Below are 134,563 nucleotides of genomic sequence, written 5' to 3'. Positions count from 1 at the left end.
AGACCCAGAAGAGATGCCGTTCAGCTTCAGTCCTTCCTAAGGTCATCTATTGTAGAATCAGGAAGATACAATGCTGCAGATTAAGTGTGAAGACGGTGTGCTAAATAATTCTCTCTAGCTTGTGTGAAACTGGTCCTTTGCTTCTTTTCAGACCTTCAGTTGATTGAATGAAACACATTCACATTAATTAATGAAGGCAATCTATTTTTTTTTAATGTTCACTAATGTAAACGTTAAACTTCTTCAAAACTACCTTACAGAAATAACCAGAAAAATATATGACCAAATATCTGGGTACCTTATGGCCCAAACAAGTCAAAACACAAATTCCCCATCAGAGAAATGCTTTAAGTAATTTGGATTCTATTTTGTACACTGTTGAGAGCTTCCAGCACAAGCAAGTAAGGGGTAGTGGTCCAGGCAGAGTAAACCCAAGTTCAATCTAAACAGATGTCAGTACACAAACAAGATCATTAATACCAGCAGAAAAATGATAATCTGTATGTGCTTCTTTGTTGTCATTCCCACCAGTGTGCATAAGGAATTTTTTTATTAATATCACAATTTTCTAAGTGACCAGCACATGGTAATGCTAACTATTCTTTTATTGTTGAATGGTGTGACTGTGTGGGGGGTGGTAAGGTGGAAATAAGGTCTCTTAGTAACAGCAGAGTTCAGTCAATATCTTGTTCAGACTATGGTTCAAAGAAAACTGTCAAAGTTGGGACAAGGGGAACAAGACACAGAACACAGTCCTGAAAGGAAGGACTAGTCAGAGGAGGGAAGAGACATAAAACGTTTGAGTATTACAGCAAGACATGAAGGCAAGCATACAAGCAAGAAGACAGATCATAAGGCCAGTCATGGATAACCAACAGAGAGTACTTACTAGGAAAAATTACAGTGTGACACACACACTAGGTGTTACTAGATCCTTAACAATAGGACCCTCAGTCCAGGGCAGTGACCTATGCTCTGACCTATTATTTGGACATATTTGTTAATGGGAAACTTATTAAACATTGGAAGGAGATAGGAGGGTTTCATCTTTATTTGCTGTTCCATTTGGCTTTTGATTTGGTGTTAACCTTATTACAGCAATCATTGAAAAGAAATTTCAAAGAAAAGATGTCATTGAAAGAAATGGCAGTTGATCAAATGTTGAAGCGGAGTGTCCTGTGCCAAATATTTCTACTTCCCTCAAAAATTAAAAATACCACAGAAGACTCTGATAGTTTCTTAATGGAATATATTTTTGGAACCAAAGTGAAAGGGTTTTATGCATGACATTCACATGACCAATCTGTCTTTTTTAAAGCCATTTTGACCATGGAATTAGCAAAGTTCTGAAGTTTTAACTGAGAAAGAAGAAATAATGTTGTTTAATCTAGCAGAGTGTTACAAAAAATAAAAAGAGGTGTTTGTGTGTGTGTGTGTGTGTGAGCCACACACATATGCATTTGTGTTATTTAAAGAAAACACATTAAAACAAAGAAATTTGGAGCTAAAGCAAAAACAGCAATAATAGAGGACTTGGATCCAGATTTAAGATATAAAGTTTGGGAAATATAATCTATTATAATAACTTCTGCTTGATCCATGTTCAGAAATATGTTTCTTAGTCTTCTCACTTTTCAGAGAAATTCTTTGTTAGTCTTTGTGTGTAAAAATTTTAAGTCTTGGTTTCCTCAGTTGCCAGTGATAGACTTATCTGTGTCTGTGTGAGGTGGAATTTCTGAGATATGCATAAGAGGTCATTGTGTCATCTCCAGTCCCAAAGTGGCTCCATACTGAACATCTTATGCTTGAGAAATGGACCATACTTTCCTCTTGAGTTGGACAAATGGGCAGTACTTTCCTCTTGAGTTTCCTCTAAATATCACACAACTCAATTAAGGCTATAGAACAATCAGAGCAACTAAATATTGCAGGGCTCCTTTTTCTGACTACCTCTTAGGCGACTGCCCGTCTGTGTTGGTGCTTTCCTCTTGTCCCTTGTGATTTAGGGCTCTTGTTTAAATAGCTCAACCTCAATTGTGCCCGCCCCTGAGTGGAACAATTATTTCTACCAGCACAGGTCAACTTGGGATTCCAATTCTTCGTCTTTTGATCCCTAAAATTGGTTACGGGTTTCAGCATGATTGTTGCTTCTATCAAGCACCCTTCTAAGAAAACCTCTCATTTTTCTTGAGTGGTCCAAAGAGCTGTCACCTCAAGAATAAGTCCACTTCTGATCCTGACCAGTTTAGGGCCACATTCTTTAACATCTTCCTTCCTTGAACCCCTGAGCCTACTCTCCTGGGTATCCATGACTAAGGCTGGGGACATTTCCATTTAGCATAAGTATTTAAATCCTGTGGTTCAGTGACCTACTGTGAGCCTCCCGTAAAGCTACTCTTGGCTCTGTCCAGAGGGTATCATGGCTCCTCTCAGTCTCAGAGGCTCCAGTGAGAGGAGGGGGCACTCTACCATCCCTTCCTAAAAGTTTAAGAAAAGCACAAGTTTGTTTCACCTCTCCTTGAAGACAGATTTTCCAAACTCCGTGCCAAATACATTTCCCACTGTGCCTGTTTCTCTCTTTATTCATGCTCAGGGACTTATTTCCTTTGGATGTTTGGTGCTAGGAGTTGGAACATCACACACACAGCTATCTTCTAAAGGGAATGAAACACTTAGGGATTGATAGTGCTTATCCCCAAATGCCAAATCCCCCTTAAAGAGAAAGGCTTCTAAATTTATCCTTAATCTATAGTGCTAACATGAGCTGGATCTATGCCCCGCTTTATAGGCATATGTTTGTATGAGGAAGCCATAGAGTGGAAATCTACATGCGCATGTGACAACTTTGCAGCAAATGCAGGTTGTGTGTGCTTTTGACTGCTGATATTATCTCTTTCAATCATTTAACATCGGGGTGAGACAACGAGCTAATCTTCTGGTGTGGCTTTGCAAAAGTCCACTTGTGTTCCGGCACAGCCCCTTCGAGAGACCCTTGTCTCTGAAGCAAACGGAAATTGAAACGGTACTCGCAGAATGGGAGCGACCAACAGATCAGCATTTGTGAGGTGTAGGCAAGATGACTTCAAGCTGCAACGCTGGGCCTTGACAGACGGATTTAGCACCATTAGCAGGGGCTTGTTGAAAAACAAAAATGACTTCAAAACTCTTCCTTCTGAACCAGAATGTAACATTCGTCTCTTCGTTAAAACATTTGCTGACTTGTTTTCTGTCGCCCCCCCACCCCCCAGCCTCTCACTCTTTTGTGTCGGAGCTAATGTTCCCAGCGTCTACACTGCGTAGGCCCTGATTATTTGTGAGACAGAGTGAGTTAATGCAGATTTGCAAGCTGTTCCCATTTGTTAAATGTCAGAAAAACACATGCAAGTCACTGGCTTTAGCACTTAGCTGCCAGCTGGCTCTTCTGGAGGCAGGGGACAAATGACAGTCTATCACACAGCATGCTTTCAAAGAAAGAGGGGACCTATTCCAGAACCGCAGCATCCGAGTGGCTTTGAACAACATAAGCAAAATAAGAAGCCAACATCAGTTTTTTTTTTCCCTACCCTTATTTCTCCCCCTGTTGTTGAATGAATGGCAGCACAACATTTGGGAGCTTTTTACAGCCTTGGGAATATCGATTGCACTGCCCACCATCTGAGAGAGTGATGGGATAATGGGAACGTGCCAGAATGCCACATACTCTAGGTGAGTGACAGTAGAGATGCCCTGAAAGACGTGTGGGGGCATAGGGTGCCCTCCCCAACCCATATTCTTTAGAGTGTTGCATCTCCCACCTTCCCACTACCATCCTCTCTATAGGTGTCTGGATTAAAGTTAAAGTTCTGCCCCTTTCCTCCCTCTCCGAACCATGTTGAGGTTTTATCTGGGTCCTAGGTTATATTACTCAGAGCTCTGAATCGCACTCCCTTGAGAGGATGAAAATGACAGGGCATAAGTAAGACGGGGGTTTTCCCTAATTAATTTACTCATATCGACATCAGCTGTGTTTTGAGTCTCCAATATACACAAACACACAAAGCAATTGTGAGGGATGGAAAGAAGTGGAAGATATAGTTTGTTTTTACATGCAGAAATCTAGTTTGGTGTTGATGATTAAGAAAAGATCACACCTGAAGGGAAAAATGGCTGTAGATGATGACGAAGGAAGATGAGGTCCTAATTCATTGGTAGCAGAGGAAGATTTTATGAAGTCGTTCCTGGGCCAGCAGGACATGAAAGATTCCCATAACTAAAACAAACAAAAATAACTCACCAAAGACACAATGAGGGCTCTAAGACAAGGGTGATACTGAAAGGGGGAAGGAGCAGAAGAAGATGGGAATAGGTATAGGCTATGAATTCAATAGCCTGGGTAGGGCCAAAAGTTAAGGGAGCGGTGGGAAAAAAATGAAAAACTCGATAGAAACCACACTAAAGGATATGACTGTTTAACAGAAGGTTTAGAATGAGAGACTTCTGTTTTCTCAAATCAATTTTCTCCATGTACTTATACAAGATCCAATTCAGAGATCTCATATGTCAGAGTGATTTATGCTAACCCCCCCCCCCCCAAACCAATACCAAAAACAAAAACAAACCCCCCAAAATCCAAAACCAGGTCATCCTTATGGCAATCCTAAGTAGTGCATATTTATTTGTTATTTTTTGCTTTTTGGGTCACACCCAGTGATGTGCAGGGATTACTCCTGGCTCTGCACTCAGAAATTATTCCTGGCAGTGCTCGGGGGACCATATGAGATTCTGGAAATCGAATCCGGGTAGGCCACGTGCAAGGCAAACACACTATCCGCTGTGCTATTGCTCCAGCCCCCTAAGTGGAGCATATTACAGAGAACAATCCAAACTTTGGTTAGAACACTTTTAAATTCTTCTTTCTTTCTTTCTTTCTTTCTTTCTTTCTTTCTTTCTTTCTTTCTTTCTTTCTTTCTTTCTTTCTTTCTTTCTTTCTTTCTTTCTTTCTTTCTTTCTTTCTTTCTTTCTTTCTTTCTTTCTTTCTTTCTTGTTATTTAAAAAAAATTGTTTGTTTTTTTTTTTAGGGATTTTTGGTCCATATCTGGTTGTGCTCAGAGCTTAGTCCTGATTGTGTTCAGTAATCACAGTTAGAGCCAGGGTTCCATCTCAGGTCCGAAGCATGCAAGTTAATCACCTTGCTACTATACTGTCCCTCTGGTCCCGGGCACTTTTGGGGGAGAGCATTAATGTTCTTAAATGAAACCTGACTTCCTTCCAGATCCATCATCTCACTCATCCTGAAGTGCCTGTTCTAGGGTATTTTGTCAGCATTTCATTAATTCGCATTGCTAATTCTTGTATCATTACTGTTCCACTTATGTGGACCCTCCACAACTCCCTTTTTTATTAGGTTCATGATACTGGCTGTTCCCTTTACTAAATCTAGGGCTGTAATTCTGGCTTGCCTTATTGCTGTTCTCTTTATAGGCTTAGGTGACATTAATACACATGCAGCAGGATAAGAAAAAAGGGGCCAAACTTGCCCTATGCTCTATCTTCACTCCCCTTGAGTAGGTATTACTACTTGACTTCAGCACTCTTTTCTATTAAGCCTAGATGATTCCCTGAATCCTTGTCAACACAGCATTTCACGAGACAAAGCACGTTTGACCTTCTTGCTCCAGCCTTAAAACTTAAAACAATATTTATTTCTTCTACCTTGGGCTCATAATTCCAAGATCATAGCTTGGGCTTTAGTTTCTTTTAATCAGCTAACATTTCAAAAGGACTCTGTGCTCTCGGCTCCTCCTCCTAGCCTTCCTCATGGGACGCACTTGCAGTGACCTCCTCCTTTTTGTCATGTCTTCTCTCCCTCCTCCAGGTCACCGTGTGCTTTTAGTGTGCTTTTACTTCTTTTCCGAATCACCCCAACTCCAGGAAAGTTTCCATTTCGACATGGGAAGGTCTTACCCTGGTTTTCTCAAAGCTTTAGTATCCCGTGAAGACACATTTTGTCATATCCTCAAAGTTTCCAGCCCCAAATTAAAAATAAATTATTAAAACACCACGGCTGACCAAATTGTTCATAATAAAATTGTGTCAGGCATTAATTGTTCCACCACCAATCCTTCCATCAATGTTCCCAATTTTCACCCACTACCCCAACGTGCTCTCTTATAGGCACAAATAGATTTACTTATTATTTTTTTTGTAACACAATGGAAAGGGAATTATCAAAACTTAGATGAAAGTCAATTTGTGATAATTGCTCCATCTTACAATGAAGTTGCTGAGGTCACTGCCTGAGGTGTGTTCAGACTGAGCTTGGGGGTCTTCTACGCAACTTTCCCATCAGAGTACCTGGGGTCCTACAGCCCCAGCCCCAAATTCCCTGTCATGTGGTGAATTTGCCGTTGACTTTCTGAGAAATTTGTAGCATTACCTAGTTTCAACTCCTTTCCTGAGCACAAGCAAGTCCTCCCAGTGACTCATGACTCACCGTCACAACTCTTCCCTAATATATTTATTTTCTGCTTGTCCCCTCATGTTCACTCTATCTCTTTGCCTCTTTAGTGGCCGCGCTCTTCTTTATCTTATAAATATGCTCAGTCTCTTCCTTTTCAAAACACGAATAAAACATCCTCTTTGTAATCTACAGCCATTCTAAAAACTAGTCCTCTTTCTTTTTTTAAAAATCAAGCTCCTTGACCTCCCAGTTAAACTTCTACCCATTGCTTTTTGATTTCTGTTTGACTCTTCACTTCAATATTCCAAGCAGAAAGCATGAAAGAACATCAGAAACTCAGTTATATGGATTTCAGCTCCCACTATACTTAATCCCCCAGAAGCATTTAACCTTATTGAACATGCCCGAGGACATATTGAGCAGCTTACATCCATATATGTAAGTATGTATGTATGTGTGTATTATTATACTCTCATGCTGATGATATAGGTTTGGACTACTATGATTAATAAGTATGAATTAGAAAAGGTTCTTGGTTGTAGTTTTTATGGACTGAGTTTATAAAGCTTCTATGAAGCACTGCTTTTTGGGCCAGGAATATAGTTCAAGCTATTGATTCTATTCCAGGAAACCCCTGCAACCCCTCCCAGTTTATCCCCCTTTCCCCCTTCTTATATGCACACACACACATCCCCCACAGAGTCTGATGTATAAAGCTTATTACCAAGATGCTAATACAATATATTGTATTAGCATCTTGGTAATAAGCTTTATATTATATTTATATTTATATTAGGGCTGATGTATAAAGCTTATTACCAAGATGCTAATACAATATATATATATATATATACATATATATACATACATACATATATCACAGTAGAAATTTAATAAATACAAATAAAAATGAGGTAATAAGAAATCCTTGAAAATGGAGAAAATCATCAGATTTCAGATTTCTGCCTTCCTGACCTTAGCTTTGGTGGTTTCCAGAAGCTATAAATACTGGCTCCAGAGTTGTGGGTGTGGAACTTGGCCCACCTAGAGCACATGATCCAAATTTATGGTCCCTAACCCAAAAGTAGCATCTTGGTGGACAAATTGTCATGACAATTTCTCAGAAAGTCAATGGCAATGGCAAATTCACCACATGATGGAATTTGGGGCTGGGTCTGTAGGGCCCCACCTACTCTGACAGGAAAGTTGCGTAGAAGACCCCCAAGCTCAGAGTATGAACACACCTCAGGCAGTGACTTCAGCAACTTCATTGTAAGATGGAGAAATTATCACAAGTAGTCGGTCAGGCTAAAGGAGATACGAGGGCATTTCCTAGAGGGAAAATACAATGGATAATTTGCATAGTTTGTGGGACATCACTGTTCCTGATTTCCTTCCTGTTTCTTCATTTTCCAATCTTTGTAGATTTTCATTTTTCTAATTTTTTTTTGCTTTTTGAGTCACACCTGGTGATACACAGGGGTTACTCCTGGCTCATGTACTCAGAAATTACTCTTGGCGGTGGTTGGGGGACCATTTGGGATGCTGGGAATCAAATCCAGGTTGGCCGAGTGCAAGGCAAACGCCCTACCTGCTGTGCTATTGCTCCAGCCCCACTTTTACTGATCTTTAAATGGCACAATAATAAACGCAGCAACATTTATGGATTTATTATCCCATAATTTGAATTTGTTATATTGTTTAATTATTACACTATTAATCAGTTGAACAAATGTTGGCCATCTACCATATACCTGACAGTTACTTTTGCTTCTGTAATAAAAAATATAGCAAAGCACAGGTCAGATAATTCAGCAAGCTCACGGTCTAGAACACAGGCATATAAACATAGGTGCCATGAATTATACATTTTTTTTACTTTTAAAATCAATTTTTATATTCTTAATATATATATGTTTTTAGGCACAGAGATTCACAGTACTGTTAATAATAAAGATTCAGGGATATAATATTTCACCACTAAACCGGTTCTTCACCTGCAGTGTATCAATATTTCCCCACCAATGTCTCAAAGTATCCTCCCATATCCTCTCCACTCACTGAGAAACTAATTTCTATGGTTTGAGTTCAGGGACTGTGAGATGCAGCTAATTTTATGTGCAGGGCATAGTAAGTGTTTGATGAATGTTTGCCAACTAAAATATTACTGTAACTCACTTATTTACAATTGCAGAACTTGTTTCTGTTTGTCATCCAAGTCTGCCTCCAGTGTAGAATAATTTATGCCTGTCTGTTTTGTGTGTCTAAGTAAAAAGTCCAAAATAGAGCAGAGTAAAATGGCACTCGTGGAAGTCTCTTTCTTTTAATAAGACAGAGCTGAATTGTCGAATTTGTTCAGCTGGCATTCAGAAGGTAGTTGAAATGATTTTATTTTCCTACAATTACTATCCACTCTATCACTGTATCACTGTTGTCCTGTTGCTCATCGAGTGGGCACCAGTAATGTCTCCATTCGTCCCCGTCGTGTTCAGGGTCAGGAGAATGAGGCCCATTATTGTTACTGTTTTTGGCATATCAAATACACCTTGAGTAGCTTGCCAGGCTTTCTGTGCGAGATTCTGCATTGCTCTCTTCCAGGAGCTTTGTTTTATAGTCTCTGGATCTTGTCTATTGATGAGATTACATGGCGCTGTGGACAGTTTGTGGGTGTGACTGCCAAGCTACTGGAAAAGGGGGGATCTGGGTGGAGAAGGCCCAGTCCGGATTTGAGAAGGCTTGGAGATCTCAGCCAGGGGTCCTGCATACCTGGGTTCCTCTGCCAGTTCCTTCATGTGTGAGGCTCATCCGGGCGTGTGCAGTGTGACCTTGAGCATGGCTGTGGTTGGGTTCTGGAGGTTTTTGGCTACTGGGGTTCTGCTTGGGGCAGGGAGAGAGACTCAAACCTGCCTCCATCTGAGGAGCCCTCATGAAGACAGCCTGTCGTGGGGCAGGAGATATCCAATGTTATCCAATGTATAGAAAATATATTACATCCACAAGTGAGATCATATCCGTCACTACATCTATATCAACACCTATCTCTACATGTATATATATGTGTATATATATGTATATTTAAATCCTATTCATAGCCAAATCCAGGTACTTACTAGTATTGCCTACAAAATTTGTTTTAGGAAAGCAGTGCAAACTTCTCACCTTGAGGATAATCAGGAGAGCTCAATAATTCCTTTGACATGAGCATGTGTTTCATAAATGCAAAGGAAATTTTCAGATGCAGCTGAAGTTTACATTATTTAATTTCTCTCATGTATTGTACACACAACAGCATACTAGGTCAAGGCAAAGTTAGGCTGTGTGATGCAAGCAATAGACAAACAAAAGCTCAGGATGGCGTGAGGGAAAGAGTATCTAATTGAATTATTTTCCAGAGATAAGAGACCAGGAGAGGAGAAAAATTGCAATCTATACATAGAGTCAATTCTATTGGTCTTTCTAAAAGGATTATGTCATCATGACAAATGTTGGGTGGATGGCCCCGGACGACCAATTCTGTAGAGTCAGAATATATGTACTATGCTTGCTGCCACCAGGTTGCTTCCTCCGTGCCTGTGTCCAAGAGCTTCTCCTGGGAAACAAAATTCCATCAGGAAGCTTTTGTGAACAAAGCTTAATTTAGGATGATATTTAATAATGGTGACAATGATGGTTGTTTTACTTCTTTAAATATTCTTTTAAAATGTCTTTCAGATTATCAATTACATTCCACATTTATCAAGCATATTCCTATGGGGGCCTTATCTTTTCTCTTTAACCATATATATAATTAAAATCATATATATATATACACATATATACATATATATGTGTATATATATCTTCCACTTAACCCAAAATTGATCCTTTCTAACCCTTGAAACTGGCTTGTGCTTTTTAGCCATTAAATAGAACCTTCTTACAATGCTTCTTTTCTATTTTCCAAAATTTTTAAAAGCATAGCTCAAGCTCAGTCTTCCCTGAAAAGTCTTCCCTTGAACTTCTAGCCTGAACTCCCATAACTCTTGTTATCTGTATATCTCACTTGGCAGGTGCCGCTATGTATTAGTTAGATCTCTTCCAGTCATAACGTACAGGAACCCAGCTCAGAATATCTTGAATAACGAAGGGGTTCTTTTGTGGGAGGTCACTGAACAGAAACATTAAAAATGTGGATGGAGTTTCGGGAGCAGCTGAACTTGGAGGATCAGCTGTATTGCCGGGACTCTCACAGTCTATCATCTTCTGGATTCTTTGCTACTTAATTAAGCATTTTAACTAATGAATTTATCATATTTTTAAGTTTATTTTTAATTTTTTATTAAAATCCATGTTTTATAACCTTACTGATAGCTGCATTTTAGGCATACAATAATAATTCAGCATCCTCCACCAGTGTTCCCAGGTTCCCTGCCCAAGTGCTCCCAATCTCTAACCCCATCTACCTGTCAGGCACTTGACAGACACATTACAAAATTTCAGGGGTTGCACTTAATCTCATGTTTTAAGTTCTGCTGAATCTCTGTTTTGGCTCAAGGCTGTACCCCTCACTCCTGTCACTGGCATAACTGAAACCCTGATGCCCGTTAGCCCATTACTTCTTGCTCTCTTCTTCCCTCCTTGATTTCTTTCCTTCTCTATCTGTCTCCTCTCTAAGCACTGGGGTTGATAATTTTCTACGCATCCCCCTTTTACTACAATACATTTTCCCATCCTATAGTCTATATGCCTCAGATGAGTGAGATCATCCTGTGTTTGCCTTTCTTCTGTTCTCACTCAACATGACAATCTGCCAGTGTCAAGCATGTTGCAGCGCATCCCATGTGAATTTGTTATTTTAACAGAACCCACAACCAACGGTGTTTGTGTGACTAAGGTGGAGACACACAGGGCCACTCCCTACAATGTTCTTGTTCAGCAGTGCTCAGGAGCCCCCAGGGCATCACTAAATGGTGCTTGAACCATGCAGGGCCCCATCCATGGTAGGTAGGCATGCCCTCTCACACTTGAACCATATCCCTGGCTCATCCCCCTGACCTCTTTCTCACACAGAATAGATCCATATGTTGCCTGAATTGACATTGGCAGTCTCAGTCCCATGTTTTGTCAGCATAAGAGGTTTTGTGTTTCTCGGGGCCAGGGAGGCAGGATAGTGGGTAGGATGCTTACCTTGCACGTGGCTGACATGGGTCCAAACCCCTGCATTCCCTCTGGCCCTCCAGTTCTGCCACGAGTAATTTCTGAGTGCAGAGTCAGGGGTCACCCAGGAGCATCACTGGATGTGGTCCCTAAACAAAACAAACAAAGAAATTCTATATTTCTTTGTGACAAAAGAGAGTTTTATAGAGAGTTCAGGCATAACACTCGTAGGAAGGGTCATTCTTTACTAATTTAGTTCGTTAATAATATCTGTACCAATTGCTGAGGACGCACGTATGAGTTACAATGGGGTCAATTTCAGCTGAACTCAGAGAATTCTGTGTAGGGACAGAGGAGCAAAGGCAGGCAATCAGAAATTAAAGATGCTCACAGTGTTTAGGAATATAAAATTCTAAAATTATCACCTACTTAATGGTTTTACTATTACTCAAGAATGCAGAACATTGGGGGCTAGAGCAATAGCGCAACAGGTAGGGCGTTTGCCTTGCACACGGCTGACCTGAGTTCGATTCCCAGCATCCCATACGGTCCCCTGAGCACCGCCAGGGGTAATTTCTGAGTGCAGAGCCAGGAGTAATCTCTGTGCATCGCCGGGTGTGACCCAAAAAGAAAAAGAATGCAAAAATTGAGACTCCTGAGTGCATTTCAAATTTCTTTACTTCTCTAACTACTCTTTAGACAAATTTAATGTTAAAAATAAGTTAAGGGCCTGAGTGATAGTACAGTGGGTAGGGTATTTATCTTGCATATGACTGACCTGGGTTCAATTCCTGCCACTTCCACCCTGAGCCCACCAGGAGTGATCCCTGAGTGCAGAGCCAGGGGTAAGCCCTGAGCACTGCTGGATGTGGCTCCAAAACCAAAAATACTAAAACAAAATAAAAAATATGTTGAGGTCTGGAGAGGCAGCTCGGAGGACTAGATTTTGTGCTTTGCATCCCGGTACTGCATGCTTCCCCAGCTCCCACTGAGTCACTCCTGAGCACAGAGCAGGGAGCAGTCCTTGAGCACCTCTATCTGTGTCCCCCAAACAAAGAAAACACCAAGCAAAGAGGGCTGAAAAGTTCCCCCATGCACCACTATGAGCAACCCCAAGCAACAAGCCAAGAATAGTTACCTGAGCACAACAGGGTGGGACTCCCAGACCAACTGATCAAACAAATAAAACCACAAAATACTTCGCGTGGGACTAATCATTTAATGTCTCTGGAACTGTTTATTTTGCTTGGTTAAGGTATGATTTTAAAGAGAACTCTTAACTCTTGCTTCTATACATGACATTTTGCCATCCGTTCTTTCAGGGAGGTGGCATACTCTTGAGCTGTCTTGAAAACTATAGTCATTGGATTGGGAAGTGGATGGGGAGATATAAATGAGATCTTGGAAGTGAATCATGCAAATATAATCTATTTGTTGGGAAAGCAATTTCATGCACACATTCTGATGATGGTGCAATGTCTTCAGGAAAAAAACAACAACAAGATGAATAGTATAACATAATATACGGTGTGAGGGTGGCTGGGGAAAAACAAAAGCCAATTATCAGTTTAGCATTTGGACCCCCTTGGAAGTAAGTTGCATTATAAATTCAAAACAATCTTGTATAAATCTGGCAAAATTTCTATTGGAATAGATGACCTATTTAGTCTATTACATCTCTAGTTTCTACAATTCTGAGATTCCTTGGGGCTTGTGCAGAATGAAGCAATCGAAGAACAGCAAATTTCACAGTATGGTCCACCATCTGTATAGGAACAACAAGAAAACTGATGGGATTTCTCTCCCTGGCAGATATTTATTTCTCAAGTGCCTTTAAAACAGGAGGTCTGCAAAATTCTTCATGAGCGGTTAAAGCATGAAGATTGATTTACTAATGTATATTTACTAGGAAGAAATATTTTACAATGTGCCTAAAGTTTCCATTAAAAAAGTCTAACCAAATATTTCCAGCTTCTCCCCAGACTCTTTAACTCACACAATTTTAATAAATCAAGGAACATTTGTAAGTGCTAAATGTTAAATGGTTATTCACAGTTAATTTTTAATCAACTAACAACAGTTATGTGTTAATTGAATGCCATTAACAAACCATAACTTGATACATTAGCTCTTTTGTTATGCAAAGAAACTTTTCCCTACAGCTTTTATATATTGTCTGACTTCCTTCTAAATAGAACATCAATATCTACAGACTGTGAATGTAATAAACATGTTTGTTTTGCAGTTAGGTATGTCTAAGGGTATGTATGTCTCTCAACGCATTTAAAACAAATCAGAATGTGCTAAAGTTTTTTTTTTTAAAAAGGAGAAACCCAAACTTAGTCCAAAATACAAATTAGATAATCAGTAGCAAAAGTAAAGACAACTTGACATTTTGGAATTTTAATTCTCATTTTTTTTAATTCCAGAAATTGCTCAATATTCTTCAATCTCTATTTTCAAGAACTATTTTTGAAAAACTGCCTAGAATGATTTTGAAAGGGAATATTTCCTCATCATGGATTGAGACATAAAATTAGCATCTTTGTCTCTCTCCATTTCTGTATCTGTTTCTGTCTGTCATCTGTCTATCTCCCTATTTCTTCCCCACCCCCTCTTACACACAACACACATACAACACACACACACACACACACACACATGTAAGTACATATGTCTGACCTCTCTGGAGTATCTTCTTCCACATTCTCCTTAGAATTAGTGCATTCCCTTTATTTTCCAGAAATTAGTTTCTATGCTGGAAGACAAATTGCCTAACATTTCCCTCCCCACCCCCTCCAACAGATAAGGAATCTCCTTTTCCCCAGAACCATGGCTTCTGGGACAGAGAGATCAGTTCTCATGCTGCATGGACTAAAGTGGTCTCATGTGCCACCTGACAGCTGCCTTCATGAAGCTGGCAGGACTAGAGCATCCACACAGAACAGGGGCTCATGTACTTTTTGCCATGCCCAATGTTCCTGGGTAGTACCCATCCTACCAACAACATTTCCAACTCGAAAGGCCAGTACAAAGACAATACATATTTCCAACCTTATAGATTTCTGAAAATACTGCATAGTATTTTATGTGGTTGAAACAATATATAGTTCAGGGATATAGTGACAAATTGTCAAGGGTCCAGTGTGAACCTGGGGGCAAAGTAGGACCTTCCTTCAGCATGAGGTCCAGTGGGAGATGAAGAAACAATACCTGCAAGGTCAGTGAGTTGTTTATGTGTCCTTGTTTAGACATGTACTCTGCCGAATGAGCCCTTCTGCAAATCAAGCCATTGACCAACTGGAGGAAGCACAATGTTGAAAGGTACTAAAGTTTGATTTTTCTTTTCTTTATCTCCTTTTGCTCACACATAGTCTCCATTGGCCCATCAGACTTATTTGTAAAATACAAGATCAAAGACAAGATTATTGAGAATAATAACACAAGTATTAAGCAAGTGTGCACATTTCTGAATGTTGGACTCCAGGTGACTGCCAGCTAAGCCTGATTGTAACTCTTGCCTCTCACTGTTTTTAAGGATGTTTAGGAAGTATTTGCATAATGACATTCTTCAAAATGAGTTAGGATGGGCTAACTAAAGCTACAGAAGCCTTTCAGAAAAATTAAACTTATCGTTAGCTTGATCCTCTGCAATATCCTTATATAAGTTTGAAATCTCTACAATATTACTAGTCAATCGTTTCCCCACTCCCCCTTTTCTTTATCCACTTACTCAGGAGTGTTCTTTGACGAGCTTTAAGATCCTTTTAGACTCATCCTTTAAAGCTACATCTCAGGTCCTTAAAGACTTTGTAAAGGAAAAGATAGTGCATTGTGCCTTGTATTCATGCTGCAATTAAAAAATATATTGTTTCATTTTAAAACATCATTCTATCAATATTATAAAAGGGAGTCATAACCATTCAAAATATATGTATTTTTTTGGTTTTGGGGTCACTCCTTGCTCTGCACTCAGGAATCACCCCTGGTGGCACTCAGCGGACCATATGGTATGCTGGGAATTGAAACTGGGTCGGCCATGTGCAAGGCAAACGCCCTACCCGCTGTGCTATTGCCCCAGCCCTCAAAAATATTTCTTGGTTGCTATTTCTGAATGCATTTGCAGTACTTCATCCATCTGCACATGGTGAGAAAGATTAAGGTGCTCTTCTACACCATCTTTCCCTATGAACAGATTTTTTACCAGTGTTCAATAGTGACAGAGTTTTCCAGTGACACAGAGAAGGTGTCTGTCAAAAGCCAGGTGCTCTTCACATATCTTAATTTCCAACTTTTGGTAGGTTGCAACTTTTGGTTGCTTTTTCAGAATATAAGACCTTTTCAAGACAGACTAATTTAGTTCTATATCATATGACGGTTTCCACCAGACATGCGAAGTACATGTCTTTAATAATGGTGATTGTGAATATCTATGTAGCTTTATCAGGGAATTAAAAAAAAATATTCTGTGACTTACTTGATTCTTAAACTCTGTTACACCTACAGCAATTCCCATTTTACAGAGGAGAACAAAAACTAATGTACATAACATGATTTTCCCAAATCACTGACATGTCAAGATAGAAGTCAGGGGGCTGGAGTGATAGCACAGTGGGTAGGTCATTTGCCTTGCATGCGGCTGACCGGGGTTCAATTTCCAGCACCCCATATGGTCCCCCGAGCACCACCAGGAGTAATTCCTGAGTGCATGAGCCAGGAATAACCCCTGTGCAATGCCGGGTGTGACCCAAAAAGCAAAAAAAAAAAGATTGAAGTCAGGCCTTGAATATAGGTCTGTCTATTTGCCACATTAGAGAAATAAAGACACATTAAGATAGTCTCCTATTCCTTGATACCTTAAAAATGGGGGAAAAATACCAACATCATCAGTGCTATGTAAGAACAACTTCAAAGTCTCACTCCTGGTAGTGCTGGGGGGACCACATGGGATGCTGGTGGTTGAATCAGGCAGGCCGTGTGCAAGGCCCTACCCCTGCACTATCACCCGATCCCTTCATTCACTAGATTCCTAAGGAAAGTAACACATAGTTTATATTTCTTTATAATATAAATTATATATAAAATATATTTATAAATAATATAAATATAATTTCTTTATATTTCAGTACTGGAGGAAGCACACACAGCTTTAGACGACTCTTCCATGTTTGGCCTTAATATCTCCTATGGTCTTTCTTTGCCAATGCTTTGGTGCAGGCCTTTTGATTTGTGGGTTAAGCCTTCCTAGAAGTAAGAGCATCTCAAAGGAGATTTCAGAAGGCAAATAGCTTTACATTTTCATGTTTTGGAAACCATTTTATTAATGGTGAGAACTTTCGACATCCTGATAGGCAAATGACAGGGATGTTTCGAGGTGCAAAAAGTACTTTTTTTCTTTCTTGTAAATTGCTTGTCACAGACATCTGCCAAAGTACAGATGTAGCGGTGGCGCTGTTATTCCTGCCTTTTAAAGAAAAATAGGAGCTAGAGAAATTCCCTGAGACCGTGATTGCCGGAGAAAAGGTTTATTGACATTTTACATCTCATTAAAATCCTTTATGGACACAGAGTGCTTTGTTTCTAAATTAACGGGAATTTGGGGACAGCTTTCTATGGGGACAGAAAAAAGAATAAGGAAAGAAGAAGCAGCATGCCTCCAGATCTGGTTGGTCCTGGGTCACTGATTTGTATTCTAGTTTTCTCCAGAAAAAAGTACACTGCCTCCCTCTGGATCATCAGACTCTGGCAATAACTTTTTTTTTATAATTTATTTATTTTTAATTAGAGAATCACCGTGAGGGTACAATTACAGATTTATACACTTTTGTGCTTATACTTCCCTCATACAAAGTTCGGGAACCCATCCCTTCACCAGTGCCCATTCTCCACCACCCGTAAACCCGGCGTCCCTCCCACCCTCCCCAATCCCATCTCCCCCCCACCCCACCCTGCCACTGTGGCAGGGCATTCCCTTCTGTTCTCTCTCTCTAATTAGCTCTTGTGGTTTGCAATAAAGGTGTTGAGTGGCCGCTGTGCTCAGTCTCTAGCCCTCATTCAGCCCGCAACTCCCTTCCCCCACATGGCCTTCAACTACAATGTAGTTGGTGATCGCTTCTCTGAGTTGACCTTTCCCCGGAACGTGAGGCCAGCCGCGAAGCCATGGGGTCAACCTCCTGGTACTTATTTCTACGGTTCTTGGGTATTAGTCTCCCACTCTGATATTCTATATACCATAGATGAGTGCAGTCTTTCTATGTCTGTCTCTCTCTTTCTGACTCATTTCACTCAGCATGAAACTTTTCATGCCCATCCACTTAACTACAAAATTCTTGACTTCCTTTTTTCTAACAGCTGCATAGTATTCCATTGTATAGATGTACCAAAGTTTCCTCAACCAGTCATCCGTTTTGGGGCATTCGGGTTTTTTCCAGATTCTGGCTATTGTAAACAGTGCTGCGATGAACATACATGTGCAGATGTTGTTTCGATTGTACTTTTTTGCCTCTCTGGGATATATTCCCAGCAGTGGTATTGCTGGGTCAAATGGGAGCTCAACCTCTAGTTTTCTGAGAGTCGTCCATACTGTTTTCCAAAAGGGCTGAACTAACCGGCATTCCCACCAGCAGTGTAGAAGGGTCCCTTTCTCCCCACATCCTCTCCAACAGCGGTTGCTTTTGTTCTTTTGGATGTGTGCCAGTCTCTGTGGTGTGAGGTGGTATCTCATGGTTGTTTTGATCTGCATCTCTCTGATGATTAGTGATGCAGAGCACTTTTTCATGTGCCTTTTGGCCATTCATATTTCTTCCTTGGTAAAGTTTCTGTTCATTTCTTCGCCCCATTTTTTGATGGGGTTGGATGTTTTCTTTTTGTAGAGTTCAACCAGTGCTTTATATACCATTGATATCAACCCCTTATCTGATGGGTATTGTGTAAATATCCTTTCCCATTCTGTGGATAGTCTTTGGATTCTGGTCACTGTATCTCTTGCGGTGCAGAAGCTTTTTAATTTAATGTAGTCCCATTTGTTTATCTCTGTTTTTACTAGATTGCTTAGTTCCGTGTCACCTTTGAAGATACCTTTATCTTCAATATCGTGGAGGGTTTCGCCGACCTTGTCTTCAATGTACCTTATGGTTTGTGGTCTAATGTTGAGGTCTTTAATCCATTTTGATCTGACTTTTGTGCATGGTGTCAGGTCAAGGTCTAAACCCATTTTTTTGCATGCGGTTGTCCAGTTGTGCCAGCACCATTTGTTAAAGAGGCTTTCCTTGCTCCACTTCACATCTCTTGCTCCCTTATCAAAGATTAGATGATCATACATTTGGGGTTGTGTGTAGGGATACTCCACCCTGTTCCATTGGTCTACGGCTCTGCCTTTGTTCCAGTACCATGCTGTTTTAATTGTTACTGCTTTGTAGTAAAGATTGAGGTTGGGGAGGGTGATGCCTCCCATCATCTTTTTCCCAAGAATTGTTTTAGCTATCCTTGGACGTTTGTTATTCCATATGAATTTTAGGATTGCTTGATCCATTTCTTTGAGGAATGTCATGGGTATACTTATAGGGATCGCATTGAATCTGTATAATGCTTTAGGGAGTATGGCAATAACTTTTTACCTCATCACTTTGACACTTGACCCCCTGGTCATAGAGACTTTCATTTTTTTTTGTTGTTGTTGTTTTCTTTCTGGGTCACACCTGGTGATGTTCAAGGGTTACTCCTAGTTCTGCACTCAGGAATCACTCCTGGCAGTGCTGGGGGGACCATATGGGATGCTGGGGATCGAACCCAGAGAAGGCAAGTGCCCAACTAATTGTACTACCACTTCAGCCCCCAAAGAGACTTTCAAGTCATGATAAATCTTGTCTCAGGGGCCTCCATGCCATCACAGTGCTTGCAGTATCACTTCCGCTCCGAATGTGAATTACGAAAGTGAACTGGACTCTGAAAGGTGTTTTCTTTGCTTCAAACCCAGGCCACACAAACGCGAGGGTGGAAGAAGCCTAGATCATGTGTCTGTAAGGCATGTTTCAAAATGGTCATCTCTCTACCGATCTTTTGTCACCTCCTGGCTCTGTGATACAGGACTCCAATCTACTGTCCGGTCTGATGGGAGTTGGAACATGAATAGGGACAATCAGTAGTGTTCTAAACTCCTGCCTCACTTTTCCACCCTGAGAAAGGGATAAGAAAGAAGCTTCTAGAAACCAAAGAGGGACCTTTAGACCTTCCCTCAGGCTTAAGTGTTGGTAAGTCACAGGTCTGGTTTGGTATAGACTCTGGACAAATGATAACAGACAAATGAAATGGGGAACCACACCTGGCAATGTTCAGGGTTTACTCCTGGATCTGCACTCAGGAATTACACCTTCAGGTGCTTGGGGAACAATACGGGGTGCAGGGGATTGAACCCAGGTTAGTTACATGCAAAGGCAAGCACCCTGTCTGGTGCACTATCATTCCAGCCCTCAAATAATGAATCATATTAACAATGTTAACATCAATTATACAGTAGAACTGGTCCAAAAGGCCTCTTCTAGCCATAACTTAGAAGCAGTAGTCTTATTAATTGTCCTTCAGCTTTCCCTGACTTTATCATTTGGAGAATAACTCTATAGTTTCAAAACACAAAACCAATCTCGATCTTTGTTTCTTTCTTTAAAATATTTATGAGAACATTTCTAATTAGGTACTTTTCAAGTTACTAATTACCAAACTAATGATGAAATATTTAGGACTCTTAAACCTGACAATGTCTCTTTAAATGGCTTTTTTTCTCTCTCACAGCGACATCCACATCTGTAAATGTCTAAGTCGAGCTGCCAGACAATCTTGCCTACAGCTACTGATTCCGGGAGAGCCTTCCATAAAACTGATTATAGCATTTCCCTGCCACACAGTGGAAAAACAATGTAGTGTGATATGATAAAGCTCAGACTGAATACGGGAATATGAAAGTGTCTGTCATCAGATTGGAGGGGGCAAAAAGAGTGGCTTCCTTCTTTCTCTGGGGTGAGGTGGGGATGAGAATTGCATAGATATTCATTGAGATAAGCTCTCCAGTCTTTCCAGAGAAATCACTTTGTTATCAGAGCTTGGCCCCTTTCAGCTAACAGTTAATATTGTCAGTCTCTAAGCTGGTGGTGGTGGGGTGTGTGTGTGTGTGTGTGTGTGGTGTGTGTAAGAGAGAGGGGGAGACAAAAATGAGGGAGAATTCTTATTTGCTAAGTATAGTCACCTCTGATTTACGTTAATTGGAGCCTAGTGCCTTGCTAAGTGTCAGACACCTAGCAGGTACTCAAACTAGTTAATGAATGAAAACATTGGTCTCAAAACCAATAAAACAAAGACTATTTTACTGTGGGTTAAAATGACAATGAATTGGCTGGAATTGGAGTTCTGTGGATAGAAGAAGCTGGGATCTGGGTCATGGTCCTCAGGGTATTGTTTCTGTTATTAAATGTAATTTTAAACATATGGTGTACAGTACTATTGATGATAGAATTTTATGCATAAAACATTCTGGCATGGGGTGCAGCAGGTAGGATACTGAGCCATGCCTGTGTCAAACCCTGGGTTTGGTCCTAGCACCACCGCTCACACCCCCACCCTCAGCCTGCCAGGGGTGATCCCTGAGCACTGAGCCTTGAGAAAACCCTTGAGCACTGCCGGGTGTGGCTCAAAAACCACCCCCCACAAAAAAAAAACACACCCAAAATAAACAATAACTGTAAAAAACTAAGGCTCGCCAAGGGGCGAGTGCAGTCGCAGGCTCACAAATAACAACATAAAAGCCACGCACAAAAATACACACACAAACAAAACAAAGCCCACCAAATGACAAAAAATCACCATTCCTCCACTACACCTCCCACCTGAATGTCCACTTCTGCCCTCTCTTGTCTGACCCCTGGCTGGCCCTTTAAAGAAAGGGTTTTGCACAAGGTTTAGCAACAAGGTGAGAAGCAATTAAAATGACAATACACTGTTTTAAGATAAGCTGATGTAAGTGTTAACTGAGTGGATGGCAGTTTCACTGAAATTTGAGATCAGAAGGTTGGCAAGCTCCTGGTGGTGGCATATCTGATATGCCAAAAACAGTAACAACAAGGCTCACAATGGAGACATTACTGTTGCCCATTTGAGCAAATTGCTGATCAACAGGATGACAGTGCTACAGTGACAGTGCTACTTGGGAGGAAAGGGAAGTAGGACACAGGGGCACCTAGATTTATAGAGTTGGTCAGCATATACATATATACATATATATGTATATATATATGTATATATGTATATCATTATGGAGCAGATCAGGTGACTCACCCAAAGGAAATTTTAGCATATGGGAATAGTTATTTTTTTCTTCATTGTTTTCCTTATGTGTACTTTCTCCCAATTTTTAAAGTGTTTTTCTTTACCTCGACTGTGGCAGAGGCCGACACCAACATTTGAGTATAAGTGCTTGAAACTCATGGCCTTTCCTAGGTCTGTCATGCCTTGCAACCAACATCATTTCTCTCCGTCCAGTTTTCTCTTTAGTGGGTAAATAATGTGGGTTCATCTACCTTGCTGGGTGGTTGTCGTGATGCTAATAGAAATGAGGAACATTTAAGGAGGGTTTACTCTGTGCCAGACACTGTGCTAAGTGCTTCACATGAGTGATCTCTTTTAATCTTCCCAAGAACCCTATTATCATTGCAGTACAAATGAGGAAATTGAGGCTTGGCGAGATTAAGCAAATTGCCTGAGGTCATACAGCTGGAAAGTGCTAGAGCCAGCATTTAAATTTAGATAGTCTGACTCAGAGCTCAAGCATATAACTGCTATGCTAGACTATAAAAGTTGGAATGAAATAATATATAAATTGTATCGAACAATTCCCATTGAGGAAAAGCCAAGTGTCTCTGAGCCTTATTTTGGTTATTTGTAATGGCATCCAAAATAGTGTGTGTGTGTAATTAACCTCAATAAATAACAGCTTATAGATGACAATTTTGCATTGCTTAATTTTTTTTTCTAACAAAAAGGTCTTGTATCTTTTCAATGTTAAATGACAGGCTTTGAGTGAGAATGGAGCAAAAAAGCAAAAAACAGTTCTTAGATTAATAAGGGTACCAAGAATATTTTCTGAATTTTCTAGCAAGCTTTTTATCATCTCCACATATCCAGATAGATGAGCCATACATAGTGTGATTCTATGGTCACGACTAGTGTTCTGGGGATTAGCCATTAATTAATAAAACTATTAATTTTTATGTCTAGTGCATGATTTTTGCTTTTTGGCCACACCCGATGTGCTCTGAGCTTACTACTGGCTCTTGGTCAAGTGGTCTCAGGAGACCAACGGGCGAGCTGGGGATCAAACCCAGTAAGTGCCTTACCCTACTGTACTATCTCTCTGACCCCTACAATATATTAATTTTATAATTGTATATATTAAACATATGTATATATATGTACAACATATATACAATACATAATAAACAGGGCTGGAGTGATAGCATAGCGGGTAGGGCTTCTGCCTTGCACATGCCTGACCCGTGTTTGATTCCTCCGTTCCTCTCAAAGAGTCTGGCAAACTAATGAGAGTATCCCTGCCCACTCGGCAGAGCCTGGCAAGCTACCCATGGCATATTCGATATGCCAAAAACAGTAACAATAAGTCTCACAATGGAGATGTTACTGGTGCTTGCTCGAGCAAATCGATGAACAACGGGACGACAGTGCTACAGTGCTATTAACTAATTGTTAAAAAATCAGTTAAGTAATAAACACTGACATATAGTTGTGGAACTAACCAAGAACTTGGTAATCTCATGGGTAGTTAAAGTGAAAGAAGTGCCATGTAAAACAACCATGCCTCACAGAACTTCCTAACCCAGCGCCACGCTGTCTTCACCAGGCAACTCGAAAGGGGCTAGTTGAGTTTTCCTTCCCTGCCCCAGCAGAACCCTGGCAGTCCAAAGTTACCTTCAGAACAAAACCTCACAGCCATGCTCAAGGCCACTCTCCACAGGCTCGGACAAGGCTCACTTACAGGAAACTTCAGAAAAACCCATGTATGTGGTATCCATGACTGAGATCTCCAAGCTCCCTCGGAACGGGACTGGGCCTCCTCCCCACATCACCCCAGCATTTGCGGCCCCAGGACCTCTTGTACTCTAGCCCACTGACGTACCAGAAGTAGCACACATTTGTTTGGATTTAACATACATGCTTGTAATCTCTTATACAAGGGCTTAAATGGCTCTAGGACGGAATACAACAATCTTCATACATTTTCCTCTTATGATGGTGGGAACGTGCACGGTGGTGGAATTGGTGTTTGAATATTATCTATAATGAACTATTATAAACAGCTTTATTAAAATAAAATAAAATTTAAAAATCTAGAACCATGCTTGATACTGTCTGGAAGGTTCATATGATAGAATGAAGAATTAGAGAAAGACACCGCCAGAATGACTGGCAAGAATGTGAGGAGAGCCTGTCTACTACAACTACAAAGATCTGGTACTGTCATAGGGATCCGTCAATCAAGAGACACTGTAATGCATTGAGGAAGAACTTTAGTAACCGGATGCCTTCATGGAAGATGGTTGACTCATCACCTCCGGGTCTTTTTTTTTTTACTTGAATAACCATGAGATACAGTTAGAAAGTTTTAATATTTGAGTTTCAGTCATGCAATGATCGAATACCCATCCCTCTGCCAGTGCACATTTTCCACCACCACCACCAATGTCCCCACTGTCACCCCCCACGCATCCTAACCTGCCCTCTGCCTCTCTGGCAGACAATTTCCTCCATACTCTCTCTCTACTTTTGGAAATTATGGTTTGCAATATGCCATCTTGTCTTCAAGATCAAAAGAAAGGTTTGATTTTTTTGGAGGGGGGCGGGGGGAAGAGGAATCAAATCCAGCTGTGCTCAGGGTTGACGTCTGGGTTTGTGTTCAGGGAAACCATATGGAACGCCAGGGATCAACGCCGGGTTGGCTGTGCAAGGCAAGCAACTTAACTGCTGCATTATTTTTTCAGTTCCATGAAAAGTTTTTGTCTTTTTGGCGGGGGTCAGTTCTGCTAGTGCTCAGGATCTTCTCTTGCTCTGCTTGGGGGTGACTCCTGGTTGTGCTTGAACTACAGAGGGCTGCGGAGTGAACCTGAGCCTTCAGCAAGGAAAACCCATGTACTAGCCGCTTAAGCTACCGCTTTGCCACATACATAAAAAGTAGTTTCCATAGAAAAAATGGTTTCATATTTTATAAAGGGCAGATTTATAGATAAATTCTCTTCTGGACTAGTCCCCCAGACTTTTTTCATTGCTTCTGCAAATCTCAGCAGAGATTGCGGATTAAGTGTTTGGCCAACAGCTATCAACTGTCTTAAGGACAAGAGAAGGAAAAACCTCCAGAGAAGGTTAGGTTCTTTAAAATTTTTATTTTTAATTTTGATTCTGGGCCACACTTGGCTGTGCTCAAGAATCACTCCTGACAGGGCATGGGGGTCAATATGTGGTGCTGGGGATTCAGTTTGTATCGGCCACATACAAGGCAAGACCCTAACCCCTGTACTATCTTTCTGGCCCTAAATTTAAGTCTTAATTTATTTTATACTGGTTCCAATACTAGATGCTTAGTAAATATTTGTTAAAGATATAAATAGATGGACAGGTGAGAATTGGAAGAGTTGAACTCCAATTATGGTCTTTCCTTCCTAATTTACTAGTTGGTACATTTGAAAATGAGATTTCCCCCCCTCTCACATTCCATATTTGCAAAATGTTTAAAAAAAATCATAGCACTTTCCAAAAAGTATATGATGATAAGTAAAACAATAGAGTGGATGCTAGAGTTTTTTATAGCAAGAATAAAGTACAATTTTATGGTTATTTTTATTTTTAATTCCTACAACGTTTAAAAGTGTTTTAAATTACTGTCATAACATCTGCTATGTGGACAATAAGGTAAATAAAAAATACAAACCTAGAGAGAAGCAGAACCTGTAGACACATGTAAGACAAAGGATTACTGACAGTGGACACAGAGGATCGTGGACGTGGAGCGGAGCAATGGTGGCTGCATTGACACTGACTCCCTCAGTGTTACAGGCTGACTCACGAAGTGTCACAGGGTAAAGAGAAGAGGCAGATTCTGCTATTTTTCACAACTCACATGTTCTTGATTCTGTGAGGATTTAGGCAGGAGGCTAAAAGGCTCTGTTCAGTGTAAGCAGTAGAGCACTCCCGAGGTGCAAGGTGCAAATCAGGGAGAAACCGTTGCTCTGGGAAGCTTCATGAACCTCTTCCAGCCCGTCACTCCCTGAAACTGTCCTCTCCTGCCCTTCTCCCACTCAGCATACTTCCCCCTTATGAAGATTCTGTGCCTTTGGACGGCAGGGCATGCACCTCGGAGTGAGTGAGGACAATTTCCCCTTCCCGGTCTCTAGCTCCTCCGTATAGTGTCAACTGCAGCACTTCATTGTGTACTGCACATGAACTTCACATACAAGCAAGGCCCTTTTGACAGTAGAAATCAGTGTTATGATAGTACCGTGTGTGTGCGTGACTGTGTGGGTGTGTGTGTGAGTGTGTGTGAGTGTGAGTGTGTAAGTTGAGTGTGTGTGAGTGTGTGTGTGAGTGTGTGTGAGTGTGTGTGAGTGTGTATGTGAGTGCGTGTGTGAGTGTGAGTGTGTATGTGAGTGCGTGTGTGAGTGTGAGTGCGTGTGTTGTGTGTGTGTGCTGTTTCCATTTTAGGGGCGGTGATAGTGGGGAAGGCGGGAAGTGAGTACACTCTGATGGTGCTCAGGGGCTACCCTGGGCTCAATTCCTGAGGGCCATTCCTTCTAGTACTGGAAGAACACATAGTATGGGACAGTGAGGAGTCGGCAGCTAGAATTTCGACCCCTGCATGCAACGTGCTCCAACTTGTTGAACTGTATCCCTTTTTCCTATACCAGGGTCTTAAGGATTATGGGACCATGGTGGTATTTCTTGCTCTTCGCCCACTCTGCTCTTCTCTCTCCCTTCTCCCTAGTTCCCTCTTCCTAGCCACCTAGAGTGGGAGCAAAGATTCACCCACACTCGTGTCCTTTCCTCAAACTTATATAAAGCACTTATATGCTGATCTCCGAGCCAGGAGGCAAACATCACGTGTCCAAGTGTGATTGCAGAAGGGTTGCAGCATCCCGTCCCTCCTGAGAAAATATCCCCATGGGTGTGGAACAACCATTCTGCCCTGTCTTGCGGCATGCCATTGAGTCACTTCTCCTCCCCAAGGACTTTCCAAAGCACAAGGACAGGAAGACAGATAAAATCCACCTCTCTTCCTTCTTCCATGTTCTTGGCTGTGTTTTTTTCTTTGTACAGCCATGCCTGATGGTGCTCAGGAGAATGTGTTGTGCTGGGGATTCAACCCTTGACTCCTGCAAGCAACCACACGCACTTCGGCCCTTTGCACCTTATCCGTTTTTAACCAGGTGAGGACAAAGTCCTGATACAGAAAAACTGGAAGTAATCTTTGCAGATTGTGAACCATGCGGTCTTGTCTTCCACCCTCAGGACTGTGTGGAGAAGCACTCTGGACACCTGCTGGCCACCAGGAAGAGTGACTGTTGGACCACAGAGTTACCCAGGAGAGAAACTGACCAATCGGGCAGCTGTGATTGTCCTGGTCCTTCCACCAGTCTCCAGCTCCTTGATCCTTTGTTCTGATTCCCGTTGGAGAGTGAGTCTGCGGGAACTTATCCCTCAAATCCCTAGTGTCCTACACGAGACCTTGGAAACCAGGGTGTGAATCCTGCCACGCGACTCTCTCTGTGAGACCCAGCTCCTAAGTGATTTCCAGTTACTCCATAGCCACGTGTGTATGAGCACTGCAGCTAAGAGTTCCTCTGTCCCCAAACTGCCTTCCTTGTGCTTCCGCAAAACCCCTCCCCGCTACACATGGTCTGGGAAACAGAGTTCTGGTGTTACTTACATATTTATTTCTGGAGAGAAGAAGAAGCTGGAATCTGAGCAGTTCTCAAGATAATATTTTTGGGACCCAGGGATGTGTCTAAGGGGCCCGCCATGCATGTGTTCCCCAGCTCTGCTCCCCTTTGCAGCGTGGCTCTGCCTGTGAGCTCTGCAAGCCACTTCTCTAACACTGTCATCAGCATGTAACACCTCAGCTGACCTCAACAGCAGCAGAAGGAAGGGAAGCAGGGAAAGATCATCTTGGAATACAACACAGACCCATCAGAATGATCTAACAGCAATGTTTCATTTTAATGATAAAAATTAGAAAAAAAATGGTCAAAAGTGACAGTCATTTTGTTGTCTATAAGTGGCAGTACAATTGATTTATATGTCTTAATGCTTTTAAAAAGAAAGAATACGTTTGGGAGGATCAGTGCAGCGTTTTAGAGCTCGCCTTGTTGGAAAATGGTCACGAGGGGGTTGTAGAGCTAGTGAGTGGGTAAGGAGCTTGCCTTGCACCTGCTCAACTCAGGATCAATTCCTGGCATCCCATTTGGTCCCCTAAGAACTGCCTGGAATAATTTGCGAGTGCCTGAGTGCCTGAGTATCTCCAGGTATGACCCAAATACTTACAAAAAAGAAAAAGGAAAGGGCATGAGGTAAAATCCCTGGTGCCCTACATGTGACATTGGTAACCACGATGCTGAATCCTCCCACTCTAGCCTCTATGTGACAATTGGCTCTAAAAGTGATTGCTAGTTGCTCCATCACCAGGTGTGTATGAGCACGGCAACTCTAGGAGACGTGCAATCACCACAATTAAGAGATGTGCAGTCACCACAGTCAGGAGTCATGAGCAATGCAGGGATCCCTGTGAGCATCACAATCATCACTGTGTGCATCAGCAAAGAGTGTGACCCCTGGTGAGCACATGTGTGACACCACAATGAAAGGTGGGCAAGCCAAGGTGAGCACTGTAGCTGAGTGTGCAAGCACCACAGCTTATGTGCACTCCCGGGTGAGTACCACAGCCAAATGTACAAGCACCATGACCGGGTATGCGTACAATTAGTTTATCAGCACAACGTGAAGTAAAAAGAGGGAAAGTCGAGGGATCTGAAAAGAAAAGTTTTTATGTTTTTTTCACAGAAAGAATGGAGGAAAAGTACTGCATTTTTGCTTTTTTTTTGTTTCTTATGTTCCATTTCAATTCTTTGTTCTCCTAACTACTCTGAATCGTGCTCTGTTTTTGACTTATGGGCACTCAGTTTTTTTTTTTTTAAACTAATTGTTTTGTAGGTCTTTAACACAGAGAACAGGTCTACTATTTTTTCCCCCTCACTGATTTGTTTATGATTTCTAGTCTAGTGGAAGTAAAAATATTTAGTGAATTTCCCTAAACCAGATAATAACCTATTAAAAAGTCATTTTAAAGCCATGCCCAACTTTCTCCCCTGCCACAGTTTTACTGCATTTTAAGAAAAAGCCACATTTAACCCAGCTCTGGTTTTATCCCAGCCCATTTCCAATAAGACAGGCAGAGCCTGACCAAAGAGGTGAAGAACTACTAAGAATGATTTGTAATCAATAACATGAAACACAATTCAAACAATGCCCTGCCTCTTCGAGCCGCTGTTCAGTTGACCTGAAAATAATCTCTCCAGCTCTTTTCTCCTGTGTTCTGTTCTCTGCCCCTCCGTCCCCTCCCCAGAGTCTATCCGTGCTGAATTCAAATGAGTTGCATTCGAGCTCTAGCTGCTCTCCCAAGAGTATTATTATTTCCCCCCCCTTTAAACTTAGGGTGCTAATTAATGTAGGAAAAGTTATATGCCAAGTTGATTTTGCCTGTGGTTTTCTTAGATTAAAGGCTACTGGCAACCCTCGCTCTGTCAGAAGGGCCCACACTGTATTCTCATCCCCTGAAGGAGGCTTCCGCAGTGCTGACTCAAGAAGACTTCAGCTTTTGATTTGGAGTTATTGGATATTGACCCATCACTCACAGCAGAGTTATGGCCCCGCTGCCCTGGATCCAGGCAATGCTGCTCTGGCTTTGCCTACAGCATCCGCCACCCCTCCCGCTTCAGTTTCTGTTGAACCTTCGTCTGCAAATGTCAATTTCATTTTATAAAGGCCAGGCAGTTGTCAGTTCTTCCCGGGGATTCAGGGAGAAGGAGCGGAGGAGAAAGCCCTTGGCACCATTCTACGGTCTGAAACTCCATTCCTCCAACCTGGGTGTCTGCCTTCTTCCCTGCTCCAAATCTCACTCAATTTGCTACCATCTTCCGTCACCTTGTAAACAGCCACAGAAGAGCCTTTCCTTTGGCCTGACTGCAAATATTTCAAACTGTTCCAAAGTTTGGCAGGTCTATTAGGATATATGTTAATGCAGAGAAAGTTTTAATGCAAGGAAAGCAGAGTTGGCTTCCTCTTGGAGAGAGACAGTTCTTTTTGTTGCTCCCAGCAGTGCCATGAGATTGAACCCAGGACTCCTGCTTACAAAGCCTGTTCTCTAGCCCTTTGAGATAACTCTCCATTCCCAAGAAGTTGCTCTTCTAAAATTCAAAACCTGAGATCTAAACTACCACTACCACTGAACTTTGCAATGTGCCTGTCAAGGTGACAGGTGGGGAAATGAGAGGCAGGAGGGAACATTGGGAAACAGGGGAGGGAAGTTGACACCGGCAGTGGGATTAGTAGAATATTATATGCCTAAGACTCAACTATCAATTTTGTAAATCACAGTTATTTAATTAAGTAAAAAAATTGAAAATCAAAAGTTTACTTGATCCAATAATGAGAATGACGAGGAATGGTTATTCTGATAATCATTTAAATAAAGGTTTGGTGTTTTGGCTCATTTGTTTCTTGAGCTTTTCCACCTCCTTTGTCTTTATTGTTATTGTGATAACTTGGGGTGGCATATTGGTTGTGATTATCCAGAACCCACTTTTTTGTGGCATATGTGGCACTAGGATCACCCCTGGGGCATGTGAGGTCATCTGGGAATTGAACTCCGGCCATATAGGCATATGTTTATGCTCTCACAAGGGAAGTGCTCTTCCCCTGGGCTATCCCCGAGTCTCAATTCTGATCATTTTAAGGTGAAAATATGGTTTGCTCAAATATCTGTTTCACAGCTAACTCACAGTGTCTTCTCTTTAAAGCATATCATGGCGAGATCTTAGCTCAAGAAAGTATATGTGTGTTTGCCTTCTGAGCATCTGAACTCCTGAGCATGATGGCCCTAAGTGCTTGACTTCACCTCATGGTAAGGGGTGAAGGAAGTGAGCTTGATGATGCCGTGTCTACTGTGTCTTGTCTCTCTGCAGAGCGAGTGAGCAATGAGGCAGGGGTGGGGGAGACCAGCACAAATCAAGCCTAAAGTTCAGTGAGGCAGGAGCTCCTGCATTCTTCTAGTAGCACTGCACTGTAGCACCGTCATCCTATTGTTCATTGATTTGTTCGAGTGGGCACCAGTAGTGTCTCCATTGTGAGACTTGTTACTGTTTTCGGCATATCAAATACGCCACAGGTACCTTGCCAGTTTCTGCTGTATGGACAGGATACTCTTGGTAGCTTGCCAGGCTCTCCGAGAGGGACGGAGGAATCGAACCTGGGTTGGCCACATGCAAGACAAATGCCCTACCTGCTATGCTATCGCTCAAGTCGGTTCTTCTAATATCTCCCCCAAAATGCTGTGTTACACAAGGTAGCTGATGACTTTTATGACCTTACTGGAATAACTTTACATATTGGCAGATTTGAGGTCAAGTAGAAGAACGAAGAACCTCCAGAATGGGGAATCACAGCTCCCTGGATGTCAGAAAAGGCTCAAGAAGTCAAGAACAAGGTAGAGTTTCCTTGGACACAAAGTTGGCAGAGAACCTGTGCCAGAAAACTAGGAATTTATGAACTCCTACTCAGGGAAGGTTAAGCAGCAAGCATGGGATGCAGAACTGAAGTTTGACTGCTTCCCTTCTTATGTCCAGAAGACTCTGGAAAGTCGAGTTGGCCAGAGTGCATGGGAAGAAAAGGCCAATAGGGCAATGATACCTGGAAGTCAAGACTGACCACATGGACACTTGGAATCTGCTCCTGAGCGCTGTTCTAGCTTCCGATATCCCCTCCTTCCCTTTGATTAACTGTTATTGCTGTTATTGCCATGTGTGGGGGGTAGTATTTTTGGTTGACTGAGGACAACAAGGGTAGCGACAGGGTGACAGGTGTGTGAACTTGTTCTGGGATTCACTCATGACCTCATGCATGGAAGGAAGGTACTTTACCACTGAGTCACATCCTTGGGTCCTGTGATTCACATGTTTATATATATACCGAATTATGAAGCAATTAAAAGCTTAAGTACTTCCTCTATAGATCAAGCTGCTAGGAATCTTCTGTCTCAGATCTGAGAGCAAACCTATTCTCAAGACACATTATTCTGTCAGCTTTCTTTTTTTTTTTTACTTTTTTTTGTAAAGCATCAAAGCATTATGGTTTGTCTAGATATGATTGAAAGGTATCATTGTATTTTTAGATGACTTTAGTTAATTGTGGATTATTTAAAAGAACATCATTTCTAAAATTTGGTGATAACAAGAGTAAGCCTCAGCATAATAATAATACCTTATATCTTGATAACACTTTTTTTGCATTGTAAAAAATTTCAGTTTTAATGAATATTTTATTTAATCTTCCTAATAATCCTGCAGAGGAGGCAAGATAGAGATTTTCCTTTTCCTCATTTTGAAGATTGAACTCACAGAGAATTTGAATAGCTTGCCGGAAGTTACTTAGCGCAGACGCTGTTAGAACCGGCTTGCAGAAGGGAGATCTGATTCAACTTCTGTTCTCCACAGACCACACATCTGACATGTGACTTCACCTGGTCCCTGCAAATATTCTGTCAGGAAAGATTTATTATTCCTTTTGAGAGATTGAACATTGACTGTCAACGAGATGCAGCACTTTATGCTTCCTCAACTATTTAGAGCCGGATCAATCCTTCTAGTATGAAAACGGTTTCTGGTTCCAGTCTCCCTCCATCCTCATGATTTTGGCTGTTCTCAATATAAAACACTCAGGCAGATGCTCAGGAGGCAGCATTGCGGTGGAGTTGTCTCTAAGAAGTACCACTGGGTTTAAGATTGCAGGGGAAGGTAGTCGTGAGAGGGGATATAAAACATGAGTAGTCCACAAATTCAACGAGTTGAGGGGATGTGGGAGCACCCCTGAAATGGCGACCTCAGACTATGCCTGGATGGGGAAAGCAAGGTTGTTAGCACTAAGCTCTTACCCAGTTGTACAATTCAGAGCCTGGAAAAGTTCCCTCCTGATCTCGCATTGGCTTACGCCTCGAAGCATGAAATGTGAATACCTTTTGCTCAGCATCCATTAAATAAATGTTATTCTTCTCTCTGGCAGAAAACACAAATTTCTCTGCTCCGAGCCATGGTGTAGCAGAAGGAACAGAATTTACAATATCCCTCTTTACGATAATGGCTCTCACCTTCCAAGGAAATGAGCTTGGAGGAAAGGAGCAGCGCTGAGTGCCCAGTGACACATCCGCTGGGCTTGCTGCTGCTGCTAATTATCTGGCAAGGAGGAAAAGCAGTGTCCCTGGAATACGAAGGAGGGCTTGTGAACTTTGGAGAATGGGCAAGGCACTTTGGTGTCTGTGTCATGCAAACTGGCGAATGGCCCCCACCGGCTCGTGTCTGACCTTTACCTCTTCTCCACGACTGAGCAGACATTTTTGCCAATTATGATCCCAAACACGCTGGAAAGTACCCTTGGCCACTGACAGTTTGCAAGGGAAAAGCAATGCCTCTGGAATAATACCATGCCCAGGACAAAGAGGAAGGGTAAACAAAGCCTTACTTTGTGTTGCAAATACGTGCTTTTTTTTTTTTAATGCTGGAGAAATCCCCTTAGTGTCCACCATTCTTGGCTGGGATAAAAATGCATTTGCAATATGCTCAGTGTCAAGAAATCACATCTTCCTGGGCAAAGAAGGTTAAGAGCATAACCCCAACTGCAGAAGAAAACTCATTAAAATTGTCTTTTCAGGGAGCGAAGGCCAGTTTACTTCCCTTCCAACACTCCTTTTTTATTCTTTTCCCTTTAAACTAACATATTAGCGATAGAGAGACATAATCAAAATAGCATAATCCACATTGTATTAAATAATATGCATGGTAATATAGAGAAAAAAAAGTCAATGGTAAACAACATCAGAAAATGCAGTGAGGCAGAAGTTAACACAACATACTTGACCGGCAGGTAACACATTAAAATGCTATTTTGGCAGACAGAATTGATAGCAGTCTCCCTGAAAGAAATCCGCTTCAGAAAGTTGACAAATACAATCCTAATCCCTTTTTTCCTGCCACATGCTGCAGACGAGTGAAACCCGGGGGGAAATTCTTATTACAGCAAATAGGTGTAAGTCTAGAGAAAAAATTAAGTCAAGTTGACAATTTACAAATTTTCTTTCAGGCATGAAAGGGAACTGGAAACTAGGTTATTTATTTATTTTTAATCCCATGCCAGGTGTTTGGTCCCTGCTACTATGGCTGACTGAGAGTAGGCATAGAGGAAAAGTCTCATTGCCAATCTAGAAGTTCTCTCTTGGAAATAAAGCCAGAATGAAATAACTTTTGTCAGACAAGCAATACAGGAAAATCTTATATCAAAAAGAAACATTTTATTTTCTCTGCAGCCCATTGGGTATTTGCAAACTAGTAGACTTGGGTGTGTTAAGTCACTCACTCCAGGTGGGAAACAGAATGAAAAGCAGGAAGTGCTGGACAGTTAACCACGGGACAGGTGGGATCTCACATCAACCATTGATTTTCATATGGGATTGTTTGGAAGTGTTCAGTGAAGTACAGCTCACAGACAGACAGACACACACACACACAACACACACACAAACACACGTATATATTCTTTATTTTTTTTTCTGTTTTTATTTATTTTTTTTTACTTTATTTTATTTTTCTGTTCTTTTTTACTTGTGGGTGGATGTGGGCAGCTAACCAGTTACCCAGTGGTGATGTTACCCAGTGGTGATGCTCAAAGCTTACCTCTGTTTCTGTGCTAAAGAGAGACCCCTTAGCGGTACTGGGGGGAACAAATATGTATGAGGGATAGGACTAGTATTGGTTGCCTACAAGACAGTTCTATTACTCCTTGTACTGCTGATGTCCTTGATCATTTAAGGGAAAGGCACTTGACATGTGTAGTAAGGACTAGACAACTAGTACAGTGGCCAAGGTGCTTGCCTTCCATGCAGCTGACTCCCCTTCCATTCCCAACATGGCATGTCATCACCTGAGCACTGCTAGGAGTATCTCTGAGCACAGAACCAATAGTAACTGCTGAGCACTGCAGGATGTGGCCCCCAAGCCCAGTAATAATAATACTAGGAGTGGTAATAATAATATGTATATTTGTGAATTTAGAGTTAATAAAGTGTCATAGATATTTAATGAATTCTGAGACCCAGGATGGTTTAAGAACCTTTCAGACTCTTCAACCCTTTCCACCTGAGAGATTGGATGTGTATTAGTATTGCCACAATCAGATCTTGATTTTGTTGATTTCAGCTGATTTTGAATTTTTGTCATTGCCGCTTAGTTGTTGCAGCCCCTTTCATCATTGCCAGAATTTTCACAACTCCCACGTTCAGTTAAATGTGTCCATATGGGGCTGTGGCTTATATAGTTTAAGAAGCTAGGTGCTTGGAGACAGGGATGAGAGTGAAAAATAAAGGAAAATGATACATACTCTTGCTGAGAGATTGGTCGGAGGGCTGGGTGGAGCACAGGCTTTCGTGCTAAGGCCCCATGTTGGATCCCCAGCACCCAGGGCCCTGCTGAGTAGCCCTGGATTTGGCTCTTTGGCTTCCAGCACTCCTGGGTCTAACTGCATTGCACTGCCATACAAGGACATGAAGTTCTCTGATCCACTGGGCCAACTACCACTGCAGTGACTCAGGTACCTCCTAAGCATTACTTAGGAGTCTTGTTTTACAGTGAAAATAGTAAATAATCTTAGGTTGTTTCTAAGTGAAATAAGGGTGAAAGGGAGCCCAAAGTGAAATGATTTTGAATTGCCACAGAGAGTAACTTGGGGCAGTTATAGATATCTGGAGGTTAAAGTTCTAGTCTTAGGAGTCTAATACCCAAGAATAGTAGAAATAAGTACTAGGAGATTGACTCCATGGCTTGGAGGCTGATCTCTCATTCTGGGCAACTAAGAGAAGGGAGTACCAAGTAAAATGTGGTCGGAGGTCATGCGGGGGAGGAGTGACGCGAGTCAAATGTAGACTAGAGACTGAACACAATGGCCGCTCAACACCTTTATTACAAACCACAACACCTAATCAGAGAGAGAGAACTAAAGGGAATACCCTGCCATAGTGGCAGTTTGGGGTGGGGGGAGACGGGACTGGGGAGGGTAGGAGGGACCCTGGGTTTATTGGTGGTGGGGAATGGGCACTGGTGAAGGGATGGGTTATCGAACTCTGTATGGGGGAAACATGAGCACAAAAATGTATAAATCTATAACTGTACCCCCATGTTGATTTACTAATTAAAAATAAACTATTAAAAAAATAAAGTTCTAGTCTTATCCTTTTTTGTAGGATAGCATTGGTTTGATCTTTCTGTCTTGCCACAGGGAGCTTAGATTTATTGGGTTATACCCATCACAGAGCTCCAAAGGTACTCCCGTTCCTCTGTGTTTATCTGTAATGTCTTACCTTGCTCTCTGCTTCCCCAACTGGTAAATCACCTTTATCTCCTAATCAGACTCTATTAACTTGTAAAAATTGCTTTTCTCTTCTCCTCATGTCCTTCGCATAGTAACTTCAGTGTAATGTCCTTTTTGTATAGACACAGGAATACAGGTAATGCTATGCTTTTGCAACTTGAGAGTTAATTGACTATGAACAATATTCACTCCTCGGCATCTGTTCTCTCAACTTAAATGTCAGTTGCCCTTAGTTCCTAGCACCCCAAAAGCAGGGTCCCAACGAGGGACTGGATGGACCCAGGGGCAAGCTGTGAGCTACACTGGCATTGAAATGGGCCGGGGCAAAGCACCATACTACTTAACTATAAGTTAAGAGCATGGCCATGGACAAATTCTGTCATGATTCAAAAAGCAACAACTTAATTAGGATCGTGTTAGGGTTAAGAAAGATTAATCTGGCCTGAGCACTGTAGTCTGGGATCTATAGCAAGATGTCCCCAGAAGAGCCACCCAATCATCTTAATGTATCTCTTACTGTGTCCATACAAAATAACTAATATTATTAAGGAGTAGAATTAGGATGAATGGACTAAGGAAAGGCAAAACACACCCTAGGTGGTATTTTGCCCTTGAGCAGAGATTCTGGCTGCAGGAGATCAGGAAATGCTTTCATATGTCTTTGGACTACCGGCCCTGGGTGTGGTTGCTACAGCCAAGTATTGGAGGGTGTGATAGACTAGAGAGAGCAGGATGGTGGGTCGGAGCATAGAGAGACTAGAAGGGGGACAGAAGGAGAAGAATATAGAATAGAAAAATGTACAGGAAACAAGAATGAGGGGCAGGGTGAGACTGGAATGGAGAGCTTAGTGAGACTGAAATAGGCATATAGGGAGAATGGAATAAACGGCAACTGATCACCAACAAGCCTTGTCCTCGTTCCCTCCTTTGTATGCCCAGGGCACTGGCTGTCCCGGGTGGGGAAGTGTCCTGAGACCACTGAACACATGCGGTGAGAGAGTTTTGGGCTTCACATTGGTTTCATGAATACACACTTTCTGATATGAATCTAAAAGAAAATACATAGAAGCGTTCTTTCAACCAAGGGCAAACATATATTCTTCCATTCCCTTAAGAGTTATGGTTTCTGTATCTTGTAGTTATAATACACTTTTCTCAGAATACCATAATTACATATCACACTTTGTTTTTCTCCCATCCTTCTCTCTTTTGCTGTTACTGTTATGACGAGGGCCACACGTGTGGTTATGGTTCTTGCGGACATGGTTACTGTGCTCTTGACATGACACTATCATTGTGGTGCTGGAAAATTCAATAATAGTGCCACTAGGGTGACAGTATCATGCAGGGTAGAGCCAGGGATTGTGTTCAAGGACTCACTCTCTCTTTTTTATTTTATTGAATCACTGTGAGATACAATTATGAAGCTTTCATGATTGAGTTTCAGTCATACAATGATGGAACACCTATCCCTCCACCAGTGCACACTTTCCACCACCAATGTTCCCATATTCCTCCCACCACCCCCGTCCTATCCCACCCCCAGCCTTTGCTTCTTACTCTGTCTCTATTTTTGGGCACTATGGTATGCAATACAGATACTGAGAGTCATCATGTTTGGTCCTTTTTCTACTTTCAGTACACATCTCCCATCCTGAGCAATCCCTCCAACCATCACTAACGTAGTGCTCCCTTCTCCATCCCAGCTGCCTTTCCCCCAGTACATGAAGCAGGTTTCTAAATCACGGAGTGATTCTCCTAGCCCTTGTCTCTACTGTCCTTATGTGTTAGTCTAATACAATATTATTTTATATCCCACAAGTGAGTGCAGTCATTCAATGTCAAGGTCTCACTCTTATGAGGCGGGTGCTCTGCCACTCTGCCACTCAGCCTTGTACTTGTGGCCCTTCCTCAAATATTCTGTGTTGGATAAAAATAGTGTGTAGAGTGCTTGCCCTGTACATGGCTGATCTAGTTTCTATCCCAACACCTCATATGGTGTTCTGAGTCCTGTCAGAATTCAGGAGAGATCCTAAATACAGAGCCAGGAGGAAGCCCTGAGCACTGCTGGCCCCAAAACCAAGGATAAAAGAAAACAACTATATATTCACTCTCTATGCACTCTCTCTATAAACTGGCTTGGAGTGAGTGAATACTTATGAAAATGAAAAGCCATATGCAAGTCTGCCCTGGGCTTCATGGCGTTCTTCATCAGTATTGTTGCCAAGAGTGGTCGGTTAAAAGTGTCACCCCTCTAAAGAATATTTAACTTGAAAGTCTAAACCATGAGTTCAAATTACTTGTGTCCCTTGTGAACCCTGCACACACTGGTAGCTCTTATTTGAGATCTCTACAGCTGCAAATCATTACCAGGCCTACTGAGTGGGATAAAGACACGTGCGGGGGATGTAGCATTATCAAAAGTGATGTGACCTCTTGGGAACACTGCAGTGAAAGATTTTGTAGGTGTTACAGCCAGGACACTGGTCCCTTGGGTGAGTGCATGTATGAGTACCTCAGGGGCCCTGGCATTCAATAAAACCATGACCTCTTCATTTCAACTAAAAGTGTGATACCCAGTGAGCACATGTGCAAGGGCCACAGCTAAAGGAGTGCAAATCTTAGACTCAGCACAAGTCTGAGTGTGCAAGCTGCATCCCCTCATGTTTAACCCTCCACCCACAGCACAACCAAAAATTTGTGAGCCCCAAAGACAGACATTCGTGAAACTCCTGGCTATCGCAGCAGAGACCCCAACAATGGGAAAGGGAAGGGAAAGCAATTTCAAAAAAAGAAACAAAACAGAAAGAATCATGATCATTTCACAAGGGACTTCTGAAAAAAAAAGTTTAATATCTTAAAATGACAAAACTTTAATGAAGTTATGGGTAACCTCAGTTTATATCAGATATTTTGTCTTCTTTGAAAATCATTAAACATTGAACCATTTATCTTCACTGAGGAAAGCCCGCGACCCAGGCCTGGACAGGTTGTTTTCAAATAACCTGGGAAATTAAAACCAAAGCTTCTCCCTGGTCCCTAACACACCAGAGTTTAGTGAGACCTCTAGGTTAGATCACACACACACACACACACACACACACACACACACACACACACACACACACACACGACTTCCTTGGTGTTTCTGATAACAGCTTGTTTGGGGCGGGGCCGGCGGCAGACATCATTCTATCCCAGTATCTTGGTTTTGCAGATTAAGAGACCGAAGCCCAAAAGGCAGCATCCACAGCGACCGTTTCTTTGCTTTTCCATGTTTACCAAGCGCATCAGTGGAGACACTTTCCTTTAATCCTTGTTAGAATCCCATAGGATTTGCAATATTAGCTTCATGTGATGGCCAGACAGAACAAATGAACGTGTCCAACATCACACAGCTAGTTAGTGCAGAATGAGAATCCGTGCTCAGGACTGAGTTCCCAAACAGGGTCTCCTTCTAGAACCCCCTTTGTGAAAACGCATTTGGGAAAAGCTTCCATTTCCTGGACTAATGTACTCAGTGTGTTTTTTTCCCTCTGTTTCATAAAAGACAGATATTTCGAAGGTGTTTTCTCCCTGGTCTTGGTTTTTCAAATTCTGTTCTGTCCCTTTCTGTAGAGAGTGGGCTGCTTGGCAGAGATGACAGGAGATGTTTCCATGTGCAATCAAGGACATAGATGCATTGGCTGCCAGCCTCAGGCAGGGACACAGACTTCTCTCCCACCAGCAGCGTGCTGATGCGTTTCCCCACAATGTTCCAAGAAGGGCCTGGACTGTGACTAGACAAGGTCCGTGCGGCCCCATGAATGGCTTCACACTGCAGCGACCAGAAAACAAACACCACAGTAATTCTTGAATTAGCACGAAAACACTTCCAAAGGGGGCTCAAAGACAGTTTTTTTGCCCTGTTCATAAAAGAGAAGAGATGAGGTGTGACAAATGGCCTGTGGGATGGCTTTCCATGCCAGGAAGAGGTCACTTAGGAAGGGCTCCACAAAAGGAACTGGTTTAATAGAGAAGAAACAAAATTGGAGCAAAAGAAAAAAAGAACATTTCAGAAGAGGGAAGTGTCTTCAAGAGAAGATAAATTAATAAAAGAAAGGGAGATTGCATGATGCATCTTTGTTTGTTTGGGGACACACCCAGCAGAGCTCAGGATTCACTCCTGGTGGCTTTGGGAGACCATCTGGGTTCCAAGGATCTAACCTGGGTCTGCCTCGTGAAAGGTGAGTACCCTATCCACTGTATATGTCTCCAGCCCCCCCCCCCCACACACAAATACAGTTTTTTTTGTTTATTTGTTTGTTTGTTTTTTGCTTTTTGGGTCACACTCAGCAATGCTCAGGGGTTACTCCTGGCTTTGCACTCAGGAATTACTCCTGGCGGTGCTTGGGGGAACTATAGAAGATGCCAGGGATCAGGATCAACCCTGGTCCTCAGTGTGCAAGGCAAACGCCTTACCTGCTGTATTATCACTCAGGCCCCACATAATACAGTTTTAAAGCATGTGTTTGGCTTTGATTCTTGTGCAAATAGTGCCAAAACAATGTGACAGTTTGTTGTGCAGAAGATGCATTTAAGATACTCATAAAGACTGAGCTTCAGGTTATGCATCCACAAAGAAAGCTAATATTATGGACTTGACTTGCTGTCAGGATTAGAAGAGACTAGAGATAGGAATTCAGGAGGATGTGGTTTGGTAAATTAGGCTGGACTCTGCCCAGAAAATGTGGCCTGGGATCCTTGTCGCACTGTGCCCAGGAAGATGAATCAAATCATGCTGCTTGCTTAGCAACCTCAAAACTTGCAAGCCTTTTCATTTGTGTGTGTATGTGTAGTATCAGGATTTTACAAATTAATTCTTTTTTTTTTTTTTTTTTTTTTTTTTTTTTTTTTTTAGAGTGGGAACACCTGACAGAGCTCAGGGCATACTCTTGGCTCTGTGTACAGGATCACTCCCAACAGTGCCCAGAAGGTCATTTGTGATGCTGGGAATTGAGTCTTGGTTGGCCTAATGCAAGACAAGTGCCTTCCCTCCTGTAGTACCTCTCCTGCTCCTGAAAATTATTTCTTAAGAAAAATCCTAATAGATAAGAGAGAAAGAGAGGAAGGTGTCCTGTGGCAATGGGTGTGGGTTGGGAAGAGGTGCTCATTGTTTTGAAAGAACAATGCAAAGTAATGTTCCTGCTCCACAGATCAGACCTGAGATATCTTTTCCATCCTGAAACTCCTGTATGGGTTGGTGAGTAATTCTTTCAAAAATAACTCTAAGATTTCTGAAAATTCAAACATGCTTTTCTCACCTTGATGCCAGTATGAACAAACAAACATGCTTTTTGTGGAAAACAAAAGGATTTTTAAAAGTGCCCCTATGTTTATAAACACAAGATCATCACTATTATTCAAAATTATTAATTATTAATCTAGAGAAGAAAAATGACTAAAAATCCAGTGTAATTATCAAGCTAAAAAATCACTTAAATGTCTCATGACTGAGGTAAATGACTAACCTGAGCCTAAAGTAAAAATTGCCACATAAAAAATATACATGCTTTAAAATTTTTTTCATTTTCATAGCATAATCTTATGTTACTCTGTTACTCTGCTACTATTTTACTCTGATATGCATATTCAGTTACAAAATGAACGTACTATAACCATGTTTCATGAGTTTGGTTCTATCAACCTTTTTCCATGTGACACTGGATATTTACTTTGAAATTTTAGCTCCGTTATCTTTATCAATGAAGTTACTGGGGATAATAATTACTTGTGGGGATCAAATGACACAACACATGCTTTTAATTTTTTTATTAAATCACTGTGAATTATAGTTACAAAACTTTCATGTTTGAGTTTCAGTCATACAATGACTGAACATCCTTCCACCAGTTTACATTTTTCTACCACCAATGTCCTCAGTATCTCTTCCCCTTTGTCCCACCCCTCCCCCTGCCTCTATGGCAGACAATTTTCCTCTTAGTCTCTCTCTACTTTTGGGCATTATGATTTTCAATACATGAGAGTTCATCATGTTTGGTCCTTAGTCAACTTTCAGCACACATCATCCATACCAAGCGATACCTCCAACCATCATTGACTTAGTGATCCCTTCTCTATCCCAGCTGCCTTCTCCCCCAGCTCATGAGGCAGGCTTCCAATCATGGAACAATCCTCCTGGCCCTTGTTTCTCCTATCCTTGGGTGCTAGCCTCATACGATGTTACTTCATATTCCACAGATGAGTGCATTCATTTTATGTTCCTTTTTTTTTTTTTGACCCACATGCTTTATCTTGAAAAGCATAAAAAATGTAGTCAAACGTGACTTCAATTGCTAAAATATAGACATTAATATTATTTGAGCAATATTTCCCCAACTCACATGTGGAAAAAAAAGACTTAGTCTTACTTCTAGAGTAGGGGTGGGGCATGTCCAAACTATAAATCATATTAGGCCCTAGAAATCTGGTCTGTTCTCATAGACAATGGGTCACACACACACATGCTCTTCCATTACCAGCTACCTACAGTCCATCTGCCTGTATTGTATGGTCATGAGTGATGTTATAAATATTTAAATGACCTTTGACAGAAAAAAAGAGTCTACTCACTTCTCTTTTAGAACAATCAGAACAGTATAACTAAAAACTGATAATAACAGAGACATTGAAATTTAGCAGACCTGGGATTTAAGCTTAAGGTGTTTTCATAGCATGACTTGGAAAGGAAGGACAGTGCTTTATGATTCATTAGAATTATTTGAGATATTTCTTGTGATTCCTGGTTGTATCAAGAGGATTTTGAGTTCAAGATATGGAGTTGTGTTCTGCAGCTGGTGTTCTTAGCTTCTTTGTTCTGTCAGCCTCTTCACCCTCATAGTTGATAAAAGAACAGAAATGAAAATTAAAAAACAATACATACTTGGGGTTCCTAGTTCCAATCCTACCCTCAACTTTCTTCCTTCTTTGCTTGTATCTCATCATTGAGAGAAAAGAAAACTGAAACATCCATCACCTTGAAGGGGCAACTGAATATGAATCTTGAAGAAGGATGCTCGGAAGAGATGATGGGGCTAAATCTACCCAAACCATATGACTGAGAATTTTGGGAGACCATCAGGGGGACTCAGAAGGAAACTAGGGCTCTACCAGGGAGGCAAGGAAATTCATGCAGCCTCAATAAAATGAAAATTCTCTCTATCATTTGTTTGATAACAAGAAATCTCATTTAAAAAAAATTTTCAGGGCTGGAGCGATGGCACAGTGGGTAGGGCATTTGCTTTGCACGTGGCTGATCCAGGTTCAATTCCCAGCATCCCACATGGTCCCATGAGCACCGCCAAGAGTAATTCCTGAGCGGAGAGCCAGGAGTAATCCCTGTGCATCGCCGGGTATGACCCAAAAAGCAAAAAACAAAAACAAAAACAAAAACAAAAACCACACACAAAAAAAAATTTCTTGCTTCTTGCGCCAGTTCGAGCTGGGTTTTCTGTTACTGCTATTGATATACAGCATTACTGTTACGGAGGGAGCATGGGATCAAGTCAGGTGCCAGGGACTCCGGTTCTTCTCACAGGTCACTAATGAGCCGAATGACTTTGGGCAGTGTCCCTTTACCTCTCCACTTCTGGTCTTTCCTTTTTTAAAATGAGTTTGGATAGAGAGATTTTTCAAGGTGCCTTCCAGCTCTAAATACTGTAATTACTTTATTTTCCATCTATTGAGTTCTGCGAATGGCGTGCAGATTAATTGTGCTATGTAGGTTACTACTCAAAATAACAGGGAGATGAAAAGCCCCACGATGAAAGTTGACCACTGTGTGTGTGTCCTTCATCTGGTTTCTTTTCACCCCCAACACAGGAGGGCAGATGTGATGGATTCTCTGTTCGCTGCACAGATGAATATCTGGCATCTGATTCTTGATCATGATAAGTGATGTTCAGATCAGGAGAGCTAAGATGAGCGTAGGATAGAGCCGGGAGAGGCAGGCTATTGTTCTAGCAGGACTCTTGGTTCTTTTCATTGTTGGGAAGACTTTGATTTTAGCAGAACTCCTGGTTCTTTCAGTTGCTGCTCAATACCGACAGCAGTAAGAAAAAAAGAATGAATTCTAGAAATGCATATGTAGGGAGTTGACTCTGTTCCCTCGCGAATGATTTCGATTGCAGTCTCAACCAGAGGCGAGGGATGGAAGAGTTGACCTCTGGGAGTCTTGCCTTAGCCCCTCCATTCTCCAAAATGCTGGCCCTGAAGGAAAAGTGTCACATGTCTTCTCGCATGTCCTGTCTCACACTGAGTAATGCTGCCCCTCTGCCCGGGGTGGAGCGTTTTAATGATAACGGCTGTCTTCAGGGACAGATTGTGACTTGTCTTTTAGAGGAAGATGAAATCTATTAAGACAGTGAGGACAGAAAAGAAAAGCTTGTCCCTGAGAGGTAAGCTCCAAAGGAGAGCATAGCCCATTCTTTCCATGCCCTTCCCCTCCATTTCTTCTCTGCGATGCACGTACCCTTCAACGGCTCTGCTTTGTGGCTGGATTATTGTGGCTGTTGGCGTATAAAATTGCTGCTGGTGTGTATAATTTATAAGCTCTAAAAAATGATAAATAGTCTCAAGTAAGAAGAGTGATTTGTGTTAAAGTCCTCAGGGTACTTTGGTAAAGGAATTTAATTTCTTGGGGGAAATTGTCTATAACTTCTTGTGGAATGTTAGTTAACTGGTTCAAAGCTGGGATTTATTTTCTGTCCTATTCTTTTTTTTTTTCCCTCTCCATTATTGGTTTGGATAGGTTTACCTGGGCAAATGAGATTATATAGCAAAGTCTTGATGAACTGGAAGCTGAGGGAAATAGCATGGCTAGTTAATTTATTTTTTCATTTTTGTTCCAGGCCTATCACGGTTAAGATCCTTTAAGATTTTATTTTATTTATGTATGTATTTTTTGCATGTTCAGTGATTCCCACCCAGGGGGAAATTAGCCACCCAAGGGACTTCTGGTAATGTCTGAAGACTTTTCTGGGTCACCACAACTATGAAGTAATAGGAGTATCTAGTGGGTAGAAGCCGTGAATCTGCTCTATGTTTCTGAATGCACTGAATAGCACCTCCCCCACTGCAATAAGAAATAATTTGCTCAGGGATTTCTAACAAACTCTACCATTCTTTTTCGCAGCTCAAATTCTCATCACCGAGTATAGAACTAAGTAACAATAGCAACAATGATAAAAATGCTGCAGTTGCACAAAAATACAAAATGTGTTTGGGTCCCACAGTATAGGGAACCCACAGTACATAGTGTCTAGTGCTTATTTTGGTAGAACTGTGTGATCAAATATGTTTTATTATCACAACTTTCTATTTCCCTAAGATTCAAGATCATTTTCTTTTCTTAAGCAAAATAATTTTTGATCTGCAATAAAATTGGTACTGCTAGCTAATGTAATCAGATAGAAGAATTTAGTTATTTGAAAAATTACTATTATGCTTCATATAACTAAGTTGCTGTATTTCTAGTTAAAAACATTTAAAAAACGTTTAGTTTATTTTTTGAGCCACACCTCGTGGTGGCACTTCGGGGTGCTGGGAATTGAGCCTGGGTTGGCCATGTGCAAGAAAAATGCCCTATTCACTTGACTATCTCTTCCGCCCCACTTTTTTTTTTTAATGAAATGATATCCTAAGAAACACTGAATCTTTTAACCTTAAATTTACATTGTATCATACAATTTTGATTCTTCAGATAGAAGTTGGGATGGGATATTCTATACTGGGAACAGGATCTCAAAAGCTAAGATGTTGCCTCGTAGCCTTTGTTGGTACCTGGCCTGGTTTTGAGCCTAGTAGTTCTTGTTGTTATAAATTGACTGGAAATTCAGCAACTGCCAACTGCATGTTATTATTAATTATGCAGCTATGAATGGTTGTCAACTACTTAGACTACCAAGAATCTCTTCCTTCTACTCTTGGCTTAGGTCTTACTAATTTTTAATTGAGCTTTTGAATTTTTAATTGGCCCTAGTCAAAGTTTTGTAACCTATACCTCATATGCTAAAACTTGCATATTCATACACAGTCATATGCCTACACAGTTGTTTATCCTATTTTTTCACTACTGGCTTTTCTTCTTTTAGCTATCTTTCAAGAGTGAGGTGAGGTTCTAATTCCTTGTGAACTAACCAATCAGAAATACTGTTATCTCCTTCCTGTCCTTTCTCTTAAACTCTTCCTTTCCTTCTTGTGAAAATATTTCTTTATTGTGAGTGACTAGCTCATAGAGATTTTCAGGCTACTCTTTTGTATTTAATTTTTCAAAACTGTATAAGTTAAGGGGACTTCAGTTCCAAACAGGTCCTGATGAAATTTGTTGTCTAACTTAGAATAAGTCACTTAACCTCACTGGTATTCATTTTTTACATTTATATTTATGAAATAGGCATAATAATACTTATTCTACTTTGCTCACAAGGTAGTTTTGAATCAAATGAGATAATGAACACAAAGAGGTTTTTGAAAAATATAAAGAACTACATAAATGCAAGGTATTGTTATTGTCATCAATTTACAAAGCCACAGTGAATCTTACAAAGTGCTAATGCTGTATATGTTCTGCAAAGCACTTAGCTGTAGTCTGCACTTAATAAGTGAGAGCTCACACAAGTGAATTGTTTCCGCAGTTAAGGCAGACTGGCAGGAATAGCAGTTAGAGACGGGAGGCTGGGTAAAGAGGTTACTACCTGTATTGATAGAGAAGCTATTAAAAGCAGAATGTGATTTTTAACATCCCCAGGACCATGATAGAAATGAATAAAATTTTGTGTGCTTTATCATTTGTGACCCAGAAAAGAGAACCCTGAGGCATGAAAAGTCTTAAAATAAATTATTTGTGTGCAAAAGGAGGCATCATATTCCACTGATTTGACAATTTCAGCTTCTCCATTAAGGGTACAAAAAAGGAGATGGGGTCACTTAAGCAAAATGCTCCCTTATTTGTTCAAGTCTTACCAGACTACAAATTAATAAAACTGAATTCATTTTCATGGCTCATAGCTTGATTGGTGGATGGAGGATAGAACTTGATAGCAAGGGTTTGGGTGTGTGACCTGAAAAGGGGGCAGAGCTCACGTTGGGGTGCTCAGCATGAAGTCAAAAAAAGAGTTTCAGGACCAGTGGCAACTCCAGAGAGAGATGGGTAAGGAACTTGATGGGGAAATAAGAATAGAAATAACTGACTCGGCTGATAGTGAGTGGTAGTTAGCTTCTTTGGGGTCTGACAATTTAGCCAGTTAGATATTCTATGAGGGTCAGCGGGAGGAACATTTATAAATAGTGTGTTTCTTACCCTTTCTATTCTTCCTGGATTAGGAGGGAGATTTTTAAGGATTTTCAGCTGAAAGGACATTAAATTAACGCTGAATCAATATATTATTTTAGAATACAATATAGTTCTAGTTTTTCCATGTGGGAATAGAGAATAAGTGTGAACTCACTTAGTATTTGGGCTCTAGGTAGAATTCTTTTGTTTTATTCCTGTCTGCCATGGATTAATGATTGACAAGACCTCTGAACAAGTCCCTCAGTCACTCTAAGTCTAGGTTTTCTCTTTTGTGAAATAGTTCCTACTTTATGGTATAGTTGTTAGGTTGAAATGGAATAATAGATATAAAGCATTGCACAGTACCTGGTGAAAAAGTTGTCATGAAGTGCTACCCATTACTGCTAACAGTCAGCAAATAGAAGCTGGCAAGCATCCTTGCATTTACCCCTCAATGCTTCCCAGCTATGTTCAGTTGTCTAAAGAAATACTTAGCATTGAAGCATTGTGTGTCACCCCCCAGCTTTATTTTTTATTTTTGAAATTCTATTTAATTTATTTTTATTTTATTATTTGTAATACTCCAGGAGTCTGGAGCAATAGGACAGTGGATAGGGTGTTTGCCTTGCACACGGTCAACCCGGGCTTGATTCATCCATCCTTCTTGGAGAACCTGGCAAGTTACCGAGAGTATCCCCCTTGCATGACAGGGCCTGGCAAGCTACCTGTGGCATATTCGATATGCCAAACACAGTAACAACAAGTGTCACAATGGAGACATTACTGGTGCCCGCTCCAGCAAATCGATGAACAACAGGATGACAGTGCCACAGTGCTACTCCAGGAGTCTCTTTAAATAAACACCGCTCCTACAGTGAATAAATATGGGATGCTCTCCAGCAGCCCAGGCTCTTTTCTACTCATTCTTAGGAAGTGTGCTTCTCCAGGAGGGACAGTCTGGTGCTTCAGTTGAACCCAAGTCCCTTTCTCTTTGGCTTCCTTCTTTTTCTGATCATTTTCCTTCACCTGTCTCGGAAGCTGTCTCAACTCTGAGAGTGCTTAATATGCTCAATAGGAACATTAATTCTCTTGGCAAGAATCTTGCCCTTGACTTGTTTGTTAACGACAATGCAAACAGCATGCTGGGTACCATTGTAGACTCTTCCAGTTTTGGCAAGGTTACCTTTGTGGGGCATTCTTTTTTGGACAGTGCCCTTCCCTTCATGTCTACGACATCACCTTTCTTTAGATCCGCAGGTATGTGACCAATGGCACAACTCCATGTTCTCTAAAAGGTCTAGAGGACATAGAGTGGGTGCCCTGCTTCTTTACCTTTGTATTGATCATTTTTGTGATTTATATGGAAGATGGTGGTTACTACCAAAAGAACTTTCTTCAGCTTTATTGAGATATAATTGCCGTATATGCAAGGTATGTGTTGCTGCAATGATTTGATGCATGTGTATAATATGAAATGTTTAACACAATAAACTTTATGTAACAATATTTACAATGACATTGCTTACATCACATTATCACTATTTTTTTGTGGTGGGAGTTAGTACAGTAATACTTTACTCTCATATCAACGTTTAAGTAAACAGTTTAGATCGATCACATCAAATAGAACTATAATTCTATATCAGTTATAATCATCATGCTCTAGAAAATTTTGAAGAGAAAAATTATCTGTCTACTAGAATGTGTTCCTAGAGCAGCACCATTGGAACTTCCTGGGTCCTCCTTAGATGTGAAGTATTACAGTCTCATCTAGTCAGGTCTACTGAATTAAAGTCTTCATTTCAAAGAGAATCTTTTGATTTCTGTACTGATTAAAATCTATAATTCTGCATTCTACGGCAATGACATAAATTGGGTTTTCAAAGGAAAGAGTCAGGAGAAAGGTTGGAAAATTTCCGACGAAATATTATAGTAATTAAAATAATGACTTAAACAGTTATTAAATTGTCATGGATAATCATTTTTTTCCAGACAACCTGAAAGTACTTTTTTCCCCCTAATAATCCTTTCTTTTTTGATGGGGTATGCAGTGAAATCTCTATACTCGTGATATGAACTGCTTATTTTTCTTTGGCACTTAATGTCATTCTTTTGTACTAAAAATATATAAGCACAGAATACCCTCATACCTCTCCAAAAAGAAATAAAGCAAAAGGCTTTGCTTGAGGAGGCCCATATTTTATCCCCAGGACCGCCTATTCCCCCAAGTACCACCAGAGAGCAAGCTCCAAGCACTGAGCTGGTCTTAGTTCCAGAGTACTACTAACTGTGACCCCAAAATGCTCCTGAAATTTGCCCAAAAGTAAAAGCTTCAACTTGTTCTACTTTTACAACAGAATCTTCAATGTTTAGATGAGGGCTGATTGGCTTTAGTTTAAATTCCTTCTCCCTCTCTCTCTCTCAATGCCTCTCACTTTTCTACCTTTATTGTTGGAGTTTTTACTTTGCAGGTTAGTATTTGCTATATTTTCTACTATGTTGCTCTGTCAATTTGAATTTTTAATTGTATATATCAAAGAAAACAAAAATAAATATTTTTAAAATTTTGAGTATCTAAAGTAAACTTCAGGTACCTCAATTTTTGCTTTATCCTCCCCATCCTCCAGCCCCCTTCCTCCATGAGAGAAGGTGTTGATTTTAGGCACTAAGTTCATTATTCACGGTTGCAGAGTTAAGATCTAGCATTGTCTAGTCTCTAACTCTCTGGTCTAGAGATCCAAGCAAAACAACAACAACAACAACAACAACAAAATAGTAGGGGAGAGAGAAATCTGAAATTTCAAGCAGGGAAGCTCTCTCTCTCTTCTTTTTTATTTTGGGTCACAGCCATCGATGCTCCTGACTCTGCACCCAGGAATTACTCCTGGTGGTACTTGGGGGACCCTATGGGATGCTGGGGATTGAATTTAGGTCTGCTGCATGCAAGGCAAACACCCTATTTGCTGTACTATCGCTCTGGCCCAAGCTCTCTTCATTAAATTAAATAATTTTTCTGCAGTTTACAGTAACATTAATATAAAATATTAATGTCTATGACTTTGACATACAAAGTAACTGCACTTTCAGCATCACCAAAGTACAAGACTTCCCACTAATATCTTTATATAAATTTTAGTCTTCAGTGAAGTCTTCTGAAACTAAATAGATCAGAGGTGAGTTTTAAAGTCAGGATACACTGGACAAGATCTGAGGGTTAAAAGTAGGTAAGGGATATTCTTGATAACCTTGTAGTGTCAATGTTGCAAACCACAATGCCCAAAAGGAGAGAGAAAAAGAGAGAGAGAGAGAGAGAGACAGAGACAGAAACAGAGAGAGAGAGTTTTAGAACCTTTTTACCTCAATAGGATTTTCCTGCAAGGGACTTCTACCATTAACAATGATGTCATTATTGCTAAGTGACATATTTGATATTTGGGGGGATGCACTTCTCTTTTTCCCCTGACCACTTGAGGGGTCCTTGTTTTCTCACGAAATAAGCATCTCAAATCTTTTTACTCACGACTTGTGTTTTCAGACCACAGATGTATTCAGACTCAAATCTGTGGACAGTTCACAATATGTGAAGAGTGTACTGGTCTTCTACTATGTTATTTTGTTTGTTGTGACACTGCAGCTTCTGTATAGGTGATGTCCAGGCTATTTCATGCTGTATTGTTCATAAAAGGAAATATTGGGGTCAGGAGAAGTTGTTTTACAGGTCAGCCAAGCTATAGCTTATAAGCACATCACCGTTGATGCCTTATTATGAGCTACTGACATAGAATAAAAGAAGTGATTCTTTTAATGAAGACAAATCCATGGTTCATTGAAGGAAGCATAAATGTCACTTACTACTTTCAAAATGGGACCATTTGGTTGAACATTTGTGTTGCTTTATTTGCTGCCTATCACAAGATTTAGATATTGAAAAGTCCTTGCTGAATTTTGTAGTGTAACCATAGAGAAACTGACTTAAAAAAATAAATTTTAGGAGATCTATTTAAATCTAGAGGGCTTTGTCACTTTTAAAGTGACTAAAGAAGCCACATAGTTAATTGTGGAATGAAATGATAAATAGAGAAATAAATAAGGACTGATTGAAGCAGAATCCAAAGTCAAAATTGTCATTTGATCTCTGTAATCTTTAGGCATTATTTTCACGTTTCCTCCTAGTGGTTTATTAACATATCAAAAAGAGTCTGTGGACTTCAATATACCTTTAAAAATCAAGAAATTGTGGATGAGATCATTTCATATATTTTCCATTTTTCATATAATATAAATATTTGGTTTTATTACTTCTTGACATTTTTGCTAAGATCAAGTGGAGATTTTGGTTTCTATCGTGAAAGAATTGGATTTTCTGGGCGTTAGCTTCTCCGCTTTTTTCTTTTTTTCCTTCTTAAGTTTTTTGCAGGAATTGAACACAGGGCCTCATGAGTGCAAGAAAACTGAGCCCTCTAGATCTGGGGGCCCCTCTAGACCTTGGCCCCAAGTTTTTTGAGAATAAGGACCTAGAGTTTGGTTTTTGATCTCGCTACTACGTCGTCTACCATAGTGATTGGCACCAGCTAAACAGTAATAAATGCTTTGCATTTGTTTTCTTTTGTTGTCGTTAAATATAGAGACAACTGACTGAGTGTTTGGCTGTGACAGAAATTGAGGACAACTGAAAAGAAGGTCAGGTCCTGTCAATCTGACACTGTGTAGGTGGGGGAATGAGAAACCTGCAGAAGAATGGAAGGACAGTGCAAACTCTCATCTCATCTTAAGAGTCTACTAGTCTTCTAAATACATATGAAAAACTAAGTAATAGGAGGAAACAATCATAAAATGACCCTTTTCCAATTGTTGCAGAGACAAGTAAATTAACACTTTGTCACAGACCCATTTATTTTAATTGTTCCCTTCTAGGTAATATCAAAAAGTCAACATGGGTAAAGGAAACAGAAAAGAAAAAAAAAACAATTTGTTCCTCATTAAATGTTCGAAAAGTCCAAGATAAACCTATTTAAAATTGATCTGATAAGCCTGGAGAACCGTGATGCGCTGATGTGTTTTCCGCGGCTAATGGTCTTCAGCTAATATTTATCCATTGCTTTGAGTAACCATTAATCTCTCGTGTTGAGAAACTCTACAAATGCAATTTCTAGGGCATTTAACCTTTCCACGTTTTCTGTGTCTTGAGTTTGGGTGACACGATTGTGGTGTATACTCAATTTCATTTAGTTTTCTGGGGTCCCAATTGCCAAGATAATAGCACCAAGACCATTTAAAATTAGTCTCTCTCCTTCCACAACCCAGCAATATGTTCTGGGGTGTAATGAAGTTAAATTCATTTTGCCTTCTCACACTTACACTCTTATCCATTACTGCCTTCTCTTCCCTGCAATGCATTCTCTGCTATTTTTCTCCTCTGTAATTTGACAACAGGAACGGCCACCCAGGAAACAGCTGAGCAGTGTAAATGACTTTCTAATGATCCCAAAGCTTCACTACCAGCTGAATAATATTACTGTCTTCGGATCAATCTTTTGTGCTTAAAAAAAAAAAGTTTGTTGTCACTGAAATAAATTCCCATGAGCTTACATAGGCAGCTAACTCAAGTTTCACCTTTTAACTTAAGGGCATCAGCCTGTCATGTGGCCGCCTTCCCTTTCCTCTCCCACTTCCCCAGTGCCGGCCTGACACGTAAGGCTTTTGAAAAAAAAAATGACCACAGTTCTGAACAAAGTCTGTTGTTGCAGGTAATTGTTGAAATATCAAGGGTATTGCGTCCTCCATTACTTAAGCCCTCATTTGTGGTTTTCATGGTTTTGAGGAATGTTTATGGCTGACAGTCCTTTCTTTACGGCTCTATCCTTCAAGCTCCGGCTGATACTGCGGAGAATGACCGCTTGAGTGACTGATAAAATGTCAAGATGCCATTATTTCCAAGAGAGTGTTTGGGAGCAATAAGATCTGTTTCAATTTATCTCATTCACCTGAATTTAAGTCTTCAGGTTTAACTCTGTTGCCTGCTACAACCAAATTGTCTCTGGGTTCTAAGAGAACGGCTGTTACGGAGTGCAGCGAGGGTTGTAATGATAGCCACGCCGTGACATTTGTGTTGTATTTCACTGTGCACATTGGTGCAATATTTTGGACTTAATTAATACTCTCCAGGAACCTCGTTTTATGGATGGCAATAACCATATTTTAGATCACGTGAAATATTGCAACAAAAATTCAATTCATAAGGCAGATGGCAAAGCCTAGTTTGAAGAACAACAACACAGGAAGATTTACAGTGAGCTTCAGAACTCTTCAACTGGAATCTAGCCTCTGCCAAAGTTCTGTTATTTCACTGGAGGGTAACAATCTGTGAGGGTCATTAGTGTCCTCATAAAAACTGAGATTAAAAAGTAGTCAAATAAAATGAATAAATAGTTGAGATTTTTCTCTCTGCAATAGAAATGAGGTTATTTTAAACACCAGGGTATCTTTTATTTTTTTAAAACATCACTCTGTATTCATTTATTTTCAACCTGGAATTTAAATAAGTAATGTTTTTAAATGGAATGAGAAGGATCTTGTTATATTTTTAAGCATGCAGCATGTAAGGAAACATATCATGAATATTTTCTCCCTCTCTTCTCTGTTCCTCTCCCTGTCAGCTCAGAAAAGAACTCAGTGTGGAAACAGTTATGATGGAGAAAAAAGTTTAATGAGCAACAGAATGTTAATAACACTAGTACCTCATTGCTTTGGTGCTTCTGATTTTGGCACTTCCATAAAAACTATATTAAAATAAAGTATGGTTCATATAAGTTTAATTTGATGAAGCACAGCAGCCGAGATCTGACTGCCCAGGACTCAGCAAGTATCTACGTATTATAGAAAATGGTACAGTGAAATAAAATTTTTAAAAATATAATAAGCAAGAAACTTGCAATATAATAGGGTTTTTATTATTTCAGGTTAGACTTTTATGACTACTTGGTGTGTGAGTGTGCATAACAGAATTTATTGCAGTTATTAACATCTATTTTTTTCCATTCTAAAAATAAAAGTTCTGTTTAGTTATTATGGTAGTTAGGGTAGAAGAAAGAGTGAAGTAAAACAATGACTTAACTTTGTAATTTCCAAAGGCTAGCTACTTGGAAGAATACAGAAAATGGAGCCGTTTTACATGTGACAACGGGAAATGTTTTGTGCCACCAACATTTTTTTAGTCCACGGAGTGCAACATTGGACCATACAAACCAATGTTCAGTTTAAGCCAAGTCTAAACAATTGGTCAAGACAATACAACTACCTTTTTGAAGATCAGAAATTCAGATGTTGGGGACCAGAGTGATAGTGCAGTGGATAGGGGGTTTATATTGCACATGGACCACAAAGGTTCAATCCCTGGCATTCCATATAGCCCCCTGATGCCTGCCAGGAGTGATCCCTGAGCTCAGAGTCAGGGTTAAGCCTGAGCACTATCGGGGTGAGGCCTACTCAAAAGAAAAAAAAAGAAAAAAAGAAATTCAGATATCATATTTATATGTATGAACTCTGGAGCGCCCCTTTGCTATGACCTTAGGAACATTGAGATATTGTGAAATGTTTATGGAATTCAAGCATGACAAATTATCGATCCCTATAGCATTCTATGGTCAAGCAGGTTTGAGAGTAGCTGGTATTCTGTCACTGAAGTACCCATTACATATTACCTCATTCTTCCATAAAATCATGTTCACTTTCTATGTTTTAATAACATGGACATAGTTTAAATCAATTTCCTATGACAGGAGGGGGATTGAGCCAGGTGATTCCCAAGGTTCATTCCATCCCTATAATTCTCTCAGCATATATCACCCTGTAGTTAAAATATCCGGAACTCCCTGTTCCTTTAGCCATAGTTCCCCTAGTGACAGAGGATCATAAAAATTGAATTAAAAAACATGGAAAAATGTAGTGGAGTATATTTTATGTACTAGAAGTCTACTACCTGTTTTTTATTGGACTCTGCACAAGAGGCAATCCTTGTTTTCATGGTATCAACGGGGCCTCAGGAACTATAACATGATCTATTATTTAAAAATATTGTTATAATAAAAGACCTGTGACATATCTCTGTGATCCATCCAGTCCACTGCCTCCTTTGTTTGATTTGTTGTTTTGGGCCATTCCCTGTGGTTAGCTAGATGAGTTTCCAAATTTTTTGTAGAGAGGGCCTTGAAAAGAGAAAAATAATTACTGAGAGGGTGTGTCAAAAACACAAAGCCAACAAACTGGCTAAGTCTTTTATGTACAATAATGTACTCTTTCTGAGAAATTAAATGTACTTATTTATTGAAAAGTATACAGTGATTTCCCCTCCCCCCCTTAGATTTGAGACAGTGATAGTGGAGAAATATTTTATCTTAATTTTGCTGTCTTCACTTTACTTTTAGTTGTCTTTCAGAATTCTATGTCAGAGTCCCAATCAACTTTTGACATCTTCAAGATCCTGCTTATTCCCTTGGAGAGACATAATTCTTTATATATCACACATAGAAAGTAAAATGATGTAAATTTTACTGTACAAAACTTCACTTTAGCATACAATTATTTCTGAAGCTCTTCTTGCTTGATTGGAATAAAGTTGTGATTCATTACTTGATATATAGTTTTAGTATTTTAATTACTCCATGTCCTTTAATGTTTATTTTTCACAGGCAAATAACATAATGGTTATCAATGGGCTTTGTAAACCATGTGATATGGAATAAACATGAATGTTGCTATGTAACTAGTTTATAATATAGTAAAATACTTTATGCTTGTTTACTTCATCATGCTTATTTTATTTTAATTTCACTCTGTAATTACTCCATGTTTCTTTGTTTACAAATGTATTGAATGCAAGAGTAAGTTTAAGACTTCTACAAACTGCCTGATCAAGTTATTTATATGTTTTATGTATTCTTTGACTGTTCAAGGAAAAAGTGCGAGAAGTTGTTCACTTCCTTTCTAACTCACTGTAATTTCTGTGAGAAAACAATGTCAATGTATATGAACTCACCATAGCAAACCATGAAAAAAGACAAAGTTCTAAAACATCCTAGACTTTGATTTTCATGAGAATGTGAGAAAACATGATGTTATAGTAATTTATAAGCTTGGAGAACCAGAGAATGCTCCTCTGAATTTGGTACTAAGCTAGTTCTTAGTAGAATAGACTCCATTTTAGGTCGGAAAAGTATACAGAAGAATTGTTTTTTCTTGCCAATTTTATGAAATTCCTGCTGCTTACAAATGTATATCAAAGCTATTTTTTGTGAATTTTTTATAAATTCATAATATTTGGGGAAATATTAATAACAATAATAGAATTGACATGATTTTACTTTTATCACCAGAAAATGAGATAAGCTAACATCAACAAGTTGATTTTTTAAGCATTCACCACTTGTAGGGTCTGTATTACATCTGATAGGGAATACAGAGATGAGTAATACTTGGTCACTTTATTAAATAATAAATAATCTAGAAGGCTGGGAATATTTTAATATAAAGAAGAACATGAAGAAATTATTGACCTGAATTTTATTTCAAAATTTGCTCACATTTCTTGTCAGAGCAAGTGTGTATGTGTGTGTGTGGTCGGGTGGGTGGGGGGAGCTGTTCATCTGATCTATTAGCGTTCCCTCTTACAAATACACAAATTTGATTCATTCCCTTGCAACACTATGACTATAAATTGTCCCTGTTCTTACCATCTCTGGGTTGGACTATTGACACAGATACCTAATTAAACTCCCTCTTCTCTCAGACCTGTTTTCTTTATCTTAGTACCTCACAGAGTATATACTCAGTATATTCCAGGAAAATAAATGACAGCTCTAATATAAATCCAACACTCTTTTCATCACTCTTACCTTAGGGTCTCTTTGGCTGTGACCCTAGATCTTTCAGGAAAAGGTTTATTTTCGGTCACATTTAGTGGTACTCATGGGCTATTATCAGCTAAATGCTGTGTGGTTGCTTCTGCGGGTGCAGTTCCAGAAATTGAATCTGGACTTCTCGCATGCAATGCTTGCACTCAGTCCTTTGAACTATTTCTCTGACCTATGATTCTAGTTCTCTAACATGATTTTCTTTCTAGTTTTAGAATTCCAGTTTTATATATGAGTCATACTGAAATAGGTATAGCTTGCAAGAATTACCATGCTGTTTCTCACCTCTGGGTAACTTGCTTATATATGTGACTCCTTTGGTAGGGAACATACTTCTTTAACTCTTTCTGATTTACTAATTTATGCACTAAAATATCTTCTAACTTCTTTCTTCCTGAGAAGGAAACTTCTCAGATTTTCTGTGAGACTCCATGTGTACCACGATCATTAAATCTCATTCTTTGTCTGCCACCTCCATCAATCTGTCTTTGAGATAAGGTACTGTCTTATGTTCATTTTTGCTTGAAAAGTAGGAGACAGTCAATACATATATTGGGACAACAACAAAAAAATTCCTGAAGGAAGAGGAAGAGTCTGTTCTACCTCCTATGATGATTGAAATTCATAGAACAAATATAGGAACAATATGTTATGGACCTAGAAAGGAAAATAAAGTTAGTGTTGGCAAGATAAATTGGGTTATTGAATTTTTGGTGAGTCAAATTTAAAATCAAAGGAAGAAGGAAATGCAATTATAAAATGTTGTGATAGGAATGAGAATACAAATGAAGTCAGATATTTTTGTTTCAAAACAGTCCTTATTTTAGTAAGTTAAAAAATTAACTATTATTCTTTCATAAGTTGAAGTTCTCTGCAGGGCGGGGTTTCACTTCAGCAGTTGTACTCAGAAAAGAATTGAGACTGGATCTTCTAAATATTCAAGTCAATTGTATGTCAAAAAACATTTCACTTACATGTTTATAATGTCAGTACTCCTCCAAGTGCCAAGGTAGACTGGACTTTTAAAATGAGCCTCTTGGAGGAAAGACAGAAATTGGAAGTTACCAGTCTAGCAAAGTATTATGTTTGGAAGAAGAAAAGCAACATGTGGCCTTCAGTCTATCAATCAAAGTTGCTATCAAATTGATCTAGAATCAAGAAACTGGAAAAAATAATCACCATCCTCACAGTTAGAATAGGTAAGATCCCACTGCAGATCTTGTAAGAATAAATGTGACTAGAGTCTCCTTATAAAAAAACAAATAATGGGACTCAGTAGGTACTAAGAAGGAATCTGGGGTGCTATTCAGTAAGGGAAGTTCTTCTGAACCCAAGAGCTTGGAGTGAAGAGCTATATGGAATTTTAATAAGTGACATGCCTTAGTAGAGGTTTTAGACTTCTCTAGATATATTATCATATCGTCTGCAAATAGTGAGAGTTTGATTTCTTCCTTTCCTATCTGAATGCCCTGAAACTCTTAGAAACAATAGGCTTGTACAGTAAAGTCGCATGCTATAAAATCAATACCCAAAAATCCATGGCTTTCCTATATGTAAACAATGAGTCAGAGGAAAGGGACATGAAAAAAGCAATCCCATTCACAATTGTGCCCCAGAAAATAAAGTACCTTGGAATCAGCTTAGCCAAGGAAGTAAAAGACCTCTACAAAGAAAACCATAAAATGCTACTCCATGAAATAAAAGAGGACATGAGGAAATGGAAACATATCCCCTGCTCCTGGATAGGGAGAATCAACATTGTCAAAATGGCAATACTCCCCAAAGCACTATACAGATTCAATGCGATCCCTATAAAGATACCCATGAAATTCTTCAAAGAAATGGATCAAACTATTCTGAAATTCATATGGAACAACAAACACCCATGGATAGGTAAAACAATTCTCGGGAAAAAGATGATGGGAGGCATCAACCTCCCCAAGCTTAAACTTTAGTACAAAGCGGTAACAATTAAAACAGCATGGTACTGGAATAAAGGCAGAGCTGCAGACCAATGGAACAGGGTGGAATATCCCTACACACAACCCCAAATGTATGATCATCTAATCTTTGATAAGGGAGCAAGAAATGTGAAGTGAAGCAAGGAAAGCCTCTTTAGCAAATGGTGCTGGCACAACTGGGCAACCACATGCAAAAGAATGGGCTTAGATCTCGACCTGACACCATGCACAAAAGTCAGATCAAAATGGATTAAAGACCTCAACATCAGACCACAATCCATAAAGTACATTGAAGACAAGTCGGCAAAACCCTCCACGATGTTGAAGCTAACGGTATCTTCAAAGATGACACACAACTGATCAACCAAAGGGAAACAGAGATAAACAAATGGGACTTTATTAAACTAATAAGCTTCTGCACCACAAAAGATACAGTGACCAGAATACAAAGACAATCTACAGAATGGGAAAGGATTTTCACCCAATATTCCTCCGATAAGGGACTGATATCAAGGGTATATAAAGCACTGATCGAACTCTACAAGAAGAAAACATCCAACCCAATCAGAAAATGGGGCGAAGAAATGAACAGAAACTTTTCCAAAGAAGAGATAAGAATGGCCAAAAGGCACATAAAAAAATGCTCTGCATCACTAATCATCAGGGAGATGCAGATCAAAACATCTATGAGATACCACCTCACACCACAGAGAATAGCACACATCCAAAAGAACAAAAGCAACCGCTGTTGGAGAGGATGTGGGGAGAAAGGGACCCTCTACACTGTTGGTGGGAACACCGACTGGTTCAGCCCTTTTGGAAAACAATATGGACGCTTCTCAAAAAATTAGAAATTGAGCTCCCATTTGACCCAGCAATACCACTTCTGGGAATATATCCTGGAGAAGCAAAAAAGTATAGTCGAAATGACATTTGCACTTTTATGTTCATCGCAGCACTGTTTACAATAGCCAGAAACTGGAAAAAAACCTGAGTGCCCGAGAACAGATGACTGGTTAAAGAAACTTTGGTACATCTACACAATGGAATACTATGCAGCTATTAGAAAAGATGAAGTCATAAATTTTGCATATAAGTGAATCAATATGGAAAGTATCATGCTAAGCAAAATGAGTCAGAAAGAGAGAGACAGACATAGAAAGATTGCGCTCATCTGTGGAATATAAAATAACAGAGTAGGAGACTAACACCCAAGAACAGTAGAAATTAGTACCAGGAGGTTGGCTCCATGGCTTGGAAGCTGGCGTCACATACTGGGGGAAAAGGCAGTTCAGATAGAGAAGGGAATATAAAGTAAGTTTCTGGTTGGAGGACCCGGTCGGGAGGGGAGATGCATGCTGAAAGTAGACTATAGATTGAACACGATGGCCACTCAATAATACCCCTATTGCGGACCACAACACCTAAAAGGAGAGAGAGAGAACAAAAGGGAATGCCCTGCCACAGAGGCGGGGAGGGGGGGCGAGGGAGGAGGGGGGATGGGATTGGGAGGTGGGAGGGATACTGGGTTCTCTCGTGGTGGAGAATGGACACTGATAGAGGAAGGGGTGCTCAAACATTGTATGAGGGAAACACAAGTATGAAAATGTTTAAATCTGTTACTGTACCCTCATGGTGACTCACTAATTAATAAAAATAAATAAATAAGTAAATAAATAAATAAATAAATCACATGCCTTTCTATCAGTTTGTAGTTTGTGCGATTGGTATTCATTGTGATCAAATATTTGCTCTCTTTCAACACTTCTGAAACTTTTTGCCTTAGTATTGGTTTATTCTCTATTGACCTACTTTGCTGAAATTGTATACCTTATGATAGGACATCAGGATGTCTTTTATTTTAAACATAGCCATTCATCTTTGGACAAAATGGAAGCTGAGCAAGCTTATCAAATGGGCATATCTTCTGTAATATTTGATAGATTTTAGTGAAATTTAGTACACATGTAGGGGTTATAGAAATAACAGATTGCGTTGGGTGATGGCTACAGTTTACTGAACTGCTAGGGTAGCTGTCTCTGAATACCTTCCAAAAAAATTGCTTGAAGTAATTGATGCCCCGGGAGAAACTAATGTATTGGCAGAGGGGATAGAAATTTAAGAAAACTCTGTAGTGATTTGGTTGATGACATAGCCAGACTATATAAATTTAGACACAACTTCCATTTTAGTGAAAACATATTTTTCCCCCCTGCCAAAGTTTCTAAATAATTATATCTCTAGTTCAGGATACTTAGATAGGTACAGTTTCTGGGTCCAAGAAATCTTAGGAATCTTTTCAAAAAGCCAGGGCACTGTAAGTAACAGGCCATCTGTCGCTGCATTCTAGAATATTTTTTAAAAAGAAAAGTCTTTTCCATTTTTTGTATGGACCTCTAAGTTTTAATGCAAATGATGTACCAGACTACTCTTCTGATAGATGATGGACAAATCTAATATGCTAATTTCCTGATACAAAGCTTCAATTTTCTCAGAAAGTAATGGTTGCTGTTACTGTGTTGGAAATATTTTTACTATGTTCAATTTTGTTGTCTTGTCAATACTTAAAATGGGATTTCCTTCTTTTTTTTGAGAAAAGAAAGTATTTTAATATATTTAAAAGTAAATATACTTGGTTATGCATTTGTGTGTATGTATTAATAAAAGCTTAGAGAAAGGATATATATTTCAAGGCAAATATTCACAATTATCTTTGTAATTCATGGAATTTATACTAAAATTAAGCATAAAATAATAAATTCCCAGAAATATGATTATATTCTTGTGAATATATTTCTAAATTTTTCTCAAGGAAAACATTACTAGATTCCAACGTATCTTTCTTCTTTTTTTTCTTGTTAAAGATTTTTAAAAATTATTTATTTACTAATTTTTTTTGTATTCTTACAGTAATTAAGGACTGGAGCAATAGCAGAGCAGGTTGTCTTGTACGCGGCCGACCCAGGTTCAATTCCTCCGTTCTCTCAGAGAGCCCGGCAAGCTACCAAGAGTGTCTCGCCCACACGGCAGAGTCTGGCAAGCTACCCATGGCATATTCGATATGCCAAAAACAGTAACAACAAGTCTCACAGTTTAGACATTACTGGTGCCCACTCGAGCAAATTGATGAATAATGGGATGACAGTGCTACAGTGCTACAATAATTAAAATGGGATTTTCTAAGAAGAAGTAGTTCTAGGTGAATCATTAACCATTTAACAACATGAATGAATTTTTTGAGATAATATTGGTTTATGGTACTGAAACTATTTATTTATTTTAGGGATAGAATTTTATTATACCATTACCACCACTGAATTATCATTATCTCTATACCCTAATGCATTGGACACTTTTAGCACACTATCTCGTTTCTTTCTGTGTTCTCTTATTGACCTTATCCTTTGGTTAGAATCAAAGGGTTTATTTTAATTGGACATTTCCCCCTTTGTTTCTTTATACACCACTTATGAGTTTTAGAAACCAGTATTTGTGTTTTTTTCTAATTTCTCTTAGTATGTATCACTTTAGTTCTATTCAGTTTGCATGTTATATGAAAAAATATTTTTAAAGACATGTATGTATTTTCTAAAAAAAGTTCTATATGAGTTTTTCTTGGTCCTCTCAGGAGTTATTGCCTAAGTTCTAAATAAGTTCTTATAAGACCTTATTTCTAATTCTGAAACGCTTAATTGTCTGAGCACCCTGCTTCTAGTTTATCTTTTTAATTGGAAGCAATATGACTTCTAGAGTCTCTTTCATGTTGTAGTTCTCTCAGAAGTTTGGAGAAAAGTTTTGTGTTCTATATTCAACAAGTCTCACAATGGAGACATTACTGGTGCCCGCTCAAGCAAATCTATGAACGATGGGATGACCATGCTACAGTGCTACAGTGCTATCCAATAAATGTTCTGTGTTATATCATGCATGGTTTTGGATTCTACTTTAAATCCTCTAATAACAATCAGGTATAAAACATATTGTTAGTCATCCAGCAAATTAATCTTTAAGTTGATTGTTCTAGTATTCATTGGCTGTAGCATTTGCTAATTTCCGCACATGGATGCCAGCCGCATTGACTCCTAGGAAATACCGAAGTCGTAATCCTCCTCTTGGATTTATGCAAATTCATTAATCTTGAAGCTGAGGTAAAGATGAGTTTGGTTTACCTTTACCCTAAATAGTAGTGTGATGAATTAGGAAGTAGACAATTGCTTGAAAGATTGTGTGGTTAGAACTTCTGACTTCTACATATGGGGACTTTCATCCCAACTCGGCTTCAGTCAGCAAATATTCACTGTATTACTGTCATCGCATTGTTCGTTGATTTACTCAAGCGAGCACCAGTAACGTCTCTTTCCTCCCAGATTATCTGCAAGTGTTATAGAACTCTAAATTCTGCAAGGCCTCTGAATTGCTCTTTAGTTCACTGACAGAACGTCTACACTAACTCCACTTTGAAATAGAGTGCCTCACAGATGTTTCCAGCTGAGGTTGTCCGAGACTGGGATGTGAGGCCAAGAGCAGTGTCCTCTCAATATGTAATGAGGAAGTGGGGAAGAGGGCCTTGGATAATATTTACCTTCTGACAAAAGAAAACAGTCTAGATGAAGGAGAGCAGGCCCCTTGAATGAAATATCTTAATGGGGGGACCAAAACACAGCATTCCTTCTGGAGTGTGCATATCTACATTTGCAAAGTGTATAAAGTATTTTTTGTTGCTTAGCTGACGGCTCTGTGCCCATTCTAAAAACAATAAGTAACAATTTATGAGGAAAATAAACCATGTCTGTGCCTCAGACCACCCAAAGAGTGAGGATACTAACTTTCAATCTCTGTGACTTTAAATTCAAAACACAGTGACAAATGCTACCCAGCTGTCTGTCAGAAATAAATTTCTGGATTAAATCAACAGACTACAAGTCTACTCAGATAAAACTGTGGCAATGTTGATAGCATAAGGGCAGGACTCTGAGGAACTCACCTGGAATGCATCCTTAGGCAATAACTCCTGAGAGGACCAAGTAAATGCAAGTAGGACTGGATTAGTTTGCTACTTAGCCTGGCAAAATAACCCCCTCTGCCACCTCAAGCGTGTGCTCCAAAATGGGAAACACAAAATTTCTCTCTGCAAATACAGTTTGTGTTCCACACGAGAGAAAAAGAATCAATTATCCAATGATAACTCTCCTGTAAGTGCAGGGCATAATAAGCCTCTCTGTGACAAATACATATATATATATATATATATATATATATATATATATATCACTCTTCTTCCCTTTGACCAGTTTTGTATTTACATGGGAAAATTAGCTATGGGCATAAAAATAGACACAAATTACAGGCATGTAGGCTTTGGTTGAAGTCTCATAGAATTTCTAAAGGGAGGAAAGAAAATTGGAGGTAATTGAAGTTATGATTCAGGAAGAGAAAGTGGATTTTTTGTTCTGCCTTGTTTTGTTTTGGTGCTAAACCCAATGGTTCTTGGGGGACCACAATGTGCTAGAGATTGAACCTTGGCCTCAGAGCCAATCAAGCTATCTCTCAGAACACATATTTTTGATTACCCTTGACATCTCTCCTATGGTTCACAGACAGGAAGAGTCTGTCTACCACTTAAGTTCATGAGAAATAAGAAAAAAATAAACTATTAAATTTTAAGCCACTTTAAGATGGTCCTTCTTTTAACAGCCATAATACTGTTCTGAATATCATTGTTAAGGATAATATTATTGCACAGGATAATATTGTCCTGCCATGAAAATTAACTACTCTAGACTTAATCTCATAAAAAAAGCTGTCATGTATTGAGTCATCTTAAAGCTTTCCATGTGATGGTTTCATTTTTCATTTTGACTCAACTATATATTTACTAATTTATAAAATACTTTTAACTGAATCATCATCTATGAGAGAGGTTTATGTCAGTCAGGAGAAAATTGAAGATTAATAATTGTCCTTCCCTTCACAGAGTTCACAATCTACAAGGTAGTGGGTGAGAGGGGACTCAGAATCCACAAATTTTAGAATGTATGGGCTGATTTATGGTATGGACATTAAGTATACACCATCTTGAGTTTACAACAACAGCAACAACAGATAAACAACTAAAACAGTAATGACAACAAATTGCCTTGGGTTGGGTATAGTGGGAATGTTTTTTTTTTTTTTTCTAGGGAAAGTTTCTTCAAGCTATTTTAGGGAGCCTTTTTAATGCTGAAAATGACAGACACTAAGGCAGGATGGAGTCACCACTTGACAGCCATCCATTTCCCTTGTATAGAAATAATGCTTTGTGCAGATAATAGGGGGGAAAATCCTGTTCAACAAATAGAAAAGGATCTCTTCCAGGAAAGAAGAGCTCTAAAAGCAAAGTTATAAACTATTAGGATCTGGCCCCATCTTCAGACGCACTTATTCTGTACAGTGGCAGTCTCTTTCATTCCCGAATTCTTTTTTTCCTTTCCCTCTCAAATACAGATCATTAAAGCCTACATTTCGCTGTATGTGTGAGGCTACTGCAGCAAAAATGAGATGCCTGAAAAAGTGCTCTTTGGGACAGAATGACATTGGAGTGTTACCTGAGCAGTATACTTGGGAAATCTAGAGGAATAATAGAGATGCCTACTAAAATAATAGGAAAATTTGCAATATGCTAAACATTTACCAAGTTCCTTCCATGTATTAGCATAGGTTATGTTTTCACAATAGCCTTTTGAGACCTGAATAGACATCTAAATAGACCCTATTCAGATGCCCGTATTATTTATAGGTAAAATAAGGCTCAGAGATGTGAAATTCCTACCCGAATCAGAGTAAGGTCTTGCAACCTAAGACTTTGGGTTCCATGTCTTGCACTTAAAACACGTTTCTGACTCTTTTTTTTCTTCTTTTTGGGTGATGGTCAGGGGTTACTCCTGGCTCTGCACTCCAGAATTACTCCTGTCTGTGCTGGGGGACCATATGGGATGCCGGGGATCGAACCTGGGTCAGCCGTATGCAAGGCAAATGCCCTACTCACTGTGATATCATTCCAGCCCCACGTTTCTGACTCTTGAGCCTTGATTGACTAATTAATACCACACAAGTGGTGAAAAGTAAAGCAGACAGAAGGTAAAACTCCAATGGAAAAACTAACAGTAACAAGCAGGAGTGGTCCCTATTGTGATATGCTTACTTGTTCTATACATTACATTGATAATTCTTGGGTTTTGAAAAAGCCTCTTTTAAAAATTTTGTCATGAAAAGGAAACAATGATTACATTTCAGATTCATTCTATTTTATGTTGCAAGGTTAGAGGCAGAGTGGAGGAAATAGTTCTGGTGAAAGAAAATGGCACCTAAATACATGCATCAGTAGAGGAAATAGAATAAATGGCTTTGCGTTCTGGAGGAAAAAAAAAACAGTACAATTTAGCAACTGAATGGAAGAAGTACAAAGGAGCAAGAGAAGAAACAACTGGGAATTATTAGGAGGTTTTTCTTTGAGATAAGAGGGAAGTGGTCTTGCTACTCCTAGATCCCATAAAGAACACCTCATGTTTGGGGATAGGGAAAACATTAGGTATGTTTTCTGACATGTTGAATTTGAGGGGTCTCTTTGACATTCAAATGGGACTATTTACCATTACTTCTGAAATGTAGGAGAAAATATGATTTAAGATGTGAAAAATTTCAGCAAGTAAGAAGGCTTGAAACCATGAATACATTTACCCAGGAAGGCAAAATGAAACTATAAGGGGAAAAGGGAAAAAGAGAACCCTTATATATATAAAATAATAGGATCCATGTAGACACATGATATATTACATGATACCCATTCATATGTTTTATGCGTGTGGGTGCTCCAGGGCTACTTTTGGCTTTCTACTAAGGGTCTCAGTAGTAGGGTAAGTACCTACCCTCTTCAGCCCCAGAACACAAATATCTAAGGTAGAAGAGAAGTTAAGTCCCTAAATAAGTGAGTAAGAGTAGGTGAAAAAACAAAAGGTTGATGTTTCCTGGAAAGCAAGATAAAAAAGATCAAGTATTTCAATTGAGGTGTGAGATATATCCACCCACAGTTACAGGAGCCTATTTAATATTTGCTGGAAAATACATTGGTTTAGCAGCAGTCATTGCTGACGTTTGAAAGAAGAGGGCAGGCAAAGAGAGATTGAAAGGTGAGCGGAGAAGTCAGATAAAGAATGGTATCTATACGGAATAACCCGTGCATATTTAATGCTGATTAGAAAAGGCAATAGCAAGGAGACCTTTTAAAAAGAGAATAGAGAGATATATGAATATAGATGCAATAGCAAAAAAGAATATAGATGCAACCTAGTTCAAAAAAGTAAAAATTGGGGGCTGGAGAGATAGCACAGTGGGTAGGGCGTTTGTCTTGCATGCAGCCGACCCGGGTTCAATTCCCAGAATCCCATATGGTCCCCTGAGCACCACCAGTGGTAATTCCTGAGTGCAGAGCCAAGAGTGACCCCTGTGTATCGCCAGATATGACCCTAAAAGCAAAAAAAAAAGTAAAAATTAATTTCTTATATTGATCTGTATAACAGCTTGGACTCTCATTTAGAACTTCTTCCCTAATTGTCCAAGAAAAATATGTAAAACATGACACATGAATATGCTTTTTGGGAATCAGAGGTTCTTTCTCACTCAGGCTCAGGGGATCAATATGGTCCCAACATACTCATGGTCTCCTTGGTTGAAGTGAAGTGGTTGAGAGAGAACCTCCCAATGTATGTCATAAACACAAGTACAAATAAGAAATACATCTGCAAGAGTGAAGGTGCTTGCTAGCAGCACGGACTGCAAAAACAAATAGGTAAGGGGGATAACTTCAAATTTCTGTCTGGTCTGACAGATCTTGAAAATGTGAGTTGGAATGCAACTTATGTTTTCATTTTGAAGAGGGAGGGGCAACAAAAATGGTCTGGTAAGCTGGCCAATGAAACTTAGGCTGGGAAACCAGGAAAATGGAGACATTGAAAAATAAAAAATAAAAAAATTGAAACACAAAAGAAAAAGATTCACACTGGAATAGAACATTCATTGAGCAGCTGCTATGTTTGCTTTGAGAATAAGGATAATGTACTTATATATATTTTTTTTTTCTTTTGGTCTTGTTTTTCTTGGGCCACACACTCAAGATTTACTACTGGGTCTGTGATCAGGAATCACTCCTGGAGGTGCTTGGGAAGACAGTATGTGTTGGGGGGATTAAACCCAAGTAAGCTGCAAATAAAGCAAGCACTTTATCTTTTGTTCTATTTTTCTATCCACTATATGTCTATCTATACCTATGTCTATATCATCTATTGCTATAATTTTAAATTCAAATACTCCACTAAAGTCAGCAAGAAACTTATTTTTTTTTTTTTTTTGCTTTTTGGGTCACAACCAGCTTTGGGGTTATTTCTGGCTCTGCACTCAGGGGTTACTTCTGGTGTTGCTTGGGGGGACAATATGGGATGCCGGGGATTGAACCCGGGTTGGCCCAGCACAAGGCAAATGCCCTCCCCGCTGTACTATTTTTTTAAAATTTTTTTCCTTATTTATTTTTAATTAGTGAATCACCGTGAGGGTACAGTTACAGATTTACTCATCTTTGTGCTCTTGTTTCCCTCATACAAAGTTTGAGAACCCATCCCTTCACCAGTGCCCATTCTCCACCACCAGTAAACCCAGCATCCCTCCTACCCTCGGAGAAAGGGACCCTTCTACACTACTGGTGGGAATGCTGACTGGTTCAGCCCTTTTGGAAAGCAAGCAACTTTTTAAATGCCTTCCCTGCCATGACGCAGGCTGCTGTACTAGTATTTGGCACTAGACGTCCACAGCGGCTAGGAGAGATGAGCAATTTGTCTCTGCAGGCACATGAATCTTGTCATGGGAGCCTTTAAGATCTACCTTCATAGCGCCTTTCAAACATACAATATAGGATTAGTATCTTTAGTTGTTTTGTGTTTCTCAGAGAATTAGAAATAGAACTACCAAAAGATCCCAAAATTCCACTTCTGAGTATTTGACAGAAACAATTTCAGATTTAAAAAAATTTGTCTTTTATTTTGATAAAGGAATATGATCTCATTTACTTCCTGAGCACATGGTCGTGAATGTGTCTATCCAAGTCGCACTAAAGATCTCCTCTGACTGAGACCTGAGAAATCTTCCTAATTACTTTCTTTTCTCTGAAAAGATTCTACCATTATTCAAAATGTTATCATCCACATAAATCACCTACTACCAGGCTACCCTAAATAGGCACACTTAAAAAGATATCCTTTTTACCAGTTTTTTTTTGAGGTGCCTGGATTTACAATATTGTTAATTATATTCTTCATGACTATCTCATCCCATCCCAACACCACACCTATCACCAGATGTGCCCCTCCCCCGACCAGTGTCCAAGGCCCCTCCCATGTAAGTTAAGTTAAACCTTCAGTAATGATGATTATGGCCACCTGTGGGTCCCTTGTCCTGTTTCTTTACATCCCACATGTGAGAGAGATCTCTTGAAAACTGTATTTTGGCAGTGGTAATATTCATGCATCTATAGATGAATAAAGCTACACTGAAAATCTCACAAAAATGTAAATCAGTAAGTCGATTTCTTTCAAAAACTCTATATTGTCATTTTTACATGTATAAATTAAACATCAATAGTATGAATAATTCTATGCTAATGGGTTTTAAAAATATGATTTTGTAAGAATGAGGAAGGAAGAATTAAGAAAAATTAAAGGGAACTAGAGAGATAGTAAAGCTGTTGAAGGTGCTTGTCTGGCATGTGGCCACCTAGGTTCAATCCTCAACATCACACACAGTCCCCCAGCCCTGAGTACAGACCCAGGAATAATCCCTCAGTACTACCAGGGATGGTACAAAAATCACTACCACCACCATCAAAAAGCTGTTTTACTTTTTTAAACAGACACTTTCACTATTGATGATGAGTTTCATCAAACAAACCTATATTGTACAGTAACTGAAACAAACATGTAAGATTTTCTACCCTTTAGCATCGAATTAAAAACATTTGTTCTATGATATTCTTGATCTATCTTCAGTTACCAAGTCATTTCATATTTTGCACATACAATACTGTGAGGATCTGGCCCAGGACAGACCACAGGAATCTATTTAGCTTTCTTAGACTCTTTTTACAGGAGCCCGCATTGTAGAATAACTTGTCTATCTGCTCCGGAGCAAGGAATTTGGATACAGGCACCCTGGGTCGAAAAAAGGATGGTGGTCGGACCAGATAACCAGATCCATATCACACGACCCATATCACAAGACCCAGGACTGCCCCCAGAACCGGGACATTCCTGAATATTGGCGCGGATACTGATCTCTAAAGCCATAGGCTAAGGAGTGATGTCCTTTTAAATGGATTGGTTAAGAAAGTTCGTAATATTACAAATCTATTGGCTATGAAATGTGCGGGCTCTGCTGTAACAGCCAGGGCAGGCCTAAATAAGATCTCTTTTGGGGAAGCTCGGGGTCTTGGCCCAACCTGCTGGACCTGAGTGTCTGTGTAGGCGGCTGGACCCTGGCTAGCCAGTCTTACAGTAAACCCTGCTTGCTGTTTGCAGTCTCGGACTCTTTGTCGGTAAGGGAGATTTCGATCCGCGCCCTAACAATACCAGTCTAGATACTCTATAGAAAATTAAATTGAGGCCAGAAAAGGCACTTAGGCCTTTCCTTTTGGGTCCTTTCCTTGTCATCTCGTCACTTTCATCTGGAAGATGCCCATTTGAGCTGATACTGACAAAAAGTCCTCTGTGGTTGATTACCTTTACGCTCGCATATCATTTGTTATTCATAAAAGTAAAATCAAAATGGAAAATAGATGAGGGCTGAAAAATTGAAAATACTGATCAGCAGACAATGAAATGCTATTCACTCTTTCCTCTGATCCAACCATAGCTTCTTTCGCCATGTTGAACAGATTCCAGGCAGAGTCTCTTTTCTCACATACGTTTGTGAACCTTCCTTCATGCTTGAAGCACGTGTCAGTAACAGCTTTCTAAGAGTTAGTATTAATATGAATAAGACTGAGAGAGACAGAGCTGGTAGTAGAGGACTGTTTTGTCTTGGTTCAAGAAGGCAGGAAAGTCTGCTAAGTCCATAAGGAGTTTCTGCATGGAGCTAAGAGTCCCACCAGGTTGTTTGAATCCTAGAATGTTTCAAATTCTTAAAGGAAAACAAAATTATGGTCAACCTATTTCTATTTTTAGGTAACAACTTATATTTGGTTTTACTCTACATAACAGCAAACAACACATACGTACTGCAGAGCACATAATTAGAATTTTTATCATTGATGCAGTATGCCTTGCAATATATTTTAAAATGTAGGCAGTACAGAGAGACAGTACAGAGGTTAAGGGGTTTACCATGTACATGGCCAGCCCTGGGTTGATTACTGCCACCATGTATGGTCCCCTGAGCACCACTAGGAGGAATCCTTGGGCACAGAGGTAGCTCCTGAGCACTGCTAGGTGTGCCTCCCCTCCTCTCCTCCATTCCTCCCGCCCCAATGTAGACAGTTAAATAGTAGTAACTAATTTAGTAGTAGAACTACTCTGAACCTCACTTCAAGGATTAAAAAATTGGAAGATAAAAGTTGAAGAAAAGGAGGACACGGGTAGAAAATGGGAAGAATTTTCTCTGAGCATTCCAACGGTTAGATACATATACATGTAAACAGTAAAATCATAGAAGTTTAATTTTAGAATTACCATGAGGAAGCATGTTTCTTCATATTTTCATTTTATTAATTGGAAAAATTAAATTTAGAAAGACTTTCCACATTTCAAGGGTATCTCACTGACCATGAAAGTCCTTGCTACAAAAAAAAATCTCTAAATATAGTGCTTTGGGTTAAGTAATGAGATAATCATCGTGTTACCAAGAAGTAGAATGAGTCTGATTGTGGGCAACCAAAGAAGTAGAGAGCATGCTATTATCCTTAACACATTATCAATTTGAAATTCACAGGAAAGAATAATCAAGACTCAGGAGCTTGACTGGCATGCAGTTGCTAAGTTTGAGAGTGCATGCAAGCCTGGTTTGGAATACATGAACTTTGTGGAGTTGGGACCTGGGCTGATTTTTAGATAAAGGACAGGATTTGAACTGGTGGGTGGTAGTTCAGGGAAAATGCAGTTTAGGCAACAAGTATTAGCATCATCACAGGGGGTGCCTGTGACTGCATAGAACTTTCATTTCAGTCTTACAATCCTTTTTTACATTCTCATTTTAATCCATGTGAATAACTTTGGGCAAGTTACCCAGCCATTCTTGTCCTCTGCTTCTTTAGCAGCTAGGAGGGCATAACAAAGCAAGACTGCATTATAGGGAAACCAGGAGGCATCGTGAATCTGAAGCATTAGAAAGGGTTTTATTCACATAAAGGGGAAGGAGACTATGCTTCACAAAATTCTACAGCCAGAAATTCAAAGCATCATTGTTGCCTAATGATGGTTTTAGCTTTGCCCTCAGTGGATAGATAGCCGAAGTTTTGCAACTGAAAAATATCTTTGTTATGTTTTGCCTGGATCAAAGCACACATAAAGCCTGATCGAATGGAAAAAAAAAAAAGCGAGAAAGATCCAGGCGAGTGCCTCAGCATGACAACCCGAGCAAACTAGCAGACCCTCAGGTTTCTGCTAATGCCCTACCCAGTTAAAATGTTCTAAAACCTTTGCAAGCAATGGCTGAAAATGCAAGAAAATTATCATATACCCAACACTCAGACCCTATGGAAGTTCAGCATTGCTATGTATGAAAAATCCATGTTTTGAGCCCAGTAGGTCTATGAGGAACTCACCCAGGACAGACTACAGGAATCTATTTAGCTTTCTTAAGACTCTTTTTACAGAAGCTCGTATTGTAGAATAACTTGTCTATCTGTCCCTGAGCAAGGAATTTGGATACAGGCACCCTGGGTCGCAAAAAGGATGGTGGTCAGACCAGATAACAAGATGCATATCACAAGACCCATATCACAAGACCCATGTCACAAGACCCAGGACTGCCCCCAAAACCGGACATTCCTGAATATTGGCACGAATGCTGATCTCTAAAACCATAGGCTAAGGAGTGATGTCCTTTTAAATGGATTGGTTAAGAGAGTTTGAAATATTGCAAATCTATTGGCTATGAAATGCGCGGGCTCTGCTGTAACGGCCAGGGAAGGCCTATTTAAGATCTCCTTTGAAGAAGCTCGGGGTCTTTTGCCCAACCTGCTGGACCTGCGTGTTTGAGTAGGCGGCTGGACCCTGGCTAACAGGTCTTAGAATAAACCCTGCTTGCTGTTTGCAGTCTCTGGAGTCTCTTTGTCGTTATAGGGAGATCTCCATCCGCGCCCTAACAAGGTCAAACCAGAAGATGTATTTGTTAGAAAAAAAAATGAAATGGCAAAATGTTGCAAGATTATCTGAGAGCTTGATAGGAAAATAAAGATAAAAAATGAAGATAAGCAATCTGTGTGAGAGCTAGTCTGCAAAACAAAAATCTGATTTTTTTTTTTTAGCCTTAGGGACACAACGGACTCTTTCTGATGAAGACGTTTAATGAAACAATACAAGTATCTTATTAGGAACTTTCAATTATATGTGAATATGTGAGGATTTTCATGACAATCAAAATAATGAGAAAAATAAAAATGAATGAGATTGGCATTTCTACTAACATTGGGACATCTTCCTTTTCTCCTAAACTAAAGTCTCTGAGAGTACCTAGCCACATTGAGGAATAATCTCTGTGATTCCAGATAGAAATGAAAGCAAGAGATATTATCAATAATTCTAGAAATCCCAACCAAGCCTGGAAGAATTTTATTGTGTGTAAGAACACTTCATGCATATTTCTAGAATATTTCTAGAATTGTTGGCACCCATATAATCTCCTCCTTTTTGGTTTTCTTTGGGGGTCATTCTCTGTGGTACTCAGGGATCACTCCTGGTGGTGCTCTGGGGAATAGATGTGGTGTCAGGAATCAAATTCAGGTTAGCCACCTGCAAGGCAAATACCCTATACACTGAACTATGTATTTTTCCCACATATATATTTTTAAAGGTATCACGATAATGAAATCTCATTGATCATCGGATTACTCGAGCGGTCTCAGTAACCTCTCCATTCGTCCTATCCCTGAGATTTTAGAAGTCTCTCTCTACTTGGCCTTCCCAACGAAGCCACATTAGAGGTTCTTTCAGGGTCAGGGGAATGAGATCCAGCTGGTTACTGGCTTTGGCATATGAATACACCATGGGAAGCTTTCGAGGCTCTCCCATGTGGGCAGGAAACTCTCAGTAGCTTGCTAGTTTCTCCCAGAGGGAGAAGTAGGTTATATCACTCCTGGGAGCTTGCTTTAAAGTCTCTGGATGTGGGCTGTTGATGGGATTACACACACCTGGGTTCCTCTGCCGGTACCTTCATGTGTGAGGCTTGTCCGAACATGTGGTGAGGGGCTTTGAGCATGGCTGTGGCTAGCTTCCAGTGGTTTTTGGCCATCGGGAGCTGTGCTCGGGGTGGGGAGGGAAGCTGGAGCTCATCCCCTCCGAGGGGCCCCAGGGAAGACAGCCAGGTGTGTGGGCAAGAGACTCTCAAACAAATTCTGTTGTTTTCTGTTAGCTTACTGGAAAATTATTTTGGGTTCTTAGTTCTGTTTGCTTTATATATAGGAAATATAAAATCTTTTACTAAGAAAATACACGACTTATGAAAAACATATTAAACAGATACATATGCGCGCGCGCGCGCACACACACACACACACACACACACACACACACACACCACCTAATTTAATAGGATTTTCTTTTTCTTCCCCCATTACTGGAATGACTATTAAGATGAAATTCAACTGCTTTCTACATCTCAAAGGTTAGAAGAAACTGGCTATGCTTTTATCAAAATTTGTTTCGTCAATATTTACTACAGTCTTAAATATGATCAGTAAGCGTAGGTGATTCAATGATCATTTGCACACCAATTTGACTGGGTTATCAGTATGGCATAACTATTGCTTTATTTGTTAGAATATCTGGGCAATATCAGAGGAGATACTGGGATGCTTTCAGAGCCAATGCCACATTTATCTTCATCTCTTTTAACATTGGTTAACCACATGTTCTGTTCAGTTTCTATAGGTGGGAGTTTCATTCTGTTTATTGAATAAAAAATAGGAAGTAGCTGCTCAGTTAAGTTCTCTTATGAGAACTTGTACCTCCAGATTAAATTAGAAAGCAAAATAAAATTGTTGCTATCTGACCTGGCCCTTCAGTATCGGGAATCTAATATAATAATAAAAGGTTATTTCCTGCAGGGTGTATTATCTCTCTAGCCAGATGCTCATTGTTACATGCATGACAAGCTCCTTAGAGATAAAGGGTTCTCTCTTATGTGAATGGGAGGAAAAAAAAATGAAAACCACTTACCTGGTCAACATTATTTCATAGGGATCTAAGAAATAAATCAGACCTGGCATGACCTTCATTGAAATTTCAGATTTATTTACAGAGGTTTGTGCTGATCGCTTTATCTACCGGAGGCTCCGTTTCCCCTTGGTGACTCATAAGTAATGTGGTCCACGCAAACTCGTGTAAATAGAGCTAATATTTCAAGGGAGGTCATGCTATATACTCTTCCCCTGAGAATAGATGATGGCTGACTGCTGGACTGATATGAAATTTATCTTTGTGAGGTAGAAGAGGGATTGAGTGGCCTGGAGGACGTTATCCCAGTTTTGTGAATCCTAAGAGGCCTGTGTAACTAAAATCTAAAAGAATTGGTGTTGTGTTTCTACTTACAGGGAAAATTAACAAAGAAAACAAAATAATTTATTCAAGTCAAGGTTTCAATAGTCTACAAAGTCGTTATTGATTTTTCTTAATTTATTTGTGCCCCCACCCCCCACCCTCAAACCACTAAATTCAGTGGTGTCCAAAGTAGAGTTTGGACCCACCAAGTAAATTGATCCTTCAAATGGTTGCCTCTATCAATTGCACTTTTTCCTTTTCCCTTTGTTTTACTTTCAGTCACTCAGTACATCTATCTGTGTGATGTGTGTAAATATGTTTTATTGTGATTTCTCCCTTGGCTGTGATAATTCGCAGCCTTCCTAGTTGCCAGCTCTAAAACTTTTCCATGTTTATAGAAAGGCCCCTACCCACAAAGCTACAAGTACAGGGAGAGCGTAAGACTTTGGTAAATAAAATCAAGCTGCTTTTGTAAACCTCTACAATTTTGTAATCTGTAATTTTGTATCTCTGATTTATAACACATTATATAAAGCTTTGAAAACATCATGGGAAATAAAGTTAGATGGTGGTCTTTGAGCTAATCGAGAAGTACACATTAAACATGTTCTACAGTGCCCAGTTCAGTTGCTTGTCATGTGAGATTATCATGTATCTTATCATGTATTTGGAGAAACAAGACTAAACTTTGGAAAAAATATATATAGACACAGGTCTGCATAACATTATCTATTTGGTAGGGACTTAAGTGACTTTCTTAATACCAATGTGGTCATGTCATGCTTCTTAAAATCCTCTGAGGGAATAAAACTCTGATTTCTTTCTTACCATGCCAATTACAAGAAGATTACGACTTGTCCTCACCCCATCCAAGTATATCTTCTTGATATTTGAGAAATCCTGTGTTCCAGCTTTGCTAGAAATGATTATATTTATTGAGGGATGAGAAAGTCAAGATAACCGTATAAGAACACTTGGCATATTCGATATAGTCATTTGTCATAGAGGGATATTTTCCAAATGCATTACCTTTAACATCTCTCAATTTGAAGTGTCATTTGCCATCTTCAACTGGCAAATATGTGTCCCGAGTACTGCCAGAGCTGAATGAGTGATTTCCTTCTCTGTGCTCACATACACTTGCTTCTACTCCACTGAGTTTTAAGTCATCTCTTTATCACACACCTCCCACTAGACTATGGACTTTTTTTTTTGAGGGTAAATACTGTGTTTTATTCACTGTGAATTCCCCAGTGCTTAGCACCAAAATGTTTTATGGTATTTTAGGGAAGAGTAAATTTTCAGAAAGTGGCAGTGTGATCTCTTAAATGAGTAGAGAATGCAGTCATCTCATGAGATATGAGAGCTACTAAATAGAACCTTCCTACTAAAATATTCCCTCTCCATCCTGCCCCTGTGACAAGAGAATCTACTCATAGCCCTTGAGGTTTGGTTGTATGGTTCTGATTCTCTGACCTAGGCAAAATTACTTTTATCATAGCATCTTGTATCATCATTATCTGCATCATCATCTTCAGCAAGTGCAACCACAAAACACATTGACTGAGATCTCTGGGGCCCTGTGCTCGACACTGTGGGTACAGACAGTCATAAAACTAGTCTCTGCCCTGGAGAATCTAATATAATAGTAGCAAATAGCAATAACTGCGAGATAACAGCACGGAATTTTCCATGGAATACTACTATCTAAGAAAACTTCAAAAATAAAATATTTTTGGAAACATGAGGTGCTTATCTACTTTCTGGCGATTTTTTAATGGAGAATAACATGATATATTACACAGCAATCAGTCATCACAAATTGATTTTCATTGATTATGTTTCTGTTCACAGTTCCTTTAAGTTTCTTTGCAGCAAATAATATAAAATGAATTTGCTATATACCTTGTAAGGTATGTAACCAATATAGCTTGGGGTAAGTGGGGGGAGTAAGAGGAGACCTGAGACACTGGAGAGGGGAATGGGGCATTAGTAATGGGATCAATGTTGGAACATTTATACCTGAAACAATTCTATTATGAACAACCTTGTAAAACCATAGTATCTTAATAAAAACTAATAAAAGAGAAGCTTTTGACGTTTTGCACGAGTATATCTGTTTAATTATTTCTATTGACATAATTACACCCAGCGAACACACAGATTTGAAATAGTTCTGGTAATTTTGACTAGTGAATGTTCTCTGAAAGTCACACCTAAAATGATAGACAATTATTTTTCTAACTCCAAAATCTTTTCTGGTGACCCTGCCAATCTTTGTACAGCTTTCCCATTCCATGGATCCATCTATGTCCATACATGAAAAAGTGTGCCTATTCTCCATAGCTGCTAGGTAATTTTTAGTTTGCAAATGCAATATTTATTAATATCATATGCATTTATTATACTGTCAAAAAACTTCAAAAACTGCTAGATTACAATTTTATACCTGTGGCTTGTTATATATTTTATTTAATTTTATTCGAAATAATACAGAGGCCTGAGATATAGTTCAAAGACCTGAGTACAAACTCTGCCTATAGGAGACACAGGCTCAATCCCTCATACCTCAGGAACCTTTGAAGACCTCCACAAGTAGTGCCACCAGTTGTGCCCCAAGGCCTAAAAAAAAGATAATCCCACAATAAAAAATAAAATAAAACAAAACACAGAAAAAGACCGCAAATATGAGGATACTTTGTGACATTAATGATACAAACAGTGGTTACCATATAAATTTAAATGAAACCCTATCATATTAGTGCTAGTTTGAATTCTGACAGCTTCGTCATAATTGTCAGTCAAACTTCAACAGGGCCTTCAGAACGGGCAGTGCACTGACAAGTGAGAAGTAAAGCAGCAGGCGCTTTAACGCACAGAGTGATGGTCATGTTTTGGTGGGTTACAATCCCAAGGGGACGAAGCACTGGAAACCAAGCTCAGTTCACACATCCTTACTCCTGCCCCTCCGCCTAGAGGGGGCTGCTGTGTCCCCTGAGAGGGGTTGGCACCTGTGCTGAGTGCGGCTTCCTGCTAGGTGTTCTTCCCAGCTGCTTGCTTAGTCCTCTGGGGATTCCATGGGCCCTTCAAAGACTTGAGCTACCTTGGTAGTTGAGCTGTGTTTTTCTTTCCACGTTCACACTCAATAATAGAGTGTGTGTGATAGCCACTCAATGCCTCTATTGCAAACCACAACACCCAAAGGGAGAGAGAGAACAAAAGGGAATGCTCTGCCACAGAGGCGGGGTGGGGGGGTGGGGATGGGGTGGGGGGGGTGTGGGAGGGATACTGGGATCATCGGTGGTGGAGAACGGGCACTGGTGGAGGGATGAGTACTCGAGCATTGTATGACTAAAACACAAGCACAAAAAGTTGTAAGTCTGTAAATAATAATAATAAAAAAGAATAGCTTGTGCAGTTATTATCACCAAATTCTTAGTACATTTTAAAATGGAAGGGATTTTCTCAGAGATCTGTGCTTCAGTTTCATTAGCGCAGGAAAGGTTTGCAAGGATTTCCTATGTCTCAGAGCTAGTAGGAACTCTAGATCTTCCTAGTTGACCAGGGGAGTGGGTTTGCAGAACACATTTTTGTCCCTCAGTTCTCAGGGTTGTATTCCTAGGGCTTTGCTCTCTCTCTCTCTCTCTCTCTCTCTCTCTCTCTCTCTCTCTCTCTCTCTCTCCCCCCCCCCCCCGCTCTGAGTTTTTCTTTGCTTAGACCTTTCCAGTAATCCAGAGGAGGATAGTGTTAGGGGTAAAAAGGTGTATGGTGAGAAAATACACACCACTTTGGTCACTAGCAGGGAGCTTTTGGGGTCAGATGTCCCCTACTTCCCAGAAAAATCCCCCTCAAATGGGTAAAAGTTTTGATATTTAATTTCTTGGGATCACATGATTAATGCTGAATCACTAAATCACTAACTAGCAGTTTTGGACAACTTATGTTATTAAAATGAGTGGTAGGGAAGGAGTGATAAAACAAAAGGTAAAGCACTTGTGTCCCATATGGCTGGCCTCGGGTTGAATATGTTACATTGAGTGTTGCCAGTGGGTCTCTCCTGAGCATAGAGCCAGGAATGGCGCCTGTGGATTGCTCCTGCAGAGTGTGGCCAAAAATGAAATCAGAAAACACACAAACACAGAGAGAAAGAGAGAGTCGGGATAGAGAGAGAGAATATCATGTGGCAAAGAAAGAGTGTTATCTTGAACAGAAAACAGAGGAAAGAGAGAAACAGATGTTTAGAAGGGTAAATTTTGGACAAAATAAACATCACTGCAGCATTTTGGACACCTTGTTGTCTTTCTGCCTGCTATTCCGCGTCCACCTGAACCTTTGCACTTTTGCATTACACCCAAGTGTTTTCTACACCATCCTACTCCATTCTGTGGCGCACTCGAGAGGAGAGAAGGAGGCAGATGGATACATGCTCTTTTTAGTTGAGGCTCCTGCCTCATCTTTAATTGTTTATCAGTGAGAATAAACTTACATGTAGTATAAACTTTATAATTTATAGCTCTAATAATATAGTATATGATATAAAAAGTGTAAAATATTAGAAAATCTTTATATTCTGTCTTCTGTTTTCCTAATTTCACAAAGACACACAAGAGTGACAGGAAATGCCTTTTAAAGTTCACAGAGTTTGACACCTGTAAGACCAGATCTACCACTTGAGCTTTTAGACTCCTCTTTACATCCTTAACCTGTAACTTGGTAATTCATAAAAGAGAGAGGCAGTGGTTTATGGGAAGGCTTTCTACCAAGGGGACAGAGAACTCTTTCACAGCAAGTGACCCAAATATCCTCTCTCTAGCACATTCTTCCCTCTCGTCCATTAGAGCTAAGGAAAACAAAATTTCTTCATGGAAAACTCTCCACTTAATTCCAGATTTCCTATCAAGCTCTTCAGTAGATTCTATATTTATTCAACAAATACTGTGTTCTAATTATAGTGGTCCTATATGCCTTCTGTTCTAGTGCCTGACATGCTATTTATGCTCAATTATATTTATTTGTTTAATGAATGAATATAAGTTGAGTGCATATGGCATATAGATACAGTGTTTGCTTTTGGTTTTTTTTTTGGGGGGTTAATATTTTGGGCCATACCTATCAGGGCTTGAGGTCTCCCCCTGGCTCCTGGCAGTGCTTAGGGAACCATATATGATGCCAGGGTAGGTAACATGTGAAACAAATGCCTTAGAACCTATTATTGCTATATCTCTGGCCTCAACTTCTTTCTTCTCTCTCTCCATTTAATTGGCTTTGTTGCTGTTGTTGCATGCAACTCTGGTTAACTAAAGAAAAAAATGAAATAACTAATAGGGAGATTTTTCTAATTCACAGAGCTGATGCTGGGTTGGAAGAGGACAAGAACTGTGATAGCTCAGAGGAGCAGACATGGTAATGTCTGAAATAGTTTTATAACAGGGAGAGCTGGGTCAAGGGCCACAGCTATAATCAGTGGATTCCTACAATTTAAAAATCTGTCACCATGCACAAGTTTTGTGTGTCAGGGAAGGAACACCCAATTAGCATAGGTTGAGTCTGCTCTTTGGCCTGTTGGGAAAAACGTAAATTTCTCCAAAGAAGATCCTATTAGGAAAGAGGAATGAATGGCTAGTGACAGAGACAGAGAAGCAAACTAAGACACATGTCCATTCTACATGTGCATTAGTCTTCCTATGCTTTCACAGACTGGATGAGAGGCTCTCTGCATGCTAGACATGTCTCACATAGGGGTGCAGCTCTGGCAAGATGACTGCTTTCCCCGTGAGTGCATGAGCACTTGGGACCTGACAAAGATTTGGTAGAGGATAAAAAATGGATGTTGTGATGTTGTGTTGATGAAAATATGTGTTGATGAATAGTTGAGGTGACGATCATCAGAGATGACTGTTAGAGACACGGTTATTATAACAAAGCTGTGGGCAGTCTCCAGCTTTCCACATAAGATATATATATATATATATTCAATTTTGATATATTTCTCATAACAACCTTGTAAAGCAGTCAGGACAGTTATATCCCTTAGGTTACTAATGAAGAAATTAGACTTAGTGAGATTAAATGATTTATTCTGGGTCACAAAACTAATTATTTGCAAAGCCAGGATCAGAATATAGGTCACCTATCTCTCACTCCAAAGCTTGAGATAATAGTTGAGTCTCCATCCTCCCCCCGTTTTTTCTTTTATTATTTTTTTTTACTCAAATGTGTACTAGTGGATAACAAGTCAGAAATGAATATTTTTAAAGAGAACAGAAGAAGGCTGAGAATATTTGAGAATAACGAACAGTGCTGGAAATAAAACTAATGAGAAGTATCACAACTGTGTGTGTATGAGGTGTGGAAGTAATAGAGAGTCCGAATATGGGAGGGATGTGGGTAGAACATTTAGGTAGAATTCTCTTAGATATAGAAATCTGAAAGAGGAAGTCAAGAAATATATGGAAACTTCTTAAAGTACTGTCTCATTGCTCCTTCCCTGAGTATTGAGGTTTTATTATTATTGTTGTTGTTAAATTATTATCATTTAAAGAATTATTATTGAAAAGGTATTTTCGCTTCTTATATTGCACAATATATTCCCTACCAGCAACAACACTTTGACTAACTAGATGAATAAATTCCCCTTTTTGTCAAGGAGACCTCAATAAAACCAGAAAAATAAAAATAAAAAAAAAGATGAGAACAAGCAAGCAGCTTCTCAGAGAAGATATTGTTAGAAGCAAAAAGGTCAAGGAAAAGGCAAGAAAGCAAGCAAGCCAGAGGCAAACGGAGACCTCAGCAGGAGGCAGACATGACCTGTAGGCAATAATGCTGGATGGAAATAGGACCCCACAGAAGCCTTCAGCCCAAACAGGAACAGAAAATGATCAGCCCTAGTTCCATTGAACTTTTGAGAAATTCACCTGCATTATTCAGATTGTGCTATTCAAAGGAGGTGGGAAGGGAGACAGGAACGAAGGGACACACACACACACACACACACACACACACACATACACACATACACGCGTGTGTGTGCACACACACAGATTGATAGACTGAACAAGAGAAAAGAAAACGTTAGGATTTATTGTTGGCAGCATTTTGATAGTGATAATGAAGATTCTATTCAGGGGTTCATATTTTTTAAGAAAGGTTCAATCATTTGGCAGTTTGAAAGTTTGGCAGCTAGTGTAAAGACAGAAAAAAATCAACATTGAAAACTCGTGAGTTTTACCTTCTTCCTCCAGGTCTTTTAAACCAGCTTTCCCGAGACTGAAGCAAATTTCACCTCCCTTACAATTTCTGCAGACTTGAAATGTAAACAGAAAGGATTTCAGAGACATATGCCTTGCCTTTCTATAGAGAGAAAAAAAATTAGCATTCAGCCTCCTTAATACAAGTGCCATTTTGATCTTTTTTTAATTGCCAGTGAAAAAGTAATGAAGAGCTATTCTCATTTAGCCACGGAAATCCTACAAATGATAAAAAGACCCTGCTGACAGGTGCACTGATAAAGACAGGGCCTGTCTTTCCTCTCAACATCTAACTGTAGCAAATAATGGGCTAGAGCCAGCCTTTAAGCTGTTTTTGGTATCTTTCATCTGCAGAGTTCAAAGTATTTTACAAATAAATAATGATGTCTCATGAAAGTTCCCCAAATAAGAACAAGAGAATTACATTGAACCCATTTCCGAGCTCAATAGTGGATCGTTGGGGCTCAGAGCCTGCCATGTTGACACATTCTTCTCTGAAACCCTTAGCCTAGATTTCTGTGTTCTGGGGGCCTATTAACCATTCAACTCTCCAAGAAGAAGGAGAAGGAAGAAGAGCAAGAGGGGGAGGAGAAAAAGGAGGAGGAGGAGGAGAAAGAGGAGGAGGAGGAGGAGGAGGAGGAGGAGGAGGAGAAGACTCCTTTCACATTTCACTATTGCCTTGTGTCAGACTCACTGATGTAAGCACCTTTTTCTCCATTTGCCCACTTCATTTTTTATTTATTTCTCTTCTTATATAATCCTTGTCTCTGCTACTCTGTAAAAATTATCTCCTGCTCTTAACAAATTGGAATAGGTAATGACAAAGACACTTGGAAATGATCACTCTGTATAGGACTACTGCATGCTGAAAGTAGGTAAAGAAACAAAAATGATAACCTCTCAGTATCTGTGTTGCAGACCATAGTGCCTAGAAGGAAAGGGAGGGAGGGAGAGAGAGAGAGAGAGAGAGAGAGAGAGAGAGAGAGAGAGAGAGAGAGAGAGAGAGAGAGAGAGAGAGAGAGAGAGAGAGAGGTGCCTGCCAATAGGGGCAGGCTGGGGTGATTGTGGAAGAGAAAATGGGTGCATTGGTGGTGGAAAATGGGCACTGGTGAAATGGGAATGGGATGGGTGTGGGATTATTGTATGACTGAAAATTGATCATGCATAAGTTTGTAACTGTGCAACTAACAGTGATTCAATTAGAAATAAAAAATAATTGGAATAGGGCGTTTACTCCTTTTTATAAAGGAGTTGATGACCAGTGTTCATAGTGACTCCCTGGGTCCGCAGTAGTGGCTTGGGCACTGAAGAGACCCATGGCACTTTTCTTGGAGAAATCTTGGGCAAATTAAACAACAGGATATAGATGAAGAATATTGCTTGGAAGCAGGTCCTGAGGTAAAACTTCCTTGTATATCACCAAGTCCAGTAGATAAAATAACTCAGAAGGGAGCGATGGGTGAGGGTGGGAGGTGGGGTGGGTGAGATTTCTTAGAAAAACTACTTTGGGTGGAACTGTTAAATACTGAAGAGTAAAGAGAAGTGGTTCGGTGTCAGGGTTACAGTGTGTCCTGGGATGAGAGGGAGGCAAGCTATTAGAAGTGATAACAGAGAGAATGAAGCTGTTGCCCATATGACAAGCCCTGGAATATATTAGGAATTTAAGGATGGGTATGTGTATGGCTGACTCACAGATTTGGGGTACCTAACCCAGGCAACCCTTTAATGGTGAGGGGAAGCTCAAATCTACTGAACCAGAAGACGTCTCTTCTGCCAAGCAAATGAAAGAAAGCTTTGTGCTAATGACTTTTTCTGTCTTCAATTTCTTTTCTTTTACTCTTATGCTAGGAAAATTGGACATTTCATGTATCTTGAAGCAGGAGACAGAGCGCTGTCCTGTATCATTCTATGTAAGCAGATAGAAGTATGAGCAAGGGTTCACATGCAGTCAAGTATAGATCAAGAGGATGTGAGATGCTTAGAGACTTGCGTCAGTGATAGATTCTGAGCAGAAATATGAGATCAATTGGGTTATGGCTTGCGAGCAGGGCCTGGGTTCCAGACAGCCTGGCATGAGGATAGGCGATGTGGTAACAGAAAATTACACAGAGGAATATGTAACACTTTGCAGTTTTCAGAAACTTTTACCTTCTCCATTATTTTATTTGTTCTTATGCTGTCCTTGTGAAGGAGGCATGGCGCAGTTTATCACCCCATTTTACAGAAGAGGCATGTGGTAATGGAGATTTGAGGTTGTACCTAGAGATTATACAGTTATCTAGCACCAATAGACTCTTAGACTTATAACTCAAACCCAGCTCTTGAGCTGTGGCAGATACCCTGCCTGGACCAATGAAAGAGCAGAAAGCTCTTGCTAGGTGGTGATGCGTATCCAGACTCTGAGAATAGAGAGCCAGGCACAAATCAGAGTGGCAGATCTGGCCCACAGAGCCAGAGGTGTCAGACCTCATCAGTAATTACCAGTGCTTTTCGCTAGACAGAGAACTTAGTGTTGGACCACACACACAGTAGGTGTTCCATAAATATTTGCTGATGCTGTGGATGCAGTTTAACGGGCTCACAGCAGGTCCACCATACCTAATCGGCTCAGATAGAACTGGGGAGAGATTGAAAATAAAAATCTCATCAATAATAGAATCTGTTGTTTTTCCTTCTCCGTCCAGGGAGATGTTGGTTCCTCAGTTGCTTTCCAGTATTTTAAGATGGGAATAATTTTCACAGTGGCAGGTACAGCTGGTGAGATGCTGCTTTAATACGAAGGAAAATGCTAGTATAGAATTTAAGAATATTAAGAAGGGATTTGGTTTCTGACAGAAATATTAGCTGTAAAGGCCGGTGTGAAGATTTTAGAGAAATTTAATTAAAATTTAATCTTCTTTCTAATTAAAGTTTCCTTTAATTAAACTTAAAATTAAATTTGCTTTAATTGGAGGAATTTAAAGGGTATTACCTTTTGAGTGTCAATCATTTTGAAAGAGAAAAATTAGGCTGCTTTGTCTATTTAGAATGAGGATTGGTGTCAAATTTCTTGAAAAGTAATAAAATATTATATTTAAATAGAAATCAGCACTCCTTGGTGGTTAGCTCCCCGTTTGCCTGGCTCAGAAACATTTGGTTTGAATTGTGATTTCCCTCTACATTGAGAGACCCCTGGAGAAAATTGGGTTAGATCAACTAGGGGGTTCAGATCAGAATTGTGCATTTCTCTCTCCATTATTCGAGTTCCCTGCATAACTGTCTCCCTTATGTTTAGATTTTTCTAACTTTCCCTCTTGTCTGTTTTGGAGAATCTTCTCAGAAAATCTCAATAAAGTTTGGGAAATAGTCGTGTTTCTCTTTCTTGGAACTCTACATACCTTTCTCAAAATTTTCTCCATGAGATGTCAGCTTTCTTTTAAGCCCCAGATGTTACCACTTCAAAAACTGGAGCTAAATGTGAGTTAATTTCCTCTCCCTTTTATGACTGCACTTTTTTAAAACATATAGCAGCATTTCGAGAAAAAGGCTTTCAGAGTCCCTTAACATTTTTGTTTGTTATCATTCCCATCACAGTACCCCAAAGTATCTTTGATAGTGGTCCTTATCTCATCCCAAGGTGAATGGAAGTCATGACTTCTAATGGGTTCTATCTGCTTTCCCATTCACTCCCTGATCTATACTACGTATGACTGAAAAATTATTAATCTAATATTTCAACTTCTGGTCTCTGAAATAAACATACAACTTCCAACTCATGTGTTAAAATCCCCCAACAGTGTGACTTTGACTTAACCATTTCCATGTCCATTTACCTTGACTTTGCTGCCATCCTTACTTTTCTCAACCTATGCTAACTACTCATGTTTCGGAGTCACACATTGAGCTTTTTTGTTTTTCATATTGTTTCTCAAACCATTCTTCTAGCTTAGAGTATTGTCTCTTTCTGTTTCTTTTAAGATCCTGGTGAAACCTTACATCATACACAAAACCTCACCCTTTCCATTATGGCATGACATGGTCAGATATTTTCTGCAACTTCTTTTTTTTTTAGCAAATCCTTTATTTTTATTTATTTTTGTAATATTTATTCTTTAAACTAATATTTCTTAGTTTAACTTTTCTGTGAACTAATATTTATTCTGTGAACTAACATTTACATATTTAATTCATATGCAGGCTATACTGGACAAATTCTGAGGCTTGGAGTATATTTGATATCCAGAGTAAACTGAGATATGTCATAGAATTATTCTTTATATTGTATATCTGGCTGAAATGTGGCTCTAAAGTGTTTTTCCTTTTGTTTTAAAAATAATTTGGACTTCAGCCAGCTCTGTTTAGTATTTACTCCTGGCCCTGTGTTCCAGGATCAATGCTGGGAGGCTCAGGAGCGCTGTCTGGTGCTAAGGTGAACCCAGGTTGGCTGTGTGCAAGGCCAACACCTTGCCCAATGTGCTCTTCTTTCCAGCCCTGCTGAAAGAGGCTGATTTCCTCAAAATCTTGTAGATGAATAATGCTGTATTACATCTGATTTTTTTCCTGCTTTATTTATGCAGATTCATTGTACCTTTTTCTTTCATCCACGAGATTTCTTGTGGCTTTTAGTTACTCTGATTAAAGGACAGAGACCTTTTAGAAATTCAGACTTCAAAACTATGGGGGGATTTACTCAGTTAGTTATAAATATTATCTTCTTCCCTTTTATTCAAAATAAGACACAAATAAAGATCTTCAAAGAAGGGTAAATGATCAATTGCCTACTAGCTTATAATAAAAAATAAAAACATATATTCCCAGATCTCCTCTCTCTAACCATCCCTTGTGCCTTCATCCTTTTTCCTTCCTTTCTTTCTTCCCCTAGTGTAATTATTATCAAGACCCAGAATGCTGCAGAAAAAGGAAGTGATTATAGCTACTGATAAAGTAAACTATGCTTTTAAGGACAGAAAACTAGAGTTCAGAGTTGGAGCTATATCTCCATTTGGATGCTTTGAGCCAACAAAAATACTGGAACAGCTGTGAAATTTAGAGCAAGACAATGAGAGCACAGACATATGTTGAGGTGGAAGACGCACAGATGCCAATATAGCTGTCTATGAGAATGTAGTCACAGGCTCCTTAGAGAAACCATTTGATTCCTACTCATGGCAGCAATCCTTCAGTGATTAAATAATAATAATAACAAAAAAGACACAGTGTTCCTATGTTCATTCAAAGTATTCACATGCATTGTGTATATAATTTCTAAAGTCCCTGCTCTGCTGTTTGTTGGAAACAGATCTTCTTGTCCAGAGTCCTGGCTAGCCAGCATTCTATACCCTAGGGTAATCACCAACAGCCTGGGCATATAAGAGGCTAACTGCCAAATTTTGTGGCATGTGTCATGCTTTAGATTATGCAGCAATGAATCAATCAAATCTGATCATGGATTGTTAGAAAAGTAATGCTCTAGGCATTTAGGGTGGGTAACTAACTATCCCAATACCATGGGCCTGGTGTGGGGTGGGATTGATCTCTAGTACATAAGCTGCAATTTCTGAAGCTGGGAAATCCTGGAACCAGATGTCTGCATTGACCCATAACCGGTTACGTTCCTGTTTTGTCTCTCTTTATGATCTTACAATCATCATCGCGGAAGATATCTGAGTACGCCTTCTCTTAGCTGTGTTAACAAAGTAGGAACTCAATTTTGTTACTTTATTTCTCAACATCTTTCAGAACTCTGGCCCCACTACCTTTCAAGTTAAAAATGATTTAACCTGTTTTTGAGGACTGTATTATTATCCTTCTAAACATCACTCTATTAATTCTCTCGATCAATAGCAAGTATGGTTTTGCTAGAAAAGATTAGATAGTAGATATTTCAGACTTTGTGGTTCCTGTAATCTAAGTCTCTGAAAGTTGACACCCACAACCCAAAATGAAGGAACATGGCTATATTTCAAAAAACCTTTGTTAATAAACACTGAAAATCCATGAGCTTACACATTTCATATAATTTTCCTGTTTCATAACATGCTAGTTTAGAAAAAAATTAAAACTACTTAAAGGTATAAATAAAGTATTTACTATGCAAAAACAGATTGTGGGTCATATTTGCCCAGGAGTCTCAGTTCAAACTTCTCTCCATAGAGACTATAGTCTTATCTCGTTGAGTCACTTTCATACCCTGGAGCTAACACTTGTTTTCCCATTTCCATTTTGTTGTTGATGTTGATCTCTCAAATAAAGGATCTAACCCTCAGTCCATGTTTACCAAAATTCTGCTTAATTTTGAAAATCCAGCTCAAATATAGAATTGAGATAAAATTCCAGATTCCCTATACTCAAACCATACTGGGATTAGAAAATAGTTAGAGCTTTGAAATCAGACTACCTGGGTCTGAATCCTGGTTTTACTGCTTACTAACTCTGTCATTTTAGGTAACTTAATCTTATTAAGCCTCATCTGAGAAATGGAGATAACAACACTATGCGATTCATAGTTCATAGTCTACTATAAGGATAAAATATTATAAGCAGATAAAGAGCTTAGTACAGAATCTATCCAGGATGAAGTAATCTGTCCATGTTAGCTACAAAGAGCTATTAGCTCATTGTCCTGAGTCCCATGCTAACTGGTGTGCTAGCCCTTGGCAATTCAAAGAAGAAACAATTTTCAATAGAAAAAATGTCATTGCAATATTCCTTGTTTTAGCAAATGTCTTCATTCTTACATGTACTTTCTAATTATTCTCACTTGGCTAGAAAAATTTAAAATAACAGATGTTTTTTCTCACCTTGTGTGTGCTTACCTCAACAGAGAAAATGCAATTTTTCCTTTTCTACTTTTTTAAAAAAAATTTAAATTTGCTGTGTTGTGGTAGAATTGATGTAGTTTATTCCTTAAAAAAATTATGCTTTTAAAGTCTTATCCAACCGCTACATCTTGGTTTGGATTCTAGAGCCATCAATTTGTATCAACCCACTTCCAGGAATAATGCTGGCTTATTAATTCTTTCTGTAAAGTATAGAAGCGGGGCTGGAAATGGCAGGAAAAATTTACTTCCTTTCACTTTTCTTTTGATAAAGAGTAAAGAACACCAGCTAATTAGGAGTAGTAGGATACACCTTAAAAAACTTTTTAAAACTGATTTTAAACCATGCCAAGTATAAGTTGGAAACAAGTTTAAACTTATGAATTCAAGTGCAGTTTTTCATAATCAAAGATATTTGCTTTCCATGGTTACTTCATGTATCATCTCATTTTTTCAAGGCATTTAATGAACACTTAGAAATCCCCGTAGCTATGTTGTCAAGGGGAAAGAAGATAAATGAGGGACAGTCATAATGATCTTAAGGAGCTTCCAGGCCAGAGTGCAGAGTCATATCAACAATAAACTATATTACTGGGTAGAATGAGCTATCCTGAGTGAGGTCCATAGCTCTTTGTGGCAGGAAGGAGAGCTAGTAGTGATGGTACAGTGGGAAAAGGCAGAGGGCCTTAAGGTTGGTCTTCAGGAGAGGAGAAATGGCACCACCATCTAATGGAACAACATTAGTATGAGTGTGTGACAAGTTTAGGATGACAAACAACATCCTGTATGATTAGAGCAAATAATAGATAGGGGAATATAAGAGACATAATGACACAAGAGACCTGAGACATAAAACTATTAAATGAAGGGAAGAAATCCATGTAAAATCCATGTAAAATCATAGTAATATTTTTAATGCAGAAAAATTTCAGATAGTTATTTTTCGCAGTCAGATATAGAAATGTAAAAAAATAAATTTTCAATTATAAATTATGGAAATTATCACCCCAAAGAGCAATTTCTAAGAGAGAATCACACACCTTTTGAAAGCCATTGTCAATTCATCTCATCCTACCAGAAGCTAAAGAATCATAAAGCCTTGGCATAGAAAGAAAACATACAAGACCTGATCCAATGTTTCCAAATATTTCTGTAAGAGTTCTTTATAAGCACACAAAATTTCTAAAGCTTTTCCACATTGCATTTGCATTCTCTAATTTTAAAAGTCCATAATGGTAAAAACGATGTATAACTTTATACTATTAAATAAATTTGAGTTTTATTTGTATCTGTATTTGTATTTATGTTGAGAACATGTCAAACAGAATGTGAAATTTATTGTTGATTCAGGAGATAGTCAGTAATTTGTGACCTCTTTACAGTATTTAATTGGAGCATGACTTAAGCAAGAGACACTGCACTACTCCTTTTCTTACCACAGGTCCATTTTAAGTGTTGGTATCTTGGGATTGTAAGAAAGGGTTTGGAACGATTGCACATTGGGAAAGGTACAAGAGCAATATTAAGCTGTCTTGATAAGGTTGGATAAAGCTTTTATGTTAAGAACAGAACTTAAATGAAACTTGATATAAAGTACCTCTAACCATTACACAGCTAATCTTGGGTCCTAAATCCTGTCTGTGTTCATGGCTTGGGGGACCATATGGGATACCAGAGATCAGACCCAGGTAGATTGTGTACAAGCAAGCACTCTACCCACTGCATTATAATTTTGCCCCTCATTATTATTTTAATTTTTTATTTTAAAAAACTATCAAAAATTTATTGTAATTTTGAAAAAATAGAAGCGACTGAAATGCCCAACACTGGATAACTAAATAAAATTAAAACTGCACTGTAGCATGGTAGCACTGCTGTTCCGTTGTTCACCGATTTGCTCAAGAGGGCACCAGTAACATCTCCATTGTTAAACTTGTTATTACTGCTTTTGGAATATCAAATACGCCACAGGTAGCTTGCCAGGCTCTGCCATGCCAGCGTGATACTCTCGGTAGCTTGCCAAGCTCTCCGAGAGGGACGGAGGAATCAAACCTGGGTCGGCTGCGTGCAAGACAAATGCCCTACTCGCTGTGCTATTGCTCCAGTCCTATGGATCCTCATTTTGTTTATTTATTAACAAACTATTATTATAGCTGAGGTAGAATAATTGTTTTAAATTTTTTAATTGAAGTAACATTGCTTATTAATATACAAATTTCAGGTGTGTACAACTACATACACTAAGTTCACCACTATTAATAGCCCAGCATTATTCTTCACCACACAGATGTTTCAGTTTCTCACCTGAAAAATGTAGAACACATGTTTGTCAGAAAGAAAAAAATTCTCAGCCCAAGGATATTTGCAAAAGGTCCAGAAAAGTTAGCTATTACTATGGTGCTGTTATATAAAAACGTTTTGATTCCAATATTCAGATATAAAACGATGCAGTTTAGAAGAACTTTTTTCTCTCTTAATTTTAGGTATATTTTTCCTTAGTTTTCTAAACCTCAGTCTGTTTTTCTTTAAAATGGAGATAATAATACCTATCTAACTATTACATTTCCCTGAAGGTTAGATTAAATTATGACACAAAATTCTTTGTGCACTTTCAAATATCTAGTGGATCGTGAAGATCTGTACTAATTTTTATTCATAATAGCATTTGGTCATTGTGATTTTTAGACAAAATAATAAGTGGCTAGTATATAGAAGGTCCAAAGCTGCATGTTTTGAGGAATAAACTATCCTCTTCCTCATGAACTCCCTAGATCTTACTAGAAGGGATGTTAGAAACACAAATCACGAACAATATAAAAGTGAAATATATGTCATACCAAAGATAGTTGAAGACAGGATATGATTAACTGACAAATGTTTTATGAGTTCGAATAAAGCAAAGCTCTCTGACTCTGTGACAAACCAAGACTATCATAGATGTGTATTTTTGGAAGACGGCAGTGAGTATATTTTAACTCACCAGTTTCAGGAACTCTTCATCAAATGTACAGAAAATGAATCATGGTGTTTTCCCTGAGCAAGGTCTGAGAATGGCAGATGTCCAAACCAGAAAATATGCTGTTTTTTTGCATCCTCCCCATAGCAAGTTCCTTTTTGTTTATTTCAGGCACTCTTGTGAATTTGTCTTCCATGAACTTTAACTTCAGCCACCACTGGACTTGCAGGTTCCTGGTGGAAGCCATACAGCATTCTTACTGCTTCTTGGTTAGAGACTCTTCCTTTGCAAAGGCATTTACTTACTCTCAATTTCTTTTTAGTGACCTGACTAATGCCCTCTTGGGTGACATCGAACTATTTTTCACTTCTTTGGTGACTTGCGATCTTTCAATATTTGCCCAGCGTTTCCTCCCCAACTCTAACATCTTATCGCCACAGCTTAGCTCCGAGATTAGAACAAGTGTTTCCAATTTACATGCTAAATCACCAGGTTATTTTAAAAGATACTTTTCTCAGGGAAGTGAGGTGGGAGCCAGAAAAGACTATTGATATAGCAGAGCAGATTTCGAGCCTCTAGAAGTGAATGGCTGTGTGTGTCTGGTGAACTACCTACTATCTTACTGGGCTGGTGAGGCAGGGAGAAATGGCAAGAGTCAGTATGAGACCAATTGAAGTCTGACCTCCTCGTCATCACGGGTCCTGACTTCAGGTGTCTGGGTCATCGGGCAGGCCTCTCACTACCTCTCAACCTATCGCAACTGGTTTAGAAACTTCTATTCTCAGCTTAGATAAAGGGGGATTTAGGGGCAGCTGGAAAGAAACAGTATCTGGAGAATGGATTTTGATAACATGCTTCCTCCTCGTCCCTCTTAGAAAGAGACCATGGAAATGATTAACGTGTACAAGGGGATGGTAGAGGTGAACAAAAGGGATTGGAAGGAAAAAGTGTATTGGAGGAGATTTGTTTGTCTCTAAGTTTTGGAAAGAACAAGAGGGAAGGCATTGTCAGGACAAAAAGTGAGTCACTGTCATCCCGTTGCTCATCGATTTATTTGAGCTGGCACCAGTAACATCTCTCATTGTGAGACTTCTTGTTACTGTTTTTGGCATATCCAATAGGCACGGGTAGCTTGCCAGACTCTGCTGCGTGGGCTCGATACTCTCTGTAGCTTGCCGGGCTCTCTGAGAGGGCCGGAGGAATCAAACATGGGTTGACCGCGTGAAAGGCGAACGCCCAACTGCTGTGCTATCGCTCCAGCCCAAAAAAGCGAGTAGTAGAAGGCAATCAGAGAGGCACATTTGAAAGTCTTCTACATACTTCCATGCAGTATAGGGGGTGGTTCCTGATGTTTTGTGCAGTAGGATTGTCTAGTTCTTGTCTGCAGACTCTGTTCTCATACAGAATCTATTAGACAGATGCGAGAAGGCACTTTTCTGGGATGACAGTGTTAATGATTAAGGACTTTCTTGTTGAATTTAGCTTTCCTGACAAACTAGTGTTACCATAATTAAATGCACAATCCTCTCTTCTATCCTTCAAATTAACAATACATGGAGTTCATTTCTTTTCTTTCTATTTGCCGCAGTTGCTCCTGACATCTCTCCCCTTGAACCTTTTCCAAGAAATAGTTTGATAAGAATCAGACAGCGGGTAGGACATTTGCCTTGCACATGGCCGACCTGGTTTTGATTCCCTCATCCCTCTCAGAGAGCCCACTAAGCTACCAAGAGTATCACGCCTGCCCTAGCAAGCTACCCCTGGCATACTTGATATGCCAAAAACAAGTTTCACAATGGAGACATTACTGGTACCCACTCGAGCAAATTGATGAACAACAGGACAACAGTGCTATGAAAAATTACCAGGTTTCCATAGTCCTTTCCTATAGAAACTGGATTGTTGAGTATCTGCAACTGCATTCACTGTGCCAGAGATTCCTCAGGCTGGTCTGAGTGCCAATGACAAAGGTAACTACTTAACAAGGCCACTATCAATTTGCTTGAAATCACATGCCGTGGATCCAAGTGTTTCAACATTTCATGAACCCATCCTGTATGTTGATTCTATTAGGAAAGTTATAGCACACGTTAAAAGAATTATTTACACATCATTTTAAAGCACAGACTTCGCCTTTCAATTACTCCACTCTGTCCAATTCCTAATTCCCACTTTCCAACGTGTTCTTTTTTCTTTCCTTCTTTTTTATTTTTTACAGAATGAGGCAGTTTCTCCTTTTAAAGGGCAAAAATCTTTCCTTTCTTCATTGTTAATATCTGCTATCATTAAGCATATCCTGATTTAATCCTCTCTAAAGTATGAAATCAAAGTTAGTCTCTTTCAGGAATTTTTCAATGACTTTCTGCCCATTTTATTGTAGATGACATTAATGCCCTCTCCTTATCTCACAACCTAACTTTATCCATTATTTTCTATGTATCTCCTTACTAAAATAAAATTTACGTTTTAGGACAATCCCAGGTTCATAGAAAAATTGAGTGTAAAAATAGAGGGAATTCCCAGATATCTTTGCCCCTTCTCATCTATCCTACTTACTTTTCATTTGCTAAGGCCTATATAGTTTGAGCTTTATAAAAAATGTAAAAGATTTCTTCCAATGGGGAGGGTTGAAGTCTTTTTCTGTCTGAGTGTGCACGGTGTTGCTAGTAATAGAATAAATTCACAGAAATGACACTGGTTACGAAGGTCATTTATGCCGGTCCCTAGAGATAAAATGTGTAGATTTCCTTTGTAGCTTATATTTTCTTGTGTCATTCTTTTCAATTGTATTACGGCCATTTTGTAGGACACAGGAAATAAATAAATAAGTCACTAATTATTTATGTTGTGCAATATTTCTATCCATTGTCTCAGGGTGACACCATCCCTGTCTTGACTAATCATTGGAAATAAAACACTGTCACAAGAGTACCTACTGCACAAGAAAATGTGTTTCTTTTCAGATCTGTTCTTTTCCCATTTTCTGAAAAAGGAGCTTCATTAATATTAGAGGGATTCCTTTGTATATCAATGATTATACAAATGAAATGAAAATTTCAAAAAGTCTTCTTGATCTCTGCTTCCCCACCTGAACAGACAGCTTTAATTTATTTATGCACAGTGAAGGAAAATTCACTCATCTAGGAACTATGACGAAGGATATTGAAAAGCTACTAATATGATGCCCTCACAGCAGGAAGATCAGAAATTAAAGAAATTAACTAATTTCTGAATTCTCTGCCTCATATCGGTAACAATAACAACAACAACAACAAAAATAACTTCAATCCCGTTTCGTGGTTTTTTATTTATTTTTATAAGAGAAGTAGTTTGTGAAATAGGTTCTTAAAATTATATCTGTTCACCTTATGTGATGAGAAGGAGAGGCGACTTCTGAAGCAAGGTGATTGAAATGGAAATACATTCAAATAAATGGACTCCGGAGCTCCACTTTGTTCTAAATAACCTCTACTGTAAGTGATCAGCTTATTTGAAAGTATGATAGGTGGGCTATCGGGGCAAGACTGTATCTGATTTTTTTTTAATCATTAGTCTATCTTCTCTTTTTATTCAACCTTTTGGAAACAGGTCTGATACTCAGGGCAGAACAGAGGATGGGGGAGCTGAGACTTCAAAGGACACTCGGCACATGTTTCTAATGGGTTTTCAAGTACGTCCTTCTCCCCTTGAACATGCCTCTTTCAGAATACCTAGATTCGAAATATAGAAACTGTATGATTGCTAGGTGCTCAGAAACCAAGGGATGCAATCGGTACTCATTTATGTATATAAGAGGATAGGAACTTTGACCCCCGTTATTTTTATTTATTTGGGGGGCCCCATCTGGTTATGCTCAGGGATTGATTCTGACTCTGTGTTCAGGGATCAATCCTGGGGAGACTTGGGGGACTTTATGGGGAGATAGGGATCTAAGCCAGATAGGCCACGTGTAAGGCAAGGTCCTGCCTGCTTTATTATCAGTCACACAATGACTATTTTTGTTCTTATTTAAGGAAGCACTCTGCTCTGCACCCTGGAGTACTAGCAATTCCTCTGCACGTCACTAGGTATCGTGGTTGAGCATGTCAGAGCATGTCAGAGTTACATATGAACAAAGGATACAAAGGTATATCCATGTTTGCAAATGAGTAGCTTCTAATTTTCTTTCTAAACCCCTGATGATATTTTAAAGCAACTTCAAATTTTATTTAGCTTGCAACGGGATGACAGTGACAATGACAGAGACAGAACTTTAGACATTATTCCTATAGCTTGAAATATTGCCACTTCCATTTTTTTTGCTCACTCTTATGAACTTTTCCTCATTCTTTTTTAGTACCTTTCAAGCAGAATGGTGAAGCAAACTTTCTTCATTTCTTTTTTCTTCCTTCCTTCCTCCTTCCTTCCTTCCTTCCTTCCTTCCTTCCTTCCTTCCTTCCTTCCTTCCTTCCTTCCTTCCTTCCTTCCTTCCTTCCTTCCTTCCTTCCTTCCTTCCTTCCTTCCTTCCTTCTCTTTCTCCCTCCCTCCCTTCCTTCTCCTTTCTCTTTTTCTCTGGCATATTTAGTCATTGATCTTGCTGTCTTACTATTGCGTTTTATTTGATCTTTTTAGCAACTTTAAAAAGAGAAATACTAACATCATTTTAAAGTCAGGAAATATGAAGCTTAGAAAGGATTGTTTATAGAATTCATAGTCAAGATTCTAATTCTTCATCAAGTTTCAATCATTCTCCCAGCCCCTACAAGTCCAATCTACATGTAATTTGTTTATGGATTCACCTAGAGTTTTCAGTCCCTGGACAAAACTGCCTGTCTTCTTTTCTTGCCTCCCCTTCTCCACCTCTCTTCTTTTCTCACCCTTAAAATTACGTACAGGTACACAAAATTTAAACTATACAGAAAAATATGTAAAACCAAAGTTTGAAGTCTCTTTTCCTCCTTGCCTCTTTCATTCTTCTTTCTCTTGATAACACACATTGCAAAGTTATTATCCTAGGCACTTGTCTATGTCCTTAGATACATACGAAAATACAAGAATGCATACATGTATCTATTCACCCAATAACATGCATATACATTTATATAAGCACACATGTATTACAGCTTTGAGTGCTATATTTTATAAATTGTTTGGAACATAATATACTATACATTTTGTCACAAGACAAAACCTTTCAAGTAGAATATCGTTTTTACTGTTAGTTGGTAAACTATTTCAGAACTTAGTGGTGCAAAACTATCATTATTACTTTTATGGATTCTGTGAACTATAAATTTGGATAGATATGATAAACCTCTAGTTCCAAATGTTTGAGGACTAAAGGAATTTAGAAATGGAAGCTGAATCTATCTTAAAATTCATTTACTTATGTTTCTGAAGGATTGTATGTCCTATTGAATGGGGCAAGGCTCAGTTTCTTTCCATGTGGGCTTCTACACCTGGTTTGTCTACATGGAATAGCTTGACATCCCAACAGAGTAGTTGTGGTCCATTCACAGCAGAGATAACCAGGTGGAAGCTGTATTATATTTTTATGACATAGCTTTCATAATCATAACATCACTTTCACTATACACTAAAGGTTACAATAGTAACAAGTATGTTCAGATTGAAAACAGAGGGAAGAGTCCCATTTCTCAGTAGGAGAAAAAATAGAGTTATACTGGGAGAAAAGCATGTGGGATGAAGATATTCTTACTTTCATTAAGATTGAAAAAAGAGAAAATCTACAATAAAAGCTCGGATAGATTTTCTTATCAGTTTAGAGTTTTGTATTTTTAAATGCCTGTTTAGTATTCCACAGTACACACTTGCTATAATTTATTTGACCTTTTGTCTCTTCACTGATATTAAGATAGTCTCTTTTACCTGTCAGTAAAAATTCTGCAAACATTGTCTTTGCTCATGTAATTTTGATTATTCATATATTTGTAGATTTGTATCTTAGAAACAGGAGACCTTGTTAGAAAGTAAATAAATTGAATACTACAAAATTTCTCTATTTAAAGAATGTTCTAAACTTTGTTTCCACAGTGTAGTAATGTCCTATTTTTCTAAAAATTTATAAAGAAAAATATTTTTGAAAATGACTTTGCACAGCTAAATTATAAAAAATATTCTAACATACTTTATTTGGGGTGTGGGGGGCAGTGTAGTGCCTTAGACTCCATAAATCTCTTTGGCAGAAATGTTACTTTTGAATTTGCAAATGCAAATTGAAATGTTGTTTTGAATTTGCATTTGCCTACCAAAAAAAGTAAATCATGTTTTTGAATTTATTTTTATTTTGTGGATTAACTGTTACTATATTTGGACCATTAGTGAGTTTTTATTTTGCTATAGACTGACAGAACTTTTGATGTGTTATACGCACCAATCTTTTTTTTGTTATGCATGTCATACTTGTCTAAGTCTATTAATTTCCTTTTGACTCAGTTTGTGATATCTTTTTCTATGAAAGTTCCCAAATTGCATGATTTAGTCATATCACAATTAAGTTGTGAAACTATTTTTATGTTTTCTGGGCTGTCTTGCATGAGGATATCTTCGGATATTACTTATGACTTTTTAATATTTGGTCTTTAATCAGTTTATGTCATATTAAAAAAATGGGAGAAGCGCCATTGGAGAGAGTATAAGCGGCTTATGTTACCTGCCTGCTCTCAGACACTTTATACTTTAGCCAGTTTTGTTTAAGCTGGTTGATGCCTATTTTAAAATTTTATTCTTTGGAATTAAATTTACTAGTTTGAATGGCATGTGTTTTTGCTAGAGCTTTTTAGAAGTTTAGGATGTTGGTATTTTTATTAGGACACTGGATCTTATTCAGAAGCTGCTTGAAGAAAACACAATAACCAGTAAGGAAGATTCTTCTCGACACAACGGCAATACCTCTGTTCATCAACCATACGCTTAGGTCTGAGTGACCTTTGACCTGGTTTGTGATGAAGCACAATGGCCTGATTTCTATTCTTCAGTTTCACTGCACTCTACAGAGCTCCCCTTTCAGTTCATCTGTTGTCATCTACTGACCCTGAGACAATCACAAAGAATCTCCAATAAGAGCTAAACTCTATTTAATTAGTCGGACTTTTAGAATGGCTTCCAATCAGGGAAACAATAACCGTATTTAGTTGAATGTGAATGTCACTTTGAAAACATTTTCCAAGGAGTGAACTTGCATCACATCCTAAAAGTGGTTCCATTCATAAACTACGCTATTGCACAGGAAAGCTCAGACTGCTTCTCTTGAATAAAGACAGAAAAATAGGTGGTAATCCTAGCGATGTATCACTAAGTATCACATGACTGATGCTTCATATGTATTTTTAGCAATTTCCTAAAGTATTCATTAATAGCTTCATTTTCAAATAACGATAATGTGGATTCATGAGTGTTAAGGTATGTACCCTAAGGTCCTATTGCTGTAAAAGAGCAGAAATAAGAGTCCAAATAGGTCTTTAGGACTCCAAAGCCTAATACGTAATATGCACTCTCTCATTTTTGCACTTAGAAATCATTTCACATTTGTTAAAAACGTACATAATACCTACTGCATACTATTTTAAGCCTTTTATATATAGTAAATTATTTAATCTTTATAACTATCTGATATAGTTATTATCTCAATTTCCAGAGGAGGGATAAGAAATTAAGTCGTCTATTTTTTCTAGTTACTAATGATTGAGTGGGATTCCAAAGATAATATTGACCTCAAATATAAAAGTGTTTAGAAAAAAGCATGTTAATCTTAAGGTTACACTGTGCAATCAGTACACTGCTCCTCCAAGTGGACCACAGAGCTATTCTTAGAGCCAGAGGTAGGTTTGGATGAGCAGAATGTGTCAATGTGAGTATTATTAATCTCTGAACTTATTCACAAACCTCAACAGATGAATCTGGTTAACTCACCCACAAATTGACTTTGTCTTGAACAGCAGGATTCTCCCTCCACCTGAAGTATCTAATTAACCCGCTAAGTATTCTCACAGTGACCAGATGAACAAAGTCTTGGCAGGGCAGAGAACCACCTCCAGCCTGGTGGAATATGAGGAAGAGGCAGGGCACCCTGGAAAGACCTTATTTGGAGGTCAGCAGAATTATTGGTAAGCAATTTCTCTAACAGAGGGAGGGAATTTGGAATTCAAAAGTTTCTTCATTCCAACAGCACACAATATAAGGAGGTAATGTCTGGTCAGGGCTGATGGCTCAGATACCCCATTTATAGCCTCAGCATGGGCAAGTCTCAGCCCTTAGGCACCACTACTACTGTCAAATTAACTTTTGAAAAAAGCTGTGGCAGAGCATTTGTAGGATGGTGCTTCTGGGAGAAATATCTCCAATTGCAGACATCTGGCTTCAGAACGAACGCCTGGAGAAGAGGAGGATTGAGTTTAGGCAGTGACAGGAGACTTGGTTCCATGCCTCCAGCCCCATTCTTAGAGATTATTGTCTTTCACGTATAGAACGGATGTAGTTCATAATTCTCCACATAACTCACTCTTTTATTCAAAGAACATTCAGAGCTTAAAAGAAATTTGAATGGGTTCCCCAGGTTTTACAAACTAAAACAAAAAAACATGGCAGATTATCAATTAGTATATGATTGAGAATCATATACTAGTGATTTTCAGGAATATGTACTTAATGATGAACTGATCTCTGCCACTATTCTATTGTTTAAAAAAATGAAAATTAGGGGCTGGAACAAAAGTGCAGTGTGTAAGGTGCTTGCTTTGCATATGGCCAATATAGGTCGATCCCCAGCATCCCATATAATTTTGATATAAATTTGTTTCTAACAAGGCTCAGAAATAACATTAACTCAAAAACTATAGATGGTGGAGCCAGAGAGACAGTGAAGTTGGGAAGCTGCTTTCCTTGCATGCTGGCAACTTGGGTTCTCTCCCAGGCACAGCATCTAGTCTCTCAAACACTGCCAGGAATGATCTCTGAGCATAGAACAAGGAGTAAGGAGTAAACCCTGAGAACAGCTGGACATGACGCTCAGCCTCCTCCCTCCACACCCCAAAATATAGAAGTTAATTTGTCTTTCAAATGGTGGATCAAGCTGGTCTGGGAGTGTTGACTGGAACAAAACTATAAAGAACCTTAAATGCTTGGGAAAAGAAGTATATGAATCTTAGAGATGTTAATGGGAAAATTTTCTCTCCCTACCCCCTGAGTGACGATCTCACCAGTCACCTTATATTTCAAGTCAGCTGTCTACACTTTGTTATTTCTACAGGGATGAACTTAACCTCCCTTTTAAAACCAGGACCAGCATAAACTACCGTAAATGTTCCATCAAATAGAATTTAGCCGTGGGGTTGACAAAGGCTGTCCTAGCTACATGGTCACTTGCCAAGTACAATTAAATGAACATGTAAAAATGAGAGAAAAGGTGATGTAGGATGATTTCTAGTCCGGCAATCTTCTCGAGGAAACCTTTATAGGAATAACAATTTTCACAACATTTTTTTCTTTGAAATACTGATAATTTCTGAGGAAAATGACTTATGTCTAGCTTTTTGTTGATATGATGTATATATATATGCATATGTATATCTGTTATAATGACCATGGTTAGGGTTCAGATTATTAAGTTCAGAAGTAAGTTGAGTGAAGTTATGCTATCATATGACTCCGAGAGACACATGAGGCAGAGCATGGATGTGCAGCAATGTACTGCTTTGTGATGCAGAGTAATAGTGTGTAGACATGAGCAATGGCTGTGTATTTTTGATCCAGATAGTGTAATATCATGAAAGTATACAAGCTCTTCATATCAATCTGACTTTTTTGAGAGCATGATGGAATTCTTGCTCAGATGGCATTGTTTGTGGCTATGTATTTTGCTGCATGGGAGTCACAAAGCACATCCCTCTGTCTATCTATTATGGACCTCTTGTTCTGCTTCTGAGCATGGTTATTTTTTCATGTCCTTTGCAAATGTATTAGTAAGAATTCTCCAGAGAAGCAGACCTACCCACATCTATCTATCCACTGAGATAGAGGTATATAGATATAAAGGTACAATATAATTATAGATAAAAAATGACTTATTATGAGGGATTGGCTTACCCGATATGGAGACAGATAAGTCTTATGATTTTCTGCTTGAAATTAGGGGCCATGTTGAGCCAATGCGATTAAACCTTGAGATTTAAGAAACAGAGGGACCGAGGCTTAAGTCCTGATCCAAATTTGAGGACCAGGGAATTTGGAGAACTCATGTCCAAGGGCAGGAGGAGAGATGGCTCAGCAGAAGCAGTACATAAATTCCCTTATCTTTTTGTTTTATTCAGACTCTCAAGGATGGAATGATGATCTCTTGCATTCTGAAGACTGATTTAATCTGGAGATTCAAATCCTAATATCTCTCTCCAACATTCTTATGTCCACATCCAGAAATAAGGTTTTTACCAGCTCAGTGGGCTTCCCTTAATTTAATCATATTGACACACCATGAATTGTAATTAAATGGATTTTAACTCATATAATATCTGGCAAGTGTCAATTCTCTTTGTCAGCATTGTTGGTATTTATTTTTTAATTTTATTTTTTTATTTTTTATATATTTTTTAAAAATTTATTTTATTGAATCACCATGTGAAAAGTTACAAAGTTCTCAGGCTTATGTCTCAGTTATACAATGTTCAAACACCCATCCCTTCACCAGTGCCCATATTCCACCACCAAAAACCCCAGTATGCCTCCCACCCCCACCTCCCACCCCTGCCTGGGTAGCTGATAAATTTCATTCTTCTCTTTACCTTGATTACATTCCATATTTCAACACAAAACTCACTATTGTTGTTGGAGTTTCAACACAGACTCACTATTTTTGTTGGAATTTATCCCCCAAGAACACAGCCCTATTAACAAGGAAATATTTGATATTGAGTTTTCCACTGATGAATATGAAGAGATAAAAAGTCCGTGGCTGTGCGGTTTACAATTTCTGTATTTTAGTAATTAAATCCAGGGAGATTAAAGTTGGAAATTGAATCATTTCCCTTCCTGGAGCAGCATGGAGCAAAAGCTTAGTTCGCAGTCTGGATACATGGTTGCAAGCACTCCACTCGCCAGAACCCCAAGTCTTATAGCTGCCTCTGGTTCCTGCTCGCTCGGCATTCCCGCGGCTGTGCAGAGGCATGGCCACCCGGGTCGAATCTCGGCCGGAGCCGGAGCTCCGGCCCTGGCCCGAGCCTGCCCAGGTGTCCCGGTTTCAAGTTCAAAGCACACATTTTTTTTTTCCGCGCCACAAAGTTCATACCTGCTCAAAGGACCCATAAAATGTCGGACACCATGCCTTCTCTCCCGGGAGGGAGGGGAGACCAAGGGAGAAGGATATTTCCTCCGTTAGTCGGTGTGGGGCAAAAGCTTAGTTCACAGTCCGCATACATGGTTGCAAGCACTCGCCGGAACCCCAAGTCTTATAGCTGCCTCTGGTTCCTGCTCGTTCAGCATTCACGCGGCTGTGCAGAAGCATGGCCACCCGGGTCGAATCTTGGCCGGAGCCGGAGCTTCGGCCCTGGCCCGAGCCTGCCCAGGTGTCCCGATTTCAAGTTCAAAGCACACATTTTTTTTTTTCCGCGCCACAAAGTTCATACCTGCTCAAAGGACCCATAAAATGATGGACCTATTTTTTAATTTTTATAAGGTTGTTCACAATAACTTAGTACATTCAATATTTCAACACCAATGCCACCACCATTACACCTTCCCACCACCATAATTTCGAATTTTCCCACCACCATCCAAGCCTGCCCTAAAGGCAGATACTAAATAATTTATTTTGTATTGCTTATTATATAATTTCAGTACAATTTCAGAGGCCCCTGAAACATTCTCAGGGTGTTGGGCATAGGCTTAAGCATTTGCAGTGTGTTTTTTTTTTAATATTAATTTTATTTTTGTGTCACACCTGGCAATGCTCAGAGGTTACTCCTGGCTCTGCACTCAGGAATTACTCCTGGCGGTGCTTGGAGGATGATATGAGATTCTGGGGATTGAACACAGGTTGGCTGTGTGCTAGGCAAACGCCCTATCCACTGTACTATCACTTGGGCGCCTATCGAGGTTAGGGCGCTGTACTATCACGGGTAGTAGGGTGCTGTACTATCGCGTTTGCCTTGCATGTGGCTGACCGGGGTTCAATTCCTCCATCTGTCTTGGAGAGCCTGGCAAGTTACCGAGAGTATCCCGGCAGCATGGCAGAGCATGGCAAGCTACCGTGGCATGTTTGATATGCCAAAAATAGTAACAATAAGTCTCACCAGGGAGACATTACTGGTGCCTGCTTGAACAAATCTATGAACAATGGGATGACAGTGCTATGACAGTGCTACAGTGCTTATTATAAATAATTTACTAAAAATGATTCAAGAAAGTTTTCCTTAGAGAAAAGTGTGTGAAAATTATTGTGTCTTACTATGGAGACAATAAGCCCCTGTCTATCTATTCATCTATCTATCTATCTATCTATCTATCTATCTATCTATCTATCTATCTATCTAGCAACCTATGTGTGTGTGTTGGTCGCACATATATAAATATGATCTCTGTCTATATATGTCGATTATATATACATAGATTTATATTTATATTTGTATCTATGTCTGTTGATCAAGATTGGTTGCCTTCTACTTTACACCCCATCAAATGTGGTGTGCTACTCTTGGTATATCTGAGATGTTGCATGGCCCTGTGCTCTAGGAATTCTAAAATTTTAAATAGGCTGGTATTGCTGGAATTAAGTTTTTAACTGGATGGTAATTTGGGGGTCCTATGTAATCTCTGAGGCACGTTGCTCTCTTCTGAGATATATTTGTGAGTCTCTAGATCATGGTCATTAATGAGCTTATATGGACTCCAGAGGCAGTTCGTGAGCATGACTGCCAGGTACCCAGAATCACAGGGAGATGGGAGGAGGGAGCCCATTCCTCATTCCATGTGAGCCTAGAGATTTTAGTCACAAAGCCTGCATTCTTGGGCTCATTCTCATGTGTAAAGGGATTGTACTGAGCCTGTGAAGATGGACCATGAGCCTGGTGACCATTGGGTTCTGGAGGTTTTTAGTTGCTGGAGCTCATTTGGGGCAGGTGGTAGGCTCACCCGTCCTCCTGCAAGTCACACTGGGTGAAGTCAGCCTGGCACGAGGTGAGGAGGCATCTTTGTGGCATGTTGTTCTCTTTCTCTTCCAAGATTTATTTGTGAGTCTCCTATTTATTTATTTTTATTCTCATTGGTTTTTGCATGCTTAATTTATTTTATCTTATTTATACACTTTTGCATTCTTACTAAAAATTGTAAGGAGAGAATTCACACAGTTGAGAAGTTTTGACGTTGCTCTTACATCTCTTATTTTCCTTTGTAAGAAATTTCTTAGGGAAGGACTAAGTGTATGTGGCTTAGTCCACACTTAGCATTTTATATAGTATTTATCACAAAGTAGGTGATAAGAAATATTTGATTATGTCAAATACTTCTCAAATAAAACTCAAATATTAGAGACATGACAGAAGCCACCATAGATTGATATTAATGTCCCTTTAATATAATATTTTGCTTCTGAATAATATGATTTCAAAAGCTCAATCTTCTCTTTGCATTAATGCTGGATTTATCCTTTACCTTTTATCTATTTTCCTATATATCACTTACTACTCAATAAAGCCTATTTATAGGGATATAATTTCTTAGTGTTCTTTTTATTATACTATAGAAAATCTAGTGCTATTTAATTTCAACACTTAGAGAAATGACATTTGAAGTTCATATAAATAAGAATAATATTAATATATAGTCTAAACAGTGTATTTCTACTGAAAAAGCATTTTGACTATGACCTTGATTAAGCAAATTTATGGACTTCTATAGTGTGCAGTTAAACTAATTACATTTAATATCCTCCCAAATGTATTTTATTTAACAGAATTATTTTCCTCAGTTACAATTCTTCATGCATAAAATTTATAACAATTATTTCATTAATTGTCTATAAAAATGTTGCCATACACTTCTGCCAGTGTAAACTTTCTTTCATGGAAATTATTCTTACCACATTTACTTGTCCTGGATCAAATTCTCCAGAGAAAAACTTGGACAAGCAAACTCAATTATTTTGTCAATATTTAGTTGATAACAAATTCTTCTACATAGCATTACCACTGTTGTTATTTTCATTTCCCAATGATTATTTTTAATTTTTTCTGGGTAAATCTGTGCTGTTTTGGAACTTATTAATACCACTTGACTTTTAATTCAAATTTTCTTTTTATTTGGAGATATGAAGTTTTAGTCTTTTTAATATTCAATGTTGGAGCTTAAACCCAGGATGTCATGTATAGGTCAGTAAAAGAAAATTTGTAAAAAATTTTATATCTGACAACAGTTATTTGAGTCCTTGTCTGAAGATTATGGTTCTGCTTGTTGCTAGTTGAGCCTTCTGTGTTATTGTTTTAATTTATTGAGCTCAGTGAACTTTTAAAAAAAAATTTATTGAATCACCATGTGGAAAGTTACAAAGTTCTCAGGTCTATGTCTCAGTTATACAATATTCAAACACCCATCCCTTCACCAGTGCTCATATTCCACCACCAAAAACCCCAGTATACCCCCCTCCCCCCCACCCCCAACTGTATAACTGATGAATTTCACTTCATTTTCTCTTTACCTTGATTACGTTCCATATTTCCACACAAAACTCACTATTGTTGTTGGAGTTTCCCTCCAAGAAAGACAGCCCTACTACCAAGGAAGCATTTGATAATTAGTTTTCCATTGCTGAGTATGAAGAGATATGTAGCCCCACTGCTCCAGGTACACAACTCTTTTTTTTCCCTTTTTCCTTTTCCTTTTTTTTTTTCCCTCATCCCCCTTCCCATGCCTCATAGTATGGTGGATGCCACGCTGCGTTTCTCCCTGAAAATGGGAAACAACCGGGAAAGAGGGATATTTCCTCTTCTTGGCCGGTGTGGGGCTATTGCTTAGTTCACAGTCCAGAGAAATGGATGCTACTTTAATAACCTTCAATATTTCAACAAAAACTCACTGTTATTATTTGGAGTTTCCCCCCCCAAGTCAGACCTGTTAAAAGGAAAAATCCACCCCCGGGCAGCACGGAGTTGTAGCCCAGTTCACAGTCCGAGTGCATTGCTATAAGAAGCTGCGCTGGATGCCCAAATGTGTTAGAAGGTCTCTGGAATCAAAGTCTTTAGGTGCAGAGGGTCCGTTTCACTCTCAGCAGCTCCGTATTTATCTGGGCCTAGGGCGTGCCAGTTACACTCACTTCCCATGATTCCCTAGGAGCCTCAAGTGTAAAAATCATATACCTCTGGGTTAGGAGTCTTAGAAGATGGCTCCTGCCATGTGAATGTTGCTGCTGCCACCATTTTCCGTGCAGGAAGACAGGGTGGGGAGGAAAGATTCACCCCCGGGCAGCACAGAGTTGTAGCCCAGTTCACAGTCCCAGTACATTGCTATAAGAAGCTGCGCTGGATGCCCGAATGTGTTAGGTCTCTGGAATTAAAGTCTTTAGGTGCAGAGGGTCCCAAGCTTAGTGGACTTTTATGCTACTTTTCCATCTAATTTGATGCACTCTTACTTTGGTCTCAGTATCGTGTAATTTTAAGGTGTTATGCGACTGTGTGCTTCCAGAGTTTTGGAACTAGAAAACTAGGACAGTTCTTTGACTTGGCATCTCTCTCTCTCTCCCTCTCTCTCTCTCTCTCTCTCTCTCTCTCTCTCGGTTTTTTGGGTACCACCTGATGACAATGCACAGGGATTACATTTGGCTCTGCACTCACAAATTATTTTTGGCAGTGCTTGGTGGGGGTGGGGGGACCGTACGAAATACTGGGAATCTAATTTGGGTTGGCATCTCTTGAGATTAGTTATGAATCTGGGCCATTTATATGCAAGAGGTTGTGGGGTGTGGGTGTGGCTTCTGGGGCTTCTAACAATATGGGAAGATGGCGGTGGCCTGTTCTCACATAAAAAAGGCACCAGAGTTTCCAGCCCAAAGACTCATATACTTGGGAGTTTCATTGGCTTAACATCTCTTCTGAGATTAGTGATGAAGCTGGGTAATTTGTATGGTGGATTGTGTGGGGTGTGGGTTTGACTCCTGTGTCTTCCAGCAGTTCAGGGTCTGGGGGATGACTGCCCGTTATACTTTGAGAAGGACCCAAGCTCTGAAGCCTCAAACATATCAATGACCTAGCTTCACAGTTTTACAACTAATATTGAAAGAGATGCCAAGTTGATGAAACTTCCAGGTAAAATTGTCTTCAAGATGAAAACTCTGTGGCATTATCTTTTAAAAGTGTATTTCAAAGAATATTTTGTCTCATCAATTGATATAGAAAATACTTCATATATATGTGTTAGGTCAAATTTGAGGTGTTTTCCAAGTAAGGAATGTTGGGAGGACCCATTCGGGTCGAAAGAAGCATGCCAAAAGTAGACTTTAGACCAAATATGATAACCACTCAATACTTCTACTGCAAACTACAACACCCAAAAGGAGACAGAACAAAAAGGAATGCCCTGCCACAGAAGCATTGTGGGGTGGTAGGGAATGGGTGGTGGGAGGGATATTGGGAACGTTGGTGGAGGAGAATGGGCACTGGTGGAGGGATGGGTAAAGAATCATTGTATGATTGAAAAGCAAACATGAAAATTTGCAAGTTTGTAACTGTACCTCATAATGATTCACTAATAAAAAATTTTTTAAAAAGAAGTGCTCTCCCCAGGGTTTGGGACGGGGGAATAAGGCAGCTGGAATAGGGAAGGGATCACTAAGAAGATGATGTTGGAGGAATCAGTCAGGATGGGAGATGTGTGCTGAAAGGAGATAAAGAACCAAACATGATAACCACTTAGTATCTGTATTACAAACCATAACATCCAAAAGTAGAGAGATAGTATGGAAATATTGTCTGCCATGGAGGCAGTTGGAAGGGTGGGGATATAGGTGGTGGGGAATGTGCACTGGTGGAGGGATGGGTGTTTGATCATTGTGTGATTGTAATTCAAACATGAAAGCTTGTAACTATATCTCACGGTGATTCAATAAAATAAAATTAAAAATAAATAAATAAAAAAAATTAAAAAATGAGTTTCTTTCTGCTCTTAGTTTCCATATTTTTAAATTGTAGATGATTGATTGATTTAATCTATTATTTTTTGAATTTTTTTGGTTTTTGAGTTACACATGAAAGTGCTCAGGGATTACTCCTTATTAGCTGGGTTGGGGGTGGGGGAACCATATTGGACCATTGACTGGTACAAGGATAAAAGCCTATAATCTATTATTTATTATTATTATCATTATCACTATTATTTATTTACAATCTATTATTTATTGCTGTGCCTATTATTTGAGGGTTGTTTTTATTTTTGTTTTTTTGCAACATGCTCTTGTTTGGTTTCTCATTCCATTTTATTTTTCTGCAAGATAAAGTCTCAGGTCCTGTTCCTGGGACTCTGGTAATGGCTCATTTCTGTATGCTTCTATCAGGCTTTTCTTTTCTTTGGAATTCTGCTCATGTCTCTGGAGTCTGCACATCCTGGCCTTTGAAGGAGGCCTAGGCACATCATAGTGCCATTCTGATAGCTAGCCACAGTAGCTTTGGGTCATTTGTATTTGATTGGTTTATAGAAGCCTTACTATAGATGTGATAATGATGCACAAGTGAGCAGTGTATCATATAAGTTCAAAATTACACACACAATTCTGTGCGGCTTAAATAAGACATTGTATGCAGTCCCTTGCCAAAGACTTCTGTGCTTGTTTAGAAATCAAAATATATCTTTGTAAACATTTAGACAAATTATAAACACTAATTGGCCAAATATTCTATGAAAATTAAAAACCAAATTTGCTACAGAAATTTAGAAAATAAAATTCCATGTTGGCTACTATTATTACAGGTTTAATTAAATGATTAATTACTGAAGTAATTTGATATTTTTGCTCTTTTTACCATAAAGAAAAGTATTATTCCAGAAAATCTGCCTGTATGTTTTACTTAAAATTTGTCTTTCCAGGTCGGTAATACCTTCCACAACATTGAAGCTAAAGGTATCTTCAAAGATGACTCGCCACTGCGGAAATGGAAATAGAGATAAACAAATGGGACTATCTTAAATTAAGAAGCTTCTGTACCTCAAAAGAAACAGTGTCCAGAATACAAAGACAATCAACAGAATGGGAAAGGATATTCACCCAATATTCATCTGATAAAGGGTTGATATCAAGGATATACAAGGCACTGGTTGAACTCCACAAGAAGAAAAAATTCAGTCCCATAAGAAAATGGGGCGTTGAAATGAACAAAAACTTTCTCAAAGAAATATGAATGGCTAAAAGATACATGATAAAATGTTCTGCATCACTAATCATCAGGGAGATGAAGATCAAAACAACGAGGTATCATCTCACACCACAGAGACTGGCATACATCCAAGAGAACAAAAGCAACTGGTGCTGGGAGAAAAGGACTCTCCTTCACTGCTGGTGGGAATGATTCCTTTTGGGTAATAGCATGGACATTTCTCAAAAAATTACAAATTGAGCTCCCATTTGACCCAACAATACCACTTCTGGAAATATACCCCAGAGATGCAAAAAAACGTATAGTAGAAATGACATCTGCACTTGTATGTTCATTGCAGCACTGTTTGCAATAGCCAGAATCTGGAAAAAACCCAAACAGATGACTGACTAAAGAAACTTTGGTAAAGATTTGCTCCATGGCTTGGAGACCAGCCTCACATGCTGGGGGAAAGATTTGCTCAGATAGAGAAGGGAATACCAAGCAAAAATGTGGTGAGAGGACACATTCGGAATGGGAGAGGCATGCTCAGATCAGACTATAGACCGGGCACATTGGCCGCCCAAGACCTCCATTACTAACCACAACACCCAGAGGAAGAGAGGGAATAGAGGGGAATGCCCTGCCAAAGAGGTGGGGTGGGGAGAGGGATGGGGTGGGAGTGGGTGGGAGGGATGATGGGGTCATCAGCGGAGGACGGGCACTGGTGGAGGGATAGATACTCAAGCTGTATATGACTGAAACACAAACATGAGAATATATAAACTTGTATCTGTACCCCCAAGGTGATTCATTAATAAAAAGAAAGAAAGAAAGAAAGACAGAAAGAAAGAAAGAGAAAGAAAGAAAGAAAGAAAGAAAGAAAGAAAGAAAGAAAGAAAGAAAGAAAGAAAGAAAGAAAGAAAGAAAGAAAGAAAGAAAGAAAGAAAGAAAGAAAGAAACTTTGGTAAGTCTACACCACCATGGAATACTATGCAGCTGTTAAAAAAGATGAAGTCATGAAATTTGCATATAAGTGTATTAACATGGAGAGTATCATGCTAAGTGAAATGAGTCAGAAAGAGAGGGACAGACATAGGAAGATTGCACTCATTTGTGGAATATAAAGTAACAAAATGGGAAGCTATCAGCCAAAGATAGTAGAGACAAGGAACAGAAGGATTGCTCCAAGGCTTGGAAGCCAGCCTCACATGCTGGGGGGAAAGGCAGCTCAGATAGAGAAGAGACCACCAAGTAAAGAATGCTTGGAGGACCAGCTCGGGATGGGAGTTGTGTACTGAAAGTAGACTATAGACCGAACATGATGGCCACTTAATACCAACATTGCAGATCAGAGCACTCCAATGGAGAGAGAGTAAAAAGGGAATCTGCCTGATACAGAGGTGGGGAGTGGGGTTGGGGGGATTTGGGAGGGATACTGGGACCATTGGTGGTGGAGAATGGGCACTGGTGGAGGGTTGGGTACTCGATCATTGTACTGTATGACTGATACGTAAGCATGAAAGTTTGTAAGTCTGTAACTGTACCCCATGATGATTCATTGAAAAATTAAAAAAAATATTTTATTTTTATTTATTTTTTTGCTTTTTGGGTCACACCCATTGATGCTCAGGGGTTACTCCTGGCTTTTCACTCAGGAATTACTCCTGGCAGTGCTTGGGGGACGATATGGGATGCTGGGGATTGAACCCAGGTCAGCCACGTGCAAGGCAAACGCCCTACTCGCTGTGCTATCACGCCGGTCCCTTAAAAATATTTTAAAAATAAAAATAAAATTTGTCTTTTAGTTTTAACAAGGTAAGCTGGTAAAGTTTCTGCTGGTCTTTGAGGTATATACTTATCACACACAAATCTCCACTTTATAAAATAAATATCAGAAAATTTAGATTATAAAGAAGGAAATGGAGAAATTCTGTGGTTAAAACTCTGGTACAGAGAGATGATGGTTGAATCCTAAATTTCCTATGAGAGCTTACAGAACAGTCATAAGGAGGTATTTTGGGCAGTGTGGGATTCATTCATTCCTGTCACAAATATTTACTGAGTATCTGTAATGTGTCAGATGCTATTCTAATGACTAGGGATATAGAAATGGACTAGACAGATGAAGTTGGGCCTGTTCATGATTCTAAGTGGGAAAAACATCCACAGTTCCCCTTACTCCTATCATCTATTTATAGTATTCAATCTGCTTCTAGCTTACTTGCATGTAAAGTATTATTTTGTCTGAGGGATCGAAGAGAGAAGACCTAGAGGAAGGATAACAGACTCACTATCCTTTGAATAGACTTTCAAGTTTTAGAAAACCTTGATGTCCTCTTGCCCTCCATGAGCCATAAATCTGGGAGAGCTAATCATCTCTTCCTATTCCCCCCACCCCCCATGGCCCCCATGTTTATCTTGGAATTGTCAGGATTTCCCTCCAAAGCATGTAATCATTTAATAATACTCTTTCGTTATGAACATGAAATTGCTCACATTAAAAAATGAAACGGAAAACCCATTTGGGGGATTGTTCCCACTTTATATGTATATATTTTCCCTTGAAGGTGGTAACATATGGAACTATAATTATAGCTAGATTTTCTTTTATCATTATCATATTTAGCATTTCCCCCCACATGGAATATTCATTTCTACAGTCATTGGTCAAAATTCAGCATTGTCCTTTTAAATGACTCAATCTTTGTTGAATTCACATGTATTGTATAATATAGGTTTAGTTAATTGGCCTCACCCAGCTCATATATCATAGCAAAATGCTTTTTTCAGAACAGCTCAATTTGGTGGTAATGATGATGATACTACTGAATTTTGCAGGCCCAGTTTAGATGTACCCTTTCAAACTCTAACTGTGGTGTCTGTGATACTATTCCTCTTCTTCCTTATCTTCTCCCTCCCTCCTTATTCTTTCACCTCATCTTAATCCTTCTCTTCTCTCCTCTCTATTTTTCCTCTTCCTTTTTCTCTTTCTTTTTCTGTCTTTTCCTTCTTCCCCTTCTGCTTGGGCACATAATAAACAGTTATTACACTTCCATAAATTTTTCACTCAAAAATGATGGTAAATGTTGTGAATTCCCTGCTTCTAATAATCTGAATTTAGGTCAACTCTCCCTAAAAGCTACATTTTAATTCCCTTTCCACATGGAGCTTGGGACCAAAGGGTAAGAGTTCCTCATCCTCAGTCCTGACTTAAGCCTATTTTAATTTTCACCACATTGCAGCATATTTTTTTTACAAAACCAAGTGGATTGACATTTTAAAATTACACACCTTGACTTTTTTTGTTGTTGTTTATATGCCCTTTGCCATGTACCTTGCTGTTTTTTTATACAAGCTTCTGCATGAGTAAAGTTTAAACTACCTAGAGAAGAAAAGGTTTTGGATCTTCAAGAATAGACCAGGCAGTGTCAGAAACTTTCCATAGTTATACTTTTAATCTGAACAATAGCCCACTATGGTGGGTCTCATAATCTCTTCCTAAAATTGCAAAAACCAAAGCTTGACAGACTTTTGGCTGTTAATATTTGGACCAAGGAAATGCTCTTGCTTATAAATAAACATTTCCAATCTTATCATACAAGAACAGATTTGTTTTCTTTTGAATTACTTATATTTGGCATTGTAGTTTACTTGTAGGAAGTATCCAAATGTTCTTGACTATTCCTGTTTTCTCCAATATCCTGGTAGCCTAAAAACTGATGTCTTTCATAAATAAGCATTTATTAATTAATAAGTTGATTTTTTTGCATAAACTTTAAATATTTAGTCATAAATATTTGAGTTATATATGACTTTTCATACAATGAACTGCTATTGACCATAAAAAACTTTATTAATCATCATTATCTCTGCATTTCAAATAGATACCTTATATTTTATTTCTGTAATTCTATGTTCTTAACCTTAAATCAGTGTTTTGTAAAGCTAATTTTAGTTCTTGTCTGTGTTAGGGATTTCAAAGCAGGGTTTTGTGCCTTATGTATAATACTCCACTGTCTTTCTTTTGGCATAATTTAAGGACATATACACAACTAACAATCATAAACATGAAAGATAAAATGTTATACTACTGAAATCTTGACTTCTACATCCTCATTTCCCCTGTGATGTGCGAAAAGAAGCTGCATCTAACATGGTCCAGGGAAATCCTGACTTTTCCATCTTCTCTCTTTTAATCTCAAATAGTTAACGATTTCCCAGAATGCTTCTTAACCTGTTCCTTCCTCCTTGCCGATTTTAATAAAATCCAGCCAAGGGAGTTACAGGAGAATGGAAGACCTGTTCTAGGAGCAGGCCATGAAGGAACCTGCTTAATATATTAACCTTATGGAGAGTCAGAAAGGCAAACTAAAATACAGGCCAACTGGATGAGGTCAAAGGGACAGGCCTTACCCTCAAAGGACCATCACAGGGCCATGAAGTGCAAGTCTTATCTCCATACCAGAGCATAATATGTAACTCTTGGTAACCATCATTTCTAGTAGAAAAAAATAATGACTTTATTTATCATTATTAACAGCTACTCATTCATTGTTGGAGAATAGCTAGCATGACAGCAAGGGACTTGGTGACAGTTCTTCTGTCATACGCACTAATTCCCATGCTCTCATCCCTCACTTGAGACTATTCCATTTAAAGTCAGGTACCTCAGAGGCTAGTTGGCTTTGAAACTTAGAAGTTTCAAAGTCAACTTAAATAGTGGTCTGTCTATCTGCCTGTCTGTCTGTCCCTCTCTCTGAGCAGGCAAGTGGAGAGAACATTCAGTGAGCCCAACCCTGAGGATTTTCATTCCAGCTCTGACCAGGTGTTATCTAAGTCTGCTACATTTTTAGCTTAGTCCACTGAGCTCATCCAAGCTCAGGTCAGGCATCACAAAACTATATTATGGCTGATAGAGGGGTCAACAGTTCCTAGGAAACAGAGAAATTGACAATCTGAAGTCAAGGAGAAAAGGCCAAGTGAAATTTGACTCTATGGCTTGAAGAATCATGGCAGATCTGAGTCTCAAGTCGGCCACTCTTGTGATTTCTCTCATTTCTGGGCCTCGAATATTTGTCTTATGTTCTCTGTCCCTCCTGCTGGCTACCCTGAGCTTAGTGGTTGAATCCTATCTACATTCTCTACACATTCCCTGAGCATCACTCGTCCAGCTGTGGGTGACGCATAGCATCCCTGTGTGTCTTCCCGAGGCCCTGCTCTCATCTCCAGTATCTTGTTTGTAGCCACCCATTTAACTGCATCCCTCTCACCCTTTTCTCCCTTGACTGTGAGGCCTACTATTTCCAACCCCAGGGTGGATCCTAGAAGGGGAAGTAAAAGTTCACTCTATTCCTTCAACTTTATGCCAGACCTAATCATTATCTTAGTAAATCTATATTCCCTATCCTGTGAGATAGACATTATTATCTTTGTTTTATGGGTAGGTAAATGGTAGCTTAGAGATATTAAGTAGTTTGCCCAAGGCCATTTATTAAGTGGTAGAATGGGGATTTGAAACTAGTTATTTTTTTTTTTCTAACATCCCAGCCCTTTCTTTTTATCCTAGTGTTGCCCTTCAGATCCTCTATATGCTTCATGGGCAGGACTGAGTCACCTCTGGGCAGGACCGCGTGCCGGCCCAATCAATACTGCTGACTTCATTGCCCCTTCCTGACCTCCTATCAGAGACCCTCCAGCCATGGCTACACCTGCCCTTTTCTGCCTTTCCTGATTCTGCTTCTTGGTTTCACCTGCTGACTGGAAGGTTTGCCACTGGAGTGACAGAGAGTGATTGATATTATTCCCACTCATTTCACTGTCAAGGGTTGGCCTGTCAGCTGTTGGTGAATAATATGCTGGTGATTGGCACTGATCATAAATTGTTTCCCATTAGCTGTCATGGTCAAATTTACCTCCCCCAATACTGGAGTTTCAGATAGGTCACTTCCTGCCTTTATGCTTTAAAACGCTTCACTCTTTGGTCACTTGAGTTTCCCTTTGTGCAGGAGACTGATTCCCTCATGCCTTGCATGTCTGTGTTCTAAGAGAAAAGTATGAATTATTCACAGTGGGATGCATGTTCTTTTCTATGTGGGTTAAGAATTGACACTAATCAGTTTAGGGGGAAAAAAATTGCAGCTTTTTATCCCTTTCTCCAGATAGCCCATTGGAGCAATTTCATTTTTGTTGTTGCTTTTTGTTTGTGTTTCCTGTTATAACCTGCTCCTTCCTCCTCGCCATCGTTTTCCAAATATTTTTGATCAATCATGCATACACATTTAATGTCTATCAAGGAGAATCTGTCTCCTCAGAAAGACTTAGATAACCTTTTTCCAACGTGCCCGGCATGACTTTTTTAAAAAAGTGTTTTACAACTTAGAGTATAGAACTAAAGTCAACTAAAGTCCTGTCGACCTCAGGAAACTTACTATTACTCAAAGGATGACAATCACCTAGATTTAGGATCTTTTCCAGGTATCTTTTTATTTTAGAAACACCTATTGGGGGTCAGAGACAGGTGGAATCATATGCAATAAAAGCAACTTGGTTCCTGAGCGATATTGCAGCAAGTAGGGTATTGGCCTTGCATGCTGTAATCCTTCCACCCTCGGATGCTTCCCAAACACTGACAGGAACAATCCCTGAGTGCAGAGCCAAGAGTAAGTCCTGAGAACTGTTGGGTGTGGCTCCCAAACTATAGACAAACAAATCAAATGTGAGCAACTTTCATGGGTCAATGAATGCTGACCGCTAGACATTGTTATTATCTTTATTTCAAAATTGAGGAAATGGAGAAGTAAAGAAATTAAATAACTTGGTGCTGGAGCAATAGCACAGCGGGTAGGGTGTTTCCCTTGCATGCAGCTGACCGGGGTTTGATTCCCAGCATCCCATATGGTCCCATGAGCACCGCCAGGAGTAATTCCTGAGTGCAGAGCCAGAAATAACCCCTGTGCATCTCTGGGTGTGACCCAAAAAGCAAAAAAAAAAAAAAAAATCCAAAAAAAAAAGAAAATTAAATAACTTTTTCAATCTCACAGTGTTGCGTTTATGCATTCTGGGAACTAAACTCAGGCAACCTGACTCCTGTGTTCATGTTCCTGTTACTCTCTGTTTCACAGTAGAACCTAGAAAAGAGACGGTCATGCTTGTTTCTGTCAATTTTACCTGCCCCAAACTGAGAAACTGAGAGTGATGCTTTTTTTGTTCTTTCTTTCTTTCTTTCTTTCTTTCTTTCTTTCTTTCTTTCTTTCTTTCTTTCTTTCTTTCTTTCTTTCTTTCTTTCTTTCTTTCTTTCTTTCTTTCTTTCTTTCTTTCTTTCTTTCTTTCTCTTTCTTTCTTTCTTTCTTTCTTTCTTTCTTTCTTTCTTTCTTTCTTTCTTTCTTTCTTTCTTTCTTTCTTTCTTTCTTTCTTTCTCTCTCTCTCTCTCTCTCTCTCTTTCTTCCTTCCTTCCTTCCTTCCTTCCTTCCTTCCTTCCTTTCTTTCTTTCTTTCTTTCTTTCTTTCTTTCTTTCTTTCTTTCTTTCTTTCTTTCTTTCTTTCTTTCTTTCTTTCTTTCTTTCTTTCTTTCTTCCTTCCTTCCTTCCTTCCTTCCTTCCTTCCTTCCTTCCTTCCTTCCTTCCTTCCTTCCTTCCTTCCTTTCTTTCTTTCTTTCTTTCTTTCTTTCTTTCTTTCTTTCTTTCTTTCTTTCTTTCTTTCTTTCTTTCTTTCTTTCTTTCAAGATAGCTTATACATGTCTGGCTCTGATGGGTCAAGTCCTGAATGAATTGCTTTTTATCTCTGTATGTGATGGTTTTGCACATTTCATTTTGAAATTCTACTTCTATATAAGAAGGATTTCCATGTAGATTATACTGTTTACATAGAATTCAGACATATAATTTTAAAAACTGTTTCCTCATTTTTTGGTATAAGTGCCATTGATTTCATTAAAGTAGTAGATTTCCTTCTAGCGTGTAACCGTTCACTGTATTGTTTGAAAGGAACTTTGCTTCAAACCGTATTCATTTGTTGTGATATAAATGTATTTTATAGTGGCCACACACAATGATGCTAGGGGATACCAGCCAGCCACTTCAGTCTTGTTCAGCCTGAAGTCACGGCACATAAGCATGGATGATGCTTAGGGGCCATAAGGGACACATATTGCTCTGCCTACGGGTCACCAGTGATATTCCCAGTGGTGCTGAGATGGGTAGCATGTGGTGCTAAGGATTTAACTTGTAATTTTACATCAGCTAGTTATGTGCTCCATATCCCTGACCCCCGGAGACATTTTAAAATTATTTCTTGATTAGAAAAATTACATTTGGTGACCTCAGAAATAATACACTTCAACCCAAATTAGAAGTCATATTATATATTCTACAAATTCTTAAAATGAATTTATTACTTTAATTTCTTGATTCACAGGAGTCTCAACAGATCTGGTGGTAGCAATTGTTGTGATATGTGGGCATTCATATGCATTTCATGCATTTCCTTCCTCCCTTCCTTCCTTCCTTCCTTCCTTCCTTCCTTCCTTCCTCCCTTCCTCCCTTCCTCCCTCCCTTCCTCCCTCCCTCCCTCCCTCCCTCCCTCCCTCCCTCCCTCCCTCCCTCCCTCCCTTCCTTCCTTCCTTCCTTCCTTCCTTCCTTCCTTCCTTCCTTCCTTCCTTCCTTCCTTCCTTCCTTCCTTCCTTCCTTCCTTCCTTCCTTCCTTCCTCCCTTCCTTCCTTCCTTCCTTCCTCTGCTGTGGGGGAAACAACCAGTGGTACTTATCAAGAGCCACGGAGTACAGAGGATCAAACCTAGGGCCTTGCACATCTTTAACTTGGATCCACTTTACTGGTCCCATTCATATCTTTTTTCTTTTTCTTGTTTTTTCGTTTTTGGGTCTCACCCACGGATGCACAGGGGTTACTTTTGGCTCATGCACTCAGAAGTTACTCCTGGTCATGCTCGGCGGACCATATGGGATGCTGGTCAGGTCAGCCGCATGAAAGGCAATCTTGCCTTACCCGCTGTGCTATCACTCCAGCCCCCATATCTCTTTTCTTAAGTTTTCAAAACACAAAGCATTTTTTATTTAGGTACTCTGAAACTTACAAGTTGAATATTATGGAAGACAGGGGCAAAGATGTTGCTGTGGATTAAGGAAAAGATTTATACAGAGAAAGCAAAAGAGTGAAGATCAAAGACAACTTATTTCTCTTGATGAGACTTTTCTTTTAGAACACATAGAATCAATCAATTTTGTCATTATTTTTTTTTACCTCTTATTTTGAGATGAGATTGGACCACACCCAGAGGTACTTAGGAGTCTCTCCTGGCAGAGCTAAGGGGACAATGTGTGATGCCAGGGATCGGACCATGGTCAATTGTGTAAAAGGTAAGCTTAAACCTTGTACTATCTCTCTGACCTTTACAGTCCATTATTTAATGTTCTTCTTCACGATTACGAAGGTACTAATGAGTTTCCATGGTGGCTAAAACACTTTTGTAATACTAAAAAAATCAATTATATATCAAAAGTGTGTATATTTTTCCTTTGTTGATGCAGGGGGGATTGAGGCCACACCCACTGTGCTTAGAGCTTACTCCTGGCTTTGTGCTCAGAGATCTCTCCTGATAAAACTCAGGGGACCATGTACTGTTCCAAGGATTGAACTTGGTCAGCTATGTGCAGGGTGCCTTAACCCATCTCTCCCTGCCTCATATTTCATTTTTGTGCCAACATACTCAGACTTTTCAGTGTGCTGCTTTGTTTTGTTAATCTTCAAACAGGGATAAAGTATACTTTATTTCTTTAAAAGTTAATTCCTTATAATCAGGAAATGCTAATTAATGTGACACAAGAATACTACATTTTTACCTTGGAATTTTACACAACAAAGTCATCTTTAAAGAACCTGAATTATGTGGGATATTGAAAAAATCACAGCAGAGCCCGGCAAGCTCCCCGTGGCATATTTGATGTGCCAAATACAGTAACAATAACAGGTCACATTCCCCTGACCCTGTAAAGAGCCTCCAATCATTAAGAAAAACAAGTAAGGAGAGGTTGCTAAAAATCTCAAGGCTGGGACGAATGGAGACATTACTGGCGCCCACTCAATTAAATCGATGAACAATGGGATGACAGTGATACAGTGACAGTGCATATATAATTATATGTGGCACATGTGCATAAAAACATTGATTTTCTACTTTTTGGTGTGGGGTCACATCCATCTGTGCTTTGAGCTTAAGTGCTTTACCCACTGTACTCTCTCTCAGGCCCCCAGCATTGATTTTTTTTACATTGACAATTAAATACCTCCTGAAAGCTTCTTTAGGTAATAGCTGCATTAAAAATAATTAATACCTTACATTTATTGAATTATTAAATGTCCAGGTCATAAAATAATGACTTCAAAATTTGAGTGATTATTTATAATAGAATGCTTACTAACATTTATTAATTTTTAATATTTTAGAAGAAAACACTCAACTACATGTAAAACAGTATTTGGGAGTTTTGCACTACACAAAAATGTTGGCAAAATATAGTAAATACATATATTTTGAATATAATCATGTTAAAATGTTATTCATTGTGTTTAATAGAATCCAACTTTGTGCTATTATTGTTAAAGAAAAACAGGAGTTTTATCAAAATGAAAATAATAAATTTTTTTTCTGGAATACGTATATCTTATTCATTATGAATGTACATTTTAACACAATAGAACAATGAGAACTTCCATAGAAATTGTTAGTGATAACTAAATTAATCCTCTTTCATATCTTGCCCACTTTTAAGCATAAACATATTTCTTATATTGTGGTTGAGATATATTTTCCCAAGATATAAGCTTGTGGTACATTTAACTGTTACTTGATTTATAACTTCTAAATATTTAGGAAGATAGTATATGGTCCTCCATTTGTATCTTTACTCCGAGCTTTGCAAATGTGTTATTCTAGGATAGTAAATTAACCTCTGTGGGGCTCAGACTGCTCACGTATAAACTAGAGATCATGCTCCCTCATGGCTCTGGTAAGAACTGATATTATACAGCAAGCCCTTTGAAATTGCAAAGCGCCATTACATCTTGTGTCGTTATTGTTTAGGATCACAAACTGTCTAAAACACTTTTAAGTGTTGAATGCAGATCTTTTCTGTATCATTTACAAATAGCTGAAATTTCAGTTCTTCCTTCTGCACTTTCTGAGACAGGTCACTTTATTCTTTTACACCTCAATTTTTAGAGTTGAAATATACCCCTCCTCCCATCTTGGTAATCAACCCTTAGCAGAGCCATCATCAATGCAACGCTTTTTTCTTAGAAGTATCTCTTGTACTTTTCCGAGCTATTTCTCAAGACATAACACATTGCAGTACAATGACACCATTCTTTTTTTCCCGTGAACCCAATTCCCTTTAAAAAGCAATCACCAAGGCATAATGTCTCTCTTTTCCCAACATGAGAATTTTCCTGCATATATATGTGTATATACATATACTCACAAATATATATTTTATTCCTTCTAATACATATTTTCTTATTTATATCTTCAAACACTCCTCTCCTAAATATTACAAATTATAGGCTGATGATACCACTTTCTCTTACTTCTAAATTATTAGTTTATTTTTCTTATTGGCTAGAATTACCCCAGAATAATAAATTCCCTCTTTGCTTCCTCCTCCTTCTGAGCAATCACATTTATCAGTAAGACAAGCTAAAGGTGCATCAGATACTGTACCTTTAACATAATTAGATCATTTCTTCTGTTGATAAAAGTTGTGCATTTATAAGCAGCATATGTGAGAAAATTACCAAAATGATACATTAATTTTCATTTCACCTAACTGTGAAATCATCCATACCCCAATCACACAGATATCCTGAGCAAAGAGAATTTAATGTACTAGGAGTAAGCGCAAAGAACCCACAAGGAGTTTTCTAAATATTTGTTTTAGTAAAATTCTTGCCTAGTTCTTGAAAAACTGTGTTTTACCCCTCCCGACAGAATACTGTATCCAAAGATCCACTTGGAATAAAGAAAAGTACAAATGTATTATAGAACTGACAGTGTGTGTATATAACATTAACTGCGTGGGGGACCCTGGCAGCAATTTAGAATGAAGTTATGGAGACGCGTATCCTCCTCCCGCTGCCTCCTCTCTGTGTTATCAGGTGATGGATCATTTGAAGTCAAAAGTAAACCCTGTTGAGTTTCTATATCCAACTTAGGCTTGTACCAGAATTAATTATACCTTCTGCTACTTTGCAAAGGATTGTCACCAATAAATTCTAATAAACAGGCGTAGAAAGATTTTATTCATGGCATTCCAAAGAAATTAGGACATAGTATTGTTATTTAGCAATGCAGATGTTATATGATTGCGTTGCTTGTATGAAAATGGATATGGCATGGAGAGGTATAGCAAATGAGGGGGAGAGAGGTTTGAGCGGGGCTACTGTTTTGCTTATGCATATTTATTCATAATGCAGGTCGCTCCATGGAACCTCTTCTAAGATGGATTACTTATTTTTAAAGTTATTCTATTTTTTTAAAAAAATGTTTAGATATGTCAATACCACCCTAGTACAAAATTTATGAGTGCCTTGTTTGAATTGTACTTTAATTGCATTAGACTCCAGAGTTGTAAGACATGATGCTAATATACTCAAGAGCCAAGTAAGGGGGTTAATAATGATGTGGTGTTGGCAGTTGGCAGCTGGCTCTGGGATGCTGTACATGGTCTTAAAATAGCAACTGCCCTGTGACTCTGATTTGTTGGTTAAGGATACAATGCTGTTTTATTAGTAGATTACCTCTTTTTCTAGTAGGCTTGCTCTGTGAAGAACATATCTTCTTGCATACATTTCATTTTATGTACTCAATAGCAGTATATCAAAAACAACCTGTGATACACAACTGAGAATTAGACCAATTAATTAGATGATCTCCAGGCTTTCATTCTCCTCTCTTTTCATCTCTTTATTTCTCTATGTATTTCTTTCTTGCAATATTCAGAGAATGATAAATGACTTGGAAGGGTACTTTGATGTGTCAATATCATGACCCCAACTTTATTTAGTGAAATACTCATATTCATGTGTTTCATATGTATCTGAAAGAAGAAGTAAGGGAAGGTATTAAGGTAAGGTATTCTAGCTGTTGCAGGTTATAGAAATTAAGAAAAGAGATAAAACCCTTATAGTCACTTTGCAAGTGATTTTCTTATTTTCTTTCTTTTGGGCTTCCCCAGGAGTGCTCAAATAGCCCTGGACCACTCCTAGCTATACTCAGATAACAATACCTATAGGTACAACACTCCAGAGTGATGCACTTTTTCTCCATACAATGATGCTGAGGGCCATTATAGCCCTGGGGGCCCCTACAGGGATGGTGCTGCTGGTACTCTGCACCATAGGGCCCTAACAGCAATGCATCTCCAGGTGCTGGCACTGAGCCGTCTGACCCAGTATTGCTGGAAATGGACTCAGTACCCACTGAGTACTTCTTGGGAGGCCCCAATCAAAAAATATCAATTTTTAGCCATGAACTTTTTAGGTCTCACATCAGATTCTAATTGTGTCTCTTCTCCCTTCCATTTCTGTTCAATCTTGTACTTCAATCACAAATACCTTGCCTACTTCTCAATGAATTTAATGCCTATGGTTTTTCACATGGGTTAGAGATTCTTTGACTATTCTTCCATGTGTTTCTTTTATGGTTTATTGTATCTAGCAATGAAAGCAAACAAGTATTACATAAAATTATATTTCTAGAAAGTTTCATATGTCCTAAAAAGAAGAGGAATAGTGTTTTTAATTGCTCATATCTAAGTTAAATAGGTGAGATAACAGAAGGACCTTGTTGAAAAACATGCTCTTTACTCATTTCATGGAAACTCTACAGTCAAAATACGTAGTGCAGTTTCTAAATTTCTGTAATATGGTTGGTCATCTCCCTGTGCGTAGTGGGTAGGTTGCATCTCTCCTGTGTGTATTCAGGGTTATAGTCACCAAATCCGGTGGCTACCATGGGAAATTATCTCCCTAAGCAATAACCCCTAGAATGGATATGCCCCAAGGTAAAACAGTTTACGTCTTAAAATGTAGAGAGTTTGCAGATGTGCACCCAGGAACGATACAATAGCAGGAAAGAACATGGGATCAACCAAGGTGTCTAAGGCAGACGAGTGGATTTTGAAGCTAAACACAATGATATACTCTGTCACTGCAAGAATGATGAAATCATGCAATGTGCTGCAACATGGTAAGAACTGGAAGATGTCATAGTGAGCAACGTAAGCCAGATAAGAAAGAATCATAGGATGATTTTATTTATCTATGGTATATAGAATACTAAATGAGTAAATGTATTGCAGTAAAAGGGAGATGCCTAGATGACCCTTGAACATAGTACTAGAGAGGAGAAGGATAGAGAAGGAAATAAATCTATGGGGGAGGTGGTAGAGAATGTGCACTGGTGGAGGGATGGGTGTTTGATCATTGTGAGATTGTAACCCAAACATGAAAGCTTGTAACTATCTCATGGTGATTCAATAAACTTTTAAAAATTAAAAAAAATAAATCTATGGGGGAAGAAGAAATCAAGAAGTAATGGGTGAATAGGCATTAGGGCTTCAATGACACTGGTGATGAGTGAATGGTATAGCTTTATATTCAAAGTACAAACTTAACAAAACTGAAAACATGAGATCTAAGCTGCAACCACTGGAACTCTAATGTGCCTGTCAAGTTGATAAAAGAGGGTAGGTTGGGGGTTGGGATGGGGAGGGAATATGGAAACATTGGTGGAGGGAAGTTGACACTGGTGGTGGGATTGGTGTTGAAATATTATACGCCTAAATATCAACTGTCAATAACTTTGTAAATCAAAGTTATTCTATTAAAATATAGAATAGCAGGAAAGAATAAAACAGATAACAAGTATCTGCCAATTGCAAATGTGTGAGGGGCAACCATAGGATAAAACTGTTTCAAGGTATGTTAAGTGTAAGGACAGTATGGACAAAAGTAGAATATGAAATTGTCATCACTTTACACTTTTAGAGTGTCTGCTGACTAGCTATGTGAAATACCACAATCCCCTGATATTCATGCAGCCATTTTATTTATTTATTTATTTATTTACTTATTTCTTACTTATTTTTTGCTTTTTGGGTCACACTTGGCAATGCTCAGGGGTTACTTACTCCTGGTTTTGCACTCAGGAATTACTCTTGGCGGTGCTTGGGGGACCACATGGGATGTTGGGAATTGAACATGGGTCGTCCATGTGCAAGGCAAATGCCCTACCTGCTGTGCTATCACTCCAGTCCCTTGCATCTACTTTATATCAATATCTCTGTCAACTTAAAAATGTCCGGTCCTTCTATTAGGGGAATGACACTGTATGGAACAAATGGCCATCCCTGTGAGACCACTGATGCCTTACCAGATAACTAAAGCTTAGTCAGTCCCTGTAAGTTGCTGTGTCTCATTTTCTCTAACCAACCTCCACTGGATCGGCGTCGAAGACACCAAATTGATTGGCATTACATTGAGACACCTTCTCAAGCTTCCTGAAAAATGAGACTCTATGTCTCTACATTGGGTGGCTGTTTTTTTGCAAGTTACTAACAGATTTACCCATGTAGATCACTTCTTAGACAATTTCATCATTGCAATTAAGATTTCAATGCAACATTTGCATCATCGAGCAAATATGATACAAATATTGAAATTTCTACCATTAAGTCTATATCATATCAACAATATGTATAGTTCATATGATAGCCACCATCTAGAGGGTCTCTCATTATGCAGTTTTAAAAAAGCTAAGAGAATGAAAAAATTCCATTCTTTAACAAAAATAATAATTTTATTTTGGTCCGCTCAGATCAGTGCTCTGGGCTTACACCTGGCTTACTCTTTTAAGCTTGGGGGACCATATGGGGTGCCAAGGGCCAAATCTGGGTCAGCCACCTGTAAGCCAAGTGCCCTACCTACTGTATTATCTCTCTGATCTCCCAAAGTCTTCCCCCTGCTCAGCCTCCCTCTATGGTAGGCACTATTTCAATACAGCATTCCTTAATTCAAAAAGATTCAGGAAGAACAGAGCAAAGCTGCCATTTAACCCTTACATATCACAATGCCATACTGTCTCCTGCATTCTCTATCCATCCGTTGACCTTCTCTGTATGAGAGTTGAAACAAGACGGCAGATGACCTCAATTAGGCAATAAATATTTGTTACTTACATCTTCACTATTTTAGGCTTGTCCTTGAATATTTGTGAACGTCCTGAAAGTCTCTGAATATTGATTTGGAGTACAAAAACTTTTTAAAAATAAGTCAACTTGCAAATTCAGAATTCATAAATAATAGGATTAATTGTACCTGTCATATATCTTTATATCCTGAAACACTGAAGCAGTGTCCTTTGCTTTTAAAGATTTAAGTATGAGTTTGTGTATGTATCAGATAGAAGTGATTACTTAGATTCTGGAACTATAGAATCTAAGAGCATCATTTGGATTTATTAATTATTCTTTTGTAACATACCCTCATAGTATTGAGAGTTACATACCATAGGTGTTGAGAAGATGTATTTTTTATTATTAGCATAAAGACAGAGGTTTTATTTTTTAATCATTGCTTCTATTTAAAATTTTTTTATTAGTGAATCACCTTGAAGTTTATTTACAAACGTACAAACTTTTGTGTTTGTATTTCAGTCATACAATGATTGTTTACCCATCCCTCCACCAGTTCCCATTCTCTTCCACCAATGTTCTCAATATCCCTCCCACAGCCACACCCCATCCCCCACCACCCCACCCCGACTCTGTGGCAGGACATTCCCTTTTGTTCTCTCTCCTTTTGAGTGTTGTAGTTTGCAATAGAGGCATTGAGTGGCCATTATGTTTGATCTATAATCTATATTAGGCATGCATATCCCAACCCAAATGGGTCCCCAAAACACCCTTTACTTGGTGTTCCCTTCTCTATCTGAGCTGCCTTTTCCCCCAGCATGTGAGGTTGGCTTCCAAGCCATGGAGTAAACCTCCTGGTCCTTATCTCTACTATTCTTGAGTGTTAGTCTCCAATTCTGATAATTTATATCCCACAAATGAGTACAATATTTCTATGTCTGTCCCTCTCTTTCTGACTCATTTCACTTAACATGATACTTTCCATGTTGATCCACTTATATGCAAATTTCATGACTTCATCTTTCCTAACAGCTGCATAGTATTCCATTGTGTAGATTTACGAAAGTTACTTTAGCCAGTCATCTGTTTTAGGGCACTCAGGTTTTTTCCAGATTTTGGTTATTGTAAACAGTGCAGCAATGAACATAACAAGTGCAGATGTCATTTCTACTATACTTTTTTTGCATCTCTGGGGTATATTCTCAGAAGTGGTAATGTTGGGTCAAATGGAGCTCAATTTGTAATTTTTTGAGAAATGTCCATGCTGTTTTCCAAAAGGGCTGAACTAGTCATCATTCCCACCAGCAGAGGGGAGTCCCTTTCTCCCAGCATCCATGAAAGCACCAGTTGCTTTTTTTCTTTTGGATGTATGCCAGTCTCTGTGGTGTGAGATGATACCTCGTTGTTTTGATCTTCATCTCCCTGATGATTAGTGGTGTAGAGCATTTTTTTCATGTGCCTTTAAGCCATTCAGATTTCTTCTTTGAGAAAATTTCTGTTCATTTCCTCCCCCCATTTACTGATGGGGTTGGATGTCTTCTTCTTGTAGAGTTCAACTAGCGCCTTGTATATTCTTGATATCAACCCCTTATTAATTGGGTATTGGATGAATATCCTTTCCCATTTTGTAGACTGTCTTTGTATTTTGGTCACTATTTCTTTTGAGCTGCAAAAGTTTCTTGGTTTAAAATAGTCCCATTTGTTTATCTCTGTTTTCACTTGCTTGGCCAAGTGGTGTGTCATCTTTGAAGATAACTTTAGCTTCAATGTCATGGAGGGTTTTGCCAACCTTATCTTACATATACCTTATGAATTCTGGTCTTATTTTGAGGTCTTTAATCCACTTTGACCTGACTTTTGTACATGGTATTAGGTAGAGATCCGAGCCCATTTTTTTGCATTCAGCTGTCCAGTTTTGCCAGCACCATTTGTTGAAGAGGTTTTCCTTGCTCCACTTCACATTTCTTGCTCCTTATCAAAGATTAGATGATCATATATTTGAGGGTGTGTGTCAGGATATTCAACTCTGTTCCATTGGTCTATGGCTCTGCCTTTGTTTCCAGTACCATGCTGTTTTATTATTACTGCTTTGTAGTAGAGATTAAGGTTGGGGAGGGTGATTTCTCCCATCTTCTTTTCTCCCACAATTGCTTTAGCTACTTGTGGGGGCTTATTGTTCCATATATTTTCAGGAGTGTTTGCTCAATTTCTTTGAAGAATGTCATGGGTATCCTTATAGGGATCACATTGAATTTGTACAATGCTTTGGGGAGTATTGCCACTTTGACAATGTAAATTCTGCCAATCCGTGAGCAGGGGATATCTTTCCATTTCCTTGTGTCCTCTTTTATTTCTTGAAGTAGTGTTTTGTTGTTTTTGTTGTTTTGTACAAGTCCTTTATCTCCTTAGTTAAGCTGATTCTGAGGCACTTGATTTTCTGAGGCATGATTGTGAACGGGATTGCTTTTTTCATGTCACTTTCTTCTCTCTCAGTATTTGCATATTGGATAGTCATGGACTTTTGGGTATTTATTTTGTACCCTGCAATTTTATTATACAAGTCTGTTGTTTCAAAAAAGAGAAAATGGATTTTGTAGAAAGAGGATCTGAAGTCTTAAATCCACCATCACAACCACCCTGAAGACACTGGATTTTAGTTCATTGTGCAATTCCACTACTTGGCATTTACCCCAGGAGCCCAGAAGTTCAAATCAGATAAAAAATATGCACTCTATGTCCATTGCAGATCTATTAACATTAGCCAAAATCTAGAAACAATCCATGTCCAAAACCAGATGACTGGATAAGCAAACTATGGTACATATACATAATGGGATAATACTCAGCTGTAACAAAAGACAAAGACATGCAATTTTGCTGCATGGATGGATTTGGAAATAAGAAAGTTGAATAAAACCAGATGCAAAGGGATAGATATTGAATACCTCCCTCTCTATTAGGTAGCATATCACTGTAGAGGGGTTGGAAGGATAGTTGGGGCAGGGGTTACTGGGAAATGGTGGAGGGAAACTAGACTCTGGTAAAGAGTGTGCTGTTGGAATGGTTTTTTGTTTGTTTGTTTTTGTTTTTTTGAATTTTTTTTAGTGAATCACCATGAGGGTACAGTAACAGATTTACACATTTCCGTATTTGTGTCTCCCTCATACAATGTTTGAGCATCCATCCCTCCACCAGTGTCCATTCTCCACCACCAGTGAACCCAGTATTCCCCCATCCCATCCCATCCCCCACCCGCCTCTGTGGCACGACATTCCCTTTTGTTCTCTCTCTCCTTTCGGGTATTGTGGTCTGTAGTAGGGGTATTGAGTGGCCATCGTGTTCAATCTATAGTCTACTTTCAACACGCATCTCCCCTCCCGAGCGGGTCCTCCAACCACAGTTTTCTTGATATTTCCTTCTCTATCTGAACTGCCTTTTCCCCCAGCATGTAAGGCCAGCTTCCAATCATGGAGCCAACCTCCTGGTACTTATTTCTATTATTCTTGGGTGTTAGTCTCCTAATCTGTTATTTTATATTCCACAGATGAGCGCAATCTTTCTATGTCTGTCTCTCTCTTTCTGACTCATTTTCCTTAGGATGATGCTTTCCATGTTGATTCACTTATATGCAAAATTCATGACTTCATCTTCTCTAATAGCTGCATAGTATTCCATTGTATAGGTGTACCAAAGTTTCTTTAACCAGTCATCTGTTCTTGGGCACTCGGGTTTTTTCCAGGTTCTGGCTATTGTAAACAGTGCTGAAATCACTGTCATTCCATTGTTTGTCGATTTACTCAAGCGGGCGCCAGTAACATCTCTATTCCTCTCAGCCCTGAGATTTTAACAGCCTCTCCTTACTCGTCTTTCTAAACGATTGGAGGCTTTTTCTGGGTTAGGGGAATGAGACCTATCGTTACTGTTTTTGGCATATTGAATACGTTATGGGTAGCTTGCCAGACTCTGCTCGTGAGGGTAGGATACTTTTGGTAGCTTGTTGGGCTCTCTGAGAGGCATATATATATATATATATATATATATATACATATACATATATATGATTTGTTTTCTACTGTCTGAACTCCATCAAGTATGGTGTGGTAATTATGGAAAATGGGTAGGAAGTGTCTTATAATGTGTCGTGTGGCCACAAAGTGCCAAGCGGTCCAGAAAGTGGCCTGGACCATGGCGGCAATTGGGTATTGGAGGTCAGCCTCGTGGGCTTGTCCCTTGGTGCAGGGAGGGCTCTCACCCGCCCCACTCTGGGGCATCCTGAGTGAAAACAGTCTGGCATGGAGTTCAGTTACCTTCCCATTATCAATATTGTAAATCATAGTGCTTTAACTAAAATGACCTTTTTTCTTCTCAAGCCACACCTGGCAGTACTCAGGCCTTACTCTTGACTCTGTGCTTATAAATCACACCTGGCAGGTTCAGAGGCCCATATGGGGTGCCAGGGATTGAACCTGGGTCAGTGACATGCAAGGAAATCCCCCTACCTGCTATAGTCTCATTCCGCCCCTATTTTTTGAAATCAGCAATAAAAGAGTGATAATAGTAATTAAATTATAACTGTATAATTTATGTGGGGCTAAAGCGATAGCACAGTGGGTAGGGCATTTGCCTTGCATGCGGCTGATCCAGGTTCGATTCCTCCACCCCTCTCAGAGAGCCCAGCAAGTTACCGAGAGTATCTTGCCCCCACGGCAGAGCCTGGAGAGCTACCCGTGGTGTATTTGATATGCCAAAAACAGTAACAACAAGTCTCACAATGGAGACGTTACTGGTGCCCATTCGAGCAAATTGATGAGCAACGGGATGACAGTGATACAGTGAAGCAGTGTGATAATTTATGTATAGATCAATAAAATTATTTATAATCATCATATGATTAAATAAGTTGATATTTGAAAAGATGTGAAATGCTGTAAGCACTTGGCAATGTGTTAGGATAAACAATAAACAAAAGCAAATCTCAAAACTAATTCCATTTTCTGAATGTATAGCATTTCAATGAGCAGAATTTATACTGTATTTCTAAAAATTCATACCAGCAATTTTTTCATTTCCTTAACCTTGTAAGAAGCAAACATATCCAAGTACCCTCTTCATGAAAGATGAGGAGAGCATAATGAAAACTATATTAGGTAGTATAAACTTAAAGAAATGCAAACCATCATAAAAGTCCTTTGTGTGGCAGCCTGGCAGTCTTCAAAGCCAGGATGTAAGTCTCCTGGGTGTCTCCGAGAACTACTCTGAAACTTGTACTTTGCAGTTCACTCAGAACATGGACAGGTAGCAATTTTGTTGTGACTTTCTCACACTTAATGTCTTTGAATCAGCTGACAGAGCTCACTGCTGCACTGGCAGGAAATAACCATTTAGGGTGGAACTGTATACATTTCTTCCCTTCTCCACCAATCAACAGGTTGTAACTTAAGATAGAAATGAGGCCCCCGAGTTCATGCTGGAAATGGGGGAGAAAAAGTAAGAAATGATAGGTTGTCAGCTTCCCTGAAAAGGTGCAAGGCATCAGAACTGAAAATAAAGACTTTATTGCCTTGCAAAGAAGGCTTGGTAGCATTCAGATATTACCTACATCTGCTTTAATGATTCCATTTAAGCTGTCATTTTCTGCATTTACCTTGCAGCATTCAAAAGCAACTATACTTACATGTTCACAGCCAACGCATTGCTCACAAAAGTGGAGTGGGGGATGGGATATGATGTATTTCAAAGACCGGCTTCCTTGCAGAAAATTAGCAGCAATTTTGAGGCCACTCTTAAGGGGAAATAGTTTCTTTTAAAATAAAAAGTGCTGACACTGAACAAAAGAAGGTGGGGGTGGGGAGGGGAGAGAGAGAGAGAGAAAGAGAGAGAGAGAGAGAGGGAGGGAGGGAGGGAAAGAGAGAGAGGGAAAGAGAGAAAGGGAGGAAGAGAGAGAGATAGAGGAGAGAGTAAATTCATTTCCTGTCTTTTCTTTATCCTTTTGCTATTTGCTGTAACACCTGATAAAACACATCTTTGTATGACCGAAAGGAACCTGGGCATAAGGTGCTCTGGTTTTAGTACTAGCATGACCAGACCTGATCTGCAAAGGGAGAAATTAACGGAGATTTTCACCAGGCTGCTTCTCGGAAAGGAGTATGGTTGCTTCTAAGAGGCTGTGGAAGGTCTTAAGATTTTCTCAATACTCCTTGGAAACCCCGCGGTGACCGACAGTCTAGAATTCTTGGCATTATGGCTAGTGAACTATTTGGAATCAAATGCTTTGATTTTTTTTTCTTTAAACAACCTTTATTGTTCATGCTCCAGCTTAAATCTCACCATCACTGTCTCAGACCCAGAATTTTGTCTTTGTCACTGAAGTTTCTTTGGTTTTGGTAAGCCTTACTCTGGCTAAGGACTCTGAGTGCTGATCAAGGACCTTTGCGTGATTCTTTATCCAGATTACTTTTATTGTATCTTCAACTAAAACGGAATTTTGTGAGTGCAAAGTTACATTTCTTGATGCCACGCATGAATCCAGCAAGGCACAATGCAAAGGGTAGGTTTTTACAACATTCTAACTGGCTAATTCTGATTCAAGTTTAGTTTTACATTCACACAATCTATGGACCTATATCCATGTACTTTTTTAGACTTCTTTTGGCTAATTTGTCTGTTAGGAGGTTTTATATTAGTCTGCCAGTGACTTTGGATTTACTGTGTTAATGCTCTAAACAAACTTGAGCTGGCAATTCAGATCAAGCACACGTGATTTCATGGAAAAAGCTCTG

General features: G+C 39.2%; 1 long non-coding RNA gene across 1 annotated transcript; it reads left to right on the top strand.

Moving 5' to 3' along the window:
• The first annotated feature begins 40,245 nt into the window (after positions 1-40,245).
• Positions 40,246-111,521, top strand: LOC129402527 (uncharacterized). Its single transcript, XR_008628684.1, has 3 exons — positions 40,246-40,533; positions 41,503-41,549; positions 111,317-111,521. It is a non-coding gene; the product is annotated as an uncharacterized LOC129402527 (long non-coding RNA).
• Positions 111,522-134,563: the final 23,042 nt, after the last annotated feature.

This window comes from Sorex araneus, chromosome 2 (genome assembly GCF_027595985.1).
Source record: "Sorex araneus isolate mSorAra2 chromosome 2, mSorAra2.pri, whole genome shotgun sequence".
NCBI classification, from domain to species: Eukaryota; Metazoa; Chordata; class Mammalia; order Eulipotyphla; family Soricidae; genus Sorex; species Sorex araneus.
Note: the sequence above shows the minus strand (reverse complement) of the source record. Positions and strands in the feature narration are given on the sequence as shown.